General features: G+C 43.0%; 1 protein-coding gene, 1 non-coding gene and 1 pseudogene across 3 annotated transcripts; 2 read left to right on the top strand and 1 right to left on the bottom strand.

Annotated features, from left to right (window-relative positions):
- Positions 1-33,848: 33,848 nt before the first annotated feature.
- CLIC4 (chloride intracellular channel 4) lies at positions 33,849-126,200 on the bottom strand. Of its 2 annotated transcripts, XM_078330765.1 has the most exons (7): positions 125,967-126,200; positions 105,161-105,203; positions 70,944-71,053; positions 61,490-61,615; positions 49,247-49,353; positions 38,189-38,370; positions 33,849-37,468 (listed from the first exon to the last, which is right to left on the bottom strand). In XM_078330765.1, exons 3-7 carry the CDS (start codon positions 70,997-70,999, stop codon positions 37,304-37,306), a joined length of 636 nt encoding a protein of 211 aa, XP_078186891.1. In that variant the 5' UTR covers positions 71,000-71,053; positions 105,161-105,203; positions 125,967-126,200; the 3' UTR covers positions 33,849-37,303. The 2 variants fall into 2 exon arrangements, with proteins under 2 accessions (XP_078186891.1, XP_002750479.1); XM_002750433.6 differs by lacking the exon at positions 105,161-105,203.
- On the top strand, positions 38,722-40,072 carry LOC103794300 (ribosome biogenesis regulatory protein homolog; annotated as a pseudogene).
- Positions 96,138-96,240, top strand: LOC118143376 (U6 spliceosomal RNA). The gene has a single exon (XR_004727602.1). It is a non-coding gene; the product is annotated as a U6 spliceosomal RNA (small nuclear RNA).
- Positions 126,201-144,179: the final 17,979 nt, after the last annotated feature.

Below are 144,179 nucleotides of genomic sequence, written 5' to 3'. Positions count from 1 at the left end.
CCTGGGTGACAGAGCAAGACTCCATCTCAATATAAATAAATAAATAAAAATAAAAATAAAAACTGTTTTTGGGTCTAGAGTAGTTGGAGACCAACTGGGATCATCAAGACGTTTGCTCCACATGGTCACAGTACCTATTTCACACGGTGGGTGAGCAGAATACTAAATGAATGCTGTGGTTCTCACAGTTAGATTTCAGCAGAATCTCCCGGAGGGCTTGTTAAAATGCAGTCTGCTGGCCACCGCCCCAGAGTGTCTGATTCAGCAGGTGGAGCTTTGCATTTCTGACAAAGTTCCCAAGTGATGCTGACACTGCTGGTCTCTGGATGAGACTTCAAAAATCATTTCATATAAATTGCCCTGTGTCTGGCCAAGAGCGAGGCTCAATACCATGTGAACAGATTTCAGTGATATCCACAACCAACCATCTGGTATGCAGGAGCAGGGTAATTTTCTTGAATTTCCAGTTAGGGAAACTGAGGCCCAGAGAAGGCAGTAACCACTGGGAGTCATGAGGGAGGACAGGACATGGCAGAGGTGGGACTTGAGCCCAGGTCTTCCAGCTCCACGTTGAAGTCTCTGCCACTGGCCTGGAGCAAGCGGGCTTCTCTCTGAATTCCCCACAGACAGGGAAATGGGCTCAGAGACATACCCAACCCTCCAACCCTCTCACTCCATTCTCAGCAAAATCCTTCCATTCTCCCAGCCCCTTCTGAGAGTATATCTAAGGGCCGCTCTGCCTGGCTCCAGAATCTATTTGTGGATTCTGCCTCCTGCCACCCTTCTTCCCTGTACCCACCAAGAGTGGGTCTCAGCCAGATCCTTCCCGCTGCCACTCCCGCCCCACCCCACCTGGGGACCCAGACCTGGCCCCAGCAGGGCAGCCTGAACCAAGTCACAGAGGGGTGGTCTAGAGGTCTCCAGGAAGGTCACCTAAAGACATTCACAGTTAACCCCTCACAGCTCATGCAAAGCGATGCTCCATCTTTGTCTCATTTGCTCCTGTGACTTTTGCAGAGAGTGGCTTTCCCAAGGGCAGCCCGGCGGCGAGGCTTCAGAATAAAGGCTCTCCCTTCCAGGCCTTTCATGTGCTCATTCATTCAAATATTTACTGGCTGCTTCTTCTATGTCAGGGCCCTGGGAACACAAAGGTGATTAAAACACAGTTGCATGGCTGGGTGTGGTGGCTCACGCCTGTAATCCCAACGCTTTGGGAGGCTGAGGTGGGGGGATCACTTGAGATCAGGAGTTTGAGACCAGCCTGGCCAACATGGTCTATACTAAAACTACAAAAATTAGCTGGGCGTGATGGCACATGCCTGTAATCCCAGCTACTCGGGAGGTTAAGGCACGAGAATCACTTGAACCCAGGAGGCAGAGGTTCCAGTGAGCCAAGATCGCACCACTGCACTCCAGCCTGGGTGACAGAGCAAGACTCTGTCTCAAAAAAAAAAAAAAGAAAAAATATTAAAACATACAAACAATGACAAAAAACAAACAAGCATAGTTGCAGAAGCTCATAGTCAGGTTGAAAAACTAGGACCTGAAACAATCTTCACAGGGTCCAACCCTGAAGACCACTTTGAAAAGTCCCCAGAGGGCACAAGCCCAGTCTTTATCCACACCCAGGAAGGACTGTCCGGAAGCAGCGTGGTATTAGAGCTGAGGTTTCCCATGGCCATTAGCCCTCTTATTCCAGGCCACACTCGGCTGCCCCATGAGAGAAGTGGGCAGACGCTACCTGTCTGGGGGACGAGGTGACCACTGAGGGGGCCAGCCAGGAGGAGCTGCAGGCTCGTCTGCTTTCTGGGCCTTAGTGATGGAGACAAGTTGCTTCTCAAAGGCAACTGCTTCAGGAAAGATGTTCCAAAGCCAATACATTGTATTTTGGTGACTCTAAGAGGCTTGATTCTTCACATTTTAGTGTCTCTGAAATTGGGTGTGTCTTACAGTAATTGTTAGCAGGAGGCCCTCCCCAGGGAGTTGTCATAGCCCGCTTATGCTGTCACATTGACGATGGGATTCTGTGGCTTGGAAGGAAATCCTGGAGACAATAGAGGAGTTTTCTTTTAACCTCTAGGAACCAAATGGCTGTGAGTAGGGGTGGAGGAGGTGGTACATGGGACGTGTTCTGCAGCATTCCTCCCATGGGAGCCGAAAGTGGGCCAGCCCCCACAAGACGGCAAGCCCGGCGCAGGAGCTCAGCGCCAGTGGCTCTCAGCCACCTTCAGGAAGTGCTGCATCCAGTTGTTGTTCCCTTGGTGGAAAGAGGCGGGGGCGGCCACAGAGGAGGCTTCTAGGGTGCTGGGAATCTCCTGATCTGGATGGTAGCTACGCTTAGTGGAGGGCCAGTAAACCAGACCTCTGAAGAAGAAAAAACGACCCTGAATTGTGTAGCATTTGCCAGTTTCCATGATGTAAATACTCCCATTCTGGCTGGGATTTGTTTTTTGTTTTTGTATTTTGAGACGGGGTCTCACTCTGTCACCCAGGCTGGAGTTCAGCAGCTCAATGATAGCCTACTGCAGCCTCGACCTCCTGGGCTCAAGCAATCCTCCCATGTCAGCCTCCCAAGTAGCTGGGACTACAGGCACACACCACCACATCTGGCTAATTTTTAAAACAATATTTTGCAGAGACAGGGTTTCCCTATGTTGCCCAAGCTGGTCTTGAGCTCTTGGGCTCAAGTAATTTCTCCTGCCTTGTCCTCACAAAGTGTTAGACTTACAGGTGTGAGCTACTGCACCTAGCCCACAGCTGATTTTTTTTTTTCTTTTTTTTTTTTTTTTGAGACAAAGTCTTGCTTTGTCGCCCAGGCTAGAGTGCAGTGGCATGATCTCGGCTGACTGCAACCTTCACCGCCCAGAAGGTTCAAGTGATTCTCCTGCCTCTGCTTCCTGAGTAGCTGGGATTACAGGTGTCTGCCACCGTGCCTGGCTAATTTTTTTTTTTTTTTTTTTTTTTGTATTTTTAGTAGATACAGGGTTTCACCATGTTGGCTAGGCTGGTCTTGAACTCCTGACCTTGTGATCCACCAGTCTTGGCCTCCCAAAGTGCTGGGATTACAGGTGTGAGTCACCGCGCCCAGCCAATAATCCTAATGTGAGCCAGTTCCAACCCACCAGTGAGTCTCGATGAATATTAACATGAATAAAAGTTCATCAAGTGTACTTATGATTTATGTACTCTATTATATGTAAACATGTTTTTCCTCTCTAACATATTTTTGAAGAGAGAGGGAGAATCTTCATCACCAACATTTGCTGGTGCAGAGGACAGTATTGTGGGAAAAAGCTGGGCTTCTACTGCTCACTCACATTTTGTCTTTTTTTTCTTGAGGCAGAGTCTCACTGTGTCGCCCAGGCTGAAGTACAGCGGCACAGTCTTGGCTCACTGCAACCTCTGTCTCCCCGGTTCAAGGAATTTTCCTGCCTCAGCCTCCCAAGTAGCTGGGGCTACAGCCTGTGCCACCATACTTGGCTAATTTTTGTATTTTCCGTAGAGATGGGGTTTTGCCATGTTGCCCAAACTGGTCTCGAACTCCTGGCCTCAAGTGACCCACCGGCATTGGCTTCCCAAAGTGCTGGAATCACTGGCATGAGCCACCACGCCCAGCTAGTCAGTCAGATTTTGAATGTGAAGAAGTTTATTTTCATATGAATCCATTTCATGTCATATAAATTTATTCTTATATAAATTTTCCTTTTATGTATGGACAAGTTATATATATATATAAACACGCACATACATATATGATGCATATGAATATGAAAGAGCTCTTTTAATTAGTCTAAAATAAAAAATTCTAAGTGATGAGAAGTGTTTTGTATCTTACGGTAGCTGATAGCGTTTCTATTTCCTGGGGTATATAAAACCGTGGTGTATCTACATTCAGTGAGGTCATAGATTTGTTGAAATATAGTCATATATATTTTTATGTTTGATGGGTGTTCTCAAGAGTTGGTTAGAACACTGAACCAGGAGTCAAGACCACGAGATGGGTTCTAGGTCTGGATTTGCCAGGGTGTGACCTTGGGCAAGTCAATTACTCTCTCTGAGCCTCAGTTTTCCTACTTCCACATGAGGGATCATAACAGTATCTACCTCGCAGGGCTGTTGTGAAGGTCAGGTGAGACACTGTGTGCAGAGCGGTTTTCACTGCCCTTGAGCGAGGCATGCTGACAGATCCACAAGAGGCAACTAGTTGTTGTGGCTGTTGTGACTTAGCCCATCTGAGCCTCCGTCCAGCAAATGAACCCAAGTCCCAGGCTAGTTGGGAAGAGCCACTGAGCCAATGCCTATGAAAGTGCTGTGCAAGCTGGGAAGTGCTCCACCAGAGAACAGGATCGTCAAACAGTTAAAGACTGTACGCAACAGACGTGGAAACATTCTAAGGCAATGAGGCCATGACTGGACACATCCCCCAAGGGAAAGCGTGCAAAGGGAACCGCAGAAACGGCGCGTCGAGGCTCAAACCTCACTTCCACATGTGGAAACATCTGTCAATCTGTGGTCAAGCCTGCTGTCCCAGCCTGGCCTCTTGGTCATTTCAGAATACAGAAGTGGCTGTGGGAATGGCTACCTTGCCCTCAAGGGGCTGACATGAAGCCTTGGACAGAGGGCGGGAGAGGAGGCACCAGGAGCTGAGCTGGACACGTTCCCAGTGAGGGACTTCACACAATCCCACCCTGGGCCAGCTGCACTGTGGCAAGGCCATGTGGCCCCGTGGCTAAGGAACGTAGCCTTTAAGAGGCTGTGTTCAAATCCTAGCTCCGCCCCCACTAGCCAAGTGGCCTTGGGCACACTCCTTTCTGAACCTCAGATTCTGCAGCTGAGCAGGTATGGGCTAATCATACCCACCTCCGGAGTTGTTGGGAGAATTAAATTAGATAATGCACTCAGGGCACTCGGCTGACCTGGCACGGTATGGGTGCCTTAGCAAGCATCTCTTTCACCTAGTGCCAGCTCTGGGAAGGCAAAGTCAAGTTCTCCAAGGGCCATGCCCCTATGAACATAATATTAACTACATTCTGCTAGATGAAGAAGAAAGGACACGCAGGTGCTGCGGAAGGACACGAGGGTACTATCCCTGGACACGGAGGTGCTGGAAGGTTTTCTGGGAGAACGGGGTCTCAGGCGATGGGAGGACAGGAAAGGCCTTCCTGGTAGACACGACAGCACAAAACAACACACACAGAGCTTCTGCTCTAAAGACAAAGCCCGCGTCTTTCAGTAGGGAGTCACAGGAAGCCAATGTTCCTTCCTTATTCTGGGCCAAACGCTCATGCCCAGCTGGCAGCAAAATGGGCTGTTGCCACCACCTCTACAGTTAGAGTTAGAGAGTGAGCTCCCCAGTGCCTGAAGCATTTAAACACAAATAGTCACTGGGCCAGTCCGGGGCCTCTGGTCTCAAATCCGTTCATCTCTGTGTACAGAGCAGGGTGGGAGCTGATGCCTGCAGGCAGCATTTTTCAGCAGGTTCTGCCAAATCGAGACCCTGGGAGGGACTGGAGATGGGGCAGAGGTGACGAAAGAAGCTGGGTAACCCTTCCCTTCCCTGTCTGTCTCGGTGAGCTCAGCAGCAGCAGCCGTGTCTCCTCTGCGCTCCAGCTCCCTGCCATTGGCCCCTGGCTGGCACTGGCTGGCCCCAACCCCAAGCTCTGCTAAACCCGCCACCTCCCTGGCTCCTCCATCCTGGGGCAGTGACAGTTTCTCGCAGTCGCTGATCTCTGGACCGACTCATCACACCCTCTGGCTTCTCAGCTCTCCCGTAACCTGTGTGCTTAACTCCCTGTATGAAGGCCCCTGTCTGCAACACCTGAGTGTTACTGCTTTCTTGGTTGGACCCTAAAAGATTTAAGTCCTTCCTGATGCCACAAGACAGAAATTCAAGCCATGGACAGAAGGCTGGTCTGGAAGGTCCTTCCCAAGCCTGAGAGTCTGGGCTTAGCTTTAGGGCCCCCCAACATCCATGGCCCCCACCCATTCTACTGCTAACTTCCCTCCAGGGGCAACAGACAGGCAGCCTCCACCCAAGTGAGCTAACACCTGGGAGCAGAAACTACAACCCCCACCCCAAGCCGCCAGAAGAGCCCAGTCGCTTTTCCAAGGTTCCCCAGAACAGAGCGCCGTTCCGAGTCAGGGAAGAACTGCACAGAGAACCGGGAAGTGCCCTGTGGCTTTATGGACTGGCATCCTGTTTGCCAGCCAGGAAAGGCCTCCGCTATCCTCTGGGCGGGCATCTCCGTCTGAAGATGAGGAGACCGAGCTTCAGGCAGGGGAAGTGACTTCCTCAAGGGCTCCCAGTAAGCAGGTGGCAGGGCTGGGGCTGGAACCCAGGCCTCCTGGCTCCCAGCCAGCACTCTTCTTCCCCTCCCTTGTTATCTGTCCCTGGCTCAGCCTCACAGGAAACGGGTTCTCAGTCCCCCCGACAAGACCGCACATCAGAACTGGCTTCTGGAGGATGACTCGGCAGGCGCTGCTGTGGTCTGTCCAGCCTATTTTGGGGAGTTCCATGGGCATGACCGTGTTCTAAGAAGAGTAATGAGTAATCATTTTCAGTCCTTGATTTAAAAAGTAAGAAAGGGCCGGGGGCCATGGCTCACACCTATCATCCCAGCACTTTGGGAGGCCGAGGTGAGGGGACTGTTTGAGGTTAGGAGTTCAAGACCAGCCTGACCAACATGGTGAAACCTCATCTCTACTAAAAATACAAAAACAGCCAGGCAAGGTGGCAGATGCCTGTAATCTCAGCTACTCAGAAGGCTGAAACCAGAGAATCGCTTGAACCTGGGAGGTAGAGGTTGCAGTGAGTTGAGATTGGGTCACTGCCCTCCAACCTGGGTGACAGAGCGAGATTCTGTCTCAAAAAAAAAAAAGTAAGAATGAGATTGAGTTTTGTATGTCTTGCCACGGAAACATGTCCCTGATATGTGAACAGTCAATTGTGCTGGACTCCCTTTGGAAGGAAAAAAGATAGACAGAACTTGACCCTGGAAAGAAAGTTGTCTAGAAGGAGCTGCACCAAACTGTCCACGGAGGCTGAGATTTGGGGAGGGGCAAATGTAAAAAAAGGCTTTGCTTTTAGCTTTCTACGCTTCTGAGTCATTTCACATTTTTTACAATAAACTTGTAATTACAAGAGGAGAGGAAGAAAACTTATTTTCAGTAAAAATCTCTGTGGTTTGCAGGGGGTCTCCTCTGGTCTCCTGGGACACGGCTGGTTCAGCCTGACCCTCCTCTGGCCAAGGGAGGAAGCCCAGGAGCCACACCCTCACACTGTGCAATAAACGCCCAGATCCAACTGGGTGCGGTGGCTCATGCCTGTAATCCCAGAACTTTGGGAGGCCAAGGCAGGAGGATCACTTGAAGTCAGGAGTTTGAGACCAGTGTGGCCAACATGGTGAAACCCTGACTCTGCTAAAAATACGAAAATTAGCTAAATGTAGTGGCGTGCACCTGTAGTTCCAGCTACTCAGGAGGTTGAGGCACAGGAATCACTTGAACCCAGGAGGTGGAGGTTCCAGTAAGATGAGATTGCGCCACTGCACTCCAACCTGGACAGCAGAGTGAGACTCCACCTCAAAAAAAAAAAAAAACCCTCCCATATGCCCTTCACCCGGGCTTACAGATGGTTAACATTTTGCTCCACTGGCTCTCACCGAGTATCTGTACACATTTTGTTTGCTGAGCCATTTGGAAGTACCTACACATGTCAGGACCATTTCCCACTGGCCTCCTGAGAACAAGGACCTGCTCTTACATAACCGGGAATGATAATCGCACTCAGGAGAGTTCACATTGACACAGTGCATCTCCCATTGCACCCACCATCCCAACCCTCTCCCTGATGTAACTCTGCCATGTGCATGTTTTTAATATGCATCATCAGTTTTGTGCTGGGTTCTCCTTCTTCCTACTTCCACCCTGACTACGTTTCTCGGGTCCTGCCTATCCCTGGGGCTCGCGGTGTGCCTTGCCTCTGCCTGCTGCAGGTCCACTGCATTTTCCCACCGGGGACAAGGCTGCATTGTGCCCGCCTGTGCCCTAGAGCAGCACTGCTCAGAGTCCACCCCGCATCCGATCTCCTGGGGCTCTGGTGGGAATGCAGAGCTGACTCAGGACTGCAGTAGGGCCTGACCCACCCCAGGAGATGTGGACACAGACCGTGTTTTGCGCCGGGAAGCCCCTGCTCCTGGATTTGTGTCTGATTGTCTTTGGTGGGAGGATTGGGCTCAAGAACTCACTTGCTGTTTCTTGGAGCTTGAGAGCTTCCTGTCAACAAGTAGGGTCAGTCCAAACCTGACAATGGCTGCCCTGTGTGTCCCTGCTCCCACGAAGGCCTGGGCCCTTTGCTGCCCGCCTTGTCCCACCCAGACTCCCGTCCTTCTTTCTGTACCACAGCCCAGACTGGTGATGGAAACAGCAGCTTCCCACGGTGGACACGGCTCCCTTCTGTTCTCTCAGGCCCGAGCAGCACTCAGAGGGCTGGGGCGATCGGCCTTCCAGGCTTGTCCCAGACACCTTGGTGGGTGACTATTTCTGGAACTGAGTATGAGTTACTATGTGATCACAGACCTCGGTCCACCTACCTTTAGTTCACCCCTGTTTATAGCCACGGCAGCAGAGGCACAGAGAGATTGAGCGGCTTCCCCAAGGCTACAGCCAGCCAGACGGAAGGGCTAGAGCTCAACCACCAGGCAATGGTAAGGAGGAAGTCCACCCTCCAGGCAGCATGAGAGGTGAGAATGCCTCTTGCCAACTGCACTGGGGAGAAAATGACTGCCCAGTGGCCCCTCGCCCCTCTCCCTTGACACTTCCCCTAAGGCGCTTCCCATCACTGACCTGCACCACACCCCACTCAGCCTCTGTGCAAACATCACAAAGTCAGAGAGGAGTCTGCTCTGAGTCACTTGTCCTGTCCTGCCCGTTGCTGCTGTGATCAGTGTCATTAGGGACCCATAATCCCCACAGGGGCCACTCTTGCTTGAGGATCAGAATCTGCTTCCTGGCTGTGTGAGCCTGGGCAAGTCACTTCACATGCCTGGATTTCAGTTTCCTCTTCTGTCAAATGAGCACAGTGCCCTCTCTCACAGCCTGCTACAGGGTCAGAGTCCAGTAAACGGGAACTGTCACTCATGTCACTTTATTCATATACAGATGTTAAAATATCTTCACTACCAAAGTAGTCGCTCAGTCCATTCTAGTTATAAAAAATTATGATGACACACAAAGCTAACGAGCCCCCAGCACCCATTACTGGTTCGGTGAGTACTTTCCAGGACTGTCTTCTGCCTATTTGAGAAAGACAGAGGGGGCCTTAAAATGATCAGCATTGCCATCGTGTGTTGCTGAATCCTAACTTGATTCTTTCACTCAGCTTTTGTCTCCAAGATGTCCCCATGCTTTATCTTTTATTTTTACTTCTTTCTTTTTCTTTCCTGCCTTCCTTTCTTCATTATTTTCTTTTGTAGAGACAGGGTCTCACTCTGTGGCCCAGGCTGGAGTGCAGTGGTACCATCATGGACCTCCTAAGCTCAAGCCATCCTCCCCACTGAGCCTCCCAAGTATCTGGGACTACAGATGTGTGCTACCACGCCCTACTGATTTTTGGGTTTTTTTTGAGACAGGGTCTCGCTTTGTCACCCAGGCTGGAGTGTAGTGGGACTACAGGCATGTGTCACCACACCTGGCTGATTTTTCTATTTTTAGTAGAGATGGGGTTTCACCATGTTGCCCAGGCTGGACTCAAACTCCTGGCCTCAAGTGATCCGCCCACCTCGGCCTCCCAAAGTGCTGGGATTACAGGTGAGCCACCGCGTTCAGCCCCAGCTGACTTTTTAAAATAACTTTTTTGGAGATGAGGTATTGCTATGTTGCTGATACTGGTTTCAAACTTCTGGTCTCCAGCAAGCCTCTTGCCTCGGCTGGGATTCCAGGTATGGGCTGCTCTGCCTGGCTGCTGTATCTTCTATGGAGTATGCTCCCTCCTGCCTTCTGTTTTGACCTTCACAGGTCTGTGATGTGAACTGGACGGGCAGTATCCCCTTTTCATGGATGGAAAAACCAAGGTTCCAAAACGTAAATGTCGTCTGCCGAAGGTCACACAGGGAGGAAGGGGTTACATCCTAAATCCAGATCCTCCCACTCTGGATGGTTGAAGGTGTATTTTCTGGGATCCACCACCCACTCGGAGACAGATGCTCTGCCTGGCTTCATTGTTTATTCATTAATTAATTAATTAATTCCACCTACGCCAGGAGCCAGGCCTCCTGCTGGGATGAGTAAGATTCCAGTAGTGGCATTATAACTGGCATTCACGAAGGGAGATGAGAAATCTTCAGTTGCTCCCCACACCATGCAGGTCTCATTCCCGTGAGGAGAGAGACTGGGAGAAAGGGGAGAAAGGATCTTCATTTCTTTCTTTGAGATGGAATTTTGCTCCGTTGCCCAGGCTAGAGTGCAGTGGCACGGTCTCAGCTCACTGCAACCTCTATCTCCCAGGTTCAAGTGATTCTCCTACTTCTGTCTCCTGACTAGTTGGGATTACAGACATGTGCTACTGCGCCCTGCTAATTTTTGTATTTTTAGTAAAGATGAGGTTCTGCCGTGTTGGCCAGGCTGGTCTCGAACTCCTGACCTCAGGTGATCTGCCTGCCTCAGCCTCCCAAAGTACTGGGATTACAGGCGTGAGCCACAATGCCCGGCACTTCATTTCTATGCTAGTTTTAGAGACAAACATGATTTCTTTTGTTACTAAAAATAGAAAAACAAAACCAGTGGGATCCCTAGAGAGAGGTATGCTCAGGGTAGAGCCAGGTGAGACACAGTGTGGGCCGTGTACCCGGCCTTACTGAACGGCTTTGCTGGGCAGCCCAGGACTCCTGGAATCTGAGATGCTGGCTCCCGGGCAGTCTCAGAATGTGAAAGGGTAAGATGAGGGAAACGTGGAACTGTCAGCAGTGCTCAGCCCCATTAAGAGGGCCCCCAAAACCTGAGGGTCATTTCCTCCTGCACTGTGGATGTATTTATTTTACATATCTGGCCAAGCACAGGGGAAGCAGCCAGGCTATGGAGCCGAGGGGCCGACAGAGAAAGGGGAGAAAAGAAAACAGAAGGTGAAGTGGTGTTTTATGAGCAGATTTAAATCCCCCTCCCACAATGAATCATGAGGGCTGCTAACCAGGAAGACTCCGGAAAGTCTGGGGGCAGGACTCACCAGAGACATAGGGAAATCGATCAACGTGGATGAAAGTGCATGTGTGCTTGTTCACACATACACACACATGTGTGCACACACATGTACACACATGCACTCATGCATGCACACATTACACAGTGCACACATTTGCACACATGCACACACATGCATATATGTACACATGTATGCATTTATACATGTACACACACATTCGTGCACACATGCTCACACACATATGCACACACACAGAGCTATTCCAAGGAGAACAGAGGTGGGGAAAAGAACACGTAACCCACAAGGTTAAAAATCCCAGGTGGGCTCCCCAGTGTCACAGTCACCCTCAAGGAGCATGTGGGCTTCACTGCCTGTACCCCACCATCCCCTCCCATAGGGCCTAGGAGTTAGGCCTGGTACAAGATGTGGTCTCACATACACACTCACATGCACACACTCATTTACACACACACTTCTTTAATATCTTTTCCTCTGGGGGACACATCTTGGCCAACCTCTGAAAGGTTGCCTGTGACTCCTGTGTTTTCCACAATTGCCAGCCCCTGCCCCTTGGGCAGCAGCAGGTGGAGGTTTCTGGCACCTGGGATGGTGTTGGGTGCCTTGGTCCAGCTGCCTGCCAAGATCCCAGTGCAGAGCCTGGTTCAGAGCCTCCAGGAATGGGAGGTTTTCTTTTCAGCATCACTGTGTCCTACCCTAGGTAGGGACCCTGAGAGGGCCTGTGGGACAGGTGAGGAGAAGAAAAGAAGGACAGAAGACGCAGGAAGAGAGTGGCTGGGGAGGGACAGGCCAGGGCACTGTGTCCAGACCAGCCGGCCCATCAGCAACCCAGGCCCCCCTCGAGGGACAGGGAGTGGGTCCACTGCGGGGTGAGGCAGGAGCTGGTGGGCAGCCTGTGCCACTGGTGTGGGGCCTGGAGCCACTACAGGTCACAGACATTGGCAGTTGGGAAGGAAAACTGGATGTGGACCCCCTGGGCCCCATGAGAATAGGGTCAGCGCACCCACTGCTGAGCGTGGGGAAGGGGCATGCAGGTTTGGGTGCCAGGAGGGGACAGAGTTGGCCTGGAAAGGTGCCCAGTATCCACTCCGTCGTGCAGGGAAGCTTTGCCCCCAGCTGCCGACACCGGCACACCACTAACTACTTCAGACCTCAGCTTCAGACTGCGGGGTCCCATCTCCCACAGATTTATGGCTCATTCGAATGCTACCGACTGTCCCTACCCACCCGGCCCTCCTGCAGCGCCTCTCCCTCAAGACACTGCCATCAATCAGCAGCTGAGCAGGCCAAGAGTTTCTACCAATTGCCTCTCCCTGCAAAACAAACAAACCAAAAGGAGTAACAGTTGAAGTGTCTTTGGGTCTGCCCCTAATCCTTAAGCCCTGCCTGATTCCCTCTAGGTCCCGGTGTAAAAAAAATGCCACCTTTCCTCACCGTGGAGAAACAACCCCTGCATTTTGATGCAGGCCACCGGGAGGAGCTGGTTCTGGAGGATAACACAGCAAAGAAGACTGGTGCGTGCAGCCTTGAAATTATCCAAGGCCGCACCTCGCCCTCCTAAGCACCTCTCCAAACTGCGGTGCGTCTGTGGGAGGGTGGCAAAGCCAAAAGCAGCTTCTGCCAGAAGGGAGTGCCCGTCTGAGAGCCTGCGGCCACTGTCTAAAACAAGGATGCAGTAAACTGTCTGTTGTCTGAAGGAGGGGCCTGTGGGGATAGTGACGGGTTTGGTGACCCCAGAATCTGCTTCAGTCCACTCCCACCTGCTCCTTGAGGGAATGTGAGCTGCAGGCTTCAAGAGCCCCAGATGTTGGCCACCAGCCTTGTAGCTGCCACCAGCCTTCCCAGGACCAAACTGATGGCTGTGGCCAGGTGAGGAGGAACCAGCAGCATTCCCCCATTTTCTGGGGGAGTCCAGGGCAAGTCATGCAGGGAGTGACGGCTGCTGTGGAGCCTGGGCTGAGCTTGCCCCAGTCCCTGTCAGTCCCAGAACCCGGGACAGTGTTTGCCAAGTTCTGCCTTCAGCCACCCTGAGAAGGTGGTGGCCAACGTCTGGCTCCCAGTACCTCCCCCACAGGACACCACCCCAACCCCACCCCATGCCTCCACCTCATCCATGCAGGCTGCGGATGCTTTGTGCCCCTGCCGGACATGGCCACTGTCCCTGATGGGGTTTGCAGGCCCAGGCCCAGGTGGGAGAGGAAGAAGCTTCAGGTGGAAGAGAAGAGAAGAGAATGGCAATCTACTAGAAGCTGGTTTTTATTTATTTTTTATTTTTGTATTTTTTGTATTTTCAGTAGAGACGGGGTTTCACCATGTTGGCCAGGATGGTCTCGATCTCTTGACCTCGTGATCTGCCCACCTCAGCCTCCCAAAGTGCTGGGATTATAGGCATGAGCCACCACACCTGGCCCAAGCTGGTTTTTAATTTGCATATATAGACATGCATAGATAGGCTGGGCATGGTCTCTTACACCTGCAATCCCAGCATTTTGGGAGGCCGAGGTGGGTGGATCACTTGAGGTCAGGAGTTTGCAACCAGTCTGGCTAACATGGCAAACACTGTCTCCTAAAAATGCAAAACTTAGCTGGGCGTGGTGGCGGATGCCTATAATCCCAGCTACTTGGGAGGCTAAGGCAGGAGAATCACTTGAACCCCAGAGGCAGAGGTTGCAGTGAGCCAAGATCATGTCATTGCACTCCAGCCTGGGCGACAAGAACAAAACTCCATCTAAAAAAAAAAAGAGAAAGAAATGCATATTTTTTAATTTTTACAATATAATTATATATGTGTATATATATGTGTGTGTGTGTATGTGTGTGTGTGTGCGTGTGTGTGTGTGTGTGTGTGTGTATGGAGAGAGAGAGAGAGGACAACCTGAGAAGCTTGAAAACCTATTTATTATTATATGACATTAGAAAATGATTTGTAGTTTTTTTAAGATATTAGATTATGGGGCTGGGCGCAGTGGCTCATGCCTGTAATCCCAGCACTTTGGGAGGCCAAGGTGGGAGGATTGCCTGAGCCTAGGAGGTCGAGGTTGCAGTGAGCCCATAATCGCACCACTGCACTCCAACCTGAAAGACACAGCAAGACCCTGTCTCAAAAAAGAAAAAAAAAAACTAAAGAAAAGAAAACACTATATCTATAATCATGGTGTATTTCTAGAGAACGATCTAGAAGGTGGCCTAGCTGTTCACAGTGGTTTCCTCTGGAGAGTGAGATTAGGTGGCACAGGAGACACTGTCACTCTTCATGTCAAGCATGCCTGCATTTTGGAATCTGGTTATAGTTCTCACAGCACACATCTCAGTGCACTTACTACATTTCAGGCACTGTAATAATATCTAGTACTCGCATAGCACCTACTACGTGCCAAGCACTGTTCTAAGGGATTCACACACATTAACTCATTGAATCTGCACACAATTTAATCCATGTTATCTTCTTTTCCAGGTTAGATAAGTGGCGGCTGGGCATGGAGGCTCACTCCTGTAATCCCTGTGCTTTGGGGAGGGCCATTAGAGACCAGGAGTTGGAGCCCAGCCTGGGCAACATATTAAGATAACGTCTCTACAAAATATTTAAAAATTAGCCAGGTGTGGTGTCACTCACCTGTAGTCCCAGCTACTTGGGAGGCCGAGGTGGGAGGATTGCTTGAGCCCAGGAGGTCAAGGCTGCTGTGAGCCACGATCGCATCACTGCACTCCAGCCTGGGCAACAGAGCAAGACCCTTTGTCTCAAAAAAAAAAAGAAAAGAAAACTGAGGCACAGAGTAGTTGAGTAACTTGCTCACAGTCACACAGCCAGGATTTAAACCTGGAAGTCTCTCTCAACTGATAGTGCCACTACAACTCTGTTCTGTCACCTCAGAGGCCTTGTCTCACTGGGTCCTCACAACTTGTTTCCAGTTCCCCAGGGGCTCCTCGCCTCACTACAGTACTGTAAGAGCAGCTGAGGAGGCTGACCGGACACAGTTCAGGTGCGAAGGCGATTGAAGGCTGGCGTGAGGTTTTCCTCTTCTCTTCTTAGGAGGAGGAGAGGACCCCAGAGAAATAAACATCTACACATGCATGAGGAGCCACGAGCAGCAAAGCATTTTCTCTTCCACGGACACAGGGTTAGACCTGGAAGTCAGGGGCCCAGCTGCTCACTTAACAGATAAAAAAACAAGCCCAGAAACAAGATATGCCCAGCGTCCGGATGAGTTTGGGACGGCCACTCCTGAGACCGGGGCCTTGCGGGGGCCAGGGGGCAAATGCAGGCCAGTCCTGTCCCCCTTGAGGCTCCTGGTCTTACCTTCTGCAGGAGGTGAGGACTGAGTCTTGAGGTCCTAGCTGTCTCCACACATGCAGCCAAAGTGGCCTGTGTGGGGACTCCTGTCCCTCGCTGGGGCCTGGACCGAGGTGTCACACTGTCTTGGAGCCACACCTTAGAATTCTGAGAATAAGAAGTGGCCCGACACCCAGGAGGGGACACACCCAAATGTTCACAGTGACAGCTCTAGGGTGTGAAATTGCGGGTGATTTTTATTTCCTTCTTTGTACTTTCCCACAGTTTCCAAATTTTTTAGTGGTGAATATGCTATTCACTATTATAATTAGAAAAAAAAAGACTGGATTTTTTTTTTTTCCTTCAGGAGAAACCAAGGACATATCACAGGAAGTATTTTAGCCAGTAAGTGTAAAATGTGCGAACCAAGAAGGGGAAACTGGAGAGGCAGAGAGGTGAAAAACCAGCATTTGCTGGGTGCCTGGGCTGCGGGAACTGTGGTGCTGGGAAGGCTGCGTCCGTGGCCTCCTCAGTCCTCCCAGCTACCCGGGGAGGTGGGTGCTGTGATCTCTGTTTACCAATGGGGATACTGAGGCACAAGAAGGAAAGCAGCCTGCCCAAGTTCACCCAGCTGGCATGCGGTAGAGGTAAAATTTGAACCAGGCTGTCTTCCTGCAAGCCCCTGTCCTTTTCACCTTCCCATGCCGCCTTTCCAAGAGGTGGCAGAAAACGCAATTTCAAAACCATTTCAGGCTGGGCGCCGTGGCTCACTCCTATAATCCCAGCACTTTGGGAGGCAGAGGAGGGCAGGTCACTTGAGATCAGGAGTTCGAGACCAGCCTGGCCAACATGGTGAAACCCCATCCCTATTGAAAATACAAAAATTAGCTGGGCGTGGTGGCAGATGCCTGTAATTCCAGCTACTTGGGAAGCTGAGGCAGGAGAATCACTTGAACATGGGAGGTGGAGGTTGCAGTGAACCGAGATCACACCACTGCATTCCAGTGTGGGTGACAAAGCAACTCCAACAGGAAAAAAAGAAAAACAGTTTGGTTTAAAACCATCCAGCCAAGGACCTGTTATCCAGGGCCTCTCAGAGAAGAGTCTCCAATCTTTACTCTGGAAGGTCTCCACCAGGCAACACGGTATTGAAGCCCAGACAGTGTCTGCTGCTTATTATTTGCCTTATCTTGATGACAGAGGGTCATTTTTGTGTTCTGGTACCCTGCTCTGTCTGGCGGTATTAAGGTCTAATGTAGATGGAGCTGAGGTGAACTTGGACTACCATATACTTGCTATTAGCATTGAAAATTGGCATAATCTGAAGAAATAGCCACAAATGGGTTGAGGTCTCTTGACTCAAGAATTCCATTCCCAGGGACAGATTTCTAAGAACTACTTCAGAAATAAGAAGCTGTGTGCACAAAGATGTTCATATCAGTATTAACTACAAAATGTACTCATTTACTACAAAATCAACTCATTAAATTTGAAAAAAAATTACCATACAATACTGTGAGGGGAGATGCTATAAAACATGATCTTTTACAATCGATACACAGTGGTCACCAGTCTCTAATGGCCCCAGCAATCCTTGCCCCCTAGTAATTACACCCTTGTGAAGTCCCCTCTTACACTGAATAGGGCTGACATGGTGACCAACAGGATGTGATGGACGTGACCATGAGTGATTTCCAACGAGAGCTCATGAAAGATGTTGTAGCTTCTGCCTTGGTCTCTTGATCTTTCACTCTGGGGAAAGCCAGCGTCATGTCATGTCATGAAGAAATCCAAGCCACACTGTGGAGAGTCCCTGTAGAGAGGAAGCAAGGCCTCCTGCCAACAGCCATGTGAGTGAAGTTGGAGATGGAGACCCTTAAGTAACAGTCAAGCCCCAGTCAGATGTCTGGAGCCCTGTAGGACATCTCAGCTGCAACCACAGGTGAGGCCCTGAGCCAAAACTGCCCAGTGAGGCTGCTCTTGAAATTCCTAACCTATAGAAACTATGTGAGATAAATGTTACTGTTTTAAGTCACTAGGTTTTGGGGTAATTTGTTCCACAGCCATAGATGCAATAGATAGATGGCTCATCAATGGGGTCCCATAAGGCAATGAGAATGAATGAACTATTGCTATGCACATCAATGTTGATGAATTTTATAACTCTAATGTTGAATAAAAGTAGCAGATGTCAAAGAGAACATATGTCTTGGTTCATTTTCTGTTGCTGTACCAGAATACCAGATTGAGTAATCATAAAAAGAAATGTACCCGGCATGATGGCTCACACCTATAATCCCAGAACTTTGGGAGACCAAGATGGGTGGATTGCTTGAGCTCAGGAGTTTGAGACCAGCCTGAGAAACATGGTGAAAACCCCATCTCTATCAAAAATTAAACAATTAGCTGGGTGTGGTAGTGCGCACCTATAGTCCCAGCTACTAGGAAGGCTGAGGTGGGAAGATGGTTTCAGCCCAGGAGGCAGAGATTGCAGTGAGCTGAGATTGCACCACTGCACACAATCCAACCTGGGTGACAGAGCTGGACTCTCCCAAATTAAAAAAAAAAAAAAAAAGAAAAGAAAAGAAAAGAAAGGAAAGGAGGAAAAGAAAGCAAGAAAGAAGGAAGAAAGGAAAGGAAAGGGAAAGAAAAAATGTATATCTTACATTTAGGGAAGCACAAGCCTGAGAAGCTGCATCTGGTGAGGACCTTCTTGCTGTATTATAACATGGCAGAGGGCATCACATGAGGAGAGGGCAAGAGCATGCCAGTTCATTTCTCTCTTCTACTTCTTATGGGCCACGAGTCCCAACCATGGGGGGCCCACACTGATGACCTTACCTAATGCTAATTACCTCCCAAAGGCCCTTCCTTCCCTCCAAATACCATCAACATATGAATTTGGGAATTAAGTTTCCAATGCAGAAAATTCTGGGGGACACATTCAAACCATAGTAATATACTTTATGATTTTATTAATCAAAGGTCAAAAACAGTCCAAATTAATCTATGCTGTTAGAAATCGGGGTAGTTGTTACCTTTGGAAGGGGGAGGTTGGTGACTGGAACAGGTAAGGGGAGGACCTCCAGGTGCTGGTAATGTCCTCTTTCTTGATCTGGGGACTGGTTACATGGGTGTGCTTAGTTTTCAAAAATTCAAACTAAGGCTGAGCGCAGAGGCTCATGGCTGTAATCCCAGGACAGCCGAGGTAGGAGGATCACCTGAAGCCAGGAGTTTGAGACCAACCTGACCAACATGGTAAAACCCTGTCTCTACAAAATATACAAAAATTAGCTGGGCATCGTGGCTGGCGCCTATCATCCCAGCTACTCAGGAGGCTGAGGCAGGAGAATCACTTGAACCTGGGAGGTAGAGGTTGCAATGATCTGAGATTGTGCCACTGCATTCCAGCTTAGACAACAGAGTGAGGCTCTGTCTCAAAAAAAGAAAAGAAAAGAAAATTCAAACAGAGCTGTACATTTATACATTTAAGATTTGTGCCCTAGTCTGTGTGCATGCTGTGTGCAAACAGACTATTGTGTATTCCAATAAAAAAAGTTTTAAATATTTAAATATTGTGTATTTCAACAAAAAATGTTCTTAAATTATCATTTTACACTCACTGTATAAAATCTAGACACATATGATCAGGCCTTGCTCAGTGAAACCGGCAGAACCACAGGAGAGTCTGTGCAATGATTTGCAGCCCCGTGAAATGCACATGCACATGGAAGGCAGAATGGAAGTAAACGGGATGTTTGTGTTGGGAGGCAAAGGATTCTGGGTAGCTTTTAAGTACTTAGGTATTTCATTGATGAATGTATTATAGTGTCTTGTCAAAGAGAATGAAAAAAAGGCCTAGAGGTCTCCTATATTTCCACGTAGTGTCTAACCAAAAAGTAAAATACAGTCCTTGAAGGAATAAGCTTTTTATTCACTGAAAAATTGGCCATTTAGAATAAGTCCTTCCCAGAGATTTTGCATATTGTTCGTGTGGTTTTTCCAGCAGAATCAGTTATTGAAACTACTGTTTTTACGAAGGCATAAAAGTGGAGTTCTATTCGCAAGGCCTGCGGTTCAGCCAGGCGTGGAGAGAAGCCATGCCAAGTGGGAGTGAAGGTGTTGGCAACATGGTGGGCAAACAAGCAGCAAGTATCAATTTGCTACAAAGTAAGAAGGAAATGTACGGGCCGGAGGATCCTTCCTGGTGCTGATAGAACAGAATCAAAGCAGAAACACCACCCTCAAATCCCCAAACAGGCCAGGCGTGGTGGCTCATTCCTGTAATTCCAGCACTTAGGGAAGACAATCACTTGAGCCCAGGAGTTTAAGAACAGCCTAGGCAACATAGCAAGACCCAGTCTCAAAAAAAAAAAAATCCCCAGCTGGGTGCGGTGGCTCACATCTGTAATCCCAGCACTTTGGGAGGTCGAGGCAGGCGGATCACAAGGTCAGGAGTTCAAGACCAGCCTGACCAACATGGTGAAACCCCATCTCTACTAAAATTACAAAAATTAGCTGGGCATGGTGGTGGGCGCCTGTAATCCCAGCTACTTAGGAGGCTAAAACAGGAGAATCAGTTGAACCCGGAAGGCAGAGGCTGCAGTGAGCTGTGATTTCACCGTTGCACTCCAGCCTGGGAGACAGAGCAACACTCTGTCTCAAAAAAAAAAAAATCCCAAAACAGCTCCAGACTCAAGAAATAAGGGAGAATTCTTGAATTTTACTGAGCAATGAACTCTGGATTTCCCATAATAGCTATCCAGAAGTCCTATGTAGTTCTTGAGAGGAATAAAACATTCCGATATTCAGGTATCATTGTGAAGATAGAGAATCTGTTTAGCAGGCCCTCCCATATGTCATCATCTTGCTCAAAAATCTTCAGTGGCTCTCCTGGCTTGTGACTGCACAGTCTTTTTTTTTTTTTAGACGGAGTCTCGCTCTGTTGTGCAAGCTGGAGTGCAGTGGCACGATCTCTGCTCACCACAGCCTCTGTTTCCCCAGTCCAAGCGATTCCCCTGACTCAGCCTCCCAAGTAGCTGGGACTACAGACATGCGCCACCATGCCTGGCTAATTTTTGTATTTTCAGTAGAGACAGTGTTTCACTATTTTGGCCAGGCTGGTCTCGAATTCCTGACCTCAGGTGATCCACCTACCTCAGCCTCCCAAAGTGCTGGGATTACAGGCGTGAGCCACCATATCCGTCCAGCACAGTCTTAAAAGGTGTCCCTGATTGGGCCCGAAAGCACAGGGGCAATTCACCAGGCACCCAAGACAGTGTCTCGTTTGGCCTCCAGGCCAAGTCTCCATTGTACCCTACACCTAGAACTCCCTTCACCACTGGTCTTTATATGATGAAGGGCTTTCTAAGCTTCAGAACAGTGGAAGAATCCACAAGGAAAATATTTGACAGATTGTGTCACATAAAAATAAAAAATTCCAGTATAATGAAAAAAATACAAGCAAAATTAAAACACACACCACACACACAAACAGGAAAAGGCTTGCAGAAATGCCACAAATAGATGGTTAGAATTCTTATTTATTTATTTATTTTTGAGACAGAGTTTTGCTCTTGTTGCCCAGGCTGGAGTGCAATGGTGCAATCTCAGCTCACCACAACCTCTGCCTCCTGGGTTCAAATGATTCTCCTGCCTCAGACTCCCGAGTAGCTGGGATTACAGGCATGCGCCACCAGGCCCAGCTAAATTTGTATTTTTAGTAGAGACGGGGTTTCTCCATGTTAGTCAGGCCTGAACTCCCGACTTCAGGTGATTCGCACACCTCGGCCTCTCAAAGTGCTGAGATTACAGGCGTGAGCCACTGTGCCTTGCCAGAATTCTTAATTTATAAAGAGCTTACATAAATGGATTAAAAAGACAAAAATGTCCATGAATAAAAGGGTAAAGGACATACACAATAAAATGCAAATACAAATGGCCAGTAAATATTGGCAGGTGGCGGCTGGGGGCCTCGGGAGAATTCTTAATCTCTTTAAGGGCCAAAGAAACGCAAAATAGCAATGAAATAACATTAAGTCAGCAAAGATGTTGCTCTCTGTTAGCTGAAGCATAGGAAGATGGCATTTGCACAGGCACTGGGGTGTGTAAACTAATGAAATATTTCTGCAAGCCACTTGGTGATATTTATCAAAAGCCTGAACATGTTCCTACTTTTCATCCACTTTTTAAAAAAATCATTTACTTAGAAACTCTGGCAAATACTTTGGTGATATTTATCATTCTTCTTAAAAGGTTCATATTTCTTTTGGTTCATATTTCCAATTATTTCCTCTGAAGCTTAGATGTTGAAGTACAGTCAAAGCAGTATGTATAGAGATGTCCACTGCAACATAAATATGCGCTGATTAAAAGCTAGAAATGGCCGGGTGCGGCGGCTCATGCGTGTAACCCCAGAACTTTGGGAGACAGAGGTGGGCAGATCACCTGAGGTCAAGAGTTTGAGACCAGCCAGACCAACATGGTGAAACCCCATCCCTACTTAAAATACAAAATTAGCCAGGTGTGGTGGCACATGCCTGTAATCCCAGCTGCTCGGGAGACTGAGGCTGGAGAATCCCTTGAACCTGGGAGGTGGAGGTTGCAGTGAGCTGAGATTGTGCCATTGCACTTTGCCTGGGCAACAAGAGGGAAACTCTGTCTCAAAAAAAAAAAGCTGGAAACCACCTCAACATCCTACAAATGAGAATGAGTAAGACAATTATGATGGGTCCTCGTGATTGAAAACATTGGGCAAATAGCCTTATAATAATCAAGAGAGGCCAGGTACAGTGGCTTACACTTGTAAACCCAGCATTTTGGGAGGATAAGGTGGGCAGATAGCTTGAGCTCAGGGGTTTGAGGCCAGCCTGAGCAACATAGAGAAACCTCGCTTCTACAAAAAAAATAATAATAGTAACAAAAATTATCTGGGCATGGTGGTGCCTGCTTGCAGTCCCAGTGGCTCAAGAGGCTGAAGTTGAAGGATTGATTGAGCCCAGAAGGTTGAGGCTGCAGTGAGCCATGATTTTATGACTGCACTCCAGCCCGGGCAATAGAGCAAGACACTGTTTCAAAAAAAAAAAAAAAGAGTTCCAGACGATGTGAGAAAATGCTTATAACAGATTTGTAATAGAAATTAAGCTCTAAAATTCTTAAAGAAAAAAAAATCCCAGCCAAATGGGCTGGAAAACACACTATAAATAGTCATCTCTAGGTGGTAAATTTGGGAGAAATTTGTATACGTGTTTCTTTACTCTTTTCTGTACTTTCCAAAATTTGTACAATGAGAAGAATTGCTTTGATAATCACTTAAACAATTCAAAACCTGTACCAAAAAAATCCTCCTTGATACCCTGATTTTCCTAATGAAAACTTCCCTTTATGAATCTTCATAAAGGGATCTTGCTCTCATGTTTAAAATTATATTTATCTCATGTTAAAACACACACACTTAATTATATAGCATGCTCTATTCATTAAAAAATAATACTGTTGAATGCCTCTGGGTGCAAGGACCTGGCTTGATGTGAACTAATGGAGACACATGATTTCTGCCTTTAAGGGGATTCCAGGATCATTTTTGTGAATGAATGAATGAATGAATGAATAGCACTTTCAGCTTCTTGCAAATCTTTCTCACCTTCTGCTTTTATGGCCCAGTTATTTGTGCTTATGTCTTTTCTCCCTTGTGTTCCTGGAAGCCCCTTGAAGGCAGAAATCACATGTCTCCATTAAGTCACATCTAGCCAGGGCCTTGCACCTGGAGGCATTTAACAGTATTATTTTCATTTTATTTATTTATTTATTTTCTTGAGATGGAGTCTCACTCTGTCGCCCAGGCTGGAGTGCAGTGGCACAATCTCGGCTCACTGCAACCTCCACCTCCCAGGTTCAAGCGATTCTCCTGCCTCAACTTCCCAAGTAGCTGGGACTACAGGCATGCAACACCACCCCTGGCTAACTTTTTGTATTTTTAGTAGAGTGGAGGTTTCACCATTGTTATCCAAATGGTGTCTATCTCCGGACCTTGTGATCCACCCGCCTCAGCCTCCCAAAGTACTGGGATTACAGGCTTGAGCTACCGTGTCTGGCCTGTGAATCTTCATAAGGCAGGTTCAATATATTTTTGTGAATGAATGAATGAATGAATGGCACTTTCAGTCTCTTGTGAATCATTTCTCACCTTCTGCTTTTATAACCCAGTTATTTGTGTTCATGTCTTTTCTCCCTTGTGATCCTGGAATCCCCTTAAAGGCAGAAATCATGTGTCTCCATTAGTTCACATCAAGCCAGGGCCTTGCACCCGGAGGCATTCAACAGTATTATTTTTTAATGAATAGAGCATGCTATATAATTAAGTGTGTGTGTTTTAACATGAGATAAATATAATTTTAAACATGAGAGCAAGATCCCGGTTGCCAAGGATTATGTGTTAAGCCCATTCCTTATGAAGTCAGGGGACTCCCTGAAAGCCGACAAGAGGGAATCAAGATGTCATTCCAGTAGCAATTCTGTCCCAGCCCAGCTGCCATCACATGGTTATGCCAAACACAGTGTTGGGTCTCCGCACTGTCCGATCCAAGGAGCCCCCATTCTACAACCAATAGAGCTCGGGTGAGTCACTCAGCCTTAGTTTTTTATTCAAAGAGATGAGGGTGCTGGAATGTTTCCACCTTGATGTCATCATGGTTTCTTAAAAAATCTGATAATGCAAGTTGGCTTAGAATTTCAAGTTGAAAGGTAACTTTAGAACACTGCAGATTAAACTAACAAAAAAATCTCTATTGATAATTCAATCAATGCTGTGCAACAGTCATTTGAGCTTCACTTTATTTACATTTTTAATATTTATTTACATTTTCTGATCAAAAATAAATAGTAACAGGCAAACTCAAGATGCTGGCATAAACCATAGAATTCTTGAAGGAGCTGTAACAGTGGCAATTCTGCAGTAAAATACTTAAGATATGAGATTAAACTTTCTTTCTTTCTCTCACTCTCTTTGTTTTTTGTTTTTGTTTTTGTTTTTTTGAGACAGGCTCTCTGTGGCCCAGGCTGAAGTACAGTGTTTCGAACCTAGCCTCTACCTCTTGAGCTCAAGAGATCCTCCCACTTCAGCCTCTCAAGCAGCTGAGCCTACAGGCGTGAGTCTCTGTGCCCAGCCTTTCAATCATTTTTAAAAAGCATTTCTATGAAATAAGGGAATGGAGACGACCCTGGGCTTTTCTCCTCTTGCCCCTTCCTTGATTGGTAAACCTCCCTTCGGCCACATGAGAACGAGTCTGCTAGCTTACAGTGACCTCTGCAGACGGGAGTTGCGTGAACATCTCTGAGCCAAGGAGGGGGAGAGTCCCGTTTTGCCCTCCCTCATCTCCCAAAGCCCCCCCTGCCAATCAGGACCCTTTTATCCAGAAATGTGGAGCCAGTGCACTTGGCGCGTGGTATTGGAACCATTTGGTTCTGCTTGCATTGCCCCCATCAGGCTCCTAAACTTCCTGTTAGAAAAGGCCACTCGGGGTGGCACGCACCTGTAGCCAGCTACTCAGGAGGCTGAGGCAGGAGAATCGCTTGACATTGTTTCTAAAAAATTAAAAAGAGAGAGAAGGAGCAGGAGGAGAAGAGGAGGAGGAGGAAGAAGAGGACACTTGGGGAACTCTGGGCTGTTCACAGCTGGGCTAAGAAATCAGCTTCCCTGAAGGTGGCAGTGAACCAAGAGTGCACCATTGCAGTCCAGTCTGGGCGACCGGAGTGAAAGCCTGTCAAAAGAAAAGAAAAAAGAATAGAAGAAAAGAGACAGAAAAGGAGAGGAGAGAGAGAGAGAGAGAGAGAGAGAGAGAGAGAGAGAGAGAGAGAGAGAGAGAGAGAGAGAAGAAAAGGAAAAAAGGGGGAGAGAGAGAGAGAGGGAAGGAGGGGAGGGGAGGGACAGGGAGGGAAGAGGAGGGAAGAGGAGAGGAAGGAAGCACAGGAAAGTGAGAGTTACGTCTTATTTTATAAGAAATTGGATCAGAAGTGTGTCCCTGGCTTCCCTGAAGGATGCTCCGAGGCCGTCCCTCCCTAGGAATAGGTGCCGCTTCTTCTGGCAGGGAAGTGAGGCCCTTCCGCGTCGGCAGAGCGGGAACCGCCCCGCCTGGAACCGTGACCCCTTTTCCCAGAGCCCGGCTGGACCCCTCCCGCGGTCGGCGCAGCCACGTCTTCCGAGAGGCTCTGGGGCCTGTGCCGGGCGTCCAGGCGGGCTCGCTCGGGCTCCTGCGCGCGCTCTGAGGAGCGGGGAACGGACACCTGGCGCGGCGGCGGGTGCGCTCTAGAGTCCCCAGGCAGCGATAGGGGCCCCCGGGGAGCGACGGCGCTCAGGGCAACTGCAGCGGAGCCCTCGCCCTGCAGCGACCCAACCGCTGCCCGGCCCTGTGGTTCCGCGGGCTAAGTGCTTCCTCCAGCTGCCGGTGGCCTGCCGAGAACTGGGGGCGAGCAGAAGTGCCAGCGCCGAAGCCCACGCACGACCTGACCACGCTTGGGCTTTGGCTCCGTCACACCCTGACCGCGGGCACTTTCCCCCCACCCCACCGAGAGTGCGAGCGGGCCCCTGCCCTGCCCCCCGGGGGAGGCGCGGAGGTGTCGGTTCGCAGCGGCCCCGGGGAGCGTCCGTTCAACACAGGAAGGAGGGAAGGAGGCCGGAGGCGCCCTAGCAGCGCGCAGCAGCCTTGACAGATCTGATAAAGAGGAAGGAAGCCGACGACGCTGCGGATCCGGGCTGACAGCTCCCCAAACTGACGAGGTCCTGCAGCTGTCCCAGTCCTGCTTGCAGAAGTGGCGCCGAAAGGAGGGGAACCGCGGCCCCTGCTGGCCACTTCAGAACCGCACCCGAGTGGTGACGGGAAGGCGAGCCGGGGCGGTAGGGTCAAGGCCAGCTGACACCTTTGGCAGCAGAAGGTGGGGGATATAGAGCTCCTCTGGGCCCAGGACCTCTACCTCCTGCTGGGTGCAACAGACCTGCCCCACAGGACAAAAAAGCCAAATGGGCTCTTGTCCGGGCGCGGTGGCTCAGGCCTATAATCCCAACACTTTCCGAGGCTGAGGCAGGAGGAATGCTTGAGGCCAGGGGCTTGACACCAGTCTAGGCAACAAAGCCAGAATCCCCTATTTAAAAAAAGAAGAATCTTATGCTCCAGCCGGACCTCTGCTTTCCTGCCAACCAATTACTTTAGTTGTCAAGTCCACTCTTTTCAGGAGGAAAGCAGACACACTTCTAAAGATTGCTGAGCACTATCCTGCACATTGCTATATTCCCTGACTTTGACTGTCATTTACTAGCTGTGGGATCTTGAGCAAGTTTCTTTTCTTTAGAGACAGGATCTTGTTCTGTCGCCCAGGCTGGAGTGCAATGGCATGATCATTGTTAACTGCAACCTTGAACTCCTGGGCTTAAGCGATCCTCCTGCCCTAGCCTCCCATGTAGCTAGGACTAGAGATTCTCACCACCATACTCCGCTAATTTTATTTTTATTTTTGTAGAGGCTGGGTCCTGCTATGCTTCCCAGGCTCTTGAACAAGTTTCTTAACCTCCACTTGCCTCAGTTTCCTCATCCATAAAATGGGAAAAATAGTCTCCATCTCATAGGACTGTTAGAGAGACTAATATATAAAGTGTTTAGAATGGTTCCTGGTACATAGTTAAGTACATGTGTTTGTTAAATTTAAAAATTTAGATTTCAGTCTGGATGTGGTGGCTCACGCCTATAACCCCAGCACTGTGGGAGGCCAACGCAGGTGGATCACTTGAGGTCAGGCGTTCGAGACCAACCTCACCAACATGGTGAAATCTCATCTCTACCAAAAATACAAAAATTACCCGAACATGGTGGATAATCCTCACCTGGAATCACGCCTGTAATCCCAGCTACTAGGGAAGTTGAGGCAGGAAAATCGCTTGGACCCAGGAGGCAGAAGTTGTAGTTAGCTAAGATCGCACCATTGCACTCCAGCCTTGGCAGTAGAGTGAGACTCTGTCTCAAAAAAAAAAAAAAAAAGTTTCAGCATGGGTTGTAGGCTTGTCTGAACTACTGTAATTCCTCATTCTGGAGATTTTCTTGCCATCTTTCAATTATTGATTTCTAGTTTAATTCCACTGCGATCAGAAAACGTACTTTGTATTTTGGGCAGATCACTTGAGGCCAAGTGTTGTATTTCATTCCTTTGAAATTTGTTGAAGCTTGTTTTATGGGTCGGCATATGGTCTATTTTGCTAAAAGTGCTATATATACCTGCAAAGAACGTACATTCTGCAGTTGTTAGATGTAGCCCTCCATATGCATCCACTAGGTCAAGTGGTTGTTATTCAAATCTGCTATTCCTTACTATGTGTGTACATGTGTGTGTGCAGGAACACGTTTTCCTCCTTATTCTATCAGTTACTGAGAGCTATGTTAAGAATTTCCAATTATGAGGATGAATTTGTCCTCATAATTGGAGACTATTTCTCTCCTTTTAGCTTCGTCAATTTTTATTTTATTTAAAGCTGTTATTAGATACATAGACATTTAGGACTGTTATATTTTCCTAGTGAATAAACTGTTCATGATTATCAATGTCCTATGTTGTAAAACAGCCTTCTTCATCTCCAGTAACACTTCTTGCCTCAAAACTTACTTTATATGATAGTCACATTTTCTTTCTTATTTACTGTGTCAATGAATTAGGGGCCCCCGGGGAGCGATGGCGCTCAGGGCAACTGCAGCGGAGCCCTCGCCCTGCCGCAATCCAACCAGGTCTTTAATTCACCCTTCCGGGCCTTTGTATTTATCTCTTGTAAATAGCACATATTGGGTTTTAATTTTTTTTATAGTTTGACACTTACTTTGTTCAGCCTATTTACATTTCATAAATTTACTAACAGTGTTGGATTTACAGTTAACCTTTTGCTGTTTTTCCAATTTGTCCTATCTTCTGTTCGTTTGGTCCTCTTGTCCTTTCTTTTGTATTAATTGAATTTTTTAACTTCCATTTCCTCCTTGAGTCTTAGATTTTTAAGTTATTTATTCTTGTAGTTCTTTTAGTAGTTACCCTAGAAACTGTGATATTTATCCATGATTTATTATCATTTTCTTAAATTGGTACTTTTACCCCTTCCCAAATAATGTAAGGATCTTACAAGAACTTAAGTCCACTTACCTTCCTTCCATCACTATTGTTATATATTCTGTAAAGTACATAACAAAAGTGTATGTCCAGACAATATCAGGCACCGTGGCTCACACCTGTAATCCCAGCACTTTGGGAGGCCAAGGTGGGTGGATCACTTGAGACCAGGTGTTCGAGACCAGCCTGGCCAATACAATGAAACTCCATCTCTACTAAAAATACAAAAATTAGCTGGGTGTGGTGGTGCAGTAGTAATCCCAGCTACTTGGGAGGCTGAGGCATGAGAATCTTTTGAACCTTGGAGGCGGAGGTTGCAGAAAGCTGAGATCGTGCCATTGCACTCCAGCCTGGGCAAGAGTGAGACTATGTCTCCAAAAAAAAAAAAAAATTACTTTTGTTTAAATGGTCAATTTGCTTTAACATTTGTGTACATATTTATCCTTTCCATCGCGCTTCTTTTGGTTCTGTACTCCCATCTGGGGTCATTTTCCTTTGGGCTGAAGTACTTCCTTTAGTATTTTTTTGTAGCATGTGTGCTGGTGCCAAATTCTTTCAGCTTTTGTCTGAAAATGCTTTCTTATGCCTTCATTGTTGAGAATATTTATACTAAGAAGTAATTCTGGCCGGGTGTGGTGTCTTCATGCCTGTAATCCCAGCACTTTGAGAGGCCAAGGTGGGTGAATCACAAGGTTGGGAGTTTGAGACCAGCCTGGCCAAAATGGTGAAATCCCATCTCTATCAGAAATACAAAAAATTAGCTGGGTGTGGTGGAGGGTGCCTGTAATCTCAGCTATTTGGGAGGCTGGGGCAGGAGAATCACTTGAACCTGGAGGCAGAGGTTGCAGTGAGCTGAGATCGTGCCACTGCACTCCATCCCTGGTGGCAGTGCAAGACTCCGTCTCAAAAACCAACCAACCAACCAAACCAACCCAGACTTTACAGATTCATTCCTCTGGCTTCTGGCTGCCAAGGTTCCTGCTAAAAAGTCAGGCACTGGGTTTTATTGTTATTTCTCCAAAGGTTATGTGCTATTTCTCTGTGGCTATCTTTAGGACTTTTCTGTCTGTGGTTTTCAGCAGTTTGACTATGCTATTTTTGGTGTGGTTTCTGTTTTTATTTCACATGGACTCTACTGAGCTTTATGTATTTGTGGGTTGATGTCTTTCCTTGAGTTTGAAAAGTTCTCATTAAATTATTTCATCAAATATTATTGTGTCTTATTCCCTTTCCTTCTGGGACCCCAATTACACATGTTTAGATTGTGTCCCACATGTCTGTTCTTATTTTTGTTGTCTTGCATCTTGCATTCTTTTTACTCTCTTCACTTCAGTTTGGATAGCTTCTGACCTATCTTCAAGCACTATTCCTATTGTCTGCTGTGTCCACTCTGCTATGAAACCCATCTAATGAATTCTTGGTTTCAAATGTGTTTAACTCCCTTTTTAAACAACAGCTTTACTGGGGTGTAATTTACAAACCATATAATTCACCCACTTTAGGTGAAAAAAATTAAATGATTTTTAATAAATTTATAAAGTTCAGCATGCACCCACACGATTCATTTTTCTTCTGTTTTTTTAAGGGTTTTGAGACAGAGTCTCGCTCTACCACTCAGGCTGGAGTACAGAAGCACAGTCATGATTCACTGCAGCCTCATCCTCCTGGGCCCAACAGACCCTCCTGTCTTAGCCTCTTGAGTAGCCAGAACTACGGGGACATGCTACCACATCCAGCTACTTTTATTTTTTTTTGAAGACGGAGTCTTGTCATGTTTCTCGGGCTGGTCTTGAACTCCTGGCCTCAAGCAATCCTCTTGCCTCAGCCTCCCAAAGTGCTGCAATTACAGTCGTGAGCTACTGCCCCCAGCCCTTTTCCTTTTTTAATAATATATTTTGGATATTTAAATTGAATTTTAATTCAAACACAAGGAAGAAATCCAAATCACTTTGCCAAACAATCTGTCAATACATCAAATATCCATAACTTTAGGACAAATTGCCCCTTTTTTTTTGAGATGTAGTTTATATACTATAAAGCTAACAAAGTGTACAATTCATTTTTTGTATAGTCACAGTTGTGCAACCATTCCCACTAATTATAGAACATTTTCATCACCCCCAAAAGAAATCCCACACCCACTGGCAGTTTCTCTCCTTCTCAGCCCTTGGCAACCACTGTCTCTATAGATTTGTCTATTCTGGACATTTACAAGTGGAATCATACAGTGTGTGGCCTCTGGGATCTGGCTTTCTTCACAGAGTATGTACTTTCTTTTTAAAGCTCAATAGTATTCCATTGTATGGATATGCATTTTGTTTATCCATTCATTAGATGAACATCTGAGTTATTTCCACTTTTTTGGCCATTATGAATAATACTGCTATGAACATTCATGTATAACAGCTGTAGACATTTTCAATCCTCCTAAACTTAGAAGTAGAATTGCTCGGTCATACAGTGGTTCTACGTTTAACTTTTTGAGGAGCTGCCAAACTGTTTTCGAGACTGTACCATCACCCATTGCCACTAGCAATGTATGAAGTTTCCCATTTCTCCACATCCTTAACGGCACGTTATTGTCTACCTTCTTGATTATGGCCATTCTAGTGGGTGTGAAGTGGTATCTCATTGTAGTTTTTGTTTGCACTTCTCTAATGATAAACTTCTTTGTGCTTATTATTTGCAAATCTATTTTAGAGAAATGTTAAAATTTTTTGCCAATTTTTTAATTGGGTTAAGTTGTAAGAATTCTTCATATTTTCTAGACACTATACTATTTACAATCCATTTTTAGAACAATGCCATTACACCATAAAGATTCCTCTTGCCTGTTTGCAGTCAATTCCCAGCCTCAAGCAACTTAGTGCCAGGTGACCAGTGAAGATGTTTTCTGTATGTTCTGGGCAGGCCTTCCTTCTAATGAAAATGTATCTCCTAAGCAGTGAGAGACTGTGGAGGGTTTTGCTCAGCTTTTTAGAAGCCCTACACTTAGCTTTTAGCATGCAATGGGCAGCTCTAGAGTTCAGCAAATGTCCAATGAGAAAATCAGTCCTGTATTTGGGGTGTCTCAGGTTTCCCAATATGCCCTATAACCAAGAGCATTGCAAATTTCTTTTTTTTCCAACAGAGCCCTGCTGCACAGGCCAACCCCAATCCTTTACTCCTTGTTGCCTGCACAGTATTCTAGTGTTTAAAATATTATTTTTATTATTTTTTGAGATGGAGTTTTGCTCTTGTTGCCTACGCTAGAGTGCAGTGGCATGATCTTGGCTCACTGCAACCTCTGAACCTCTGCCTCCTGGGTTCAAGCAATTCTCCTGCCTCAGTCTCTCAAGTAGCTGGGATTACAGGTGTCCACCACCATACCCGGCTAATTTTTTGTATTTTTAGTAGAAACGGGGTTTCATCATGTTAACCAGGCTGCTCTTGAACTCCTGACCTCATGATCTTCCCATGCCTCGGCCTCCTGGAGTGCTGGAATCACATGTGTGAGCCACCGGGCCCAGCCTATTTTGGTGTTTTAATAGTTTTTTATGGTTGTTGCAGCAGTATTGTGTTGCTGTGACCTATATCCTATCCATCGATTAATGTAAGTTTTTAATAAGTCTTCATATCTTGTCAGACAAGTTCTCTTTTCTTTTCCCATCTTCAGATATATGTTGGCTATTTGGGGGGCATAACTCTTCCACATACATTTTTGAATCTGTTTATCTAGTTTCCAAAAACACCTGTTAGGAACTTGTTGAAAACTATAATTATAGTCAGAATTTAAATTTTCATGCTTTTGAGTTCTCCATCCATGAATATGGTATGTCTATCCTAAATTTCTGTAGGCCTTTCAATAATGTCTTGTACTTTTCTCCTAAAGAATTGCACTTAAAAAAAAAAGATACAGGGTCTTGCTCTGTCACCCAGGCTGGAGTGCAGTGGCACAATCATAGTTCACTGCAGCCTCAAACTCCTTGGCTCAAGAGATCCTCCTTCCCCAGCCTCCTAGGACTATAGACTCATGCCACCACACTTGGCTTTTTTTTTTTTTTTTCTGTAGAGACAGGGTCTTGCTATGTTGCCCAGACTGGTCTTGAATGCCCGGCCTCATGTAATCCTCCCACCTTGACCTCGCTAAGTGCTGGGATTACAGGTATGAGCCACCATGGTTGGCTAGGAATTGCACATTGTTTAATTTGATTCTAAATTGCTTAGGAACTTTTTAAAGCACTTTTTGTTTATTAGAATAGGTAACATATTTACCAATTTCTAAAAACTTAAAAGTATACACTGATAATTTCCCACCCATTTACCTCTGACACCCAATTCTCCTCCAGAAGAAAACAATGTTACCAATTTCTCTATTAGTTTTTAATGTGGTTACTATTTGTATATTGCAGTTATATTAAATTTTATTCCTCAATCTTGTAACTAGAAATCCAGCTGAATTATTTTTAATGTTTGTAAGTTATTTTGGATTTTATATACAACCACCACCACCATCATCAACATCACCTGCAAAGGGCAGTCATTTTGCTGCTGCTTTTCCGTTCCTTATTCCTTTCACTGATGTTACTGCATTTACTAGGATATCTCTAAATAAAGTAGCTGTGAAAGTAGCTGGATAGCAGCTGTGATAGAGGGCAATCTTGTCTTATTCTTGACTTTAATGAGATTGCTTCTGTTTCATTTGCTATAGGTTCTCAATGAAAGTCTTTATCAAGTTTAAAAAAAAAAAAAAAAAGGCTAGGCACAGTGGCTCACATCTGTAATCCCAGCACTTTGGGAGGCCAAAGTGGAAAGATCACCTGAGGTCAGGAGTTTGAGACCAACCTGACCAACATGGAGAAACCTCGCCTCTACTAAAAATAGAAAATTAGCCAGGCTGCTGGTGCATGCCTGTAATCCTAGCTACTCAGGGGAATGAGGCAGGAGAATTGCTTGAATCCGGGAGGTGGAGGCTGCAGTGAGCCAAGATCGTGCCATTGCACCCCAGCCTGGGCAACAAGAGTGAAACTCATCTTAAAAGAAAAAAAAAGTTACCTCTGGTCCTATTTTGCTAAGAATGAGTAACGTGAGTATTTTACTCAAGTTATTTTCTGAACCTATTTAAATGATCCTATGGTTTTTCTCTTTTAACCTATTAAACATGCTGAATCACCCATTGAAAAAAAAAGTAATCTCAAAACACTTTTACCCCAAGTTGTTATTTATTTTTATGAGAGGGGGAAAAAAGAATCCTTTATGATAGTGAAAATATACTTTATTTTTTTAATACAATAGCTGCCAGCAATATACTGCTGTTGATGTTCCAAAGAGGAAAGAAAACACATGCATTCTATAATAAGCTTTCATTTGCCTGTTCAAGAAATTCTAAAGAAAATAATCCAATTCTATTCAATATTATGGCTTGAGGAGTTTAAATTTTTCCATGATAAAAATATAATTTGTGTGGCCCAAACCTTGACTATTTATAAAGGATGGAGTTTTTAAAAGCCCACATATATCAATAATGAATGCTCCCCTCTCTTTGCATTAAATACTTAATTCAAATTAATGTAAGAAATTGATGAATCATTAAATGATGAAATTTGTATCAAAAATGTTCATGAAAAAATACATTTCTATTTCCTCTCCATTTTTACTTTGTAGACATTTTCTAAATGAGTTTAAGTTCACAGAAATAAACGTTATCTACATGCAACTCTGGAGAGATTCAAAACACAACAGAAGTAAAGTTAACAAGCCTAAATCCTAGAGTTGATCCATGTAGTATCAGAAATCTCTCCATTGTGTACAGATTGCTCAAAGATTTAAAGATAAATTGTAAAAGCGAAAATTACCAAGAAATAAAATCTTACTTGAATTTTATCACAAAAATTAACAGTCCTAGTAAGACAATAGAACTGTATAGAAAATCCGCATCTACATCAAAAAAGGGAAGTTTTATCAACTAGAAGAGAGCTTTCCATTGTTGAATACAAAAATTTCTCAGAATCCCTTGACTTTCCATTGAGACTCTAATCTCTTCATTGAAGTAAAACACAAAAGGGGTCTAAATGAAGGGGAATGGATTTTTTATTCGTAAAAATAAGATTAGATTATATGTCAATTCATATATTGCATGAACTGTCAATTATATATTGCATGATCTGTCTACCATGAATATGGTAGACAGTTATTAATATGTCAATTAATATATTGCATGAACTGTCTACCATGAAAACTTTCATGCCCCAAATTTCTCAAGATTTTAAACTATGCTCTTTCCAAACATACAATGGGGTTAAAGCATGTTGTTGGATCCTCCTTTTTACTAGCTAGCTTTTGTCCATTTACTAATTTCCATTTCATTTTACTAACTTCCCTGAAAAAGTAGTATCTGTCTTTCTACAGAGAAAAATAATTCTGTCTTCATCAAAATCACAATAGACATGCCTTCTTCGAACATTTAGAGGGATCGCAAAGTGTCACTGGGTTAAGAAAAACAAGAGAACTCCAAAATGAAAATATTTTGAATTTCAGAATGAATTTTCATCACTCTATTTTAAAGAATAGAGCTCTTTCCTCTGTTAGCCCTCTGCCCTGCACCAGTTGGTCCACCATTCACTGGAAAGAACAAACCTCACTTTGCTTGAATCTTTTTCACACTTTAAGCTATGAGGCAAGGTTCAGTATCACCTGAATGAATGCCAAGTTGCCACTATTTAAAAAGTAGGTGAAGAGTGGTAATGCCTACCTGTGTCCTGGTGCAGATGGGACACTTTCACCCACTAAAACCACTGCAAAATAATTTCTCAATAGATAACTATACAGTGCTACTTCCTTGAACCAGATAAATCATCATACAATATTTAATTACCAAAAAAAAAAGTGGGTGCTCAAACTTTTGATCAACAATAAAGAGTTCTAAGAAAGGTAAGGCAAAGAATCTCCCTGAGCCAAATGGATACAACATGGAGATTTTCTTATCTTTCTGTACTAAGCTAATTACTTCAAAAAAATGCGGTACACTTATAAAAAGCTGCTTCCATAAAGTCAGTGGGCTTACTAAATGTTCGCATATCAAAGTGGAGGAGGGGGGAAACACTGTCATTTTAAAGCAATAAACTTAAAATTTCAAAAAACAGCCTATGAGAAATAGCATTTCCTATACAAGTTAGGCATAAAAATTTATCAAAAATTGTATTATAGTCACAATCACATTCTTCAGAGCAGTACTTAGAAAGTCTGGTTTTGTTTTTGTCTTTTTAAAAAGAGTAAATACATGGCAAAGTTTTATTTTTAGCAAGTTCATCCGCCCTTGTTAGAGTACAAATAATTCCTGGTTTAGGGCTTCAATTTTAAAAAACAAAAAAACAATAAAAAAAAACAAAAACATGGAAGAGTGCTATTCCTCAACATGGCTGTAGAAATATTTAACTCAAGGAAGTACAATGAGTGAGATCAGGCAAAGCTGCAGTAAATATACACTCATCATTACTATAACTTAGTCCAAAAGGAATGAACAATCCTCTCTACAAGGTAAATGGAGTGAAATGAGAAAGCTGGTGATCTGTGTTTTATCTTTTCTTTTTTTACATAGAATGGATTATGTGTTTAGATCACCTACATTAAATGTGCTTTAGAAACAAAAATTTACTTGTTATTTTGACAAACCCACCCTACTGGGTGAGTAGGGATGGTAAACTCATCCCTACTGTATGCATTCCTTAGGTTAATTTCTGTGTTAATTTTTACATTACTAATCACTGTACTGCTATAGCTAAATCAACTAAATGTCAGTTTATGTAGTGTTGCTCAAAAGATGTACTAATAGCAAGCTCTATGATTACCTAAAAACAAGCTTTTTAAAATCAAGGAAGAAAGCAATAATGTTCCAAATGAACGGCACAGGGCAAAACACATGTAACAAACATATTTAGACAGAATATGTATCAGGTGCCCATCGGTTCCTCTTATAAACATAAAATGCTTGAGGAAGGTCTTGAGAAAACCCTCCCTCCCTCTAAACTTTTAGCTTCTACATGGTGTCAAACGTTACAATTGGTATGAAGGATAAATGCTTTTAGGCAAAAGTAAAAATCTATCTACAAAGCAATATAGCCAAATCTGTAGTGACTTTTGCAGAAAGCTGTCTTCTCTGATGGTAATATTCTTTAGTATACATCCAGGATAGACTAAATTGAAACAATATTTCTGATACAGTAGCAATCCTTTCATATACTCTTACTAAATATTATAAAACTCCAAAAAATACATAAATATTCCTTGTACCATGCATTATACACCAGTTTGGGGCTGCCTGATAAAGTGGTGGCTACTACTTTAACAATTAAACATTGCACCTCAAAGTTCTGCCATCTATACACAGTAAATGGACACAATGGTGAGGGCTCTTGAGAGATGGCAAACTACCTCTCTAAAGTGAAAAGTTTGTGGTGGAGTGTCTCCAAATTAAAATGAGGGGAACCTGGGTAGGGGAGGTAGGCAGGATAAAAGGATTTTAAAATAATACTGCTTAGGAGTATATATTTTACAATAACTACTATACCTGGTCTATCCTTGATCCTAATCTTCAATAACTGCATGTTCGTGCAAAATACAATTTCTGCTCTATAGGAAGAGGAGTAGCCTGTTAGGAAAAGCATATTCTTAGGGGAAGACATGAAGACACCTCTTTCATAAATGCAATTTTACTTGGTGAGTCTTTTGGCTACATCACTATATGCTATTTCAACCTCCTTATCACTGGGACAGGTATTGGTGAACTCATCCCTACTGTATGCATTAGTTAGATATCTCCAGATGCCAGTCATTTCTTTTGGAATATCAAAGTTGCGATATTTTTTGGCCACCACCTGAAATACAAAGAGATCGAAAGTTAAAGACTTATTTTCCATGTCTTGTGAACTAGACATGTCTCTGATTTTAGAGCAAGCAAATAATTAACGCTGTAAATCTTTGAGAACGGCTTCTATTTGAAAAGAAGCCTGTTGCCATTATTCTAACTAGGGTTTTAAATAATGACCAAGATTGCAAGCTACACCAGGTGTTTAGAAGTGTGAAAGTGACTGCAAATAACTGCCTTGGACACCGTGAAAGACAGCCAAGAGTAATCACTGGGAAATACTTCACAACACACATACACTATTTTAGATCTGCTTTTCTTATCTTAGGTCTTTATTTACAACTAGTGCTTATTGTTATTCTATTTAACAATGTGCCCACCCGTGTCTCATATAATAAATGCTCAACACTTTTTGCTTTGAATAGAGAAAGCCAGACGTGATCACAGAATTTGACAACAGAAGTCAGTGTGGCAAACTCCAATTCAAAGTCATGCATTACATCTTTGAATTTTTATGCAGTCACAGAAAAAAAAATATTCATCTTTCTCTTTTCCTAAATTTTAAGACATAATTTTCCACCTAACTCTAGGGTGTTTTAACTATTGCTTAAACAGCATTGAGTTAAACGGCTAGTCATATATAAGATCAGAAATGTTTTAAGCATAAAGGTAATGCCACCTTAGTAAATACAAGGTAATGGCAATGTAACATCACACCCTACAAACCCACCTTGACAATATGCAGTTTGGGCAGCAGGTTGCAATCAGCTAATGTCATTTCATTGCCATCCAGAAATTTACGTGTAGAAAACTTAATGTCCTCCATACTATTTTCATCAATTTCATCAGGGAGAGGAGAATTCAGATATTCATCCAGTTTCTGCAGGGTTTTCAGGAGACCCCTCTCCAGTGCTTGGGGGGAAAAAAGATGAGAATACTGTAAGAAAGAAAACCATGCAAATCCCCAAAAAGATGTGTGACTCTGAGTCAACTGTTTATCAAATGTTTACTCTGAGGCGAGGTACTGAAGAACAAAACAGACAAGGCTCCTGCTCTCCTAGTGCTTAATCATGTGGGGCGGGCGATGAAACAAGTTTGTTCAGATAAATGTAGAACTAAGTATGATAATTTCACACAGTGGTATTTGTAAAATCTTGCTAACAACGAAATGTCCCATACATGAACACATATGGCCCAACACAGTTGACATTCAAACCAGAAAGTATGGATGAGAAAAGGCAAACATTTAATTCAAATCTAGGGATTAAAAAAATCTTAGGACTCTTGCCTTCCTTTTTAATTCCTGCTTCCCCAGGAATATTTTGATTCATCAGCATGAAATGTGTTAAGAAATACCAATTCAGATAGGAAAAGTAACTTTAGCCATGGCCCCAAAGCTAGTGAACCAAGCCGGAGCCATGGAGAGTCAGAGTGTGGAGGACGTGCTGGCAAAGGCTCAGCAGGACGAGGCAGAGAAGTTGCAGCGCATCACGGTGTACAAGGAGCTGGAAGTGGAGTTTGACCTGGACAACCTGCTAGCTTCGACCGGAACCCCCTGACAGGGCTGCGGTGCCCCGGACCCACACTGGAGGCTGAGGTGCGGGCCCCGGCATGGGACAACATGCAGCTGTTCACCAACAGGCTGTGGTAGCTGCCCACGGAGCACATGGAAGAGATGACAGTGGCGCAGCTGCCCGAGCCCACCACACACCTGCCGAGAGAGAAGCCCCTACCCTGGCTGCAGCCACTTACACGCTGGCAGCCAGTTCGCATGCCTCAAGGGCATCTGTCCCAAGAAGACCACCAACCTGGTGTGAGACGAGGTAAGCGGCCAGCGGCAGCAGCGGTGGGGCCACCAGAGTGCCCAGGACGACACCAAGGAATGGCTGATTGAGGTGCCCAGCAATGCCAACCCCTCGGAGGTCTAGTTCGCCAAGCGGATTCAGGCCGAAGGAAGGGGTGGCCAAAAACGAACTGAACTGGCTGCGTAACTTGGCCCGCCTGCACAAGACACAGCTGCCCAGCGCAGTCGGTTTGCACCTTACCAGACACCAGGGTAAGGAGGAGCTGGGCCACGCCATGCAAGTGGCCAAGGTCTCCACAGCCTCTGTGGGGCACTTCCAGGAGCACCTCCCCAAGGAGAAGGTGCCCTGGGGCTCCAGCAACAAGAGGAATTTTCAACCCTTTTCGGGGACTTTGCAGCAGAGAAAAAGAACCAGTTGGAGCTGCTTCATGTGATGAACAGCAGGAAGCCTCAGCTGGATGTGACAAGGGCCACCAATAAGCAGATGAGGGTGGAGGACCAGGAAGAAAATGAGCCAGAAGGGCAAGAGAAAGGGAGGCCAGCAGGGTCCTGGGGGCAAGAGGAAATGGGGCCCATCAAGCCAGGGAGGGAAAAGGAAAGGAGGCTTGGGAGGCAAGATGAATGGGGGCCACCTGGCTTTGGTGGCAAGAGAAAAGAAAGACAGTGTCCAGGAGGAAAGAGGAGGAAGTAATAGTTTCTTGCCGTCAGATCCGTCTGTAAACCAAGAACTATAGCTGGGCACGGTGGTGCTTGCCTGGAGTCCCAGCTACTTGGGAGGCTGAGGTGGGAGGATCACTTGAGTCCAGGAGTTCTGGGCTGTAATGCGCTATGCCGATTGGGTGTCTGCACTAAGTTTGGCATCAATATGGTGACCTCCGGGGAGTGGGGGACCACCAGGTTGCCTAAGGAGGGGTGAACCAGCCCAGGTTGGAAATGGAACAGGTCAAAACTCCCGTGCTGATCAGTAGTGGAATCGTGCCTGTGAATAGCCACTGCACTCCAGCCTGGGCAACATATCGAGACCCCATCTCTTTAAAAAAAAAAAAAAAAAAAGAACTATAAATACCAAATGTTAAGTTCTAGGCACGTGTACCAGGACTCAGAAGGACCTGGCTGTTGCCTTCATTGAGCTTGAAGGGACAGGACTGCCGTCCCCTTAAGAGTATGTACGAGTTGGTCATATTTCACAGACTTAGATTGACATAAATGTTTCTACATTATTTTTACAACAAGCTTGTACATCAGAGTGGGGAAAGAAAAGACAAACATTTCAGAATTTGATAGTCAAGTGACTGTTTAAAAGATTAAGTAATAAAGATGTCTCATCTATTAAAAAAAAAAAAAAAAAAAGAAATACCAATTCAAACAATCCAAACAGATAACCTGGGATTTTCAAAACTGTCTTATAATACACAGGAAGCCAAGAATAGCACTATCTTATACAAAAAGCACAAAGGTCAGATTAACAAGCTCAATTGACAATACCGAACTGGGAGCCTCTTGAGCCAAGTAGATTAGGAAGCTCTGGAGGGACAGAGCACCACTGTATATCTGAAAAGTCAAAGTGAGTGGCCCTCAGCAGAATGGGGGTGAGAATGTCATTAAAAAAATGGAATAGCAACAGACAGACCTTCTATTATCCTTTACATCCAATCCACCTTCCCCCTCACTCTCAGAATAGATGAACTCACACTGATGATTGTGGTAACTGGCCATAAAAGAAAGTTAATTATCATGGGGTGGCAAACCATGTAGTTAAGTCTAATTCAGTTGTGTCCTTTAAGGAAAAAGGTAAAGGTTTACATGCTGCATCTTAGACATTTTACCAGCAATGTAAATACGTCCTAATCCCATACTTCTTCTTGCAAATTGCAGCCATCCACTCATCCCTTGGTCCCTTCATGGTAGTCAAGGTAATAGATGGTAGTCTTAGGTAGGTAAGGGGCTACAGGCACAACAAGGAATGAATGGACTGTAGGAGATAAAAACTAACAGAGTTCAGAAACCAAAAATGAATATGGAGGAGGGGAAGATGCATTTGACAAAATATAAACTGAGCCCCTACTATATGCCAAGTCTTATTCTAAGGATTATTAAATTCACTGTTGGATAAAGCATAATAGATTTCTATCCTTAGAGAGTTTAAATCTTGGGGACAGAGGGTAGTACAGAGAAGCTGGTCAACAAACTAAAAACTCCAAGGGTGAATGCTGGTGTCATTTACTGAGCCATTTACCTTCCCAAGGAGAAACAGATTTAGGGGATATGGAGAGAGTTCAGTTAATATGCTGAGTTTGAGATACCTGTAAGACATGTGAGTAGAGATGTCCAATAGACAAACAAACATGGTTTCAAGTGTCACAAACAGAGCTGGAGCAATGTGTTTAGAAGTTATGAGAACATAATAAACAATGAAACCATGGAGTAAAGAAGAAGCAGAAGGCCTACAGAATGCCCTAAGGAACATCATTTAAAGGATAGGTAGAAGGAAGAGCTTGCAGAGAAGATGGCATTTCACCATGCTGCCCAGGCTAATCAAACTCCTGACCTCAAATGATCCATCTGCCTCCCAAAGTGCTGGGATTACAGGCATGAGGCACAGCACCTGGTCAGATTTTTGAATTTTTAAACAATCTTCCATTCCTGAGAAACCCAACTTGGTTGTATTATCTTTTTTTATGTTGCTGGATTTGGCATATTTTGTTTCAGACTTTTGCACCTATATTTGAGAAAGACTGGCTTGAAATTGTCCTTTCGTTTGGTGTTCTTGTACAGTTTTGGTATCAAGGCTGCCTGGCCTCAAAAAGCAAGTTAGAAAGTATTCCCCCTTTTCTGTTCCCTGGGAAAGTATATGCAAGTATGATCTTACTTCTTCCTCAAATGCTTGGAAGAGTTCAACAGTGAAGCCATCTGGATGTGGAGTTTTCCTTTCAATTACAAGAAACTTACATGATAATATAAGAATATTCACATTTTTAATTCCTCCTTGTGTCCATTTTGTTACACTGTACTTTCTGTAAATTTCTCCAATGTTTTGAAAATTATAAGCATAAAATTTTTCAAAATATCCTCCAAAAATCATTTTAATGTAAGATCTGTAGCAATCCTCCTTTTTATTCCTAATACTGGTTTTTGCTATCTTCTCTCATTTTTCGTCAAGGACTTATGAATTTTTTATTTGTTAGACTTTTCCAAAACCAGCTTCTGGTTTCCCTACTCAACGTCATGTTTGTTTTCTACTTCATTATATTCTGCTCTTCAGTATTTCCTTCCTTTTAACTTCTCAGGTTTAATTTGCTAATCTTTTTCTAAGTTTTAGATCAGCAATATTTAGCTCTCTTCTAATATAGGCTTTTGGAACTATAAAATTCCCTTTAAGCACAGTTTTAGCCATATCTCACAAATGTAGACATTCTGTATTTTATCCTTTTATTCTTTTTCAATCTGTGGATTATTTAGAAATACACTAGTTAATTTTCAAACACGTAGAAACTTTCTAGCTGTAGCTTTGTTTTTTTGTTTTTGAGACAAGATTTTACCCCTGACACCCAGGCTGGAGTGCAATGGCATGATCTCGGCTCGTTGTGTGTGTTTCATATATATCTATATACACACACATACACACACACACACACACACACACACACACACACACACAGTCTTGCACACAAGCAACATTGTATTTAATCCAGTTGGTAAACTTTTTTTTATTTGGAATATTTAAATAATGTATATTCAATGTCATTACTAAAAACTCTGGTTAAATCTGCCATCATACTTATTTGTCCACCTGTTCTGTGGACATGCTTGCCCACCTGTTCTGTTCTTTTCTTCTCTCCTAACTTCCTTTGGATTTTTTTTTTAATTATTCCTCTATTTCCCCTTCTATTAGCTTAATATACATCCTTTTACTAGTCTTTGTTTCCCTGACTCATTAAAGTTTAATTATAACTGCTGCCACTTCCAGGATAATACAAGGACCTTAGAAGTCCATTAACCTCCTTTCTGTCCCATATGCTACTATTGTTATGCATTTTAATTCTACATATATTTTATTTATTTATTGACTCTGTCATCCAGGCTGGAGTGCAGTAATGTGATCTCGGCTCACTGCAACCTTTGCCTCCCAGTTTCAAGCGACTCTCCCGCCTCAGCCTTCCAAGTAGTTGGGATTACAGGTTGGCGCCACTATGCCCCAATGGTTTTTGTATTTTTTAGTAGAGACAGGGTTATGCCATGTCGGTCAGGCTGGTCTTGAACTCTTGGCTTCAAGTGATCCACCCACCTTGGCCTCCCCAAGTGCTGGGATTACAGGCGTGAGCCACCATGCCTGCATGGTAATATTTTTTACTTAGATAAATATCAAACAAACTAGAATGTGTTATCTAAATCATAAGTGACAAGATCAAGATCTACCCATTATATTAATAAGGATCATGCTAGCCATAGCCATAATCAAGCTACCTTATTTCTTAGAGGAAACATAAGCAGCAGAGGGCACTGGAACCCAGTAAAATAAAGTGACAGAGAAGCCACTTAAAAATAAAAGATCAAAAACACAAAACAATAAACAAACTTTTATTAATTACATTCAGGCTAACGATAATGCATATAGTTAGCTGAAAAATAGTTTATAAATTAACAAGAGAATACAATGTGAGAAACAGCTACGTCAGTAAGAATTCCAGGAAATGATAAACTTCTTATCGTTATATTTAAGAGAAAAAAAGAGAAAAAGGAGAGAACAGAATCTCAAAGCTGTAAAACAAGATTCAATATGCTTCTTATTAAAAGCAGTGAATGCACAGCCAGGCACGGTAGTTTCTGCCTGTAATTCCAGTACTTTGTGAGGCCAAGGCAGGTGGATCACCTGAGGTCAGCAGTTCAAGACCAGCCTAGCCAACATAATGAGACCTTGTATCTACTAAAAATACAAAAATTAGCCAGGCATGGTGGTGCGTGCCTGTAGTCCCAGCTACTTGGGAGGCTGAGGCAGGAGAATCACTTGAACCCAGGAGGTGGAGGTTGCATCGAGTGGAGATCATACCACTGCACTCCAGCCTAGGTGACAGAGCAAGACTCTGTCTCAAAAAAAAAAAGCGGGGGGGGGGGGGGGGGGGGGCAGGGGGCGGGCAGTGAATGCACAACAAGAACATATTAGAGTACAAGGACTTGTCCTTTGATCAGATTACCATGAATAGAATCGGTCTGTTGGGAAGATAATGTTGCCTGAATTCAAATATTGAATTATTGTCTCAAATGCTACTTGAGTGTTTTGACAAGTTTGAACAAATTTTTAACCTTGGACCTGCTCTAAATTAATGTCTTTCCTGAATTTTATATGTATATATATATAAAATATCCTAAATTTACAAGGTTTGTAACATACAGTGTTCCTCAATGTAAGGCACAGTGGCTCACGCCTGTAATCTCAGCACTTTGGGAGGCTAAACTGGGTGTAACCTCAGCACTTTAGGAGGCTAAACTGGGTGTACTGCTTGAGTTCAGAGGTCAAGACCAGCCTGGGCAACATAGCAAGACCTTGTCTCATTTAAATAAATTTTTTTAAAAAAAGAAAATTAAGAGTCTAGCATAACATTACAATGACTGTTTTTTCCATAATTTTGGACTTAGCACTTTCAATTAAGTTGAATTGCTATATCTGACTAGAGTGTTAGTAATTTTTCATAGTTAAGAATGCCATAACAAGGGTATATTAATGAAAACAAAGAATGATGAACTGGTTTGGTATAATTATATGTACCAACATAAGGTATGGCCAATAAAACAAATACAAACAGAGGTATCAAAAAGTACCAAATAGCACCATTCAATAAACATACTACGGTTTTCAAGAATAATCACAAAGGAGTATATAAAGATTAAAAAATGTCAAAATTAACCACTAGAAGGCAGTAGCAAGCCATCAGAAAGTAGCTCCTTGTCTTTTATATCGAATAAGTAGCACTATTATTCTCCAATACCCCTGATGTAGTAAAGTTGGTATCTCTAAGAAGCTATTTCAAAAGCTATCAAAAACTTACTAGGTGCAACAGAGCAACATAATCAGCTTAAAATTAATTATGAAAGTCAAAACACCCTTTTTTGTCTAAGAGAACACAGTAAAATTACAAAGATTAACATACACCAGGGTCCAAAGTGTAGGAAAATGAATACTTTCATGTTAGTGGGACTATAAACTGGTATAGACTTTTGGAGAACAATTTGGCAAAATAAAGCAAAATTTTAAATGCACAAAAACTTGTTGAACTATTTGGAATCCAGCTCAAGGACATTCACCAGCAGCATTGTTTGTTATAGTTTAAAAAAAAAAAAACTTGAGACAATCTAGATGTCTATCAACATGGAAATGGTTAAATGAAAACCCATATATAAAATACAAAGAATGTGTTTGTGTATGTGTGTGTGCGCGCGCGTTTGCGCGCGTGAATATATATGTATTTTTAATCTATTTATTTATTTTGAGATGGAGTCTTGCTCTTGTAGTCCAGGCTGGAGTGCAGTGGTGTGATCTAGGCTCACTGCAACCTGTCTCCAGGGTTCAAGCGATTCTCATGCCTCAGCCTCCCTAGCAGCTGGGATTACAAGTGCCCACCATCATGCTCGGCTAATTTTTGTATTTTTAGTAGAGACGGGGTTTCACCATGTTGGTTTTGCTGGTCTCAAACTCCTAACCTCATGATCTGCCCTCCTCAGCCTCCCAAAGTGCTGGAATTACAGAGCTGAGCCTCCGCGGCCAGCCAGATCTATATTTTGATATAGAAGCATTTCTACCATATAAGTGAAAAATATAACTGTATAATGTGGGTATGTACATAATATATATTTACAGAAATCTTTGCAAAATTATATTAAAAAAGGAGGACACTAAATTGTTGAAGAAGTCCTGTAATGTGATTAAGGAGGGACAATTAAGTTTTATTAAATTTATTCCTGTACTATTTTAACTTTTTCAACAAGCATATATTCTGTTATTTGTATGACAGGAATGAGTAAAATTCAAGGCAGAAAACATTACATGTAATAAGAGTATTTGTTACTGAAAAATAAGACAATTTACAATGAATACAACAAAGACTAAAAATTATAAGCACTTACATGGATAAAACTGAATTTTCAAACTACTGCTAGTCTTAATAAAGGGTAACCTAAGTCACACATCAGTGGAAAACAGAAAGAGGTAATGGGTATTTAAAGATAATTAAATATACAATGCAGGCTTTCAGCTACAATAATGAAAAACCATCTTCTGACTCCAAACACTTTTCCAGAGAGAAAGGCAGTAGTGGGGAGAGGAGAAGGGAGAGGATCTTGAATAAAAAGGAACTAATCAGAACCTCTAGATTCCTTGCTTCCATGTTAAAAGAGGAATTTGGACATTATGAAATATGCCTCAGAGTACATTCACAATGCTAAGTTCACTTCTCTAAGTATTATAAATACCAATGACTAGTTACAGTTGGGGCCTTGGTAAATTACATAAATTAATGCCATCACAGAACTTAAAAAACCATAGGAGATCTGGGAACAGGTTATACTTAATGCATCCCTATAAAAGGAATTACCCATGAGCTTCTCTATGAATGCCTAAATGGTTACATAAACTTTTACTCCCAATCAATTTGAACGTGTTACCAAAAGAATTATATATGTATTATCTATCCATCATCAGTGTCTCCCTTTATTCTTTAAATTTTACTTGTTTACTTCATCCTCCAACCTGAGCACTAGCCCCTCTATTTCACTTTCACTAGCCCAAAACTGTAGCATCAGGCATCTAATCCCTTACTTAGAATTAAGTCCTAAAGGGTCTTAAAATTGTCCGAATATATTGGATTTTAAAAATATTTTTTATTACATTTTAGGTTTTGGGGATTTAAAAAATATTTAATAGGCTAGAAAAACTAATCAACTTGTCTACTCTGATTTACCTGTGTAAAATGACAAATCCATCTCTGTGTAGATTGTTAACATTTGGGTGGGGGTTTGGGGAAATAAAAAGGTGAATCGCTAATTTCCTAGGATTACTAAAAGCATTTGAAGGCATTTGATTGCACTAAAGATATGAGACCTGCAGCAAACATACATAAGAAGGTCCTATTAAGCTCCGAAATGATTTGAAATATTGTTTGCTAAAGTCTCATGGCCTCAACAGGTCCCTGTGGAGAGAAGTTGCTTGGCAACTGGAACTTTTATTTGCCAGCAGGTAAGTTAATATAAAGCCTTCTATATTATATACTACCTTTTCTATTATGTTGTTTGTTCTCATTGGTCACAGCATTCTGAGGACAGGAAAAATAGGTGGTTACTTAAGATAGTAACAAATTGATAGAGAAAAAATAGAATATAAAGTTATACTTAAATGAGTCACTTTACAACCTTTTTCTTCCCCTTCCTGTCCTTACCTCTCAAAGCAGAAGCAAACACATTTTACTCCTTTCTCCTCCCGACCAAGTGTCAGAAGAAATTTAACCGCCCTCCAACTCCCAAAAACCACACAGAGAAATAAAAGCATAATTGTAAGATTGCTCAAAGAAGTATGCAGCAGAAGCATCTGGGTATACAAGGGTAGTTTTATGAAAATAAAAGTGCTCATGAAGGAAGAGCAGAACAGAAAAGATACTGTCTTTGGAAAGGAGGGGCTCCAGCACAACCCTTACTTAATGTATAAATTGCACAGAAAGAAACATTAGTCAGGAAAAAAAAAGCCAATTACTAAGAAAATTGCTTCCAAACCACGGCAGCTACTGGAACACATTATTAATAGACGTAAGTCAGACCTGAGCACTAACATTTTTCCCCTTTTTCCCTTCACTGTAGAAAAACATTCCATGCAGTATTATTCCAAAAATCAAGAGCAAATAGACACTGGAATTCAATACTATATTATAAAATGCTGCAATTTGGAAATTTTGTAATAAGAAATGGCCTGAGTAGCTTGGGAATTTGCCTACTGAAATAACATAAGGAAATCGCAAGTATTTCACTTTTTAAAAATATATTTATTCTTGTTTAACCAGCACTGTATTTTCCCCTTTGGTATTCTTGTTCATTTGCTGACATAAACTTCTTCTCAAAAGAACCCCAACCAAGCTACCAAACTATCTGAAACTATCATAAATATTTTAGGAGGCAGCATTTTTGGTTATTGGGTTTCTTTCAAATAAACACTAATGTGTGCTACACAGTTTTTCCCAGAGAGAACTATGCTTAACATCCTGAAGAGAAGAGAAAGGGAAATTACTGAATGCTATAGTTAAGACAAGGTTCATTAAATGGAATCTCTTCCAAAGAGACCTCCCTACACTATACATCCATTTGGTAAATAAAATAATAAAAATAGTGTCCTTTAATAAATAAGAGAAAATTACATCTGTACTACCTAAACAATTCTCACCATGAAAACATGACTTGAAAATGAAATTCCAGTTTGAAGACACAGAAATCTATAAAGCTGGTATGTCTAATTACCCTCTTAAAGCAACTCCACAACTTGCTCTTTAAGGATAATTAGTTAAAAAACAAAACCAAAAAAACTCCCTCACTTGACTTTAGGCTGCAGGCACTCAACAATAAAGACTGTTATTAGTTATAGCTTAAATTAAGCTCAACCAATCTATTCTAAAACACCACCACCAGCACCACACAACCCACTATTTCTGATGCACCATTCTTTCCCTAGCTCCTTTCACAGTAACTTCTCAAAATAATATGAAATCAACTTCATTCAAGAAGCATTTTATTGCACACTTACTACATATTGTGCTACTAGCTAGAAACATAGACAAATGGCAACATAGGGACTTATTCCAGTTTATCACTAAATTTCTGATCAACTCTGAAAGACAGTTTTGATTACTTATAGGAATGCCTGGACTCTAAAGTATTCATTTATAATCACTGTCATAATAACAGCTTGTTGTTTGGGGGGTTTTTCTGCAGTGGTAATTCAATTGTTTTTACCTTCATTAGCCTCTGGCCTTGAATTCTTGATATATGCAGAGAATTTGGCAAAGATGTCCATTCCAGCAGTATTTGATTCTGGGTGTTTTGGTGAAAGCTTTAAGTACCTAAATAGAAAAAGTGATACAGATTATAGATCCTTCCAAGATACATTAGCATAAGTTCTCTCAAACCCTGTGCTAGCAGTTACTAGACATCTTTAATAGTTATTACATTAAGAAATAGCATCATTTGTTTTTGTTTTTTTCCTTAGGAGACAAAGCTCTGCACTGTGTTTTTGTTCACATATTAATCTTCTTGGCAACCACATGGCATCTGCACTCCACCTCCAGCTGATAAATTAGAATTTGGGGAAACAGTTGACTTGTTCAGAGATTAATGCCAGGCCAACGGGAGTCTTAGAATGAGACTGCTAGAGCAGTGCTGTCCAAGAGAATGTTCTGTGATGATGGAAATGTTCTGTATCTTCAGTGTCCAATACAGTAGCTACTAGTGCCATATACCTATTTGAATTTGAGTTTAAATCAAAATTAAATAAAATTTAAAATTCACTTCCTTAGTTGCACTAGTCACATTTCAAGTGCTCAGTAGTCACCAGATAGCAGAGCTCTCATGTCTTCTCAAACAGAGGACAACCAGATCCTCAGTATGCCCTACACGAAACCAGCCAGAGAACTCAATGGCAGGAAAAGCACGTAGGCTGGTCAATCATGACCACCCATAGCAGTTTAAGGACATAACAATAGAAGGCAGATCAATCGCTTGAAACCTACACCTGGAGTTTGCCAAAACCTCCCTTATATTAAACATTCCCTAGAATATTTATGAGGGTAGTACTGAACAACAAAAAAAAATAAGATGTCAGAAACACGCTGACAAGTGCTCTATTGTGTGATCACATTTTTCCACTTTCAGAACAGATGTAATACACCAGCTTTTTAAAACACACAAAATTGCGTATTTCAAAATATGCGTATTTTAGATTTAAAACACATATACTCTGTGTATATTTTTTCTTCAAATTGAAAAATATGTGAAAAAGCTCAATTATTCATCCTCTCTTTAGAAGGATTCATTCATGTTAGCCTCAGGAGTCAGGGCTAGAGGAATTCAGATTCTTAGCCCCATTTTAGGAAAGAGAATCAGCTTGAAGGTCCTGTAAAATGTCACTAGAAAATGGACTTGGGAGCAGTAAAACTTCAGAAAAAAAATCTTACAGTGTACTAGTTATTTCAGTTCATTCATGTATGTAAAGATACTATCTTACCAGTTTTGTTTAAATTAAAAATGAAGGGAAGTAGTTTTCGAAATTTAGTTCAGTTGCAAGTTGTGTTTCAGTTTTTATATTCATACTTCTGTTTACTATTTTGAATTCGGGAAGAGATGTATCTTCTAAATATTGAGCAGAGTACTATATGGGTAAGGTGGATGTAAACTATCTATTGACCGCTTATATGCTCAAGACATCTTTCTTTTAAAAAGGTCTACCTAGTCTCTAGATAGCTCTCATTTTTTAAGATTAAAGATTGATCTTATAAACACATAAACACAATTATTTACATAAAGAGTTTTTCCGTAAAAAATTATAGTTTCACCTGAATTTAGATATCTATATCTATCTAGAGGTACATTAACCATACATCCCCAACTATAGGACCCTTTACCCTCTCTACTTTTTTTTGTTTTTGCCTGAGCTGAAAGAGTTAATCACAGGTCCACTATCCCTGGATTTCCCTTGACTATATAAACAAGCCTCCAGTTTAAATGTTTGCACAGCTTGTAATACAGGACCATCACTGACTCAAACAAAAAACAGTGCAGTGAAAATAAGTGGCTTTTCAATATATCTATGTCTTCCTGTAGCCAAGTTTCTCAAACTCTCCTTTTCTCTAACCACTATTTAGCTGTACTTAGTTGTACTAATGAAGTAAGCTTCATAATTCTCAAAATGTACAGGAAGGCAGGCTTGAATTACAGATTATTTACATATTCATCATTCATCTATACAGTATAATTCTTATAATATGCCCTGTTGTCTCTCTGAGATGAATTACTAATTTTGTACATGTACGTGTGTGTGTGTGTGTGTGTGTGTGTGTGTGTGTGATAAAGAGAGACAGACAGACAGACAGGGTCTCCCTCTGTCACCCAGGGTGGAGTGCAGTGGCAGGATCTTGGCTCACTGCAGCAACCTCCAGGCTCAAGCGATCCTCCCACCTTAGCCTCCTGAGTAGCTGCAACTACAGGCATGTGCCACCATACTTGGTCAGCTTTTTGTATTTTTGGCAGAGACAGGGTTTCACCAATTTGCCTCAGCTAGTGCTGAACTCCTGGGCTCAAGTGATCCTCCTGTCTCAGCCTCCCAAAGTGCTGGGACTACAGACATGAGCCACTGCACCCAGCCTGTACTATTAATTTAATGCACAGAATAGTATAGCTATAAGTGAATGTTCACCTCAGATCTCTCATTTTACCTTAAAAGGAAATTGTGCTCCAGAATCACTCGACTATAATTAAAAGTATTAACAAATTAGGCTGGCGCAGTGGATCACACCTCTAATCCCAGCACTTTGGGAGGCCGAAGCCAGTGGATCATTCGGGGTCAGGAGTTCGAGACCAGCCTGGTCAACATGGGGAAACCCCGTTTCTACTAAAAATATAAAAATTAGCCTGGCATGGTGGTGGGCACCTGTAATCCCAGCTACTCAGGAGTCTGAAGCAGGAGAATTGCTTGAGACCAGGAAGCAGAGGTTGCAATGAGCAGAGATTACACCACTACACTCAGCCTGGGCAACAGAGTGAGACTCCATCTCAAAAAAAAAAAAAGTATTGACAAACTAAAACTGAAATCTCCTGTTCCCAGGTCCAGTGTTTTTGTTTGTTTCCATTACAGTTTAGATTTTCTCTAAAAGATAAATCAAATTCTAAACCAGTAGGTTCAAAATCAACTTTTATGCATCTTCCCCAAACATTACATTTTAATTTATACATTATTATTAGCTTTAGCAAATAGCTTAATCAAGCAATGGTTTTCAATTATTGTGAGAACTCATTTTAACATTTAACAAAAGGGAGGCAAATAATTAATAAAAGACTAAGTGTCAGTGACAGAACAGACATGAGCACCCAGGGTAAATAGACTTTCAGATTAGTCCTTAATTCTGCTTATATCACAGACTCTTAATGGTAGACTAGCTAAGAATGTTTCTATGCTTTTAGGAAAGATCTCAGACGTTTTTGCCTTTCCAGTGTTAATATAAAAATGAAGGCTAATTAGCCTTGCAAATCCTTTACTGTATGTCTCATTTTTAAAAAAAAGTGTAACAACATTTTATTGCATGCCCCTCCAAATTTATCTACTTCCCTTCTATTTTATCCTTTTATTAAGAAGTTAGCCAAGTATCTAGGCTGTTTCAGTTAAAAATCCAAGTTTCAAGGTTTTTAAGCAAAGTGGTTTCTTCATATTCAAACAAGAGGAACTAAAAAGTATACACAAAAGTACTTTCCCCAGAGAAGAGAAAGTTCACTTTAAAACCTACAGTTACACACACCAGTAAAAGTTATTTGATTTGAGCTTTTCATTAGTCTCTCAATGTTAAGCAACTCTAGAGTAGACAATTGCCTGTATTTATATTTATCATGATTAAATCAGGAAGTGTTCACAAAAAGCCACTTTGTTCTCAGTATCATCAAATGCCAAAAACATGTTATTAGAAATGCCAGTCAACTAGTCTGCACAATTCTCCCTTTTCTCCTCAACCTCTTTAGAAACAAAACGTCTTACAAGCAGAGGCTGAAGAAGACTAGCAATAAAGACCTGAGACCTCCTTGTTCTGGAAGGAAAAGGCAATGAGACAGAATCATCCCTGGCTGCCCCGGAACAATATAACACAATAGAGGGGTAAGAAAATAAACGCAGGTTGTAATCCTAAAAACACTTCCTCCTCCCACTCTTCACCTAGAAACAATTCTGCATGATGGAAATTATGCTAATTAATTAGCATTTCACATCCTGGGTGCACAGAGCCCACTAAGAAGAAGGTATTCCCACTTCAAACATACTGTTTCAATGCATACAAATAAATAAAAATTCATCAGAAGAGTTCAGATTCATCTACCTTTTCAAAGGAATTCACTGAATTAAGGGTGGGTGTGGTGACTCACGCCTGTAATCCCAGAACTTTGGGAGGCTGATGTGGGGGGATCACTTGAGGTCAGGAGTTCCAGACTAGCATGGCCAACATGCTGGCCATGGTGCAAACCAGCATGGCCAACATCGTGAAACCCCATCTCTACTAAAAATACAAAAATTAGCCAGGCATGGTAATGCATGCCTGTAATCCCAGCTACTTGGGAGGCTGAGGGAGGAGAATAGTTTCAACCCAGGAGGCGGAAGTTGCTTTGAGCCAAGATGGCATCACTGCACTCCAGCCAAGATGGCACCACTGCACTCCAGAGCAACACTCTGTCTCAAAAAAAGAAAAAGAATTCACTGAATTAAGTTTGATAACCACCTTTGGTCTAATTTGCTCATTGCAGTCAAGTAAACTATCTTTGATTTCCCGCCTACCTTTCCTCTAAACTTGAGCTAGCTTTCAATTTTCTACTCATTAAAGCACAATCCCAATTAAAGACTTAACATTTTCCCTCTTTTACAAAAGCCAAACCCAATAAAATGAGAAGTAGAAAGCAGAGAACAGATGAAACACAGATTTTTCAAGTCACATTGATATGGCTTCAAAAGTATCCCTGCTCTGCCACCATTAAGTATGAAACCTTGGACAAATTATTTGGATTACATCTTCAGTTTCTTCACAAAGTCTTTGTGAGGATTAACAGAGATAATCCACAAAATAACCCACAAAGCATAAGGCATGGCACATAATTAGCACTTGCGTGTAATTAATAAGAGCAGACGGATAAGCAGCATCAAAAACAGTCCCTGGCCAGTCATGGTGGCTCGCTCCTGTAATCCTAGCACTTTGGGAGGCTGATGCAGGCAGATGGCTTGAGCCTAGGAGTTCAAGACCACAGCTTGGGTAACATGGCGAGACCCTATTCTCAGACACTAATTGAAAGTATTGTCCTCTCTACAAAAAAATACAAAAATTAGCCAGGCATGGTGGTGTGTGCCTGTAGTCCCAGCTACTCAAGAGGCTGAGACAGGAGGATTACGAACCCGGGAGGTTGAGGCTGCAGTGAGGTGAGACTGCACCACCACACTCCAGCCTGAGTGACAGAGTGAGGAGCAAGACTGTCTCTAAACAAACAAACAAAAAAAAAAGTAAAAATTTTTACCCCTACGAAGGATTTGGCACATTCTGAACATTTATAACACGAAGATTCCCATGTGTTTAAACTGAATGAAAAAGACCATTTCTGGTTAGAGTATCTCTATGAATATTCTCAACTATAATGGGGCTGGAATTTTTATGTAAAAAAGCAATACGAAAATGTCTATTTTCAAGGTCCAATTCAAAGCTACGATGTCTTCTAGGGCATTAGATTCTAAGAATCCAGAATATTCCATATTAGCTCTATTATTTCTCTTAATATCACTTTCCCTCACAGAAAAATAAGAAGGAATAATGAGGTAGGGCACAGTGGTTCAGGCCTGTAATCCCAGCACTTTGGGAGGCCTAAGTGGGAAGATCATGAGGTCAAGAGATCTATACCATCCTGGCCAACATGATGGAACCCCGTCTCTACTAAAAATACAAAAATTAGGGGCATGGTGGCACATACCTGTAGTCCCATCTACTAGGGAGGCTGAGGCAGGAGAATCACTTGAACCTGGGACGCAGAGGTTGCAGTGAGCCGAGACCATGCCACTGCACTCCATCCTGGCGACAGAGCGAGACTCTGTCTCAAAAAAAAAAAAGTAATAACGAAAATTCTTTTTTTTTTCTTCTTGTTTGAGACAGGGTCTTGCTGTATTGCCCAGGCTGGAATGCAGTGGCATGATCTCAGCTCACTGCAACCTCTGCCTCCCAGGCCCAAGCGATCCTCCCACCTCAGGCTCCCCAGTAGCTGGGACTACAGGTGCGTGCCACCACACCCAGCTAATTTTTCTATTTTTTTGTAGAGACAGGGTTTCACCATGTTGCCCAGGTTGGTCTTGAACACCTGAGCTCAAGTAATTCATCTGTCTCGCTTTCCCAAAGTGCTGGGACTACAGGCATGAGCCACCACAGCCAGCCGAAAAGTCTTGACTGTTGCTCTTGAAGGATATAAGAGAATGTGAGGAAATGTCCATTTAATTAAAGTCATATCTATGTTAGCACAGTAATTTAAAAAACTTAAATTGACTTGGAATAATTTATATAATAAGCACTTCAGACAATGTTTTAAAACAAGTTTCCTTCAAAAAACTAAAAAGGGATCTAGGAGTGGGGCATAGTGATCCCACCTATTTGGAAGGCTAACGCAGGAGGATCATCCTAGGCAGGAGCCTAGGAGTTCAAGGCTACAATGAGCCAAGACTGTATGTACCACTGCACTCTAGTCTGGGCAATGCAAGACATTGTCTCTTTTAAAAAAAAAAAAAAAAAAAAAAGTTAGGCTGAGCACAGTGGCTCACACCTGTAATCCCAGCACTTTGGGAGGCTGAAGTGGGTGGATCACAAGGTCAGGAGATTGAGACCATCCTGGCCAACATGGTGAAACACCATCTCTACTAAAATACAAAAAATTAGCCGGGCATGGTGGTGAGTGACTGTAGTCCCAGCTACTCAGGAGGCTGAGGCAGGGGAATCGTTTGAACCTAGGAGGCAGAGGTTGCAGTGAGCCGAGATCGCACCACTGCACCCCAGCCTGGCAACAGAGCAAGACTCTGTCTCAAAAAAAAAAAAAATTATAGCCAGGCATGGTGGCTCACACGTGTAATCCCAGCACTCTGGGAGTCCAAGGCGGGTGGATCACCTGGGATCAGGAGTTCAAGACCAGCTGGCCAACATGGTGAAATCCCGTCTCTACTAAAAATACAAAGTATTAGCCGGGTATGGTGGTAGACACCTGTAATTCCGGCTACTTGGGAGGCTGAGGCAGGAGAATCTCTTGAACCTGGGATGTGGAGGTTGTGATGAGCCAGGATCATGCCATTGCACTCCAGCCTGGGCAACAGGAGTGAAACTCCATCTCAAAAAAAAAAAAGTGATTTCCAATAAGTTGAATGCATGTTCGTAATAGTACCCTACTGAGAGATATAAAGCTTCAATTTGTATTCACAAATACCCTAACTTTGATTTATTGCAATTCTAATTATATGCATGGCCCGAAAGAAAAATCAAGATATAGTTTTCTTAATGTTAGTTTGGAGATACTTTACTAGGGATAAAAGCAGGTTAGGTCTCCCGGGAAGGTAGGGATAAAAAGAAATTCCAGGCTTTTAGAAGGACAGGAAGGATAATAGAGGATTGGCTTTCAGAATTTTCGTATAAAAAAGAATTAAGAAAATAAAATCTTAGGCTTAGCACAACATCACTAACCAGAGAGCAATTCTGCTCACAACAGATGAGAAGCTGGTTATACACAGAGGCGTTGTTGCTCATTGGCCTCCTGCCTGCCATCCCAACCATGCACATCACAGTCCAGCCACTCACCCAAGTTTCCCCCAAATATACATATATTAATTATGTTAATCATAATTAATAATATATATTATTACATACTATGTATAGCATAAATATAAACGTTTATGCTATATATTTAAAATGACTCTACTCTGGAATACTTGTCATTCCTTTGTTCAACTGCTGAACATTTTTTTTTTTTTTTGAGACAGAGTCTTGCTCTGTTGCCCAGGCTAGAGTGCAGTGGTGCAATCTCGGCTCACTACAACCGCTGCCTCCCGGGTTCTAGCAATTCTCCTGCCTCAGCCTCCTGAGTAGCTGGAATTACAGGTGCCCGCCACTGTGTGTGGCTAATTTTTATATTTTTAGTAGAGACAGGGTCTCACCATCTTGGCCAGGCTGGTCTCAAACTCCTGCCCTTGTGATCCACACCTGCCTCAGCCTCCCAAAGTGCTGGGATTACAGGTGTGAGCCACAGTGCCTGGCCCACTTTTTTTTAATTAAGAGAGTTTGAAGTTCAAGTATTGTCTCTTCTCTAAAGCCTTTCCTGATTCCATTCACCTTCTCATCACACCACCATAACCACTTCTCCACTCAAACTTGACTGTACTTTTGGAGGGGCAAGAACTGTGTCTTATTCACTAACATATCCACAATGCTTTGTAGTCCATTAATCCTTTACAGAATGAATAAACCAATGAATAAATAAATGGATGAATACTGAGTAACTGAGCAAGGCAAGTGGCTCACACCTGTAATCCCAGCACTTTGGGATGCCAAGATAGGCAGATCCCTTGAGGTCAGTATTTCAAGACCAGCCGGCCAACATGGTGGAATCATTTGGAACCCCATTTCCACTAAAAATACAAAAATTAGCAGATGCCTATAATCCCAGCTACTTGGGAGGCTGAGTCAAGAGAATTGCTTGAACCTGGGAGGCAGAGGTTGTAGTGAGCCAAGATGGTGCCACTGCACTCCAGCCTAGGCGACAAAGTGAGACTCTCTTACAAAAAAAATTGAGTAACTTCAGGCGTACACCTTGTCTTACTGTGCTCTGCTTTACTGAGCTTTGCTTCATTTTTGCAGATACCACATTTTTTACAAATTGAAGGTTTATTGCAATCCTGCGTCAAGCAAGATGGTGCCATTTTTTCCAACAGCATGTGCTCACTTCACGTCTCTGTCACATTTTGGGCATTTTTCACAATATTTCAAAATTTTTCATTATTATTATATCTGTTATGATGATCTGTGATCAGTGATCACTGATGTTACTCTTGTAATTGTTTTGGGGGCACATGAAACCACATCCATGTAAGACCGCAAACTTAACTGATTAATATTGTATGTAGTCTCACTGCTCCAGTGATTTGCTGTTCTCCTGTCTCTTTCCCTCTCTCAGGCCTCCCTTCTCCCTGAGACAAAATAATATTAAAATCAGGCCAGCTGATGACCCTACAATGACCTCTAAGTGTTCAGGTGAAAAAGAGTTACATATCTCTCACTTTAAATCAAAAGCTAGAAATGATTATGCTTAGTGAGGAAAGCATGTCAAAAGCTCAGACAGACCAAAAGCTGAGACAGGCTAAAAGCTACACTTCTTGCACCAAACAGTCAAACTGCATACACAGAAGAAAAGTTCTTAAAGGAAATTAAAAGTGCTATTCCAGTGAACACACAAATGACAGAAAAAACAGCTTTATTGCTGGTAAGAAGAAAGTTTGTGTGGTCCAGATAAACAATCAAACCACCCACAGCATTTCCTTAAGCCAAAGTCTAATCCAGAGCAAGGTCCTAACTCGCTTCCGTTCTATGAAGGCAGAGAAATGTGACAAAGCTACAAAAGAAAAGTTTGAAGCTAGCAGAGGTTGGTTCGTGAGGTTTAAAGAAAGAGGCCATCTTTGTAACATAAAAGCATAAAAGTACAACATGAAGCAGCAAATGCTTATGCAGAAGCTGCAGCAAGTTATCTAGAAGATCTCGCTGATCTATCTAGATCATCTTCCTTTATCACCTTCCTCAGATGATCTATCTAGAAAATGTAATCCATCTTCATCAGTGATCCTCTAGGTAGATCACTGATGAAGGTGGCTACACTAGACAGATTTTTAATGCAGACTAAACCTTCTACTGAAAGAAGATGTCATCTATCATTTTCTTAGCTACAGAGGAAAAGTCAATGCCTGGTTTCAGATCTTCAAAGGACAGGCTGACTCCTGTTGGAGTCCAATGCAGCTGTTGACATTAGGTTGCAACCCATGCCCATCTTCCATTCCAAAATTTGCAGAAAACTTAAGAATTATACTGAATCAGCTGATCATGGTGGCTCACGCCTGTAATCCCAGCACTTTGGTAGGCTGAAACGGGTGGATTACTTGAGGTCAGGAGTTTGAGACCACCCTGGCGACCATGGCAAAACCCTCTCTCTACTAAAAATACAAAAATTAGCCAGGTGCAGTGGCGCATGCTAGTCCCAGCTACTCAGAAGGTTGAGGAAGAAGAATCGCTTGAACCTGGGAGGCAGAGGTTGCAGTGAGCCGAGATCACGCCACTGCACTCCAGCCACAGCAATGGAGTGAGACTCCATCTCAGGAAAAAAAAAAAAAAAAAAAAAAAAGACTGAATCTACTCTGCCTGTGCTCTATAAATGGAACAATAAAGTCTGGATAATGGCACATCCATCTGTTCACAGTATGGTTTACTAAATATTTTAAGCCCACTGTTGAGACCCAGTGCCCAGGAAAAAAAGATTCCTTTCAAAATATTACCACTCATTGACAATGCACCTCATCACCCAAGAACTCTGAGAGAGATCTAAAGGGAGATCATGGTTGTTTTCATGCCTGCTAACAAAACATCCATTCTGCAGTCCGTAAGTTATAGTAATTTTGACTTTCAAGTCTTATTATCTAACAAACGCATTTCATAAGGCCATAGAAAGTGATTCCTCTGATGGATCTGGGCAAAGCAAACTGAAAACCTGGAAAGGATTTACCATTCTAGATGCAATTAAGAACATTCATGATTCAAGAGAGAAGGTCTAAATAGGAACATTAACAGGAGTTTGGAAGAAGTGGATTCTAACCCTCATGGATGACATTCATAGGTTCAAGACATCAGTGGAGGGAGGAACTACATATGTGTTGAAAATAGCAAAAGAACTAGAAAAGTTGAGCTTGAAGATGTAATCAAATTGTTCTACCTTCATAATAAAATTTAAATGGATGAGAAGTTGCTTCTTATGAATGAGCAAAGAAAATAGTTTCTTGAGATAGAATCTATACTTAGTGAAGATGCTAAGAACATTGATAAATGACAACAAGGAATTTAGAATATTACATCAACTTAGTTGTTAAAATAGCAGAAGAGTTTCAGAAGATTGACTCTAATTTTGAAAAAGGTTCTATTGTGAGTAAAATGCTATCAAACAGGGGCGTATGACCTCTTGAGAGTATCCCTCAGGCAAAGAATATTTATTTTAAAAATTTTAAATGCTATCAAACAGTATTGCATGTTACAGAGAAATCTTCCATGAAAGGAAGAGTCTATCAATGTCGAAAAATTCATTGTTATTTCAAGAAATTGCCATAGCCATCTCAACCAGCAACCACCATCCTGATCAGTCAATAGCCAGCAACATCAAGGCAAGACCCACCATTGGCAAAAAGATTGACTTGTTGAAGGCTTAGATAACCATTAGCATTTTTTAAGCAATAAAATATTTTTAAATTAAGGTATGTATAATTTTTTCAGACATAATGCCATTATCACACACTTAAAACACTACAATATACTACGATGTAAAGATAACTTTTACATGTACTGGAAAACCAAAAATATAATGTGACTCATTTTATTGCAACATTCATTTTATCATGGTAGTCTGGAACCTAACCCACAATATCTTCAGGGTATGTCTATAATTATTCGAGAACCCTCTATCTCAATAATCCCAATAATCCTGGAAAATATATCTGGACATGGAGGGTAAGAGTCAAGTTAACGAGTAATAAAGGTTTGGGTCAGTAGAAACAAAACATGTCAATTTTCAGTATAATGAAACAAGAAAAGCCTAAAAGAAACCAATAATGCTTTGAATCTATGCAAAGATTATAGTATGATGCAAAGCTGCATATTTGTAATTTATTTAACTATCATTATAGTACAGGCAGGACCTAGAGATCTGGAAAACCTCAAAGAAATAAGTAAATAAAAACTCTGAATCCTAGGGAAACTGTCTTATTATACCTTTCAGTTCATTTTAAAATGAACTGAAATCAAATCTCATAGGAGTCTATGCCACACTCTTGCTGAAACATTCTTACTGGGTTCAGTTGGAATGTGTCTTTCCCCATCCCTTCTCCTCTTTAAATTTCTCTCTCAGTTTGAGACCTACAGTCCACAAATAACCAGTCTTTCCTGACCTATCACACACATCCCAAATCTGTTTCTACCATGTACTCTACAGCTTAGACAAATCCCCAACTTTCTTGGTATGGCTTATTGGCCTAGCTGGAAACCAATGCTTCTATCTGTGTAGGATTATAAGAAACATAAAAAAGAGTCCTAGTCATTCCAAATTAATGCTGTGAGAAAGGTCTCCTCTACAGACAAAAAACACGAGCTTCAAATAAGTGACAATATTTTCATACATATTTTCTTTGATACTCACTTTGGAGGGCATAAGACTTCTTCAAGAAATTCCTCAATCTTATTTACATCCGTTTTGACTTCACTGTTGAACGTTATAAATGGTGGGTGGGTCCCAGGAGCCAAGTTCTGTAGGTCTGCAGGCTTCCTGTTGGGCAAAATATTGGTCAAAATCAAATCATTTTTTGCACTAAAACAGCAACAATTCTTTAAATTCTCAAAGTGGGCCAGGCACGTTGGCTTGCGTCTGTAATTGTAGCACTTTGGGAGGCCAAGGTGGGAGACTGCTTGAGGCCAGGGGTTTGAGACCCAGCCAGGGCAACATGGTGAGATCCTGTCTCTACAAAATATAAAAAATTAGCCAGGCATGGAGCTGTGTGCCTATAGTCCCGGCTACTAGGGAGGCTGAGGTGGGAGGATTACTTGAGCCTGGGAAGTTGAAACTGGAGTAAGCCATGATCGCACCACTACACTCCAGCCTGGGCAACAGAGTGACCCTGTCTCAAAAAGAAAACAAATAAATTGTCCGGGTGCAGTGGCTCATGTCCATAATCCCAGCCATTTGGGAGGCCAAGGCAGGCGGATCGCCTGATGTCAGGAGTTCGAGACCAGCCTGGCCAGCATGGTGAAACCCCATCTCTACTAATAATACAAAAAAATTAGCCAGGTATTGTGGCATGTGCCTGTAGTCCCAGCTACTTAGGTGGCTGAGGCAGGAGAATCACTTGAACCCAGAAGGCAGAGATTGAGGTGAGGTGAGAACGTGCCACTGCGCTCCAGCCTAGGTGACAGAGCGAGACCCTGCCTAAAAAAGAAAAAAAAAAAAAAAGGCTTGGCATGTTGGCTCATGCCAGTAATCCCAGGACTTTGGGAGGCCAAGGTGGGCGGATCACAAGGTTGGGAGTTCGAGATCATCCTGGCCAACATGGCAAAACCCCGTCTCTACTAGAAATACAAAAATTAGCTGGGCATAGTGGCACAAGCCTGTAATCCCAGCTACTCATGAGGCTGAAGGTAGGAGAATCACTTGAACCCGGGAGGTGGAGATTGTAGCGAGTTGAAATCGTGCCATTGCATTCCAGCCTGGGCGAGAGAGCAAGATTCCTTCTCAAAAAAAAACAAGAAGATAAGAAATGAAATATTATCAAAGCGGGTTTTTTTTTTTTTTTTTTTTTTGAGGCGGAGTTTCGCTCTTGTTACCCAGGCTGGAGTGCAATGGCACAATCTCGGTTCACGCCACCTCCGCCTCCTGGGTTCAGGCAATTCTCCTGCCTCAACCTCCTGAGAAGCTGGGATTACAGGCACGCGCCACCATGCCCAGCTAATTTTTTGTATTTTTAGTAGAGACGGGGTTTCACCATGTTGACCAGGATGGTCTTGATCTCTGGACCTCGTGATCCACCTGCCTCGGCCTCCCAAAGTGCTGGGATTACAGGCTTGAGCCACCACACCTTGCCCTATCAAAGAGGTTCTAATCAAGCCTCTTGGGCAGGCTGGGTACAGTGGCTCATAACTGTAACCTTAGAGGCCAAGGCAGGAGGATTGCTTGAGTCCAGGAGTTGGAGAAAGACCAGCCTGGGCAACACAGTGAGACCCCATCCCTATAAAAAAATTTTTTTTAATTAGCTGGGTGTCGTGGCATGTGCCTGTAGTCCCAGCTGCTTGGGAGGCTGAAGTGGGAGGATTGGTTGAGCCCAGGAGGTAGAGGCTGCAGTGGGAAAAATTGCTTGGATATTGATTTAAACAAACCAACCAAAGATAAAAAGATATTTCAGAGATAACCAGGGAAATCTCAAATTGTATACTAGGAACTGCAGGACAGAACAGCAATGTGGTTAGAGGAGAAAATGTCTACCCTGTTTGAAGTCATACACTGAAGTAAGTAGGGGTGAAATGACATGGTGTCTAGCATTTACTTTAAAACATTTCAGCAAAGAAAATAAGAGAAAAGGGACAAAGCAAATGTGGCAAAATCTTGATAAATGAATCAGGTTTATGGAGAAGTTTGTTCTATTCTTATGCATGTTTGAAAACTTTAATTAAAAAAGCAAACTTATAAAAACTTCTACTTAAAAGCAATATAATAACATTATTTCAAAGAATGTTTATCCCTCATATTATAGTGCAGAGTTGTTTATCTTGTTATTAAGTTAGCCTGCCTGCCTTCCTTCTTCTTTCCTTCCATAAATGCACAGAATTTGAATAAAATAAAGAATATCAGCCAGGAATGGTGGCTCACACCTATAATCCCAGCACTTTGGGGGGGCCAAGGCAGGTGGGTGGATCACCTGAGGTCAGGAGCTCAAGCCGAACTTGGGCAACATGGTAAAACCCCGTCCCTACTAAAAATACGAAAATTAGCTGGGCGTGGTGGTACACACCTGTAGTCCCAGCTACTCGGGAGGCTGAGGCAGGAGAATTGCTTGAACCTGGAAGGTGGAGGTTGCAGTGAGCTGAGATCTTACCACCGCACTTCTAGCCTGGGCAACAGAACGGGAATCTCTCTCAAGAAAAAAAAATGTTCTTTAATCTTATCATATATAAATTGTGATTACCTGGAAAACAATTTTCTCACTCCAAAGTCATAAACATATCCATTAGAACTTTTTTTTTTTTGAGGCAGAGTCTCACTCCGTCACCCAGGCTGGAGTGCAATGGTGCGATCTTGGCTCACTGCAATCTCTGCCTCCCAGGTTCAAGCGATTCTCCTGACTCGGCCTCCTGAGTAGCTGGGATTACAGGTGCCTGCCACTATGCCTGGGTAATTTTTGTATTTTTAGTATGGGGTTTCACCATGTTGGTCAGGCTGGTCTCAAACTCCTGACCTCAGGTGATCCACCCGCCTCAGCCTCCCAAAGTTCTGGGATTACAAGGGTAAACCACCATGCCCACCTCCATTAACATTTTTATAACTAACAAACAGTCAAATTAAATGCCTAAGTGTAAGGTAATAAGTGTGTTTTCACAAGTAGTTTTTTAAAGAACCGGGTAGATGAGAGAAAGGAGAAGGAGGTTTCGATGCTTTAAAAACAAAACAAAACAAAAAAACCCACATGGGTAGGTGGGGTAGGGCATGTAGGACAAAATAAATAATACCCATTACGTCTATAACTAATTATGAAAGCTTTTAAGCTATCTAAACAAAAAACTTCTTAATTTTTTAAATTTTTATTCAATCTTTTTTAGAGACAGGGGTCTCTCTCTCTCTTGCTATGTTGCCCAAGCTGTCTTCAAACTCCTGGGTTCAAGAGATCCTTAGCTGTGAGTAGCTGGGAATAGAGAGCATGCCATTGCCCCTGGCTTCCAAATAAGAACATTTATTGGCCGGGCGTGGTGGCTCATGCCTGTAATCCAAGCACTTTCGAGGCCAAGGCAGGCGGATCACCTGAGGTCGGGAGTTCAAGACCAGCCTGACCAACATGGTGAAACCCGGTCTTAAAAATTTTATTAGGGGAGGGAGAAAGCTAGCATATCAGAGAAAAAAAGAACCAAGTCTGACTAAAAAGGACTGGCCTGAAGTCCCAAATGGAAAAGCTCTGCCATTTACCAGCTACATGACTAAGTAAATTAACAACCTCTTTGAGTCTGGATTTCCTCTTTATAACACCTGCTTTGTAAAGATTAAATCAAATAAGGCATGTGAAAGTCACCTAAAAGATGCAAATGAAACTCATTACCACTTTTAGTATCACATTAACAAAGCATTATGCAGGAAATAAGATTGGCAGTTTTAACTTTAATAGAACTGATGGTTCATAAATGGTTACCTAGAATTAACTGATTGGTAATAAAAACTGATTTAGAGTCACATGTACAACCAAGGAAAGTTTAAAAAGGCATATGATTACCCATTTTCCATTAATATTTGTGATTAGTGAATAGTCTATCTTGTTTTGGTTGAAAAGCTATATATTTTTTTTAAATAAAAAAAGCAATAAAACTGTTTTCCAGGATTAACCATTGAGATGACAGACAACTATAGCAGGTCCTGATTCCAAGTGAAGGATTTGAGAAGAAACTTTAGTGCCTCCAAATGTATTAGCAGACTTCAAATAAATGGACAAGATCTAGACGGTAATCTGATTCACTCACAAGCTATGTATCAACCAAACAGAATCTAAGATTCTTCAATCTGCAGTTCCCACCTGGCATTCTCAGGCCTCAGGTGTTCTGTTTGACCCACAAAGGCTCATTTTACAGATGTTTCACAGAGACTTAACACTGTAAGAATTGCAGTTTGAGATAAATGAAACTGAGGCAATAGGAAATGGCGAAAAATTTCAAGACATTTTTGGTTTACTTCGAAAAAGGCCTTCAGTAAATACTCAACAACTGATTAAAACTCATTCAAATGTTTCCCTTTCATGAGATCAAGAGCAAAGTGCACAGAATTCATGCCTTGCAATAGGGCGCAAATAGTCTTCAGTGTTTTGGGTTTATTATTTTTAGCCTCACATATCATGGTAGTCATTCAGATGAAATAAATTATTCTGTTGTTCCCCATTGTCATTCTAGGTGAAGAAAAAGAAATTAAAAAAAAAAGAAAGGGAAAGAAAGGAAAGGAGAACTCCTATAGGGGCTAACGTTTTAAGAGTTAAATGGCTTAATTTCTATTAAAATGTAGTTCAGTACCCTTGCAACAATTGGAGGAAGTTGGGCTGGTGGCTCAGTTCCAGTTGCTTGGTATGAAATAAGTGCAGCATAGCTCTAAGACACTGGGGCTGGCTCTTGAAGATGACCTATCTGTAACAAGTTGACTTGCCAAATGAAGAAAAAAGTACTAGGTATATAGGTCTTATCTTTTAAATTGAGCTCCTTTTGAGCTTTTTTCTCCAGAAAGAGAACAACAACAGCAACGAAAAAAATCGAGTTTCCTTTTTGAAGGTGCTGATTTTCAAGGCATAAAATTAATTCACATATATCAAGAGACTACTGGACACTATATAAATATATAACAACAACAACAACAAACCCACAAAAGTTAACACTATAGAATCAGAAGTATTTGTCTCAAAACACTTTAGTATATTAATTATGCTTTACTAGATTTGATATATTTTGGCTTGACTGATAGTCAAGTCACTAACTGAACAAATTAATCATGGACTCAACAAAACACACACACCAAGACTCCTCGTCAGTACGAATTTGTCTTTGTCCCAGTTCAACCAGTTAAAAGAATTTTACATGCAACAAGATCATCTTGATATAAAATATTAAAAAACATTTTACTGATATGAATTAAATATTGTTAATCTGTCTGCTCTTAATGTCAATTTTAAAGTCAATCTGGGGAGAAATACTTCAAAAAAAAAAAAAAAAGCAGCACCCATGAAAAGATTTCAAATATAGATTCCATGATTCTTTTTTTTTTTTTTTTTGAGATGAAGACTTGCCCTGTTGTTCAGGCTGGCGTGATTTCAGCTCACTGCAAACTCCACCTCCCATGTTCACACACACACACACACACACACACACACACACCACCATCCACCCACACATACACATACATTCAGTCACACACACTGAGTACACATGTGATTCTGAATACAGTCATAAAACACAATTATTTTGAATTTTAGGACTATTCTAACAAGTGCTTCATGTAGCTCAAGTCAACTTTACAAAGGGGAAAAATGGAGTCTGACTTTCCTGTCTGGCCAGCAGCAGGAAATAGATGATTTCTCTTAAAGACAGGCCCATCTCATTCCATTTAGTCTCTTGGCATGTGTCATTCATGCTGCTGCTACTGAAGATAGCAGAAATTGAACTGATTTCTCAAGTTACTGCAGACTGTTTTCAGAAGGGTGGAAACACAGAGACATGATAATGAAAATAAAACTATCTGAAGAGTCTATTTTGGAATCAGATTTTCTTCTGTGTTTCTAAGATATGCAGAACTATCAGTTTCATAGTTCCATGGTAATGTTTTAAACTATTACAAAAGTGAAGTTTTTTCCCTTCCTTTTTCCTGAATTTAAATATGAGGTAACTGACTCCAAGGAAGATGAGGCAGCTTGCACAAGGTCCCAGTGAAATCAGTGACAGGGCTCTCTTCATACACAGCCAGGTCTTACTCCTGAAACTTTCTATACTATGCCATGGTTGTTTCCCAACTGATGACATGCCAGAACATCTTTATGCCCCCAATTTTAATATTTTCACTTATATTATCTGAAGCTTTTGTTCAAATCATTGATGTAAAAACTCGAAATTCTTTCTGAAGCCTGGGCACTTTTTAAAATCTAAACGTTCTTTCAATTGCAATATGAACAGAAAATTAGGTTTACAAATGACTCCCACTCAACCATTAAGGCTGCTCAAGCAGGCAAGGAATGGGAGATTGTTCAAAGCCTCACAAGGGACACATGAACACTACCAGTCATTAATGCCAACAGAGATTCAAAGAGAACATGTCACACAGTGCCAGAACTAGAAATGGGCTTGTTCTTATGGATGAAATGTCATGTAACAACCATTTTTTCAAATCATACAGTGAGCTGCTAAGTAACTCTCAGAGGAGTTCTATTGTTCTCAACTGGTTTGTTCTGGAGTCAGTACTTCTCACCGAGAAATTATGCAATTACCGGGAAAAGCAGGAAAATAAGTACTATGGGCATTTTCTCCCCTACAAATTTCTAAAAAGAGTCACATTTAATGTTTTATGATTAAGATTATATTATGAAAGGTACTAGAGATATGTGATAACTTTCATATATACTGGTGGGTTTTGTTTTTGTTTTGAGCCAATGTTCACTTTCTTGAGGCACCTTCTCTTTAAAATTTTGTTCAAGATTATAAGTGTGTAAACACATAGAAAAGATCTGGACGAGGTTGGGCACAGTGGCTTATGTCTGTAATGCCAGCACTTTCAGAGGCCAAGGCCAGAGGACTACTTGAGCCCAGGAGTTCAAGACCAGCCTAGGCAACACAGGGAGACCTTGTCTCTTAAAAAATTACATAGGTGTGGTAGTAAATGCCTATAGTCCTAGCTACCTGGGAGGCTGAGGCTGGAGGATTACTTGAGCCCAGGAGCTCAAGGCTACAGTAAGCCATGATCATGTTACTGCACTCCATCCAGCCTCGGTGACAGAGGCAGACCCTGTCTCAGAAATAATAATAATAATAATAATAAAAGAAAGAAAAAAAAAAAGAAAAGATTTGGAAGGATAAAGACCAAGCCTAAAATAAATTCTTTCTGAAGAGGAAGTTGATGACTAGGGGGTAGGGATGGTAGGGACTCATTTTCATGTACTACTTATATAGTTTTAATTGTTCTAAGAAGCATTTTTTAGCTTTACTGGAGACCTATGATTGCTAAAGAAGACCAAAGAATATAAGCTTCAATTTTAAGTGCTCTCTGCTGTTGATTTTATAAAATGTCCTAGGTAATAAACATATATGTTCTTAGATATTTTCTATTTATGAGGTCCTGAATGCCTGTCTCCCATGTTTTTATACACATACTTAACATATGCACTTAAATATATATACTTACACATATTTCCACATATACACTTTAACATATATATGCAAATCTGCAAACATGGGATCAACCTATATGAATAATGCCTTTAAAAAGTCTAAATGAAAAGAAACAAGACAACTCTGAAATAGCTATAATGAGTTTACTTCCTTTTCTGACCCAGATTCCCATCGTTTATGGCACTATTACTGGTATGCATCACAATTAAGTATTAAACTATTCAATGAAGGCTTTTTCAAAGCATGGCAGTCAACTCACTTGCTCCAAGCCAAAAGTGGAATAGGAGAAATTCATGTATTTTAGGACACAGTAAGGGTGTGTGCATGGTGGCAAAGTCTATTTTTAGGAGTTATATTGAGAAACTTTCTTTGTGTATGCATGTATGAAGAAAACAGTAATAGAAGGGTAACTACATGGCTTATTTCATTCTTACAACATCTCTGCCCAACATGAACGAGGTAATGTCTTCCCAAGAGCTTGTAGTTTTAACTCGATTATAAGTGTGTAATCTTGAATTTATATACATAACTAAAGGGGTACCTAGATGACTTTATGGCTTATTTTCAATAAATTTTAAAGTCTGTAAAATTTCAAATCTATGTACTAGCAGTAAGTAAAAATATATTTTAAGGGAATGACAGTAATCTGAGTACACTAACATAGAACTGGAAATGAAATTATAGCTTTCAGATTTAACTATCAGCATGTGATGCTCAGAGGGATAACACATATGAATTCTGCCACTTTATCAAGTGATAGGGTGTCATTATTCTTTCCTGGACATTGTTCATGACTTGATGGTTTAAATTTGTATCCCTGCCCAAATCTCATATTAAATTATAATCTTCAATGTTGGAAGAGGGGCCTTGTGGGAAGTGACTGGATCACAAGAGCTGACTTCCCTTGCTCTTCTTGTGATAGTGAGTTCTTACAAGATATGGTTGTTTAAAAGTGTGTAACACCTCCCTACTTCTCTCTTCTTCCTTCTCCAGCCATGTAAGATGTGTCTGCTTCCCCTTTGCCTCCTGCCATAATTTTAAGTCTCCTGAGGCCTCCCCAGCCATGTTTCCTGTACAGCCTGTAGAACTATAAGTCAATCAAACCTCTTTTCTTTATGAATTATCCAGTCTCAGGTAGTTCTTTATAGCAATGTGAGAATGAACTAATATAATAGCTTTAAAAATAAGTATAATAACAAATCACACGTAACACTTGCATTAAGGGGAAACCACTGCCAAACCCTAGATTTTCCCAATAATACAACTATTCTTAATCCTTGATTTAAATCTTTTGTGGAAGAGGATGTATAAATGTTCTTCACCCCAGACCTGTTTGCTAAAGGCAAATAGACATTTCTGAATAAAACAGAGCTTTCTACTCATCAGGGCTCTTCTCAGCCCTCTCCACTATAGAAAATAAGCCATAAAGTCATCCAGGAGAGAAAGCTGCAAACAACTCTTCCCTTAAGAACAATCAGGGGCCACAGATAACTGCTCTTATTTTACAATAGATGTAAACAAATATGATTAAAATCATGCTATAGAAAATTACTATTATTCCCTAAAAAGTAAATTAAATGAAATTGATAATAATGGTATTCAACCTCCTAAAAATCCTTGTCTTTAAAGATCCAGATTATATAGATCATATGTTTAACACATTCGGGGCCAAGATTCTGCTTAGAAAGTTCTTCATGACTCCATGTTCAAACTGGAAAAGTCAAGGCTTTCACTGCATCTACACTAAAACTTAGTTCCTGGTGCCGCTCATAAAATTTAAGGTAAACATACAAAAGTTCCTAAAAAAGACTGAGTAGTCACATGCAGTATACTGAGAGCGTGACTTGTATATACAAGTTGTTTGTCCATAAACTAGCAAACCTTTAATATATTTCCTTTAGAGAATACATGCCATCAAAGTTAAAATAGGATCAAACTGAAAAGACAGTTCAGCTTAAGTTGACTGATTGCAAACTGCGACCGTGTCTTACCTTTTCAGATCAACAGTTGTGACACTAAATACAACTCCTTTGAGCCAAAGAATCATGAAGAGCCTCTGGGAAAAGGGGCAGTTTCCTATGCTTTCACCATCACTGCCAGCCTGGAAAACAGAATTAAACATTAAAAAACAACGTCAAAGTGATGATACTCAACATATCTTTTTCTGAATTTTAAGAAACTTAGGTCTTTATTATTTTGTTCTTCCATTAGCCCTTTTTTTTTTTTTTTTGGAGACAGAGTCTCCTTCTGTCACCCAGGCTGGAGTACAGTGGTGTGATCTCGGCTCACTGCAACCTCCTCCTCCTAGACTCCAGCAATCCTTCCATCTTAACCTCCCAAGCAGCTAGTGCCACTGGCACGCACCACTATCCTGGCTAATTTTTAATATTTTCAGTAGAGACAGGGTTTCACCATGTTATCCAGGTTGGTCTTGAACTCCTGGGCTCAAGTGATCTGCCATTCTCAGTCTCCCAAAGTGCTGGGATTACAGGCATGAGCCATTGCACCCAGCTAACGCTTGCCTGTTTCTTTTCTTAAAAATGACAAGTCTAGGGTTGGGCGCAGTGGCTCATACCTGTAATCCCAGCACTTTGGGAGGCCAAAGAGGGTGGATCACAAGGTCAGGAGTTTGAGACCAGCCTGGCCAATATGGTGAAACCCCGTCTGTACTAAAAATATGAAATTTTGCTGGGTGTGGTAGCGGGCGCCTGTAGTCCCAGCTACTTGGAAGGCTGAGGCAAGAAAATTACTTGAATCTGGGAGGTAGAGGTTGCTGCAAGCCAAGATCATGCCACTGCATTCTAGCCTGGGCAACAGAGCAAGACTCCATCTCAAAAAAAAAGTTGAGTATAGTATAGCACTGCCCAAGAGAACTCTCTGCAGTGATGGAGATGATCCATATTGCCAATGTCCCATATGGTAGCCACTAGCAACATTTGGCTAGGAAGTACTTAAAATGGGGCTAGTTCAAGTGAACTGATTTTTGTTTTATTAATTTTAAATTACAGTCATGTATCATTTACTGATAGGAACACATTTTGAGAAATATGCTGCTAGGCGATTCTGGCATTGTACAAGCATCATAGGGTATGCTTACACAAACCTAGATGATATAGCCTGCCCTACGTACCTAGTCTACATGGTATATATAGCCTACTGCTCCTAGGCTACAAACCTGCACAGCATGTTACTGTACTGAATACTGTAGGCAGGTGGAATATAATGGTAAGTTTTCTGTATATCTAGACACATCCAAACATAGAAAAGGTAGAATAGAAATACAAATTAAAATCTTTTGAGACCACTGGCATATGGAGCACATGAGTATAATTTATCATTTAAAACATAAATAATACGTTTTTATAATTTAAATAGCTATATGTGACTAATGGCTGCTGTGTTGGACAGAACAGTAATTCCTAGGGTGTACATATATCCTTGCCTCAGGGCAAAGGCAAAGTCTGTTATGGATTTATGAAATGCAAAAATCATTTTTCATTCTACCAGACAGGATTCTTTATAAGGCAAAGTAAAAAGGGAAACTTGTAGGTGTGCCTATCTCTAAAAAATATTTATTATAAACATCCCATATCCTGTTTTGTTTATTTTTTTCAATTAGAGATAGGATCTAACTATGTTGCCCAGGCTGGTATGCAGTGGTTACTCACAGGCACAATCATAGCATATTGCAGTTTCAAATTCATGGACTTAAGAAACCCTCCCCAGTAGCTAAGACTACAGGCATGCACCACCACACCCGGCCCATATCCTATTTACAAATTCCTTTAGGGAGCAAGAAAATAACAAAAGATATCTTTATAATTCTATTCCTAATCCTACTTAATGAATGGCACAGTTGGCTTCCCGAAGCTCAATGATAAGGTGGATTTTCCTAAAACTCAGAGTGGTACAAATCTTTTTTAGTCCCATCATGTGTGCACCAAGGTTGTTGTTGCTTATTTTAAACTTTTAGTTTAGGTTCAGGGGCATTATGCGTAGGTTTGTATATAGGTAAACTCATGACACAGGGGTTTGTTGTACAGATTATTTCATCACCCAGGTACTAAGCCTAGTAACCCAATAGTTATTTTTTCTGATCCTCTCCCTCTTCCCACCCTCCACCCTCAAGCAGACCCCAGAAATAAGGCCACACACCTACAACCATCTGATCTTCAACAAAGCTGATAAAAACAAACAATGGGGAAAAGACTCCATATTTAATATTGGGATAACTGGCTAGCAATATGCAGAAGATTAAAACTTCCTTACACCATATTCCACTCAAGATGGATTAAAGACTTAAATATAAAACCCAAAACTATAATAACCCTGGAAGACAACCTAGTCAGTACCATTCCAGACATAGGAACTGGCAAAGATTTCATGATGAAGATGACAAAAACAATTGGAACCAAAGTGACTGGGCATGGTGGCTCATGCCTATAATCCCAGAACTTTGGGAGGCCGAGGCAGGTGGATCACAAGATCAGGAGTTTGAGACCAGCCTGGCCAAGAAAACCCTGTCTCTACTAAAAATACAAAAATTAGCCAGGCATGGTGGCACATACCTGGAGTTCCAGCTACTCGGGAGGCTGAGGCAGAAGAATCACCTGAACCCAGGAGGCGAAGGTTGCAGTGAGTCGAGATCGAGCCACTGCACTCCGGCCTGAGGGACAGAGTAAGACTCCAGTTCAAAAAAAAAAAAAAAAAACTGCAACAAAAGTAAAAGTTGACAAACAGGATCTAATTAAACTTAAGAGTTTCTGCACAGCAGACGAAACTATCAATAGAGTAAACAGACAATCTAAAGTATGGGAGAAAATATTTACAAAATATGCATCTGACAAAGGTCTAATATCCAGCATCTATAAGAAACTTAAACAAAATTACAAGTATAAAACAAACAACCGCCAGGGCACAGTGGCTCATGCGTGTAATCCCAGCACTTTGCGAGGCCAAGGCAGGCAGATCACAAGGTCAAGAGAGCAAGACCATCCTGGCCAAAAGGGGGAAACCCTGTCTCTACTAAAAATACAAAAAATAGCTGGGCATGGTGGCACACATCTGTAATCTCAGCTACTCGGGAGGCTGAGGCAAGAGAATTGCTTGAACCTGGGGGGCAGAGGTTGCAGTGAGCCAAGATCGTGCCACTGCACTCCAGCCTGAACAAAGAGAGACTCTCTCAAAACAAACAAATGAAACACACACACACACATATAACCCCATTAAAAAGTGAGCAATGGACATGAACAGACAAATTTCAAAAGAAGACATACATGCAGCCAAAAAGCATATGAAAAAAAGCTCAATATGCTGATCATTAGAGAAATACAAATCAAAACCACAATGAGATACCATCTCACACCAGAATGGCTATTTTTAAAAAGATTTAAAAAAAAAAAAAAAACAGATACAGGCAAGGTTGCAAGGAAAAGGGAACACTATACACTGCTGGTGGGAGTGTAAATTAGTTAAACTTTTGTGGAAAGCAGTGTGGCAAGTCCTCAAAGAGCTAAAAACAGAACTACCATTTGACTCAGCAATCCTGTTACTCAATATATACCCAAAGGAATATAAATCATTCTACCATAAAAACACAAGCATACATATGTTCACTGCAGCACTATTCATGATAGCAAAGACATGGAATTGGCCCCAAGTTTAGAAAGAAAAGGAGAGATGGGAAGGAAAGAGAACTGGAATGCTGGAAGAGAACGTTCTGACATTGCTAGAGATCAACACAGCCTGTTGACCATGACGTCGATGGAGAGTGCCAGAAATAACTCTCCAATAAGTCATTCAAAGATGCTGGTAAATGTACTGTTTATCCTAAAGTAATTCAAAAAATTCAGAAGCATTTCAGTAAAATGCTAAATCAGTAAAAAGTCATTAATTCCTAAACTAATAGAAAGGTAAAGGGAGTTTAAAAAACAAAAACAAAAAACGTGGGCTTATAAAGAGGATACTAGAACCCTAACCAGACAGCATGGGACAGTTACAACTGAGCTTGATTTAAAAAATTTTTTTAAAAATCCAATCATTCCTTATCAATTACAAAATATACAGAATTTGAGGGCAAAATAATATTAATTCCTAATGCTACATACAACTTGTACAAAAATGTACTTCCTAAAAAAAGGTCTAGTTCTTAAATTTTAGTGTGAATACAAATAACCTAAGGAAAACATTTAAAATGAAGGTCCCCGGGGCCTCATATCTAGAGATTCTGATTCAGCAGAACTCCTGGGTTGGGGCCCAGGAATCCTTATTTTGTTATAGGCACTCAAGGAGATTCCAAATTGAAGCACCATACATTAAGAAACATTGGTTAGGATGATAGAGTATTTGATTCTCAGAATATAAATCAATTTACAGCACTAAATCATCCTATTATCTAACAAACTGGTGCTCAAAGTTGCCTTTTTGAAGACACTGACTATTAATAGCATGGAACACTGATAACACAAGTGAATTTACTACGGACAAAAAAATGTTAATACATTACACCTTTCCAATTAGCTTCATAATTCAAATTTGAGACTTACTGGGGGGAAAAAACAGTGCTTTGGCAGACAAAGAACCAGTCTGGGAGTCCGGGGTGGCAAGGGGTAGGGGACGACGAGGTCGTCCAGCCTCCCCGGGGAGCCACCTTGGCCCTCCCTCCCTCCTGCTGGCTGGGTGCTGCGCTGCGGGGCTGCTCAGAGAGGGAGTTTTAAACACCTGGGGAAGCATGTGCAGAAGATCGGTTTCGTCACCCAAGGATGGGCACGACCCTGTGGCCTAGCATCCATGGCACGGTTCTGAGGGCTGCCTCCCTCTGCCCTGGCAGTGTGGTTCCATCTGCAGTGAGGAGAGTCCAGCGGCGCTCTGCATCAAAGCAAATCCATGGCGCCCTGCTGCAGGAGCATCTGCAAACACTCATCACCTCCTTATTTCTCCGGAGGTCTCTCACTTAATCCCCACTTTTCTGCAACGCTCTCCCGTCAGCCATAATAACAGCAATAGCAGTGTAAATGTACTGACTGTTGACTATATTCCAGGCACCCTTCTTTTTTTAATTTAATTTAATATTTTTGGAAAAAAAAAGAATCAGTCTGGGCCAGGCACAGTGGCTCACACCTGCGGTCCCAGCACTTTGGGAGTGGAGGCAGGTGGATCACCTAAGGTTGGGAGTTCAAGACCAGCCTGACCAACATGGAGAAAACCTGTCTCTGCTAGAAATGCAAAACTGGTCAGGTGTGGTGGCTCATGACTGTAATCCCAGCTACTTGGGAGGCTGAAGCAGGAGAATCACTTGAATCTGGGAGGCAGAGGTTGCAGTGAGCCGAGATTGAGCCATTGTACTCCAGCCTGGGTGACAGGAGCAAAATTCTGTCTCAAAAAAAAAAAAAGAACTAGTCTGACTCTGACTCAAGGTCTTTATCTTCCTCCATTTAATCTGTAAAATTAACTAAAATTTCCCAAGGTGCCTGTCAAAGCAGTGTTAAAATCATTAAGTTGGTAGAGAAGACATAATAAAGATGTTATAGGGCCAGGTGTGGTGGCTCATGCCTGTAACCCCAGCACTTTGGGACGCTGAGGCAGGCGGATCATGAGGTCAGGAGATCGTGACCATCCTGGCTAACACAGTGAAACCCTGTCTCTACTAAAATAAAAAAAGTTAGCCAGGCATGGTGGCGTGCACCTGCAATCCCAGCTACTCAGGAGGCTGAGGCAGAGCAATCACTTGAACCGGGCAGGTGAAGGTTGCAGAGAGCTGAGATCGTACCACTGCACTCTAGCCTGGAGAATGAGGACTGGCTACACATCAGTCACCATACACAATCTCCTACAATGGTCTGCAGAGCCAGTCCTCGAGCATGGGCAAAAGAATCTCAGGATACAGAACAGTTCATGAACACCTGGTCAGGATACAAATGCCCCCCTTCCTTTCACAGGTGACTGACTGCCTCCTTTCTCTATAATTTTCTAGCAAAGTAAATTGACTTTTGTTTCAGGTATATCAGAAGCTTGTTACACATCTCATACTCCTAATAAGCACTTTCCTTCATGCACACATAAATAAAAGGATGCATATTCTTCAACACAGACCTGGGAAAAGTCCCTTTTTTATTAACCACTAATGACAAGTCAAATAAGAAACAACACCATGAACAATTTTTCCAAAGTTTTAACAGCATTAGACAATTGGGAGCTACTAGTCAGATGAAATATTGTTATTTTATTTTTGAAATTTTTTTTAAGTATAAAAAAGGCCACACACAATGGTTCATACTGGTAATCCCAACACTTTGGAAGGCCAAGGCAGGAGGATCACTTGAAGCCAGGAGTTTGAGATCAGCCTGGGCAACCAAGCAAAACCCCATCTCTACCAAAAAATTAGAAAGTTAGCCAGCATGGTGACACATTCCTGCAGTCCTGGTTATTCAGGAGGCTGAGGTAGGAAATTACTGGAGCCCAGGAGTCCAAAATTGCAGCAAGCCATGATTATACCACTGCATTCCAGCCTGAGTAACAGAGCAAGACCCTGTCACTATTTAAAATATATATATTACACACACACACACACAAACACAAACATACACACACAGTAAAATCATGGAAAAAGCTCAAATTTCTTTCTTTCTTTTTTCTTTTTTTTTTTTTTTAGATGGAATCTCAGTCCATTGCCCAGGCTGGAGTACACTGGCATGATTTCAGCTCACAGCAACCTCCACCTCCCAGGTTCAGGCGATTCTCCCGCCTCAGCCTCTGGAGCAGCTGGAAGTACAAGCATGCGCCACCATACCTGGCTACTTTTTTTTTTTTTTTTTTGAGATGGAGTTTTGCTCTTGTCACCCAGGCTGGAGTGCAGTGGTATGATCTCAGCTCACTGCAACCTCCGCCTCCCAGGTTCAAGCGACTCTCCTGCCTCAGCCTCCCGAGTAGCTGGGATTACAGGCACCCAAAACCACGCCCAGCTGATTTTTGTATTTTTAGTAGACTTTCAGCATGTCAGTCAGGCTGGTCTCAAACTCCTGACCTCAGGTGATCCACCTGCCTCGGCCTCCCAAAGTGCTAGGATTACAGGCATGAGCCACTGTGCCAAGCCTGATTTTTGTATTTTTCAACCATGGGGTTTCACCATGTTGGCCAGACTGGTCTCGAACTCCTAACCTCAAGTGACCCACTTGCCTCCCAAAGTCCTAGGATTACAGGTGTGAGCCACTGTGCCTGGCAAAAAAATTCAAATTTCTAGAATTCACAAATCAAAAACTTTCTCCTTTAATCCAAGTTATATATAAAATTCCATTTCAACAACGTTCTAGAATCAAATTACCCTGTTTAGCATGAACCACACTGAATACAGCCTATAGCTACAGCTGACTGAGGGCACTGTGATATAATGAAAAACATAACTACACTGGGAGCCAGGATACATTTATTCTATACCCAGTTTTGTATTAGTATAAAAATTAGCATATAGATATCTAACGATCGCATCTAAGAATATGCCTTTAAAAATAGTTTTCACTGCTTCTAACAGCAATATACACTAATTATTTTAAAAATAAATAAAAACTGAAACATTACAGAAAGTCAAAGTTCCCTTACCGTTGAACCATTCAATAATTTACTACTTCTTATTCTATGTTTTTATTTTCTATGTACATACTACTTTTTTTATTTTAATAGAGAAGGGGGCTCTAACTAACTATGTTGCCTAGGCTGGTCTCAAACTCCTGACCTCAAGTGATCTTCCCACTTTGGCCTCCCAAAGTGCAGGGGTTACAGGTGTGAGCCACCATGCCCGGCCCATACTACTTCATTCCTTGAAAAATTTGATCATGCCAGGTGCAGTGACTCATGCCTGTAATCCTAGCACTTTGGGAAGCTGAGGTTGACAGATCACAAGGTCAAGAGAACGAGACCATCCTGACAAGCACGGCGAAACCCCATCTCTACTAAAAATACAAAAAATTAGCCAGGCATGGTGGCGCATGCCTGCAGTCCCAACTATTCGGGAGGCTGAGGCAGGAGAATCACTTGAACCCAGGAGGCAGAGGTTGCAGTGAGCAGAGATCGCGCCACTGCACTCCAACCTGGGTGAGAGACCCCATCGAGAAAAAAGAAAAGAAAAAGAGTGATCACACTATATATAACTTTTTTTAAATTTTTATATATTTTATTTCCAACTTAATGTAGCCAATTCTCTAGAGGCTGTAATATCTCTGCCAGAATACTGCCAGAGAAGGCCAGGGAGGAAATCAGGACCTTCAACCCTGCCAGGTCCCTGCTCCTGGAGTGGAGTCAGAGGAGGCCTAACAGAGTCAGGACTTTGAACACCAACCAGTGGTAATGAGGCCATCTCCACCAGTGTATCAGGGAGGTCACACAGGGAGCTGGAACTCACATTCCCCCACCCCAGCAGTAATAAGGAGCCTCCTCACCATGGTTGCTGGCTTCTTTGGCCCTAAGTCTGAGCTATACAAAGCAAAAAACTAAGAAACTCACTACCATCTAATTCTGTCTTTCCAGAAGCAGAAGTCTCTCAGACGTATTAAATTTATTTATTTTTCTTTTCCTTTAAATCGCTTTCTGAAAGCAAGAAGTATTCAATTTAAAAATGGGGCTAAGCACGGTGCCTCACACCTGTAATCTCAGCACTTTGGAAGGCTAAGGCAGGCAGATCACCTGAGGTCGGGCATTCGAGACCAGCCTGGCCAACATGGTAAAACCTCGTCTCTACTAAAAATACGAAAATTAGCCGAGTGTGGTGGTACATGCCTGTAATCCCAGCTACTTGGGGCGCTGAGGCAGGAGAATCACTTGAACCCGGGAGGCATAACTTGTAGTGAGCTGAGATTGCGCCACTGCACTCCTGGGCAAGAGAGCAAGACACCGTCTCAAAAAAATAAAAATGAGACAACCCAGTGGAGCACTAGGACTTCTGTCTTCACCTGGTTATAACAAAGCAATGCCATCTCCCTTCTCCTTTTCCCTCCACAGAAATGTCAAAGGACTCTTACCTGAGTGTCAGAAGTTTAAAGAGAAGGATTAAACAAGATCCAGAGTCTCTTAACATAATAGGAAAATGCCCATGTTTCAACTGAACATGTCATACCAAGAATCATACAGAATGATCTGCTGAATCAAATGAAAAAACAGAAAGCCTCAGCAAAAAAAATAGAAGATATATGTCAGGAAGGTAAAGAAGAAGAGGAAGAAGAAGAAAACAAGACCCAAATGGAAATTTTAAAACTGAAAAATACAATAGGAATTTTAAAACTCAGCTGATGGGCTCAAAAGCCAAATGAAGGGGACTGGAGAAAGAATCAGTAAAATGGAAGGTAGAATAGTAAAAATTACCTAGTCTCAACAACAGAGAAAAGGTACACTAAAATGCAATACTTCTTATATATTTCCATGGTTTTTGTTTTCTTTTTTTGGGGGGGGGACGGAGTCTTTCTCTGTCACCCAGGCTGTGTAGTGCAATGGCAAGATCTTGGCTCACTGTAACCTCTGCCTCAAGAGTTAAAGAGATTTTCCTGTCTCAACCTACCAGGTACCTGGGATTACAGGCACACATCACCACGCCCAGCTAATTTTTGTATTTTTAGTAGAGACGGGGTTTCACCATCTTGGCCAGACTGGTCTTGAACTCTTGACCTCAGGTGATCCGCCTGCCTTGGCCTCCCAAAGTGCTGTCATTACAGGCGTGAGCCACCACACCTGGCCTATTTCCAGGTTTTGAGGTCATCCATCTACACTGACACTTCTGAAGGCTTCATTGGATGCTATCATCTCAATAATTTTACATCTAGAAGTTTATTCTGTAGAAAGAGTCATATAGATGTCCAAAGATACAAGAGAGGAGAACGATCCAAGATGGCCGATCACTAACATCCCGGGATTGCAGCTCTCAGGGAAGGCGCGGAGAACTAGAGGACGCCACACTTTCAGACAAATTCTGGTCGCTCACGGAGCAGAAGATGCCCCAGTGGAGGAAACACACGGGTGGCCAGAGTGACTCTTGTGGCCGGCATAGCGGTTCCGCGGACACCTCGGCGCGACAGCTCTCTGAGCAGAGTAAACAGGTTCGGAGGACCCGCAGGGGTCCCCAGCAGGACACCAGAGCCCGGCGCAGCGGCTGCGAGGGCACCTCAGCGCAGCGGCTGCGATGGCACCTCGGCGCGGCAGCACTCGGCGCAGAGTAAACAGGACCGGTTCCCCTTCTGACCGAGGTTTGGAGCCCCGGGAAGAAGGCAGAGTCACCTACTACGGACACAAGAAGGAAGCCAGACAGGAGAATCCTGAGCAGAAAAGCACCATCAGTTTTAACGCTGCTGCTCTGGCCCTGGGAACTAACAACCTGGACATCCACTCAAGAGACCTAATCTGAAAGTTGGTAATTTCAAAGACGACAGGAGGATAAATTTACAATGACGGGAAGAAACCAGCGTAAAAAAGCTGAGAATACTCAAAGTCAGAACGCCTCTCCCTCCAAAGATGATCACAGTTCCACATCAACAATGGAACAAGGCTTGATGGAGAACGAGCGCATCCTGATGACAGAATCACTCTTCAAGGAATGGATAATAACAAACTTCGGTGAGTTAAAAGACCATGTTGTAGCCCAACGTAAAGAAACTAGGAACTTTGAAAAAAGGTTTGATGAAATCCTGTTGAGAATAGACAACTTAGAGAGGAGTATGAGTGAATTAATGGAACTGAAGAATACAATACAGGAACTCTGAGAAGTATGTACAGGTTTAAACACTCGAATTGCTCAAGCAGAAGAAGGGATATCAGAGGTCAAAGTCCAACTTAATGAAATAAAACGTGAAGAAAAGATTAGAGAAAAAAGGATAAAAAGGAATGAGCAAAGTCTCCAAGAAATGTGGGACTATGTGAAAAGACCAAATTTACGTTTGATAGGTGTACCTGAATGCCACGGAGAGAATGAATCCAAGCTGGAAAATACCCTTCAGGATATTATTCAGGAAAATTTTCCTAAACTAGCAAAGCAGGTCAACATTCAACCCCAGGTAATACAGAGACCACCACAAAGATATTCCTCAAGAAGACCAACCCCAAGGCACATAATCGTTAGATTCACCAGGGTTGAAACAAAGGAGAAAATACTAAGGGCAGCCAGAGAGAAAGGTCAGGTTACCCACAAAGGCAAGCCTATCAGACTTACAGCAGATCTCTCGGCAGAAACTCTACAGGCCAGAAGAGAGTGGGGGCCAATATTCAACATCCTCAAAGAACAGAACCTTCAGCCCAGAATTTCATATCCAGCCAAACTAAGCTTCACAACTGAAGGAAAAATAAAATCTTTTATGAACAAGCAAGAACTCAGAGATTTTATTACCACCAGGCCTGCTTTACAAGAGCTTCTGAAAGAAGCATTACACACAGTAAGAAACAACCAGTATTAGCCATTCTAAAAATACACCAAAAAGTAAAGAGCACCAACATAAAGAAGAATTTACACCAACGAATGGATAAAACAGCCAGTCAACATCAAATGGCAGTAACCCTAAATTTAAATTGACTAAATCCCCCAATCAAAAGACACAGCCAAAACCCAGTGGCATGTTACATCCAGACCTGTTTCACATGCAAGGATACACAAAGACTCAAAGGGATGGAGAAAGATTTACCAACCAAATGGAGAGCAAAAATAAATAATAAATAAATAAAAAGCAGGAGTTGCAATTCTCCTATCAGATAAAATAGATTTTAAAGCAACAAAGATATAGTGGTAAAAGGATCAATGCAACAACAAGAGCTAACGATCCTAACACCCAGAAACGAGACTTAGATTCAATGTGACAGAAAATTAATAAGGATATCAAGGACTCGAACTCAGATCCGGAACAAGTAAACTTAATAAATATTTATAGAGCTCTCCACTTCAAATACACAAAATATACATTCCTGTCAATACCACATCACACCTACCCATAAGCTTAAATGAAACATTGATTGGCCATCATTAATACCCAATTTTTTTCAAAATAAAGCAATATTTCCATTTACTCTCCCTCTTTCTCTTCCTCTTTCTTCCTCTCCTTTACTTATTATTATTTTTTTTTCTTTCCTTCTCTCAAAAAAAAAAAAGAAATCAACTTGTAAACCTCCAGGTCGGCAATGTCTCTCTCATTGCTTGATTTCCTTCCTTCCCTTCCCTCCCTCCCTCCCTCCCCGCTTCCTCCCTTCCTTCCTTCCTTCATCCCTTCTTTCCTCCCTACCGTCCTTCTTCCTTCCCTTCCTGCCTTCCTCCCCCCCCCGCCAAAAAAAAAAAAAAAAAAAGATACAAGAGAGAGGAATACTGAGGCCTTATTGTTTGTAACGGCAAACCACTAAAGACCACCCAAGCCCATCAATAAAAGATTTGTTAAATTTATAGACTACTACCAGAAGATGGAAGGCTAGGCCATCCATTCAGCCTTCGCTGGCATGGGTGAGGATGGAGCCACAACTTTTTCTGTGGTGTTTACAGTAGAGCACTTATTATCTAAAAGTTTGTGGTCTTGCTTAGGCTGCCCCTTCCCTGGTTCTTTGGCAAGAGGCAGCAGGATTTTGTTGGAGTTTTTTTTTTTTTTCTCAGTGCCTGCTAGTGTGTCCTGGTTGCTGCCTTCTTTCGCTCCAAGTCAGGAATAAGGAGGCAAAAAAGCAGGAAATTCTATATTCCCAGAGGCAGAAGTCTCTCAGAAGTATTAGATTTAAAAGCAAAATTAAAAATGCATAACATGTGACATACCCATACGGTGGAACATTATTTGACCATTAAAAGCAATGAAGAATGGATACATGCTGTAACTTGAATAAACTAAGTGAAAGGAACAAAGACCACATATCACAGCTGGCCCTCCAAATCCACAGAAGCAGATCCACAGATACAGGGACAACTATAATGGACTTCTACATCCACAGAAGGGTCCTGGAACCATTCCCCTGTGGCTTCCAAGGGACAACTGTATATGATTCCATTTGTATGGCACACCCAAAATAGGCAAATTCATACAGACCATAGACTAGTTGTTGCCAAGAATTGAGGATGGGGAAGAAGAGTGGCTGCTAATGGGTACATGGTTTCTTTTTGGGGTGATCAAAATGTTTTAAAATTAGACCCTGGTGGCCAGGCATGGTGGCTCATGTCTGTAATCCCAGCACTTTGGGAGGCTGAGGTGGGTGGATCACTTGAGGTCAGGAGTTCGAGACCAGCCTGGCCAACATACAGCGAAACCCTATTTTTACTTAAAAAAAAAAACAGAAGTTAGCTGGGTGCAGTGGCACATGCCTATAGTTCCAGCTACTTGGGAAGCTGAGGCAGGAGAATCTCTTGAACCTGGGAGGCAGAGGCTGCAGTGAGCCGAGGTCACGCCACTGAACTCCAGCCTGGGCATTAGGTTCTGTCTCTCCAAAAAAAAAAAAAAAAAAAAAAAAAAATTAAAACCTGTTAATGGTTGCACAACTCTGTAAATATGCTAAAAACCACTGAACTGTATAGTTTAAATGAGTGAATTATATGGTATATAAATTATATCCAATAAGTTGTTTAAAAATATATACATACAGATTATAAATGCAAATATACATATGCTTAAGAAGATTTTTTTTTTTTGAGACAGAGTCTTGCTCTGTCGCCAGGTGCCAGGCTGGAGTGCAGTGGAGTGATCTTGTCTCACTGCAACCTCTGCCTCCCAGGTTCAAGCAATTCTCCTGCCTCAACCTCCCGAGTAGCTGGGACTACAGGCGCAGGCCACCACACCCAGCTGATTTTTCTATTTTTTTAGCAGAGGCGGGGTTTCACCATGTTGGCCAGGATGGTCTCAATCTCTTGACCTTGTCATCCGCCGGCCTTGGCCTCCCAAAGTGCTGGGATTACAAGCATGAGCCACTGCGCCTGGCAAAAGATTTTAATTTGGATTATATAGTTTTAAAGTTACGATTTCATTTAACAGAAACATACATGTCTATTATATTCTCTTAAAAATTAGAAAACCAGCCGGAGCAACACATGAGATCCCACCTCCACAAAAATTTTTTTAAAAATTAGCCAGGTGGGATGGCTCATGCCTGTGGTCCTAGGCTACTCAGGAGGCTGAGGCAGGAGGATCACTTGAGCCTGGGAGGTCAAGGCTGCGAACCATGATCACACCACTGCATTCCAACCTGGATGACAGAGTGAAACCCTGTCTCCAAAAAATAAAAATAGAAATATATTTTAAACTGAAATAATCAAAGAGAAAACTTAAATCATCTCACTGACAGCATAACCATAAGTCTCTAGATAATGGAGTCTTAGCATTCATTTGGGTTTTATTCCTTTTTATTCCCCCTGGGTTGTCAGCATTTTTGCAAGCATTGGGTTTTATTCTTATACAAGGAGTATTTTCTTTACCTTGCTGTCTGGATATTCCTCACTAGCCTCACCCTCTTCCCTTCACACCTCTGCGGTAATTCTTGAATTGCATAATATTGGTATTTAATCAGAAACTGCTGAATTAACTCCTGTATTGCAGAACAGGGGTCAATGAGAGATGCCAAATATTTTAATGTTTTACTAAGTCAAGATTAAAGAACTGCTCACTTAGAAAACCTAGTTTAGCCTTTCGGCCGGGAACTGCCATCTTCCAGTAATTTGCCAAAATGACGAACACAAAGGGAAAGAAGAGAGGCACTCGATATATGTTCTCTAGGCCTTTTAGAAAACATGGAGTTGTTCCTTTGGCCACACATATGCGAATCTATAAGAAAGGTGATATTGTAGACATCAAGGGAATGGGTACTGTTCAAAAAGGAATGCCCACAAATGTTATCATGGCAAAACTGGAAGAGTCTATAATGTTACCCAGCACACTGTTGGCATTGTTGTAAACAAACAAACTAAGGGCAAGATTCTTGCCAAGAGAATTAATGTGCGTACTGAGCACATCAAGCACTCTAAAAGCCGAGAAAGCTTCCTAAAACGTGTGAAGGAAAATGATCAGAAAAAGAAAGAAGTCAAAGAGAAAGGTACCTGGGTTCAACTGAAGTGCCAGCCTGCTCCACCAACAGAAGCACACTTTGTGAGAACTAATGGGAAGGAGCCTGAGCTGCTGGAACCTATTCCTTATGAATTCACGGCGTAATAGGTGTTAAAAAAACAAAAGACCTCTGGACTGTGAAAAAAAAAAAAAAAAGGAAAACCTAGTTTAATCAATCTTTAGGAAAGTCAGATTTTTAAACAGCTAAGAAAAGCTTTAACTTTATTCTTCTCTTTACTTATGTTTATGGAACTAAGGGTAAGTGGCGGTGATGACTGGGGGAAGGGAGAGAGAAGTTAGGATCTGAAGGTAAGAACAAGCTTCTGACCATTAAATTATTTTCCTCAACACATTTTCTGGGGAGCATATAGAGTAATGTGTTGTTAAAGAATGAACTTTAAAACTTTAATACCTCATTTCCTTTAGTATGAATTCTATCTAAATTAGCTATCTGAATATACAAAATAGTCACTTGGATTTAGATTAACTTAAAAATCACAAAACAACGTAATAAATGAGCAAAGTTGCCTGGCTTCTATTACCTATTTCTTCAGGATTTTTTTTTTTTTTTTTTGAGTTGGGAGTCTTGCTCTGTTACCCAGGCTGGAGTGCAATGGCACGATCTCGGCTCACTACAACCTCCGCCTCCTGGGTTCAAGCAATTCTCCTGCCTCACCCTCCCGAGTAGCTGGGATTATAGGCACCAGCCACCTGGCCCAGCTTATTTTTGTATTTTTAGTCGAGACGGGGTTTCCCCATATTGGCCAGCTGGTCTCAAATGACTGATCTCATGGATCCACCTGCCTCGGCCTCCCAAAGTGCTGGGATTACAGGCGTGAGCCACCGCACCCGGCCTATTTCTTCAGAATTTTTGCTAACACATGCTAAACCAAGTTTGGAGTCTAGAGATTTTTTCTTTTTATTGTCAAAAAGAACCTTTATTACTTTGTATAATTGCCTCTTATGCTTTCTTGCCAGATGCCTTTGGAGCAGGTGCTTTCTGGGCTGGAGCTTTTTGACCCTTCTGAGCTTTTGGAGCAGGCGCTGCCTTCTGGCCTGTGGCTTTCTGGGCTGGATGGAGCCTTCTTGCCTGTGGCAGTCATCTTTTTTGCTGGAACTTTAGCAGCAGCCTTAGCAGCAGGTGCTTTTTTTTTTTTTTTTTTTGAGACGGAGTTTCGCTCTTGTTACCCAGGCTGGAGTGCAATGGCGCAATCTTGGCTCACCGAAACCTCTGCCTCCTGGGCTCCAGCAATTCTCCTGCCTCAACCTCCTGAGTAGCTGGGATTACAGGCACGCGCCACCATGCCCAGCTAATTTTTTTGTATTTTTAGTAGAGACGGGGTTTCACCATGTTGACCAGGATGGTCTCAATCTGTTGACCTCGTGATCCACCCACCTCGGCCTCCCAAAGTGCTGGGATTACAGCCTTGAGCCACCACGCCCGGCCCAGCAGCAGGTGCTTTTATGGGAGAAGCTTTCAGGAGAGCTGCCTTTGAAGCTTCTTAACTTCATTCTTGATTATTCTGTTCTTCATTTTCTTTGCCTTCATAACTTTAAAATGATCAAAATATGTCACCCTGGCTTTCCCTTCTCTGGCTTCAATCTTGGCCCATAGAGTGGTTGCCCATTTCGTATTGATGTCTGCGTTCTGCCAGGCTTGCCAGACATACTTCTGGCGGGCACTGTGTGGAAACTTGAGGATGAAATCAGTGAACTGGCCGGGCGTGGTAGCTCATGCCTGTAATCCCAGCACTTTGGGAGGCCGAGGTGGGTGGATCACAAGGTCAGGAGTTGGAGACCAGCCTGACCAACATGGTGAAACCTCATCTCTACTAAAAATACAAAAATTAGCTGGGCGTGGTGGCACACGCCTGTAATCCCAGCTACTCAGGAGGCTGAGGCAGGAGAATTGCCTGAATCTGGGAGTCAGAAGTTGCAGTGAGCCAAGATCGTGCCACTGCACTCCAGCCTGGGCGACAGAGTGAGACTTCGTCTTAAAAAAAAAAAAAAGAAAAGAAAAAAGAAATCAGTGAGCTGCATGCACTTGAAAGTCATGGCCTGTGTCCTCACCTGAGTGCAAGGTCCATCAACCAAAGCCCTGTTCTGATCAATAACATCTACAATCGCAACCAATTTTCCGGAATGAGGTCCAAAGGAGACGTAGGCCATCTAGCCAACCTCCACAAAGCAGCTGAACACCATGTTGGCAGCGTTAGGCGAGAAGGAAGGAGGCTCTCCCAACCGTGCACATGCGTCGAGTCTAGAGATTTTATAAGCTGTTCTTCTTCTACAGGGTTTGCAGAGCATGTGGGAAACTACAGTGTAGACTTACACACATCTAGGGTTGAATCCTGACTTCACTACTTCATTAGCTGTGTAATCTTCAGTAAGTTACTGAACATCTGTGAAACTTAACTTACTATACACCATGTTATTGCAGGAATCAAATAAGTTAGGGTACATATAGTTTCCGGCACATGGTTATAAGAGTTTTTAAAATGTTGCTTGACTTAAAGACACACCATGCAAAGAACTCAAGGCCTAAGAATAGATTCGTCAGTTCAAGCACTTAGTCATTAGAATCCGTAGATTGCTTTATTCTTTCAGAAAACAATGAGTAAAGGGAAAAAAATCTAAATGTCTTCCACATTAAATTATTCCAACTGACACAGATTATGATCTGATGCTTAAAAAAAAAAAATCTATATAAGTTTCAATAGTTCACTAAATAGAAAAATGCCAAGATGTCCTTTAATGTGTCAAAAAATCTCTGGCCATGCAAAGATTATTGTTTCCTGGCCATAACTATGTCACAGAACTAACTTGATAAATAAAGTCAAATGATATGTACTGGAAGAATTACTACGTGTCCAACCTCTGTCTATGTAAATAAAACAGCTAAGGAGAGAATACTGCAAAGACTTCAGTTGCTACCATTTCCTTACTCAGCATCACCAATTCATGAAATCTACTCTTCAGATAAAAGCTTGTGCAATTTAGAGAGGAAATGATTAGCTTGAAATTACATGAGGATGCCCAATTAGCAGGGCTAAATGAAACTCCAGGACAGACTATTAAGAGTTCATGAACATTTACCTTATTGAAGATAATCTCTCTGCTCATTCAAAACAAGCTCTTCACATATATTAATCTAGTTAATCCTGGTATCCTCTCGCTCAGCAGACAATGGTGGTTGAGACCACTAATTTAGAGCCAGATTCTCAGACAACTCCACTACTTCCTAGCTCAACGACTGAAAAACTGGGCCTGTTTTTATCTTCTATAAAATGGGAATAACCTCATTGGATAGTTGGGAGAACTGAATGAGTTAATACATATAAAGGGCTTAGAACAGCACAGCACTCAAGAGACAGGGTTAGGGGGAGTTGTTTGTTGTATATCTTCTTATACTTTTTGATATCTGTCATATGGACATGAATCTTTCATTTCAAAAAAGCAAGCGAACAAAAACCCTCTCATCAAAAACATATGACAATAGAGTAAAACACAAGTTAAAGAATGAATGTGGAAAAACTCTGAAGATAAACAAAATCTCACTCATTGCCAGTATTATAACAAAAAAAAAAAAAGATAAACAAAATACATGTAACAGAAGTATATAGGAGCTGTTTTTATATACCACAAAAACTCTTTTAAAAATGGGTTTAAAGGCTGGGCACAGTGGCTTACATCTGTAATCCCAGCACTTTGGGAGACTGAGGCAGGCAGATAGCTTGACCCCAGGAGTTTGAGACCAGCCTGGGAAACAAAGTAAACCATATCTCTACAAAAAATACAAAAGTTAGTTGGACAAGGCGGCACACGCTCGTGATCCCCGCTACTTGGGAGGCTGAGGTAGGGGAATCACTTGAGTCCAGACAGGCAAGGCTGCAGTAAGCCACTCATGCCACTGCACTCCACCCTGGATGACAGAGAGGAAAAAGTTTAAAACGCAGATTACCACATCCCACTTCCAGATACTTTGATTCCATATGTCTGTGGTGGGACCCAGGAATCTAAAATTTTTAACAAGTACTTCAAGCAATTGTAATCTGGATGTATTTGATGCACAGACCATATTTTGATAAACATTCACACACTGACAGAGGAAAAACACATTTAAAAAAAAAATCAAGGCCAGGCACAGTGGCTCACACCTGTAATCCCAGCACTTTGGGGGGCCAAGAAGGGTGGGTCACAAGGTCAGGAATCTTGAGAGCAGCCTGGCCAATACGGTGAAATTCTGTCTCTACTAAAAATACAAAAATTAGCTGGGCATGGTGGCTGGTGCCTGTAGTTCCAGCTACTTGGGAGGCTGAGGCAGGAGAATCACTTGAACAGGCGAGGTGGAGGGTACAGTGAGCAAAGATTGCGCCACTGCACTCCAGCCTGAGCAACAGAGAGAGACTCCATCTCAAAAAAAAAGTCAAAACTGGAAAGAGGTTTGCCCCATGGTTAAACTTTGAATTCGTCATGATGCCTTTTGGACTCAACTCTTTGTAGGCCAGTAACTGGTCACTGTTTGTTAGGGTCAAATTTGGTAAATAACAGTCTATTCCCTCTACACTATCATGCCTTAAACTTGGACATACTTAAACTAAGCCAAATATAAGGTCAAGGACAATTTTGGTGATCCAAAGTCCTTTATAGATTGAGTGCTGGTGGATAGTTATATCTGGTTCAGAAGATAATTACAATTTTTTTTTTTTTTTTTTTTTGAGACAGTCTTGCTCTGTCACCCAGGGTAGAGTGCAATGGCACAATCTCAGCTCACTGCAACCTCCACCTCCCAAGTTCAAGCAATTCTCCTGCCTTAGCCTCCCAAGTAGCTAGGATTATAGGCATGTGCCACCATGCTCAGCTAATTTTTGCATTTTTAGTAGAGGCAGGGTTTCACCATGTTGGTCAGGCTGGTCTCAAACTCCCTCAGCCTCCCAAAGTGCTGGGATTACAGGCGTGAGCCACCGCACCCGGCCACAAATTTTTATTACTATATTATATTCTAAATGATTTGGCTTGTCAGGGGGGAAAAAAAAGATTCTGTTGTGATGTTAGGAACCAGGACTTAATACCTGACTAGCAGAGTAAGCTGGATTTTCCACTTAGAAGCTATCTAACCAGAGGGCAAGCCACTTAACCTCTTCAGGTCTTAGTTTTCTGTTCTGGAAAAGGAAGGTGGGGAGCAATATTAATTTATTGAAGTTGTAATTGTAATGTAACAACATTACATACACAAGATATATCCCTACTCTTAGGGAATCCACACTGAAGTATTTGGGGATAAAATGTCACATTGTATGCAACTTATGAGAAAAAGAGCAAATAATAAAGCAAATAGAGTAAAATGCTAATAATAGATAAACCTGGGTAAAGAGTATCCTTTGAACTGTTTTTTGTTTGTTTTGTTTTCTTTTGTGACAGTCTTGCTCTGCCGCCCAGGCTGTTATGTACTGGTGCCATTGTAGCTCACTGCAGCCTTGAACTCTCCAAACTGTAGTGATCCTCCCACCACAGCCTCCCTAGTAGCTACGACTATAGGCAAACGTCACTATGCCTAATTTTTTACTTTTTTGTAGAGACTGAGTTTTGCTTTGCCCAGGTTAGTCTTGAATTCCTGGGCTCAAGCAATCCTCCTGCCTCAGCCTCTCAAAGCACTGAGATTACAGAGCCACTGTGTCTAGCCTCTTATGCTTGCAATTTGTCTGTAAGCATAAAATTATTTTCAAATAAACTGTTTTTTAAATTATTAATCTAGTTTCCACTTCAGTCCTAATAGTTTCTAACTGTATTATAGCTCACTTTTATTGTATCATTTATGTATTACCTTCAAGGGCAGATAGAAATCAATCTTTTAAAATTAAAAAAAATATTTTTTTATTCATTCACCGGTCATGTGAGGACCTACACTAAACACCAGAGATGTGGTGATGAATAAGAGAAGAAATGGTTTCTGCCATTGCATTACCTGTAGTGTACAAAGTCTAATCTGATTCATTCAAGAATTTCAGAATACTCTAGAAGTACTAAATTTCAATTTAGGATACAATGAAACTCAAAATAAACCCCACAACCTTACCACAATTTAAAAAGCACCTGTTTAATATTTTCTCAAAAGTGACATAAACATCTCCCAATAAATCATGGTTTTGTGAGTTTCAGTTTTATGGGCTTGCCAGTAGCTTCTCCTCTGAGTTAGTAGTTCAGCTTATAACAGTACACCTGATGTTCTCTTGCTTTAGTCTAAGTCACTATCAATTGAAAAGTCATTCAAATGTTGAATGGGAGAGATGATTCACCTTCCAGTAGTTTTCAAAGGTTACCTGCTGCTGTTTCTTTTGGTAAATGACCAAATTATGATCTATTACCTAACATAATAGTTTCATTAAAAATAAAAACCATAAAGTGTACAATAGTCTTTAAAAATTAGGTCTTACAAAGTTCTCCATCCTCCTTTCCTAGAATGACTTCCCTGCTGATGTCCTTGAGGACCCACAGCACTGCTCCACCCCCACTCCCATTCATTCTGTACAATAAGGCCACATAAATCTGGACCTTTATGTGACTACAATCACATTATCCTCCAGCTGAAATGCTCACTGCCATATCTGTGCTTCAGGTCAAGCTCAAGTCTCACCTCCAGGTATAATTCAATTACCTGTCCTTTCAATTTCTATCCCAGATTCTCAAACTCTGATGTCAACACAACTTATTAGGAGATCTTGTAAAAACGCAGATTCTGATTCAGTAAATCTGGGGTGACAACCAAGATTCTGCATCTCTTACAAATTCCCAGGGAATAGCAAGCCTACACCACTTATTTAACAATTAATCATGATTTGTCTAAAGGGAAACAAAGTACTCAGAGAGGACAAGGAGTACGTACCTACTTTAGATAAGATGACCATGGAAGACCTCTCTTAGACATAAAGAATGAGAAGGAAACAGCCATGCAAAGAGCCCATGTGACAAGACTGCTGTGAGTACATGAGAGGGCCAGATCATGAAAGAAGTTCTAGACCAAATTAAAGTATTTGAATTTTATGCAAAGAGGGAACAATGTATTCATTCTTTTTTTTTTTTTTTTTTTTGAGACTGAGTTTCGCTCTTGTTACCCAGGCTGGAGTGCAATGGCACAATCTCGGCTCATGGCAACCTCCGCCTCCTGGGTTCAGGCAATTCTCCTGCCTCAGCCTCCTGAGTAGCTGGGATTACAGGCACGCGCCACCATGCCCAGTTAATTTTTTGTATTTTTAGTAGAGACCGGGTTTCACCATGTTGATCAGGATGGTCTCGATCTCTTGTCCTCGTGATACCCCCACCTCGGCCTCCCAAAGTGCTGGGATTACAGGCATGAGCCACCGCACCCGGCTGTATTCATTCTTTTAACAAATGTTTACCAAGTACTTCCTGTATAGAAAAAAAACCATTTAATACAAAATTTAACAGCAAGGACTGAACACAGAGTGCCTGGTTTGATATACTGGTTCTGGTACTTAAGCATGAATGTGACATTGGGTAAGTTACTTAAACCTCTCTGGGCCTCAGTTGCCTTATATGTAAAATGGTTGGAAGAATACCTACCTCACAAAGTTATCATGAATATAAATGAATTAACAGATGAAAAGCTCTTAAAATATTGCCTAGCATGTAAGGTTAGAGTTTGAGACCAGCCTGGCCAACATGGAGAAACCCCACCTCTAATTAAAAATACAAAATTGGCTGGTCATGGTGACACATGCCTGTAATCCCAGCTACTTGGGAGGCTGGGGCAGGAGAATGGCTTGAACTCAGGAAGCAGAGGTTGCGGTGAGCTGAGCGCACCACTGCATGCCAGCCTAGGCAACAAGAAAGAAACTCCATTTCAAAAAAAAAACAAAAACAAAACAAAACAACAACAACAACAACAAAAAAATATATATATATATATATATTAGTCCAGCATGTGGTTAAGTGCTCAGTAAAACAGTATGTACCAGAGAACATATTCCTGACTTCATGGAGCTTCCACTGGTGGGAGGGTAAAGGGGGTAAGGAATGCCAGAACAGGGTAACAGGATACCACTGAAGGCTTTGATGGGTGGAGGTATATGACGGCAAAATCTGACTTCCATTTAAGACAACAAATAACACTCTGCCATGTGGAAAATAGGTTGGAGGCATCAACCTGATGCATCAACCTAATGAAGAATTGAAGTTGGGGGGCCTCTTAAGGTAGTTGTGGTGAAATGTGCTTTGGATTAGGTAAAAGCAATGGACATGAAAAGAAAGTGTGGGTTAAATTGAATTGGGGTAGCAAAATCCTAAAGATGTGTGGATGGTCTGTATGTGGAAAGTGAGAGAAATAAAGAAATTAAGTAACTCCTACATCTCTGCTTTGAGCAACTAGGTCAAGGAAACCTCAAGATGGGAGTATGGTAGGCCTATATTTTGCTGTGGGATGGAAAGGGAAATAAATCCCTTTAGGAGATACCACAGATCTATAACCCTGGCATTTACATCTTGAAAATACTGCTCAGGTATGGAGGGCTATAAACCAAATTAACATTGTTTATCTCCAAACAGATCTGGGGAGAGGTAGGGAAAGGAGATTATTTTTAGAGACAAAATCGTGCTCAGCCGCCCAGGCTGGAGTGCAGTGGTGCAATCATGGCTCACTGCAGCCTTGACCTCCTGGGCTCAAGTGATCCTCCCAACTTAGCCTCCCAAGTAGCTGGGACTACAGGCATGCACCACCATGTCTGGCTAATTTTTGCATTTTTTTTTGTAGAAATAGAGTTTCACTATGTTGCCCAGGCTGGTCTCAAACCCCTGGGCTCAAGCGATCCACCCACTTTGGCCTCCTAAAGTGCTGGGAGTACATGTGTTAGCTACCATGCCCAGCCTGGGGTTATTAATTTTATATACTTTATGTCCCATTTATCTTTTTATAACTAGTATTTTTTTCCATTCTTTGTAGATTTAAGAAAATTATTTTTTAATGTTTATACATAATAATCTCATTACTGTCTCTAATCAGTACCAAAATGTCAAACTGCTTAAATATAATAGAACTTCTTTTGAATAAATGCTAAATGCAAAGTAGTCATTCAAAAGGTACTAGCTGAAATAACAAAGGGAATTAATGTCACTTGAGTTTCTTTTGAGTACTTTTGTTACTTACTTGAAATATATGCTTAAGATGGAAACAAAGGCTTTAATCTGGAGGAAAATCAAATCTGAAACATCTCAACCAGAACCACTTTTTAAAACAAAGTGTCAGATATACAATGACCAGACTTTCCATCTAGATACAACAGATGCATGATGAAAATGAGTTCTGCTTGTTCACATTCACTCATCAAAAGCCTAACAGGAGGACCAAAGTCTATCTTCAGAATAACTGATAAACCAATAATTAAAAATATTGACTGTCTGGAGGTAACATCTCTTCTTTTTACAGAGGGTCCATCATTTTTTCTTACAAATTCTTCATCAAAGACATATTCTTTAGTGGGGGGGAAAAACCTGAATGACAAGAAATAGAGAAAGAAAAAAATAATAAATGAAAGAAAAGAAAGGAAAGGAAAGAGAAAGAGAAAGAAAAAAAAAGAAAAAGAGAGTGAACAAAAAAGATGACCAAAGTCATAGTCCTTTTTTTCTGACTGGATCTATCTTGATTGTACTCCCTGTAAGTATCAACTAGAGTAAATCGAAATGTCACCAAAATGGTCTGGAAACAAGTTGAAAGCTACTATTTATTGAGTAGTATGTTTTGTAGTTGACATGTACTATATGAAACTATTTTTATGTATTTCACAATAACCATATGAAATTAGGATTGTTTTCCTCATGTTTCACATGAGTTTCTGATGAGGAAACTCAGGTTAAGAGGAGCTCAGTAATTTGTCATAGGTCATACAAAACTCAGGAGTGTCAAAACTGAGGTTTCAACTTCAAGGTCCATACTATCTATTAACCACTGTGATAGTTTCCTATACCAAAGCAAAGGAGGAGATGCTAGAATCTCGCCTGCTTGATCTCAAGATTCTTACAGTACAACCACCATCTCACTCATAGACACTACCATCAAGTAAGATAAATTACCTGAACTACAACCAATGTAATGTAGGCCACAATGTTATATTAAATTTTCTAGCAGTCATATTAAAAATGTAAAAACAGTACTTGCTTTGACAGCATATATACTAAAATTGGAACAATTCAAAACAGATTAGCATGTCCCCTATACAAGAATGACACACAAATTTGTGAAGCAGACCACATTTTTTCAAAAGTAAAAGAAACAAGTATAATTTATTATTTAGCCAAATGCATCGAAAATGGTTTCGACACATAACATAAAAAGTTATTATTTTCTTTCTACTACATCTTTAAAATCTGGTGTATATTTCATAATTATAGTGCATCTCAACTCAAACTAGACACTTCAAACACTCAACAGCCACGTATAGTTAGTGACTATTGTATTGTATTGATACCAGGCTGAAGTGCGTCTCGAGAAAAGGCCTCTGGGCACCAATGTCACCAAGACCATGTCCTAAGGATGATGTACCGAACTCATCAACTCAACATTCAAGCTCTCAGAAACTATTTATTCTTATTTCAAACAAATTTTCACAAGTTTATCTGGTGTACTGAGCCACAACAAATTATAATCGAAAACTAAAGGAAATGGGTTGCATATAGAGCTAAGTTGGCAAAGGAAGAAATACAAAATACACACACGTGCACACACACGCCCACCCACATATGCACACACACAAAGGAGATTTAGGTTTGAGTAGCACAATAGGTGAGGCCATCTGGCAGAAAGGCAAAAATAGTCTTACATGCCTCAATGGCTCCCGAGGCCATTGCTACATTACTAAATTTATATTCCGAATGTTGACATTAATTGGCAGTTAAACCCAGCGTGGTTTCTTTTTTGAGATGAAGTTTTGCTCTTGTCATCCAGGCTGAAGTGCAATGATGCAATCTTGGCTCGGCTTACTGCAACCTACGCCTCCTGGGTTCAAGCGATTCTCCTGCCTCAGCCTCAAGAGTAGCTGGGATTACAGGCACACACCACCATGCCCAGCTAATTTTTGTATCTTCAGTAGAGACAGGGTTTCCTGACCTCAGGTGATCCACCTGCCTCAACCTACACCAAAGTACTGGAATTACAGGCGTGAGCCATCAAGCCTGGCCAAACCCAGCATTTTCAAAAGTCAAGGAAGCATTAATATATTTTAGAAATATTTTTATTTAAACTAAATTTGAGAACTCTGTATAATTTTTGCAATTTTTCTATAAATCTAAGACTATTCTAAAATTTAAAGGTTTCTGTTTTTAAAAAAAATAAATTTGAGGCTTCTACTAAGACCAGGCAGTTCCTCTTATAAGATCAGCTCTGCCTATCATAACAGCTGTAACTTCCAGACAAAAACAACCACCTGAAGGAACTGGAGAGTGAGAAGAGCTGGCAAATATTAAAGGGGAGTTGCTACTTGGAGGAAGGGAACTGCACTGGACAAGGTTCCCCAGTTTTTATCTTTTAGCCTTCCATCATTCAGGGCAGCTAAAACACCAATGGAAAATTCACAATCCTGCTGACTTTAAGAACCAAAAAACAGTCTAGTGCAACCATCACCACTGGAAAGCAAAAGAGAGAGAGTGTGCAAGTGAGCAAGCAAGTGAGAGAGCGAGCAGCAGAACCAACAAGGGGGAGCTCTAGAATCTGCATAAATCTGTCTAAATCTCTAGCTGATCCCTGCAATACACATGCACAGAGCAGGCTCCAAGTAGGCCAGCTAAGAGCACTGAACTAAAATATAAGCTGCCACCTACTATGGAGGTCGGGGGACAGTTTTACAGCTTGAATTTGGCTAAATTAATCACCTGCTTTAGAAAAGAAAATCAATGCTCTTAAGAGGGACATAACAAAACACAGAGTTTCTATAAGTTATCATTTGTAATATTCAGAATGCAATCTGTTTTACTTAGTATTTTCTTTGTTTATTCCATTTTTAACCATTAAAAAGCAGATCTTAGTGTGGCTAAATGGTAATAGGATTTCTTCTGATTGGCTTGTTAGAGAGATTGTAATAGAATGGAAAGATGGAATAAATCTTTTTCTGGTCACAGCACATGTCCTTCTCAAACAAGGACTTTGAAAAGTCTCCCAAAGCATTCTTAAAATAATTATTTTCAACTCTTATGCTCCTTCTTAGAGCCCTTGCAAGCATGCCTAAACACTCACACCCTTATGAATGTGCTATACTTCTGAAGAGAAGAACTGTATACACACATCTACGGCATATCTTATAAATATTTTGGAATGCCAAATGAGATGCCAAAACAGATGTTTCTTACAACTTGCAAAGATGAGTCCAGCCTCACAGTAAAAATATGTGACAACGACTTAAGGATAAAACCAACTCAAAAAACAACAAAAAAGAAGAATTGGTGTGACAGGAAAATGACAAGGTCGAGAAATTAAAGAAGCTAATTTATTTATAACCTCCCCTGAAAAGGAGGCATAAGTAACTAAGCTTCATATATAAAGCAACTTTTTAAAAATTTGTGTGCTTGTTTTACATAAAAATTCCTTATAATTTTTTTTTTTCTTTTTTTACAGAGTCACAGGCAGGAAGACTACAGACTAATGAGTTTGGTAAGTGAGCCAAAAGTAAGGGGGGAAAAAACGGATCCAAAAGCACTGGCTGATCTCATTAGCTTTGCTTAAGAAACTTTATAGATGTGACTTCACTCCTGGATTACATGTCTATATTTAGTTTATACCTAATATGGATAAAGTCCTGAACTAACAGCCATTTCCTCTCTCCACAAAAAGAAACTTCCTTGCTTTTTTTTTTTTTTTTTTTTTTTCCTATCAACGATGCAAAAGTATAGACTCCTCTGAAGGGAGAGGAAGGGAGACGGGAAGGGATAGAAAGAACTCACAGAAAAACAATTAACAAATGAGTATATGATTTTTGTTAAATTTGAACCAGTTAGACATTTCTCAGTTGGAAAACAATCCTGAAATTAAAATCTGTGAGCCCGAGCACAGTGGCTCATGCCTGTAATGGGAGGCCAAAGTGGGAGGATAACTTGAGCCCAGGAGTTCAAGACCATCTTAGGCAACATAGCAAGACTTCATCTCCATAAAAAATTAATTAAAAAAAAATTAGGCATGGTGGGACTACAAGTCTCAGCTACTTGGGGGCTAAAAGAGGAGGATCACTTGAGCCCAGAAGGTCAAGGTGGCAGTGAGCTGTGATGGCACCACTGCACTCCATCCTGGGCAACAGTGAAACTCTGGCTCAAAAAAAAAAAAAAACAAAACCAAAAACACACAACTGACATGCAAGTCAGTTTCCTTAACAAGTTTATAAATAAACCTCTTAAGTGCTTTATCAGGCCCCCAAAATGCAAAGAGGTAAGGTAATGGAAATTTTAGTTTCCTTTCAAATTTTACCAAGAGAACTAAATGTAACGTTTGAATGAGGCAACTGAGGCCAGTTATTGAAATTAAAAAAATTTAATCGGCTCCTAGGCAAGGCCCATTGGTCCTGGGGAAGAGGGCTAAAGAAGTCACGCCTGACTCTTCTTGGGCGTGGGGTTTTAATAGGGAGTGGAGGCGTTTGATTGGCTGTGGAGAAACAGGATGTAGATGGGGTGAGCTGCTATTGGTAGGTAGGCGGGATTTCCAGTGAGTGGGCTTTACTATTGGGCAGGTTTGGGCGGGGCTTCTTTTAAATTTTGGCAGGGTTTTCCAAATACAGGCTAGATGCCGAGTGCAGAGTTTAGTGTTGAGTTCTGAAGTGGGCGTGTGTTGAGTACAGATTCTGGTAACGTAGTGGAGAGGGATGGGCCTGTCTGAGCTCCCAGCAAGGCAACCGGCCTTACACTAAAAGCAACCAAACTCATCCAATGAACTATCTGGGCTCACTAGTTGTTAGCATGTTTTAGAAATATCCTTAAATATTCTCAGAATTTTATTTTCAATGTGACTAAAAACAGAATATAAGAAACTCCATTAGGTGCCAGGTGCAGTGGTTCATGCCTGTAATCCTAGCACTTTGGGAGGCCAAGGTGGGTGGATTACCTGAGGCTGGGAGTTCGAGACCAGCCTAACCAACAGGGAGAAACCTCATCTCTACTAAAAATATTAAATTAGCTGGGTGTGGCAGAGCAGGCCTATAATCCCAGCTACTCAGGAGGCCAAGGCAGGAGAATCGCTTGAACCTAGGAGGCAAAGGTTGCAGTGGGCCAGTATCATGACATTGCACTCCAGTCTGGGCAACAAGAACAAAACTCTGCCTCAAAAAAAAAAAAAAAAAAGAAACTGTTAGGAAAACATTCAGGTTTTAAATTTAGAAAAAGAACATAAACAAACATTGATTCAGGTTCTGAAATCCCAAAGAAGTCAGTACAAATTCCAGTACTGCTACTTACTAGCCCTGCAACTGTACCCAAATAATGATCTCTCTCATTCTCTTGTGTTAAACAGTATTGATGGCACCTATTTCAAAGTTTATATGAGGATTAAATTAGCTAACACACCTAAAAGACTGGCATGTTGTACCCGGCCCACAGTAAGCAACCAGTGCTATCTCGTGATCATTATTCTGGCTTTAATGGGGAAACAAAAACTTACTGATCATTTTTTATTTATCAGTTTATTCTGTATAGTGATAAATTAAGTATCTTCAGGAAACTTATAACATTATTATAAAATGAAGGATTTTAAAGTCACTTCATGATCCTTACATTATCTTTTTTTCTTTGTTTTCTTTTGTTTGAGACAGGGTCTCACTCTGTTATCCAAGCTGGAGTGCAGTGGTGCAATGACAGCAGCTCACTGCAGCCTCAATCTCCCAGGCTCAGGAATCCTCCTGCTTCAGCCTCCCTTAGTAGCTGAAACCACAAGCACATGCCATGGCCAGCTATTTTTGTTTTAATTACCATTTGTAGAGATGATATCTATCAGTTACAGACATGCTAAAGTTTTAAGCTTTATCATCATCCCATTGTGGTATAAGGTGAAAAATTCGAGTAACAACAATAATTGCAGAGTCTAGAAGTAAATTAGGAGACTTCGTTTTTACTCCTTAAAAATTACTAAATATAAGGCTGAGCCAGGGTTCACACCTGTAATGCTAACACTTTGGGAGAACAAGGCAGGCAGATTACAAGGTCAGGAGTTTGAGACCAGCCTGGCCAACATGGTGAAACCCCATCTCTACTAAAAATACAAAAAATTATCTGGGCGTGGTGGTGAGCACCTGTAATCTCAGCACTTTGCGAGACTGAAGAGGATGGATTACTTGAGTTCAGGAGTTCAGGACCAGCCTGGCCAACATGGTGAAACCCAGTCTCTATTAAAAATATAAAAAATTAGTTGGTGTGGTGGCAGGCACCTATAATCCCAGCTACCCAGGAGGCTGAGGAAAGAGAATTGCTTGAATCCGGGAAGCAGAGGCTGCAGTGAGCCGAGAACTCCAGCCTGGCGACAGTGTGAGACTCTAACTCAAAAAAAAAAAAAAAAATTACTAAATATAAAACCTGTAAATCTACACTATCTCAACTTCTTCAATACAAATTAAATAAAAAGAGCTTAATCTCTTCCTCCCTTTAGGAGAAATGTAGACGTATTACAAATATAAACACATCTACATTTCCTTTAAAGAAAGCATTAAAGGCTAGTTAATATATGACCTGTTCAACTATATAGTGAATACCACAAAAATCAAGGAATAGTGAAATATGGTAGCACAGGAAGCCAAAATCCATAATTCGTAAGTACTTTCACCCAGCCCTTTTGGAGGCCACAGTAAGGGGATCACTTGAGTTCAGGAATTTGAGACCATACTGGGCAACATGGTAAGATCCCCAAATACTTAAAAAAATTTTTTCTTTTTTTTTTAGGCTGGGCATAGTGGCTCATGCCTGTAATCCAAGCACTTTGGGAGGCTGAGGCAAGCAGATCACCCGAGGTCAGGAGTTCAAGAGTAGCCTGGACTACATGGCAAAACCCCGCCACTACCAAAAATACAAAAATTAACTAGGCATGGTGGTGCACACCTGTAGTCCCACCTACTCGGGAGGCTGAGGCAGGAGAATTGCTTGAACCTGGGAGGCAGAAGTTGCAGTTAGCCAATATCATGCCATTGTACTCCAACCTGGGTGACAGAGCAGGACTCATGTCAAAAAAAATTATTTTAATTAAAAAAATTTTGCCAGGCGCGGTGGCTCACGCCTGTAATCCCAGCACTTTGGGAGGCTGAGGCGGGTGGATCACCAGGTCAAGAGATCGAGACCATCCTGGTCAACAAGGTGAAACCCCGTCTCTACTAAAAATACAAAAAATTAGCTGGGCATGGTGGTGCGTGCCTGTAGTCCCAGCTACTCAGGAGGCTGAGGCAGGAGAATTGCCTGAACCCAGGAGGTGGAGGCTGCAGTGAGCCAATATCGCGCCATTGCACTCCAGCCTGGATAACAAGAGCGAAACTCAGTCTCAAAAAAAAAAAAAAAATTTAATTAAGAGTACTTCTAGAGAACCAGTAAGATCCTATGTCATAGATTACTCCTCTTTACTTCTTTTGTGCTTTCACTTTAAAAAAGAAAAGAGAGAAAAAAAGAACATTCTCCCTAATAATGGACTCTCAGCTTTAGCCACAAGTTCAGAAACAGCTGCTGAGGCAGATGGACTAAGATGGCAGGGTCCAATCTGACAGTCCTTTAGTTACCTAGTAAGTGTCAACAGGATCAGAGTTCACTGAAGTTAATTCAGGAGAACAAATTCAAGCTTAACCTTGGACTTTTTTTGTACTAACCCTGCTCTTTTGATAAAGAATGAAAAGTGCCCACCTGGTTGCAGTGGCAGTCTGGCAGATGCTTCTAATCCTGGAGTTTGAAACCACATATGGTATATTGAATACATAAACTAACCACAGGCCAAGCCAACATGGTCTTAGTTCTGCATTCCCAAAGGCAAAATAGCAAGTGAACAAGGCTTACTATGAGTCAGACTCTAAGTGCTTTTCTTATATTATGTCTCGTACCCTTTACAAAAGCCCAAGAAGATTACCCCAGTGGGGACACCAAGGTAACTAACTAGTGAAGGGTAGAACTAGGATTCAAACACAGGCCACATGGCTTGGGAGTCTATACTCTTCGCCACTACATCAAGCTTGTCCAACCAGAGGTCCGTGGGCCACATGTGGCCTAGAACCACTCTGAATGAAGCCCAACACAAATCTGTAAACTTTCGTAAAACACTAAGATTTTTTTGCAATATTTTTTAGTTCATCAGCTATCATTAGTGTATTTTTTGTGTGGCCCAAGACAATTCTTCTTCTTCCAATGTGGCCCAGGGAAGCCAAAAATTGGACACCCCTGCACACTATAACAGCATTAACACTAAAGATCTCTAGTCTTCCATATGATGACTCAATTGCCTACTTGAAATATTCTAATGATCTTCAATTCCAAAAGAAACTATTTCTAGGCCGGGCGCGGTGGCTCACGTCTATAATCCCAGCACTTTGGGAGGCTGAGGCAGGTGGATAACGAGGTCAAGAGATCATGAGACCATCCTGGTCAACAAGGTAAAACCCCGTCTCTACTAAAAATACAAAAATTAGCTGGGCATGGTGGTGCACGCCTGTAGTCCCAGCTACTTGGGAGGCTGAGGCAGGAGAACTGCTTGAACCCAGAAGGCGGAGGTTGCGGTGAGCCAAGATCGTGCCATTGCACTCCAGTCTGGGTAACAACAGCGAAACTCCGTCTCAAAAAAAAAAAAGAAAAAGAAAACAAAAGAACCTATTTCAGCATCTATATGGAAATACTGGATGGTAGTGGTGACTCACGCCTATAATCCCAGCACTTTGGGAGGCCGAGGTGGGTGGATCACTTGAGTCCAGAAGTTCAAGACCAGCCTGGCCAACATGGCAAAACTCTATCTCTACTGAAAATACAAAAAAAAAAATCAGCCAGTTGTGGTGGCACATGTCTATAGTTCCAGCTACTAGGGAAGCTGAGGCACAAGAATTGCTTGAGCCCAGGAGGCAGAGATTGCAGTAAGCTAAGATTGTGCCACTGCATTCTAGCCTGGGTGATAGAGCAAGACTCGGTCTCAAAAAAAAAAATCAAACAAACAACAACAACAACAAAAAAAACAAAGACCAGCATAGCAAGATCTGCTCTCTAAAAAAAGAAAAAAGAAAAAAGGCCAGGCACAGTGGCTCACACCTGTAATCCTAGCACTTTGGGAGACCAGAAGGGTGGATCATTTGAAGTCAGGAGTTCAAAACCAGCCTCGCCAACATGGTGAAACCCTGTCTCTACTAAAAATACAGAAAAATCAGCCAAGTGTGAAGGTGGGCATTGTAATCCCAGCTACTTGAGAGGCTGAGGCAGGAGAACTGCTTCCGCCAGAAGGCGGAAGTTGCAGTGAGCCAAGATGGTGCCACTGCACTCCAGCCTGGGTTAGATAGAGTGAGACTCCATCTCAAAAAAAAAAAAAAAAAAAAAAAAAAAAATTAGCCAGGCATGATGGCATATGTCTGTAGTCCCAGCTTCTCAGGAGGCTGAGGCAGGGAATTCCTTGAACGTGGGAGGTTGAGGCTGCAGTGAGCCATAATCATGCACCGCACTCCAGCCTAGGTGAGATCCTGCCTTAAAAAATAAAAAAATTAAAAACCACGAAAAAGCAAAAGAAGGAAACAAAAATACAAATGACACTTCAAGTCAACAATCATCCCTGGCTCTGATTTTGAGATCTATGATCTCAAATATTTCAAAGATATAAAGAACTTTTTACATGCAATACTGAGGCAATGGTAAATCTAACATGGGGTGGATCCTTGCTGAGTCATCAGGACAACAGCTGCTCCCACCACTCTCTTTTTTCCAGCCTCCCAAAGTGCCAGATTACAGGCATGAGCCACCTTGCCCAGTGCTCCCACCACTCTTAATCCCAACAGCTAACAAGCCACATGCTCAGGGTCAAAACACAGTTGCAGACTCTCCCTTAAATCTTCTTCACTTTGCAAGAAAAGACAAGTAAATCTGTTCATTTCTATCTAAAATATGAACTGAGCCCAGTCATTCGCATCACTCTCTCAGACTACTTCTCTAACTTCTTGTATGAGTATTTCTGTGAATTTTATAGGCAGCTGCTTTTTCCCAATCAATGTGACCTTTTATGTCTTCTTTTCCTCCCAGCCTCCTCTGAAATCAAGCCTGTACACAGAAAAATAAAAGTTTCCATTAGTCCTTCAGCAAACAATTATTAACAATCAAATGAGTTAATATTTAATACATATAATGTAATCAACACAGTGCCTGGCACATAGAAAGTACTCCATAAGTGTATATATTAGTTCAATTAAATATGAAACACTTTTCCATACATGCTTCTTCTATCTCATGCATTTAAGAAATCCAACAGAAAACTAAGTCAATGGAAACAGTATCTATTCTAAATACAGGAAAACCAGGTCTTCCTAGAAGTGAAAAGGCCTCCCAGTCAGTGAGTTACAATGACTCCAGCGGAAAATATTATCCTATCTAAGATAATGGTGTATAGTGCTCCTTCCTTATAGCTCATTAATTACTGATGCTTGAGGGTACATTTTCTTGCTTCCCCAGGGCCTAGAGCAGTCCCTAGTAGATACTCAATAAAGACCTGTTTAATGAAAGATTGTTTAATGTGTAGTCTGTATTTACCAAAAAACACAAACAAAAAACAACCAAAACCTGCATGAGAGTTAAAACACAAAGTAAATAAAAAGGAATTTAAGGCTTTAGTGGTGAGTCCCAAATTTGCTTGAGAGATTATTTTTAATGAAAGAAAAAAGAATCAATTTTGGCAGAAATCCAGATGCCCTAGAATCACAGCCTTCCTACCAGCACATTTAAAGGGATAATGTCAGTCATGAAGGAAGAAAGCAATAATACTAAATCTATGAAATGCCAGAAGATACTAGAGTATGAATTTTTTTTTTTTTTTTTTTTTTTTTTTGAGATACGGTCTTACTCTGTCACCCAGGGTGGAGTACGGTAGCGCCATCTTGGCTCATTGCAACCTTCACCTCCCAGGCTCAAGCAAACCTCCCACCTCAGCCTCCCAAGTAGCTGGGACCATAGGCATGTGCCTAAATACCCAGCTAATGTTTGCATCTTTTGTAGAGACAGGGTTTCACCATGTTGTCCAGGCTGGTCTCAAACTCCTGGGCTCAAGAATTCCACCTGCCTCGGCCTACCAAAGTGCTGGGATTTGTGTGGGCCACTACTCCTGGCTGAAAAAAATTTTAACAGGTCAAATTAAACGTTTAAGGGCAGATGTTATTCAGGCTTGAACTTCATTTTATTTATGGGGAAGACTGCTCTTGGTTCCAGCTTTAGAGAAAAAATATACAATATGTTTATCTTGTGGAGAGATTCTCTTGCAAAGCCTAACTGTGCACATGCTTCAGGAGAAAATTCTTAATACACAGCTTTTGACTTAAAAGATAGTGTAACGACTGGGTGCAGTGGCTAATCCCTGTAATCCCAGTACTTTGGGAGGCTGAGGTGGGTGAATCACCTGAGGTCAGGAATTTAAGACCAGCCTGGCCAACATGGTGAAACCGTCTCTACTAAAAAAAAAAAAAAAAAAAAAAGAAAAAAGAAAAAAAAAAATTATCAGGGTGTAATGTTGCACGTCTGTAATTCCAGCTACTTGGGAGGCTGAGGCAAGAGAATTGCTTGAGCCCAGGAGGCAGAGGTTGCGGTGAGCCAAGATGGCACCACTGCACTCCAGCCTGGGCAACAGAGCAAGACTCCATCCTGAGGGGGGAAAAAAGACATTGTAACTTAAAATCTTACATAATTGTAAGCAGTACTGACCCAAATTCAAAAGTCTAGAGTATAAGGTTCTATCACTATGAACTGGGATCTTTTCAACAAAGTAGGGTCACACCAGAAAAAGTGAGTAAAAGGCTTTTGACAAATACTGACTTGACAACTAATAAGGTAGCATTTTCCCCTTCAAATCTACACCAAAATGTTTTTCGTGACAGTGTTTAGTGACATAACCAAATTTGGTAGAATGCTGTGTCTGCCAGCAATTTCAACCAGTCCATGCTTTGCTTTCCATCAACTACCCACAAAATAGTGCTACTAAGCAGATGATCCTTTTCCAAAGCACAGCACTTACAAAGAATATTTTTAGCCAACTATAATTACTAGCAGTAGGTTGGGGTGTATCAACTATACTTAAGTGCATTTACTCATTCAATAAGAAAGATTTATTGAATGCCTATTTTGAGGCAGGCAATCTACTAAACACTGTGGTGGATGCAAAGATGAATAAAACAAGGAACCTACCCTCATGGAGCTTACTATATTATAGCAAAGATAAGACATACATGCAAAACTACCAACAAAATAGATAAAGAAGTCACAAAAGAAGCATGAAATAAGAATCTTGAAGGATTAACAAAGGAAGTCACATTACAAACTGAGGTTTACAGGATTACGCAAAGCTTAAACAAATAGGAATGGAAGAGATAGGAAAGGTGCTTCAGGGAAACAAGGTAGCTCACGTGGAAACAAAGAAGAGTTCAAAGAGTTCAATTTAACTGGACTGTAAGACCCAGGAAGTAGGAGATAAATGTGTTCAATTAATTGGAGCTAGACCATGAAGGCTAAAGACTTGAATGCCGGACTATATATTTGAACTTAATTACTCCTATAATAGAGAGCAACAAAATGTTTTTTGCACTTGCAGAGTGTGGGGGTAAGGAATTAGAGGAACCTGTCTTAGTTGGTTCTTCAAAAAACAATGTTAGACACTTTGGCCTATACAAAGATGAAGAACAAAATCTTTCTCAGAGTTTACTTGGCCTCAAGTAAATAAGCAGGGGGAAAGGTTGTATGAGAGTTCATATGAAGAAGCAATACACACCACTGAGGGGGACCTAGTGGAACAGGTGGCCATTTGGGAGATTCCTTGAAGAGCATCCGTTAAACCATGTCTCTGTTTAATTTTCCACCTCTTTCTCTATTAGATCAGCATTTAACCCAGCTCTTACAGCTCATACTTTTTAAAGCCTTCCCTTCATATGCATCCCCCCTTTACAGCTATCAACCTATCTCTTCTACATAGCCAAATTTCTTGTTAGAGTTGGCTGTACACACTGACTCCAGTCTCTTCCTATTTCATTCTTATACCGGCTGTATTATGACTTCCTCCACTACTCCACCAAAGCTGTTACTACTAATGTTGCCAGTAACTTCCAAGGTGTTAAATCCAACAAACAGTAAACTTGATACAACCGGTCACTCCCTCCTTACAAACCTCTCCTAGCTTCTTTCATATCTCACTCTAGTAGCTTTCCTCTCACCACTATTGCTCTCCCACAGTTCCTCTTTGTTCTCCTTTTCTAGCTTCTCCTCCATTACCCAACCTCTAAGTGTTGAGAGTTCCTCAGAACTTGGTTCTCGGCATTTTCCTTACTCTACTCATCCACAGAATGATCTCACACACTTTTTTGTTCTTTAGAAACAGAGTCTCACTCTGTCATCCGGGAGTGCAATGGCATGATCATATCTCATTGTAGCCTCTGACTCCTGGGCTCAACCGATCCTTCCTACCTCAGTCTCCTAAAGTAGCTAGGATTCTATGTGACATCATGCCCAGTCAGTTTTTGATTTTTATTTTTGCAGGGATGGGGTCTTGCTATGTTGCCCAGGCTGGTTGAAAATTCCAGGTCTCAAGAAATTTTTCCACCTCGGCCTTCCAAAGTGCTGGGATTATAGGTGTGAGGTACCACATCCAGCCCATGCACTTTAAATACCAAATATTATATGTGAGTGTATGTCATCTATGCATATATGTATGTCAGCAAGTATGACATAGATAGATGTCATCAAGTCCCAAATGTCTCTACCGTGCCTAGACTTCTTTCTGAAAAGATCTGTATATCCAACTTTCTACTAACATCTCCACTTGACACCTCAAGCATCTTACACTCAACAAGTCAAAACCTGAACACTGTCTGCTCCTCCTCCCTCTCCATGAATGGCATCTCTTGACTAGTGATTCTAATTACAAACCCAAGTCATTTCTCACACTTTTCTCTCTGTCATCCCTCCTTCTGAAACATCTTCCTATTGACACCACTTCCAAAATCTACCTCAAATTCATTCTCTTCTCTCCGTCGTCTCCCTAATCCAAGCTACCATCACCGTTCGAGTGGCCTCCAAATAGTTGTCATTACTGCTACTCCCACCTCCTTTCAATTCATTTTACACAGAGTCAGGCTACTCATCTTTAGATGCAACTCTAACCTCGACGCTCCCTCACTTAAACCCTTCTGAGCACTGCCATTTGTACTAAGGACAAAATTCACATGACATACAAGGCCCTCCATGATGTGACCCCTGTCAATTCCTCACTCTACTCCTTACTTCTGTTCTCTTTCAGTCACATCCTTAATTGAATATTTCCAGCCTTTACACATGCTGATTCCTTTAACTTAGAATGCTTTTCCCCTCCTTCTAATTACTACTCATCATACATGTCGTTTTTTCAGAAAAGCTCTCACTGTGCCTCTATCTAAATTGGGTTTCCTGCCATTCTTTCTCAAGTTGCACTGCTCTTTTCTTTGATGTAATTATCTACTATCCTTATTTATGTATTTCTTTAACCTATGCCTCTCCAAGTAGACAATAGGATCTACGAAGTATTAACAAATTCAAATTTAACGTGTCAAAAAACTAAACTCCTGATCTTCTCCCCATTAGAACTAGCCCTTCCCTCAGCCTTTCACACCTCAGTTAATGACAACTCCATCATTCTGGTTGTTCAGAACAAAAACCTCAATCATCTTTAACTCTTCCTCTCACATTCCACATCCAGTCCATCAGGAAATTCTATTATCACCATCTTAGAAATATATCCAGAATCCAGCAGCTTTGCACTTTATTCCAAGCCACCATCATCTTGTGCCTGAATTACTGGAAAGGCTACACCTCTGATTAGTCTCCCTGCTTCTGCCCTTGCCTTCCTAATTGCCATTCTCCACAGGGCTAACAGAATGCCTCATAAACTGAAAACAGCACCCCCATCATTGTCCATACTCCTTACCTACTTAATTCTCTTTACAGCATTTAATCGCCAGCATTTATTGTTTGCCTCCCTCAACTGAATATGACTGCCATAAAAACGGAGACTTTGTTCACTAGGTGTATCCAACCAAGCACCTAAAACAGTGTCTCAATATTTGTTAAATGAATGAATGAAAGAAGAACAGATATTATTCTGGCAAGCAGAAATCGGGGGCAGGGAGAGGGTGGAGAAGCCAAAAGTATATCAAATGAAGGAAATATCAGCAAAAATCTTCCATGAAGGCAGAGCCATGCAGGGCATGTTTAAGACCAATCTAGCCGGGTGCAGTGGCTCAGGCCTGTAATCCCAGCACTTTGGGAGGCCGAGGCAGGTAGATCATGAGGTCAAGAGATCGAGACCATCCTGGTCAACATGGCAAAACCCCGTCTCTACTAAAAATACAAAATATTAGCTGGGCATGGTGGTGCGTGCCTATAGTCCCAGCTACTCAGGAGGCTGAGGCAGGAGAGCTGCCTGAACCCAGGAGGCAGAGGTTACGGTGAGCCAAGATCGTGCCATTGCACTCCAGCCTGGGTAACAAAAGCAAAACTCCATCTCAAAAAAAAAAAGACCAATCTAGATAGAATATGAGGCATATCTGCAGCTGCAGTGGGGGTTAAGAGTGGAAATACAAGTTGGATAAATGCCAGATCTAAAACTTTGTATCTAATTCAATAAACAACTAGGGAAAGTAGAATCTATTTAAGATTTTCTTTTTTCTTTTTAAGGTAACAGCCGCTGAGCTTTTTTTTTTTTTTTTTTTTTTTTTTTGATATGGAGTCTCCGTCTGTCACCCAGGCTGAAGTGCAAGGGTACAATCTCGGCTCACTGCAACCTCCACCTCTCAAGTTCAAGCGATTCTCCTGCCCTAGCCTTCCAAGTAACTGGGATTATAGGCACCCGCCACCATGCCCAGCTGATGTTTTTTTTAAGTAGAGGCGGGGTTTCCCCATGTTGGCCAGGCTGGTCTCGAGCTCCTGACCTCAGGTAATCCACTCACTTCAGCCTCCCAAAGTACTGGGATTATAGGGATGAGCCACCGTGCCTGACCCCTATTTAAGATTTGAGGCAATAAGTATCCCTTTCATTTTAGATAGATCAAAATTAGCAAATATAATATGCAATTAACTATTGAGGGAAAAGATACAAGTTTGTTTTGTTTTTTTTTGAGACAGGGTCTCACTCTGTGGCCCAGGCTGGAGTGCCCTGACACAATAATGAATTTACAACTCACTGTGTGGCCAGGACCTCCCAAGGTTCAGGTGATCCTCCTGCCTCAGCCTCTGAGTAGCTGGGGCTACAGGAACGTGCCACTATACTTGGCTAATTTTGTGTTTTTACAAAATACAAAAAGATGGGGTTTTGCCATGTTGCAGAGGCTGGTCTTGAACTCCTGGGCTCAAGCAATCCACCCACCTTGGATTCCTAAAATGCTGGGATTACAGGCATGAACCACAGGGCCTGGTTAAAAGTTTCTTTAAACAATTGATAATAAGCAGTGTAATAGATTCCGTAATACTAACAAGCCTTAAACTAGTAGAATACAACACAAACAGTTAACTCATCTCTAAATCAATTACCTCATTTAATTTCCCACTTAAATCATTTCTTAAGGTTTTAATTTAGCTAGAATAAAAAAGTACATGAGACAAAAAAGTCACTGTATTGTATAGGAAAAAGATGGTGCTAAGAACCTACCACCATCAACCATGGCTCATTTACTCACCCTCTGACTGTCTACTTGGTTATAGTGAGAGTCCCTTGAAGACAAGGGGCTCATTCTTATTCCTTTACCTCTCCAGCACTTAGTGCATGTAAAATACTCAATTGATGTTTGCTTCTATTATGATCCCCTATACCATGGTGAACTGTTCCTAGGCAAAGATTGGTTTCTTATTATGCTTGAACTATAAAATGGGCTTATCTTACCTATTACATAGATACTGAAAGAAGAAATTAATACTAAAAAACAACTTTCATTTTTAGAACGGATTTCTCCTAAAGAGCACAAGGGGAGGATCTACCTTCAAATCATGTAATCAATATCCATTTTAGATGATGACACATTTCATTACATAAAACCCTGCTTTCTGCCACCAAAGAAAAAATGTTCTAAGGAAGGTACAGACACAATCTGAGTTTCTTTTACAAACCCTAAATAAATTTTCTTTAAAGCAACTCATTTAATTCAACACACGTTACACATCAGATCAGGTCTCATTCTTTACTCATTCAAGTACTGTCATGAAGAACATTAAAATATTATATATAAATTCTCATTAATAATTCATGCAAAATTATAAAAAAAAAAGACTAAGGTCCAGGCACAGTGGCTCACACCTGTAATCCCAGCACTTTGGGAGGCTTTGGCAAGCAGATCACCGGAGGTCAGGAGTTCAAGATCAGCCTGGCCAACATGGCGAAATCCTGTCTCTACTAAATACTAAAAATACAAAAATAAGCCGGGCATGGTAATGTGCATCTGTAGTCCCAGCAACTCAGGAGGCTGAGGCAAGAGTATCACTTGAACTGGGAGGTGAAGGCTGCAGTAAGCCAAGATTGTGCCATTGCACTCCAGTCTGGGTAATGGAGTGAGACTCTGCCTCAAAAAAAAAAAAAAAAGTATCCAGGCATGGTGGCAGGCACCTGTAACGCCAGCTACCTGGGAGGCTGAGGCAGGAGAATCACTTGAACCTAGGAGGCAGAGGTTGCAGCGAACTGAGATTGCACCACTGCACTCCAGCCTGGGCAAAAGAGCAAGGTTTTGTTGCAAAAGAAAAAAAAAGGACTAAGACATACAATAGCTACGGCAACTATTTCTAGTCAACGGGTTATAAGTAATTTTTACTTTATGCTATTCTGTTGTTTACTAAGTTGTCTAGAGTAAACATACATAGCTTTTAAAATTTGAAAAAATATACTTTTTTTTTTTTTGAGACGGAGTTTCGCTCTTGTTACCCAGGCTGGAGTGCAATGGTGCAATCTCGGCTCACTGCAACCTCCGTCTCCTGGGTTCAAGCAATTCTCCTGCCTCAGCCTCCTGAGTAGCTGGGATTACAGGCACACGCCACCATGCCCAGCTATTTTTTTTTTATATATTTTTAGTAGAGACGGGGTTTCACCATGTTGACCAGGATGGTCTCAATCTCTTGACCTCGTGATCCACCCGCCTCGGCCTCCCAAAGTGCTGGGATTACAGGCTTGAGCCACCGCGCCCGGCCAAAAAAATATGCTTTTTAAAAAAGAGCACAATACACACAATAAATATACTAGGAAGCAGAAAGGAAATGACAGTACCTTTTCAAACTTCAGACCAATGTTTAAACTAAAACAGAGAAAGGTTAAATGGGGCCAGGCACAACAGCTCATGCCTGTAATCCCAGCACTTTGAGAAGCTGAGGCGAGAAAATCACTTGAGTCACGGAGTTTGAGACCAGCCTGGGCAACACTGAGAAACCTCATCTCTACAAAAAGCAGCCAGGCATGGTGGCACGTGCCTGTGGTCCCAGCAACTTGGAAGACTGAGCTCAGTAGGAGGATCAATTGAGCCCAGAAGGATGGGGTTGCAGTGTGCCATGATTGCACCAGCACACTCCAACCTGGGCCACAGAACAAGACCACACCACGAACAAAAAAAAAGAAAAGAAAAAAAAGAAAGGAAGAAGAGAATAAAAAGAATAAAATTCATTTCAGTCTTGTGTGTGTGTTATGGTCAAGGCTTAAATTTCTTTTTTTTTTTTTTTGAGACAGAGTTTTGTTGTTGTTACCCAGACTGGAGTGCAACGGCACGATCTCGGCTCACCGCAACCTCTACCTCCTGGGTTCAAGCAATTCTCCTGCCTCAGCCTCCCGAGTAGCTGGGATCACAGGCACGCACCACCATGCCCAGCTAATTTTTGTATTTTTAGTAGAGACGGAGTTTCACCTTGTTGACCAGGATGGTCTCGATCTCTTGACCTCGTGATCCACCCGCCTCAGCCTCCCAAAGTGCTGGGATTATAGGCGTGAGCCAACATGCCCAGCCTAAATTTAATTTCTTAAGTCCACTTTTTTTTCACAGCTACCACTTTTCACATTTTCCTAGGCAGCACAATAATCTAGTTTAGTTCAATTTTCAGTTTTTTCATAGCGACAGGGTCTCACTATTGTTTCCCAGGCTGGTCTCAAATTCCTGGGCTCAAATGATCCTCCTGCCCCAGCCTCCCAAAGTGCTAGGGTTACAGGTATGTTCCACCACACCTGGCCCATCTTTAGTTTTTATTAAATATTCACTCTCATAATCCACCACCTGTTCTCTACTTCCAAAATAAAGTAACTGGTTATTAGCAGAAGAAAATATGCAGAGAACTCACAAATCCTTAAAAGTTCTTAAGGCCGGGCCAAGTGGCTCATGCCTGTAATCCAGCACTTTGGGAGGCTGAGGCGGTCAGGAGTTTGAGACCAGCCTGGCCAACATGGTAAAACCCGTCTCTACTAAAAATACAAATTTAGCCAGGCATGGTGGTGGGCACCTGTAATCCCAACTACTTGGGAGGCTGAGAATTGCTTGAACCCAAGAGGTGGAGGTTGCAGTGAGCCGGGATCGTGCCACTACAGTCCAGCCTGGGCAAGAGAGTGAGATTCTATCTCAAAAAAAAAAAAAAAAAAAAGGCCAGGCTTAGTGGCTCACACCTGTAATCCTGGCACTTTGGGAGGCCAAGGTGGGTGGATCAAGAGATCAAGACCATCCTGGCCAACATGGTGAAACCCTGTCTCTAAAAATTAGCCGGGTGTGGTGGCACATGCCTGTGGTCCCAGCTCTTTGGGAGGCTGAGGCGGAAGAATCGCTTGAACCCAGGAGACAGAGGTTGCCATTAGCCAAGACTCCAGCCTGGTGACATGACAGGTGACAGAGCAAGGCTCCGTCTAAAAAAAAAAAAAAAAAAAGGTTTTAATTACCTCAGCCTTCATCTAATTGTTTGGTTTTGTATTCTCCTATATTTGTTCAGATTCTCTTTTTTTCTTCTCCCACATACACAAGTAAATAGCTATGCTGCACAGTGGTAAAACTCAATACTTAAGTTATTACAGGTGATTGACATTGCTGCAACTCTATTATAATGAGAACTAAATCTTTTCATAAGAGTTAGTCACATGTAAGTTGGAAGTAATAATTTTATTTCATAAAAAGAGAAAGAAAACCTGTCATACTCCTAGCTTATTTCAGCTTCAAGAAACAGTTTGTATTTCAACTTCAAGAAAAGCAAAGAAACCTATGAAAGGATGCTTAAAGGTACAAAATATATGCATGCTGAATCAAGTCAATACCTGGCCCTGGTTCTAATAATTACTGGTTCAAAACATTAATGTTAAAATTTAAGAAAGTCCTAGTCTACATTTGACACAATTTTCAAATATAGTCTTATTTATCTACATTAACACTTTCATGAATTAGACTAATAAATTACCCTGGTTTTATTTTATTGGTTTTTTTTTTGTTTTTGTGGTTTTATTTTAATAAAGGAAAAACATGGAAACCAAAGGCTAAATGATATTTCTTTTTCCTTTTTTAAGAGACAGGGTCTCCATCTGCCACCCAGGCTGGAGTGCAGTGGCACGACCATAGCTCTCTGCACCCTCAAACTTCTAGGCTCAAGCGATCCTCTTGCCTCAGGCCACCAAAGCTAGGTCTAGAGGCACTAACCATCACCACCAAACCAGACTAATATTTTTTAGTTTTTATAGAGATGGGATATCACTATGCAGCCCAGGCTGTAATTGTTATTTCTATTCACCAAGGCTGGAGTGCAGTGATGTAATCCTGGCTCACTGCAACCTCCGCCTCCTGGGTTCAAGCAATTCTCCTGCCTCAGCCTCCTGAGTAGCTGGGATTACAGGAGCCCACCACCATGCCCAGGTAATTTCTGTATTTTTAGTAGAGATGGGGTTTCACCATGTTGGCCAGGCTGGTCTCAAATTCCTGATCTCAAGTGATCTGCCCACCTCGGCCTCCCAAAGTGCGGGGATTACAGGTATGAGCCACCACACCCAGTCTATAGTTGTTATTTCCTTCTTTTTCTTTTTCTTTTTTTTTTTTTTTGAGACGGAGTCTTACACTGTCTCCCGAGCTGGCTGGAGTGCAATGGTGCCATCTCAGCTTACTGCAACCTCCACCTCCTGGGTTCAAGCGATTCTCCTGCCCCAGCCTCCCAAGTAGCTGGGATTATAGGCGCCTGCCACTACGCCCAACTAATTTTTTGCATTTTTAGTAGAGACCAGGTTTCTCCATATTGGCCAGGCTGGTCTCAAACTGACCTCGTGATTCACCTGCCTCAGCCTCCCAAAATGCTTGGATTACAGCCATCAGCCACCATGCCCGGCCAATTGTTATTTCTTATACCAGTATCTGGAACTGACCACTGAGAAATAAAAGCCAACTCTCAAAACAGGCAACATGATTAAAAGCCCCAAGAAAATTCACAAGCTGATGCCCTAAATTACAATTATATTTATTAAATCATACTTGGACAATAGGTAACCATGACCTAATGTTATTTTTCTTCAGAAAGTCCCTTTTCATTCTCTATACAAGCCTCTAAAATGGGCAAACCCATCCTAGCTTACTCCTCTACTTGACCAAAATCTTAACTCATGCCTTAATCACACTTCCCATCCTGCCTAACACATTTTCCTTTTATGGACTCATAATTCCCTATTTAGGAGATATCAGAACACTGAGGCTCCACAGCTCTAATGAAACAGGAAGTGGGAAAGCATGGCTCACCATCCTTTTACTGGCTTCTAGGCACCTCTGAGGGCATCTCTCCAAACCAGCTGTGACTTTTCGTGACAGTCAGGTTCTTCTCCCAATTGTCTCTTTCTTTCCTATCATTATTCATACTGTTAAGCTTTTCTTGTGCTCAGTCTCGGCTCAAAAGCTTCCTACCTCTTCCCCATTCTAGGCTCCTTTCTGAGAGGTTTTTACAGTAAACCAAAATCATCAACTTTGGCCTTTGCCAAAAGTAGCATTGGTAGGTCTTCAGGAATAGCTTAGGCAAAAAGTTACGGTAATAGGTTGCCATTAACTTCATACTTGGCATTCATTTCTGTCTCCTGAATTTCCCCCAGAAACCTCAAATGAACTGGCAAATCAATTAGATTCAAGGTAATATTGTCTAAATATTGAGGTAGTTTTTGTTCAATTACTAGAAACAAGTTTTCAGCATTTCTTATAGAAATTTATTTCATTTTTTGTTTGAAAAACCAAGGGGGCAGGTTTGAAGCTTCTCCTTGAAATAAAATATAAAGAATTCCACTTTAAACTGTCAAACATTCCATCTGTACAATCCATTTGCACCTTCCCAAGTGCCACTGAGAAGTTGCTGAATAGATAGCAATCCAAAAACTAGGAAAGTGTGGGGAGACGAAAAAGGCTAGGAAAATTGTACATATTAACAAAAACCCAAGTTAGGTTTTACAAGTCTCATCTTCAACTTTTAAATAACTTGTTTCCCTGGCACTATAGAAGTGAATCACTCCTGGTTCCCTCTTAGGTATCAATCTACCAATTGTTTCCTGCACAGGGAGTTTCCAAATGATGTCAAAACTCACATTCCCATTCTTGACTATTCCCAACCCACCTATTCACCTTCCTTCTCGAGGTCAAGTTGAAGTCTACTTCCATCTTTCCCCTATTCTAGTCCAACTGAATGTGAGCCACACTTGACTCTTAAGCATGGACCATCCTGTATGATTTTCTTTCCAATAAAATTTGTAAACCTAAAGAAATGAACTGTTTAATAATTTCTTATATCTTCCATAGTACTAAACTAAGTATTAACACTTAGTTCATGCCAATACACTTTTTTTTTTGAGATGGAGTTTCGCTCTTGTTACCCAGGCTGGAGTGCAATGGTGCCATCTCGGCTCACTGCAACCTCCGCCTCCTGAGTTCAGGCAATTCTCCTGCCTCAGCCCCGAGTAGCTGGGACTACAGGCATGCGCCACCAGGCCCAGCTAATTTTTTGTATTTTTAGTAGAGACGGGGTTTCACTATGTTGACCAGGATGGTCTCAATCTCTGGACCTCGTAATCCACCCGCCTCGGCCTCCCAAAGTGCTGGGATTACAGGCGTGAGCCACCACGCCCAGCCTCATGCCAGTACATTCTTTAAGTCATAGTTAATAATAACTAGAAGTGACCTTAGAGATCATCCAGCCCAAGCCCTTCTTTTATTCCTTGCTTATATAAGGTATTCTTGACACTCAGAATTCCACTATTTACTTCTTTTTAAACAGTGGTTCTTAGCCTTGGTTTAGGAATTCCCAGAAAAAAAGCCTCACATTAAAATGTATTTATTTATTTTGAGACAGAGTTTCACTCGTTGCCCAGGCTAGAGTGCAGTGGCGAGATCTGGGCTCATTGCAAGATCTGGGCTCACTGCAACCTCCACCTCCCAGACTCGGTTCAACCGAGTCTCCTGCCTCAGCTTCCAAAGTAGCTAGGACTATAGGCACATGCCACCACACCCAACTAATTTTTGTATTTTCAGTAGAGACAGGGTTTCACCATGTTGGCCAAAATGTTCTCGATCTCCTGACCGTGTGATCTGCCTGCCTCAAACTCCTAAAGTGCTGGGATTACAGGCGTGAGCCACTTCGCTCAGCCTGGAATTTTTAATGTAATTTAAGGATTTACAGAACCCCCTGACCCTGCTAATAGAGCCTACACTTAAAAATAATATGCCATTATCCATGACAAAAACAGGTGTTTACTATGTGTCAAGCACTCTTCCTAAAGCTTTACGTAGGATGATATAAACTTACACCATAATTGCCAGCCTCTCTTGCAAATGAAGCTATGTGATTAGGTTCTCGCCAGGAGAATGTAACTGGAAGTAACGGGTAGAACTTCTGAGCTGGGGCACTTAAGATGTGCCTCCTCCATATTTTCCACCCCCACTGGCAGCAGACACTACTTGTCAGCCACCAACTTTGACAATTCAGAAGAGGACATGCTCTGGGGGCTAGTGGACAAATACGCTAGAAAGAGCCTGGGTCTCTTAATAACTCTGAGGAGGAAAGCCACTCTAAGATCTAAGAGATTCTCCTGGACTGCTGGCTAAGAAATAAACTTCCAGGCTGGATGCAGTGGCTAATGCCTATAATCCCAGCACTTTGGGAGGCCGAGGCAGGTGGATCACGAGGTCAAGAGATCGAGACCATCCTGTTCAACAAGGTGAAACCCTGTCTCTACTAAAAATACAAAAATTAGCTGGGCATGGTGGTACACGCCTGTAGTCCCAGCTACTTGGTACGCTGAGGCAGGAGAATTGCTTGAACCCAGGAGGCGGAGTTTGCGGTGAGCCGAGATTGTGCCATTGCACTCCAGTCTGGGTAACAACAGCGAAACTCCTTCTCAAAAAAAAAAAAAAAGAAATAAACTTCCATAGGGCGCGGTGGCTCACGCCTATAATCCTAGCACTTTGGGAGGCCGAGGTGGGTGGATCACCTGAAGTCAGGAGTTCAAGATGAGCCTGGCCATCATGGTGAAAACCCGTCTTTATTAAAAAAAATAATAAGAATAATAAATAATAATAAACTTCCATCTTATTTGAACCATTGTTTGTGGGAAGATGACTTATTACAACAGCTTAAATTATCCTAATTAATATGCACAGATTAAGTTTCAATCCCCTCAGTAAGCATACAAAATTATTATTATTATTATCCTGATATTAGAAGTTAGGAAACTGAAGCATTGAGAGCTTAAAAACTTTCCTGACATACTATTAGAAGCCAGATCCAAGTCAAGTAGTCTGGCTCCAGGGTCCATGCACATTAGGAACCTCTGCCAAATATCTTGAAAGAAACAGATGTGTTATGCCACCCTGCACCAGATTACCTTTTTACAACCACCACCCCAATCCCAGCAGCTTGGTGACTACTTGCTGACGGTGATTGTCCCAATTCATAGTGGCACAGCAACAAGTTTAAATTCCAGCCCATAAAACTGAACTCTGCAAAGGAATTACTTTCTGGGTTTTTTTTTTGGAAACGGAGTCGTGCTCTTGTCACCCAGGTTGGAGTGCAATGACATGATCTCCATCTCAAAAAAAAAAAAAAAAGAAAAAAAAGGAATACCATCACATCATACCAAAGTTAACTGAGATGGTGATGGTGATGGTGAGGTGGGGGCAGTGTCAATAAGAGCTGGGCAAAAGGAAAATCTAAAACTCCAGTCTCTTCTCAACTACTCTCATTTGTGGTTCAGGAGTTAATATTTGGTTTTACCCAAACAAAAATCTTGGTTCCCCAAACAAGCCAAGAATACTAGTAAATATAAAAAAGACGGCATGGTGGCTCACACCTGTAATCCCCGCACTTTGGGAGGCCAAGGAGGGTGGATCACAAGGTCAGGAGTTCCAGACCAACCAGGCCAACATAATGAAACCCCATCTCTTCTAGAAATACAAAAAAATGGCCGGGCGCAGTGGCTCAAGCCTGTAATCCCAGCACTTTGGGAGGCCGAGGCAGGTGAATCACGAGGTCAAGAGATCGAGACCATCCTTCCTGGTCAACATGGTGAAACCCCGTCTCTACTAAATATACAAAAAAAATTAGCTGGGCATGGCGGCACGTGCCTGTGGTCCCAGCTTACTCGGGAGGCTGTGGCAGGAGAATTGCCTGAATCCAGGAGGCGGAGGTTGCGATGAGCTGAGGTCGCACCATTGCACTCCAGCCTGGGTAACAAGAGCGAAACTCCGTCTCAAAAAAAAAAGAAATACAAAAAAATTTGCTGGGCATGGTGTTGGGCACCTGTAATTCCAGTTATTCGGGAGGCTGAGGCAAGAGAATCACTTGAATCCAGGAGGCAGAGGTTGCAGTGAGCCAAGATCATGCCACTGCACTCCAGCCCTGGTGACAGTGCAAGACTTTGTCCAAAAAAAAAAAAAAAACCAAAACTGGAAGTATTAAATAACGGAGAAAAAAAGAGGTGAGTACATAAAATTACATTGGGTTTAGAGACTGGAGGCTAAAGAAAATAGGGTGACAAACCATGCTTTATGTTCCAATCATCAGGATCTCAGTAAGTGGTTTCTAATTTCAAAGCATGGTAGAGACAAACATTGACAACCAAATGCTCTGAAAGAAGGGAGCAATCTTATTTCAAACATTTGGTATTCCCTAAACTGTAGGCCCTCTAAACAATACGCACACCCTATCCTCAAGGAATTTATTGTCTATCTAGAAGGGGATCTACATACAAAATTATACACAACTAACATTTATTTGCTTACTGTGTACCAGACACTTTTCTAAGATTGTTGCATACTACATATATTAATTTATCCCATAGAACAATTAATATCCCACTGTACAGATGTGGCACAGAGAGGTTTAAGTAATAATGTATCTTGGGATATACAACTAGGAAGTAGACATATTGGATTAGAAACCCAGGCAGTAGTCAGATTATAAGGGACGTTATGCCCTTGCTAAAAGGTCTGAAATTTACCGTATCTGTTGGTGGTTCCCAGCTGGAAATATATACATCTACCAGACTCCTGTGGGTGGGGTAGAGATCATCTCCACTGTTGATTAAGGATGAATGCCATTGTTAAGCCTTTTTTTTTTTCGTTGAGACAGGGTCTTGCTCTGTCACCCAAATTGGAGTGCAGGTGCATGATGATAACCTCACTGTAGCCTCCAACTCCTGGGTTCAAACAATCCTCCCACCCTCAGCCTCTAGAGCTAGGGCTACAGGTAGTGCAGGCCACCATGCCCAGCTTGCTTACTTCCTTAACTTACTTACTTATTTATTTAGAGACAGTCTCGCCCAAGCTGGAGTACAGCACCTCCCAGGCTAAAGGAATCCTCCCACCTCAGCCAGGACCACGCCCAGCTAATTTTTTGTATTTTTTGTAGAGATGAGGTTTCCCTACGTTGCCCAGGCTGGTCTCGAACTCCTGGGCTCAAGAGATCTGCCTGCCTCAGCCTCCCAAAGTACTGAGATTACAGGTGTGAGCCACTGTGCCTGGCAATTTTTAAAATAATTTGTTAGAGAAGGGTCTCGCCATGTTGCCCAGGCTGGTCTAGAACTCTTAGGCTCAAGGGATTCATCCACCTTGGCCTCCCAAAGTGTCAGGATTACAGGCCTGAGCCACCAAAGCCCAGCTGCCTTTTTTACTTTTGGGAGGGCATCCTATCTATCCTCTAGGTGTTGAGGTTAAAACAAAACAAAACAAAAGCAAACCAAAAAAACCATACTGCCGTTATATAGATGATGGGGAGTTACTGGACTCATGAGCAGACAACTCCAAAAACAATACTCACAAGGATGGAAATGTAGTATTGAGTTCAGTCACACTATGGGAGAAGGTGCTCATCTCTCTCATGTCTCAGTCCTAAACAGGTAGGCTCAAAGCCCCATTAAATCCCTTGGCCTTCCCCCAGCACCACCACCAAATATCTAATGTCTATACATGCTATGTGCTTCAACTGTAAATAGTTTTCTTCTACAAACTCAGATACTTCTTAGCAGGTTAACACTGTTCAGCATACCACTCTGGACAACCACAGCCTCAGCACCCTCACTACTTTCCTTTTTTTTAATTTTATTTTTTGAGATGGAGTCTCGCTCTGTCACCCAGACTAGACTGCAGTGGCTCAATCTCAGCTCACTGCAACCACCACCTCCCAGGTATAAGCAACTCTCCTCTCTCAGTCTCCCAAGTAGCTGGGATTACAGGCATGCACCAACATGCACAGCTAATTTTTGTATTTTTAGAAGAAATGGGGTTTTGCCATGTTGGCCAGCCTGGTCTTGACCTCAAGTGATCCACCAGCCTCGGCCTCCCAAAGATCTGGGATTACAGTCAGGAGCCACCACGCCCGGCCCACTGCTTTCAAAATAACTATATTTACAAGGGTATTTCCCCCATTTGCATTTCCCACACACAGGTTTTGAGAAGAGATCAAGAATGCCCTTTACCACATTTTACCTGTCCCTTTCTTCCCTTTCAAACCAACTGGTCTAGGAGCCAGACACAGAGGCACAAGCGTGTAATCCCAGCACTTTGGGAGGCCAAGGTGGGCAGATCACTGAAGGTCAGGAGTTTGAAACCAGCCTGGCCAACATAGTGAAACCTGGTCTCTAATAAAAATTAGCCAGGCATGGTGGTGGTTGCCTGTAATCACAGATCCTTGAGAGGCTAAGGCAGAAGACCTTCTGGAACCTGGCAGGTGGAGGTTGCAGTGAGCCGAGATCATACCACTGCACTCCAGCCTGGGCAACAGAGTGAGACGTTATCTCAAAAAAAAAAAAAAAAAAAAAAAGATTGGTCTGTATCAGTGCAAAGTTTTGCCTACCTTGAAACTTTAGATAGCAGAAAACATTTATTTCACAAATGAGAAAAATAAGGCTTAAAGAATGAAAACTACCTAGGGTAAGCCAACCAAGGAGTAAAGAACTGTGACTTAAACCCTGATCCTCTGCCACCAAGCCCAAAAGGCTTACAACAAGTGGTAGGAAGGACTATTTCAAGTGGTTCACAACACCAATTTGAAAAACAGAAGGAGCATGCAAGTGACTCAAGTTTGGAAAACTGACCACAACCCTCGGCTATTCTAACTGAAAGATCAAATAGTAAGCAGGGCATTAAGCACTGATCTCTTCCTAAATCAGATACTTCATTTTCCTTGTCTTATTTTGATTAGCTCCTCCAATAGAATGCTGAATAGAGCCATAACTGATAGTAACTTTTTTTTTTTTTTTTAAATGAGACATAGTCTCGCTCTGTCGCCCAGGCTGGAGTGCAGTGGCTCGATCTTGGCTCACTGCAAACCTCGCCTCCCATGTTCAAGCGATTCTCATGCCCTCAGCCTCCGGAGTAGCTGGGCCCACCACCACGCCCAAATAATTTTTCTATTTTTAGTAGAGATGGGATTTTACCATTCTGGCCAGGCTGGTCTTGAACTCCTAGCCTCAAATGATCTGCCCACCTCAGCCTCCCAAAGTACTACAGGCATGAGCCACCTGGCCCGGCCCAACTGTAGCTTTATCTTATTCTAAGCTTAATACTGTTCTAAAGTTTCACCATTAAGTATCATGTTTTTACAGCATTCATGGATGCACTTTTTTTGAGTTTATGGAAATTCCTTCCTATACCTCACTCAGTAAAAAAATTTTTTTAACTCATCTCTGGCCCACTCTTTTCCCTTCTCCATGCTGCTTTCCACCCCCGACCCTTCCTTTCTTATATTTCCGGTTCCTTCCTACATTCTACACACCTCAAAGTACTATGTCTGCCACCCAAAATAACCAAAATTCTTTGATATTCTGGGGGTTCTTTAGCCATCTGCTGTTTCAGTTCCCTGGTCTCAAAAAAAAAAAAAAAAAATCAAAAATTGACAATTGAAAAAAAAATCCTAAGGTAAACATTGTTTCAATCATTACTGAAGACTGCAAAAATAATTGCAGATTATTTATTCTCTCCATCTCTTTTGTTTGAGGCAGGGTCTTGCTCTGTCTTCCAGGCTAGAGTGCAGTGGTGCGACGTGGACTCACTGGAGACTTGACCTTCCAGGCTCAACCGATTCTCCCACCTCGGCCTCCAGCGTGGTACAGGCGCTCAACATGCCTCCCAGCTAATTTTTTGTATTATTTTTTTTTGTAAAGACGGGGTTTCGCCATCTTGTTCAGGCTGGACTCGGAACTTTGGTACTCAAGTAATCCTCCCACCTCGGCCTCCGAAAGTGCTGGGATTACAGGAGTGAGCCACCAGGCCCGGCCCTTCTCTATCTCTTAAACACACCCTGAAATGTCTTCCTTTCTTTAAAGTAAAAAACTCAGGGGAAAAAAAAAATTCTAGATGTCCCTTTACTTTCCAGTCTGTTGCCTAGCTCTGCATAAGCCTGGCTTTTTAAGTGGCTGGAAGAATCTCAGTGTTTTTTTTAAGTTTTGAGGGAAGGAGCTGGATCCAGATGTTTATAACTTCGACTCTCTCCTTTGCTAAACTGAAAAGTATTAAAGAAGAAAAGGAAAGGAAGAGAGGTAGAGTATGTGTAAGCAAGAAAGTTCCAGGACAGAAAAGCTGAAGACACAAGAACGGAAAGCCAAGCCTTTAATGCCCAAGCAAGCTAAGAATTCTCTCCCTCAATTTCTTTCAAAACAAAAGGGCACACACAATCCTTCCCGAGGCAGCAACGCCGAGGGGAGAAGCCAAAATGTTGCATCATACAGAACACTCCGCGCCTGAGAAACGAGAAAGCCAGTAAATGCCCAAGACAGAAAAACACAATTTGGGAATCTTGGTCTTTTCCAAAGGTCCAGGAGCACCTGCTCTTTCGTAAATTTCTTTAAGATAGCATCGAAAATTAAAGTTTCCGTTTCAGACTAGCGGGGAGCAAATGCCTTTTCAAAAAAGCGTTCCAAGAAGTTCGTTTGAAAGCTCATCGGGCAGCGGAGCGGAGCGGAGCGAGCGGGTGGGGCCGGGCCCCGGCGCCCGGGCGGGGGTGGTGACAGGACCCGCGCGCGCCCGGCGCTGGGGCCCGGGGGCAGGCTTGTCCCGCCCCCGGGCTCCTCCCGACCCACCGAGCTGCGGGACGCTGGTCTGGCGTCCGCCGGAGCCCGCGGGGCTGGAGGCCGTGGCCGCCACCCGGGTCCCCACCCCGGTCTCCTCAACCGGCCCTCGGAGGCGGGAAGGCGCGGGCGGCCCCAAGACAATGGGACCCGGGCGCGGGAGCCCTCAGCCGGACGGGTGCTGGCGCGGAGCGGGGACGCCTCGAGAGCGCCCCGGAACGCCGCTCCTCGCAGCCCAGAGGGCGCTGGGAGCTCGGCCGGGCGGGACCGCGAGACAAGCGCTCGCTCACCTTGACGAAGAGCTCGATAAGGGGCTCTTTGTCCTCCTCCTTCAGCCCGTTCAGCGGCATCGACAATGCCATGGCCGGCTCGGCTGCGCTCCGCGAACGGCGACGGCTGCTGCTGCTGCTTCTGCTCCGGGTTACTCCGGCTGACGGTTCCCGCCGCGCTGGTCACTGGACTGTCCGGTGTCGAGCTGGCCGCGGCCTCAACTCCTCAGCACCGCCCCACGCCCGGCGCGCGACTCTGAGGCGGTCGCAGCTCGAGCCGCTTCAAGCGGTGGGGCGGGGCACCGCGGGCGGGGCCGCGGGCTGTGGGCGGGGCCAAGGCGCGGCGCCTCGGGACTCTCCCGGGAAAGTGGAGCGGCTGGAGCATGGGGGCGTGGCCTCTGGCGGGAAAGGCGGAGGGACCGCTCTGGAGCCGAAGGAAGGACCACTGCGAAGCCTCGAAGCTGATAGGGGCGTGGCCTGGACGGTGGTGGGGGACTTACTGGGCGGCACAAAGCGCCGGCTTAGGCGGGAGGGACCCGGGCCACGCCTCCCGAGGGGGCGAAGGGGGAATTCCCCAGGGACCAGAGCCTGACACTGCTTCTCTCCGCAGCGCCTGCGCATCTTCCGCAGCTGCTGCTGGTGCTGTGCCAGGTGACCTCATGCCTCGGCTGGCCTGGGGAAGCGAGGAGGCGCCTCCCGCCCACTCCCCCGCTGAAGCACCCCAGGACTCATCGCTCTTTCCCGCAGCGGCCACCTCCCCAACTCTATTATGCGGAGTTGCCTTTTCCAAGACAACTTACCTTAAAGTTTTCATCGCCTGGGAAACACCTTTTTCTTCTACCTCTGACTTTGTTTTTCCCGTAGACGCTCCAGGTCGTTTCGATCTTGGGAGCCAGCATATTCACAAATATTTATGAAACCTTACTGTGTTCCAGGCTGCTGGCTAGCCCTTGGAGAGTAACTAAAATTCCCAGAGCTCCCGATCTTGAACTGCAATCCCAGTGCCTGCAGGCCACTAAGGACTCTCAAGCCATTGTCCATCTTGTTCCCCACTGCCCACACCCATTTCTCCCCCCCCCAGGCAAATTTGAGTTTGCATCAGAATCACCTGGGTTCTACACGCAGCCCCGCTTTTTGTGTTTCCCAGATCCTCTGAGGAAGAGAGAAATCCGTATCTTAGCAAGCACCAGAACAATTCTGAAGTAGGTGGTCCGCAAACCAGTTAAGCTGCACTGGGATTTAAGTCCCCAAGGATAAGAGCTTTGCTTGCCTTGAGATTGCAGGCACCTGGTCCTGGTTTGCTGCTGTGGAGTGCCTGGGGCAAATTTCACCTCCTCTGTTAACAATTACTTGTGGCCTCTTCTGACTTTCCACAGTACTTAACTCACAGCTGCTCCTCCCAACTTCACAGGTTGGGCTAGTGAGTTCCAGAAGGCCCACACATGGGAGGTTTGTCTCCATATTCTCAGTGCCTAGCACATAATCAGAATGTTTGAAGAAATTGTATGTAGGCATGAAAATACATACAGTGAAACTTGCAACTTCTCCCTCTGCCAGCCCAAAGCAAGTTGCTCAAATTTTCTCACAGGGGCTCCAGGAAAGAGCCAGTGCATCCCAGTGGTCAGGAACACAAGCTCTGGAGTTTGACTGTTTAAGTTCAAATCCAACCAGGCAATGTCCTTAAAACCCCTAAGCCTCAGTTTCATTATCTAGAAGTGGGTGGGGCTAATTACTGATTCTTGCCTTACCATATGTGCCGCTGCATCAGTGTGGCTGTTATCTGCCTGGAGACCTATTCTGTCCCTACCACCCCTGCAGGCTAGAATGTGGTATCATATTCAACTCTCTCTATGCCCTGCTAGTTCGTTGAAAATAAATGAATTCCAGGAGGCTCCCTTAGATGGGGGCTTGAACTATGAAAAACCTGAAGTGAGTGGACTCTGGACTGAACCCAGTGTTAATTTTTCTTAGAACCATAAGCTGAAGCAACGTTTCCTTCCAGACTCCACCCTCTCTACCCTACCAAAACGAACCAAATGGTCAATCAGTTCAAAGCAGATCTCAGCTGAAAAACAATTCAGCGGAAACTCATTGTGCCTGAGAACTGATCAAATTGAAGCCGGGCACAGTGGCTCACGCTTGTAATCCCAGGACTTTGGGAGGCCATAGGCAAGTGGATCACCTGAGGTCAGGAGCTCGAGACCAGCCTGGCCAGCATGGTGAAACCCCATCATTACTAAAAATACAAAAGTTAGCTGGGCATGGTGGCACATGCCTGTAATCTCAGCTACTCAGGAGGCGGAGGTTGCCATGAGCCAAGATCATGCCACTGCACTCCAGCCTGGGTGACAGAGTGAGCTCTGTCTCAAAAAAAAAATTTTTTTTAGTTAAAGGCAGCAAATATTCCCAGTGGTGAGTTGCCTATCACAGCATCCACCTGGCCTTACAGCACCAGGGTATGGAAGAAGGAGAAGACCAGAGTTCTCTAGACTTCATTGACTAAACACAGATTTTTTTTTTTTTGAGATGGAGTTTCGCTCTTGTTACCCAGGCTGGAGTGCAATGGCGCGATCTTGGCTCACCGCAACCTCTGCCTCCTGGGTTCAGGCAATTCTCCTGCCTCAGCCCCTGAGTAGCTGGGATTACAGGCATACGCCACCATGACCAGCTAATTTTTTGTATTTTTAGTAGAGACGGGGTTTCATCATGTTGACCAGGATGGTCTCGATTTCTTGACCTCGTGATCCACCCACCTCGGCCTCCCAAAGTACTGGGATTACAGGCTTGAGCCACTGCGCCCGGCCTAAACACAGATCTTAGCTGGGAGGACGCCACCCGCATGCCCCTCCACAGAGCCCTGAGGTGGTGATAATCTCCTGGGCTGCTCCTACCCAACATGAAGCCCCCCAAGAAGAGGCTCAGACCCAGAGTCTGTGCTTAGAAACCTAGTCAGTGACACCTACAGTTTCCCAATATGGCTCCCGTGGATGGGCAGAGTCAGTGCTGGGAGGAGGTGAAAGGGATCGAGAACATTTAGGGGAGGCTCCCTAAGCACACTGCAGTCAAGTCTCCTCTTTGGACTTTGAAATGCATGCCTGTTTTACATTCTTTACTCATGCATGGTTTTTTTTGTTTTGTTTTGTTTTAAATGAATGAGAGGTTCTTATGTTGCCCAGGTTGGCCTCGAACGCGTAGCCTTGCTTCCTCAAGCACCAGGACAGCTGGCCTGAGCCACGGTGACCCCTCATGCTTGTTTTTATAGCACACAGAAATCTTGAAGATAGGTAGAGACATGTTGTCTCCTCCCACTCACACCTCTCTGACCTCATCTCCTACCATTCCCCCCTTTGCCCTCCACCTCAGCTGCACTGGCCTCCTTTCTAGTCCTTGAATATGCCAAGCACACTGTGGCCTCAGGGCCTTTGCACTTGCTCTTCTCCCTCTCTGGAACATCCTTCCCCCAGAATTTCTGCAACTCCCACATCCTTACTTTGTTTGGCTCTTTGGTCGAATGTCATCTTCTCAGAGAGCTCTCCCGAAATACTGCCCTATGCAATGTTGCAAGTTGCTATCTTTCACTTCACCCTCCACTTTGTCTTCATAACACTTACAACCCTCTGTTATATACATCTACTTATTTATCTGCTTATTGGCTGTCTTCCCCCCACTAGAACATAAACTCCATGAGGGTAGAGATTTTTATTTGGTTTTGTTTATGGCTATATTCCTGGCTCAGAAAACAGCTCATGGTACACAATAAAAACTTATGGAGTGAGTGACTACACCATGTTTATCCTATGGTTTCAGGTACCCCTGACATACCATTGGGATCTCCCTGTCTGAAAAGCCAGGTGGTTTGCGTCTATGACTCTGCCACTTCACACGGGTCAGGTTTCCCAAAGGACAGGAAGGCGCCCACATAACCCTCCCCTGATGATACACTTTCCTCCTCCCACCTCTGACTCTGTGGTTCCGTTTGCTGACTGTCTCAGCCCAGCGTTCTGCAATTTCAGCAGCAGAATAAGCTGCTATGTACATGGACTCTGGGGCCAGACTGCCTGGGTTCCAATCCTGCCTCTGTTATTTACTACCTCTCTGTGCTTCATTTTCTCATCAGTAAAAATGGATCTAAATTACGACCATTTTCTCATGTGTAACCATGGATCTAAAATTAGTACCGATGAATATTTAATAGGATCATTGATAAATTAGTCTATGTTAAGTGCTTGGACTGTAAGCGCTTGGATTGTAAGTGCTCTGTAGACACTAGCTGTTGGTATTATACCCATCTGTCAATATTCTTGACTGGTCACTGAGATCCCTTACTGCATTCCAGACACCTAGCTAGGTACTTTCATATCCAGTCATGCTTACTCATCATGGTCTTGCAAGGCTTAATTTTTTTTTCTTGAGACAGAGTCTCACTCTGTTGCCCAGGTTGGAATGCAGTGGTGATCTTGGCTCACTGCAACCTCCGTCTCCCACGCTCAAATGTTTCTCACGCCTCAGCCTCCTAGTAGCCGGGATTACAGACATGCGCCACCACACCTGGCTAATTTTTGTATTTTTAGTAGAGATGAGGTTTCACCATGTTGGCCAGACTGGTCTCAAAACTCCTGACTTTAAGTGATCCACTCACCTCGGCCTCCCAAAGTGTTGAGATTACAGGCATGAGCCACCACGTCCAGCATTGCAAGACATAATTTTCATTGTCCCCATTTTCCAAATAAGGAAACTGAGGGCCAGGCACAGTGGCTTATACCTGTAATCCCAGCACTTAGGGAGGCCGAGGCAGGTGGGTCACTCGAGATCAGGAGCTCAAGACCAGCCTGGCCAGCACAGTGAAACCCCATCTCTACTAAAAACACAAAAATTAGCTGGACATGATGGTGCACACATGTAATCCCAGCTACTCCAGAGGCTGAGACACGAGAATCACTTGAACCTGGGAGGCAGAGGCTGCAGTGAGCCAAGATCACACCACTGCATTCCAGCCGGGGTGACATAGCATGTCTCTGTCTCAAAAAACAAAACAGGAAACAGGGTTAGAGGACAACTAACCACAAGTCACGAGTCATTCAACTGGGAAGATGGTGGAGCTGGGATTCAAACCACAACTCTCTAGGAGCCTATGTTCCTCCTCACTTCACTGTATACTAAGTGGATATGGGAAAAGGAGGCTCCTACCCATTCTTCAAGGCCCAACTCAAATATCCATCTGCCTTAAGAAGCTTCCTTGCACCATGCACGGGGAGTCATCCTTCCTTCCTCTTACTGATCTGTAGCATTGGTCTGGATTCTACATCACCCATCAGGGAGGTAAGGGTGGTGTTGCAGTTCTCAATGTGGTCTTCCCTAGCAAACTGCCAGACTCCCAGATTGGGCAAGCTATCATACCTAACCCTAATAAGTCTGCTCTGAAGCACTAGCATTGGTGATAGAGTGGTGAGCATAGCTGCCTTCCAAGTAAGTTTCCTTACTGCTTCAGGAGGAAACACAGTAGACCCCTCTTATCTGCAGGGAACTATGTTTTAAGACTCCTCCAGTGGACGCCTGAAACCATGGATAGTAATGAACCGCTATATATACAGAACCATGTTTTTTCCCCATACGTGCCTACCTATGAGAAAGTTTAACTTATAAATCAGGCACAGTAAGAGAATAATGACATTGCTACTAATAAAATAGAACCACTGGGTAAAATAAGGATTATTAAACACAAGCACTGAGATACCTCCACAGCTGATCTGATAACCAAGAGAGCTACAAAGTGACTAATGAGGCCGAAGCGTAGACAGTGTAGAGATGCTGAACAAAGGGAAGATTCCATGTCCAGGGTGGGATGGAGCAAGATGGCATGAGATTTCATCGTGCTCACGCCTGTAGTCCCAGCACTTTGGGAGGCCGAGGCAGGTGGATCACTTGAGGTCAGGAATTTGAGACCATCCTGGCCAACATGGTGAAACCCATCTTTACTAAAAATACAAAAATTAGCTGGACACCGGGGCAGGCGCCTGTAGTCCCAGCTACTGGGAGGCCAAAGCAGGAAAATCACTTGAACCCAGGAGGCAGAGATTGCAGTGAGCTGAGGTTGCACCATTGCACTCCAGCCTGGGTGACAACAGTGAAACTCTGTCTCAAAAAAAAAAAAAAAGATTTCATCATCCTCCCCAGAATGGCATGTAATTTATTATTTATTTATTTATTTTTAATAGGAGATAAGGCACACAAATTTATTTAGCATGCAAACACAGAACCTTCAGAATGAAGACCAAACTTCCCCATGAATTACAGAAACTTTTTTATTTTTATTTATTTATTTATTTTGAGACGGAGTTTCCTGTTGTTACCCAGACTGGAGTGCAATGGCTCGATCTCGGCTCACCGCAACCTCTGCCTTCTGGGTTCAAGCAATTCTCCTGCCTCAGCCTCCCGAGTAGCTGGGACTACAGGCGCGCAGCACAATGCCCAGCTAATTTTTGTATTTTTAGTAGAGACGGGGTTTCACCTTGTTGACCAGGATGGTCTCGACCTCGTGATCCACCCACCTCAGCCTCCCAAAGTGCTGGGATTATAGGCGTGAGCCACCGCACCCAGCCTATTTTTATTTTTTTTAAGACAGAGTCTCACTCTGTTGCCCAGGCTGGAGTGCAATGGCATGATCTTGGCTCACTGCAACCTCCACCTCCCGACTTCAAGCAATTCTCCTGCCTCAGCCTCCTGAGTAGCGGGGATTACAGGCGCATGCCCGGCTAATTTTTGTATTTTTAGTAGAGACGGGGTTTCACCATGTTGGCCAGGCTGGTCTGAATGCCTGATCTCAAGTGATTCACCTCCCTCAGCCTCCCAAAGTGCTGGGATTACAGGTGTGAGCCACCACGCCGGGCGAATTACAGAAATTTATATAGCATCTTGAGGTTACAGAAAGAATGAGAGCTTGCATCCAGGTAAAACAGGCTATGGGAAAGGGGAGAAGAATAATTCTTTTGAGGGGCAATAAGTGGTTGGGAAGGGGAATGATTGGATGGGGGGACAGGGATTAACTTGTAAATAGTTTTCTTTGGAATTTAAATGATCCTTGGAGACAGTCATTATCCTCAAAAAAGACCTGCCCAGCTGTGGTCACAACTTAGTCTTCTTTTCTATATCACAAGATACAAGCTTTAGCTTGCAGGCCACAGGTCAGGAACTCTGTAAAGGAACAGCATAAACAAGGCACAAGGCCCATCTTTCTAAGGGGCGTTTGTCAGTTCTATAAAGTCTATTTCAATTTCTCAAAGTAATTTGCTCATGTTATAAAATATGCCATTCTGGACAAAGCATTGGTAAAATAACTGGTGTTCCCAATTGTGTCTCCTTTGTGTGTGTCCTGGGTTCTCTTCACTGTGGCTTCTGGAAGAGAATAGCAGCTTTGTTCACCCTGCTCACTGCATCATACTGTGGGGGCCATAGGCTCCCAGTCCCCTAAAAGTTCACTGAAAAATTACTGACATGAGGCAGATTGGTTAATAGGAGAAGAGGCACACAAATTTATTTAATAAGTATACACAGGAGCCTTCAGAATGAAGACCCTGGCATGCAACTTTAACCTAATTCATGCGGCCAAGCATGTATTAAAGGTGACTCACACCTTTAATCCCAGCACTTTGGGAGGCGAAGGTGGGCAAAGCTCCTAAGGTCAGGAGTTCACGACTAGCCCGGCCAACAGGGTGAAATCCCATCTCTATTAAAAAAAATATATATATATACAAAATTTAGGCCGGGCAAGGTGGCTTTCACCTGTAATTCCAGCACTTTGGGAGGCCGAGGCAGGCGGATCACCTGAGGTTGGAAGTTCGAGACCAGCCTGACCAACATGGAGAAACTCCATCTCTATTAAAAAAAAAAATTAAGGCCGGGCGCGGTGGCTCACGCCTATAATCCCAGCACTTTGGGAGGCCACGGCAGGATGATTAGCTTGAGCCCAGAAGTTTGGAACCAGCCTAGGGAACACAGCAAGACCCCAGTCTCTGTTAAATTAAAAACAAAAAAATAAAAAATAAAACTAGAAAAGGGATACTCGACCTGTGTTAGCAGTCATATCAATGCCCTCTTCCTTGGTATATACTGTGAGATTCTTGGAGGGTAAAGAACCTTGCCATATACATCTTTACTATAGTAAAATATTTTATGTCCTATCTGTGTGATTTTTGAGGAGGTTATGCTCTCTGTACTTCATTTCCGCATATAAGTGATGCTAATTATACTTCATGGTGTTGTTATGGAGAGTAAATGAGTTAATAAAAATGTAAAAAGCACATAACAGTGTTTGGCATAAAATACGTGTTCAATAAATGTTATTTTACACTCTACGGTATGCATTTCTCTCTGGAAGACTACAAAAGAAATTGGTAAGTGGTTACCTCCGGAAAAGGGAACTGGGGAACTGAGTCACTGCTGACTTATGTACTGTTTTGGTTACCGTTTTGTAACTTTTGTCCTAGGGGTATGCAACTTATTTATCAACAAGTTCGTTTTAAAAAGGAAAAACAGGAGCCGGGTACAGTGGCTCATGCCTGTAATCCCAGCACTTTGGGAGGCTGAGGCAGGTGGATCGTCTGTGGTCAGGAGTTTGAGACCAGCTTAGCCAACATAGTTAAACCCCACCTCTACCAAAAATACAAAAAATTAGCTGGGTGTGGTGGCAGATGTCTGTAATCCCAGCTACTAGAGAGGCTGAGGCAGGAGAATCACTTGAACCTGGGAGGTGGAGGTTGCAGGTGGAGTGCCATTGCACTCCAGCCTGGACAAAAGAGCAAGACTTTGTCTCAGGGGTGGGGGATGGGGGGGAAACAGGGCCAGGCACAGTAGCTCATGCTTGTAATCCCAGCACTTTGGGGGACCAAGGGAAGGCAGATCACTTGAGGTCTGGAGTTCAAGACTAACCTGGCCAACATGGTAAAAGCCCATCTCTACAAAAATTACGTGGACGTGGTTGTGGGCACATGTAATCCCAGCTATTCAGGAGGTTGAGGCAGGAGAATCACTTGAACCCGGGAGGCAGAGTTTGCAGTGAGCCAAGATTGTGCCACTGCACTCCAGCCTGGATGACAGAATAAGACTTCTTCTAAGAATAAAAGAAAGAAGGAAGGAAGGAAGGAAGAAAGGAAGGGAGGGAGGGAGGAAGGAAGGGAGGAAGGAAGATGAAAGAGGGACTTCAGAGTCCAATTAAGCCTGGATGCATAGGCCGTTGCCTTTCCAGTTCCGTTGTAGGGAACTGGAACCTCAGGCAGGGCTAGTGTTCCCTGGCCCACTTGGTTGAGTGGAAGCAGAACTAAGACTACAGCCCAGGCCTCCTCATTTGGTATTTGACTCCTTTCCATTGCATCCCACTCGCTTTCCCATTAGGGACTGAATTCAGCTGCTGTTCCTGGCTCTTCTCACCACACACGTGCACACACCCCCACACACATACACACACACACCCACACTCTCACTTTCTCAGTATTAAAACCATTTGGGCCCAATGCAGATCTGCTCCCCTGGGAGCAGAAACCCGACCCTCAGCCCCTTTCTGCCCTGCTTGCCTGGAGACTGTCTCATCCTGGGGACATTACAGGTTTCATTTTGTCACTTGGAAGCTGTTCCAGCCAGGAAGGGAACCCGAGTTGACTTGAAGCCAGGCCCTTAATTGGATTGGATCCCTGTGGAGGCCATTAGCCTCTTGCTGCAGCTTGGCAGAGAGGAAATACTTCCTCCCCCATCCCAATCCCCACCCACATCCACCCTGGCCAAGATCTTCCAGAGCTCTACCACCCACAGAAGATACTGTCTAGAGTTTCCAATTACTATTACTCGCCCTCTCATTAGGACAGCTTTGTGCTGTTTGCAGAGGCTAACAAATATGCCAAGTATTGTGAGCAGTCTCATTTGATCTCTTTGTCCACTCAGGCCGCACATTTTCAGCGAGAGCCTACTGTGTGTGCTGGCACGCTTCCAGGCCCAGGACAGACAGCATCTTGGCTCTTGTGAAGGTTACATTCTATTTGGGAAGGCAGACAATAAACAAATACTCAAGCAAGTATGTCTAATCAGGAGATTATAAGAGCTAGAAAGAGGAGCAAAGCAAAGTGAGGGGCTGGGAAAGGACATGGGGGCAGGGAGGAGGAACAGTTTCTCTGATAAGATGACGTTTGAGTAAAGACCAGAAGGACATGAGGATAGTATCTGGACATACAGTTCCCTTTGCTGGCAAAGGGAACAGCAAGGTCAAAGGCACTGAGGCAGGAATTTCCTTGGTATGTCGAGGAAACAGCAAAGATGCAGATGAGAGATCAAGGTCCAGAGAGTTTGGGTGACTTGTTTGCTCAGTCCTCCTGCCACCAATACAGTGGCTTTTGTTCACCACTCTGTCTAGTGAACCCTGAAGAATAGCAGAGGGTTAAAAAAAACTTACAGTGGCCGGGCGCGGTGGCTCACGCCTATAATCCCAGCACTTTGAAAGGCCGAGGCGGGTGGATCACGAGGTCAAGAGATCGAGATAATCCTAGTCAACAAGGTGAAACCCCGTCTCTACTAAAAATACAAAAATTAGTTGGGCATGGTGGTGCGTGCCTGTAATCCCAGCTACTCGGGAGGCTGAGGCAGGAGAATTGCTTGAACCCAGAAGGCAGAGGTTGCAGTGAGCCGAGATGGTGCCATTGCACTCCAGTCTGGGTAACAACAGCGAAACTCCGTCTCAAAAAACAAACTTACATAGCTGGAGGCTCAAGCCTGTAATCCCAGCATTTAGGGAGTTTGAGGCAGGAGGATTGCTTGAGCCCAGGACATCAAGACCAGTCCTGGCAACATAATGAAACACTGTCTCAAATAATAATAAAATATTAAGGCTGGACATAGTGGCTCATGCCTGTAATCCCAACACTTTGGGAGGCCAAGGCAGATGAATCCACTTGAGCCCAGGAGTTTGAGACCGCCTGGGTAACATGGCAAAACCCCATCTCTACAAAAAATACAAAACTTAGGTGTGATGGTGCATGCCTGTAGTCCTAGCTACTCAGGAGGCTGAGGTGGAAGAATCACTTGAGTTCAGGAAGTTGAGGCTGCAGTGAGCTGTGATCATACCACTGCACTCCAGCCTGGGTGACAGAGTGAGACCCTTGCCTCAAAAAAAATAATAATAATAACATAACATAAAAATTAGCTGGGTGTGGCAGTGCACACCTGTAGTCCCAGATACTTGGGAGGCTGTGGTGGGAGGATCATTTGAGCTTAGAAGATCAAGCTGCAGTGAGCTGTAATTGTGCCACTGCACGCCAACCTGAGTGACAGAGACCCTATCTCAAAAACAGGCTGGTGCAGTGGCTCATGCCTGGAATTCCAGCACTTTGGGAGGCCAAGCCAAGAGGATCGCATGCGGTCAGGAGTTCAAGACCAGCCAGGCCAGCATGGCTAAACCCATCTCTACTAAAACTACAAAAATTAGCCAGGTGTGGTGGCGTGCACCTGTAATCCCAGCTACTTGTGAGGCTGAGGCAGGAGAATCACTTGAACCTGGGAGGCAGAGTTTTAGTGAGCTGAGTCATGCCACTACTCTCCAGTCTGGGCAACAGAGCAAGGCTCTATCTCAAAACAAACAAACAAACAAACAAAAACTCATTTAGCTGGATAACACAGATCACCCTGTGATGAATAAATAATCCAATCCCCCAAAGAAAAAGATGGCGTTTAGGAGGATATCCATGTCTATATTATCTGTAAAAGCAAAAGGATAAGAAAAGCAATATTTAAAACTCCCAATCATTAGAAGGTAGAGCCAGGCTGCATGTGGTGGCTCACACCTGTAGTCCCAGCTGCACGGGAGGCCAAGGTGGGAGGATCACTTGAGCCTAGGAGTTCAAGATCAGCCTAGGCAACATAGCAAGACTCCCTCTCAAAAATGATTTTAAAAAAGAAGGAGACGTAATGTTTGCTGACTTTATTTTTGTATTGTTTTATTATTCATTTCTTTATTTTGAGACGGAGTCTTGCTCTTGTCACCCAGGCTGGAGTGCAATGGCACAATCTTGGCTCACTGGAACCTCTGCCTCTTGGGTTCAAGCGATTCTCCTGCCTCAGCCTCTGGAGTAACTGGAGTTACAGGAGCCCACCACTACGCCCAGCTAATTTTTGCATTTTTAGTAAAGACGGGGCTTCACCATGTTGGTCAGGCTGGTCTCAAATTCCTGACCTCAGGTGATCCACCCACCTCAGCCTCCCAAAGTGCTGGGATTACAGGTGTGAGCCACTGCACCTGGCTGCTGGCTTTATATTATACTGTGTTTATAGCACTCTATGTTGAGCTTCTATATATGAGGAAACTATGGCTTGGGGAAGATAAGCGACTTTTTTTTTTTTTTGAGATGGAGTCTCGCTCTTTGTCACCCAGGCTAGAGTGCAGTAGTGTGATCTTGGCTCACTGCAACCTCCGCCTCCTGGGTTCAAGCAACTCTCCTGCCTCAGCCTCTCGAGTAGCTGAGATTACAGGTGCCTACTACCATGCCCAGATAATTTTTTTGTATTTTTAATAGAGATGAGGTTTCACCATGTTGGCCAGGCTGGTCTTCAACTCCTGACCTCAAGTGATCCACCTGTCTCAGCCTCCCAAAGTACTGAGATTACAGGTGTGAGCCACCATACCTGGCCAATAAATGACTTGTTTAAGATCACATAGCCTGGCTTAACTCAGGTCTAGTTATATGCCTATCTCTCCCTCTACACCACAAGCTCTGTGAAGCCAGGCTTATCTCTATATTCACCTTTGTATGTTCGGCATGCAGCACACAGCCCAGCTTAAAGTTGATGGTCAAAAATGTTCACTAAAAAATTAAGATCTCTAGCTTCACAGCCTGTTCCATATCTAACACACTTTGCTATCCTGTCAAAATATGCCAGCCTGGGTGACATGGTGAAACCCTTCCTCTACAAAAAATACAAAAATCAGCTGGATGTGGTGGTGCTCACCTGTAGTTCCAGCTGCTTGGGAAGCTGAGCTGGGAGGATCTCTTGAACATGGGAAGTTGAGGCTGCGGTGAGCTGTGATCATGCCACTGCACACCAGACTGGGGAACACAATGAGTAACCCTGTAAAAAAAAAAAAAAAAAAAAAAAAAAGTCCATCCAGTCATTAAAATATCCTGCAGCTGTTAAAAATTATAGTTTGCTTAAAGTAAAACATAGTTCACCTATATAATGGAATGATACACAGTTATAAAAAACTATGTTTGCACCTACCTAGGGACACACACACACACACACACACACAATTAGGTTGAAGTTGCTAGAATGGAGCTGCTGGTAGAGTAGGCACTGATGGAGTTCGCCACCAGGATGATGACATTCTATCCCTGGTGGCCTCAGTTCATTACCACCCACTGCTCCACTAGCCTCTGTCCCAAGCCCAACCCCAGCCCAGTTCCAATTTCCTAGCTAAGCCTACCCTGACATAGCAGCCTAGAGGCTCAGAAGTCATCACCGCCATCATCACCACCATTGTTATATTATTATAGCCTACACTATTACTAAGCATAGCCTATTTAGTATTACTGTATTACTCACTATTACTGGTATAGCCTACACTATTACTTTTTTTTTTCTTTTTTGAGACAGAGTCTCATTCTGTTGCCCAGGCTAGAGTGCAGTGGCACGATCTCGGCTCACTGCAACCTTTGCCTCCTGGGTTCAAGTAATTCTTCTGCCTCAGCCTCCTGAGTAGGTGGGATCACTGGCGCCCACCACCATGCCCGCTGATTTTTGTGTTTTTAGTAGAGACAGAGTTTCACTATGCTAGCCAGGCTGGTCTTGAACTCCTGACCTCAGGTGATCCACCCACCTCAGCCTCCCAAAGTGCTGAGACTACAGGCATGAGTCACTGCACCCAGCCAAGCCTACACTATTATAAAATGAGCCCTTAATATGTGCCTGCCTGAGTGTATTTCATATACAATCTCACTTAATACCTATAACCTGGGTTGAGTATTACTCCCATTTTGCAGAGAAGAAAAGTGAGGCTTAGCAGGATTAAATCACTTGACCAAATCAAACAGCTTAATAGGTAAGCAGCAGAGCTGGGATTTGAATCCGTCCCTTCTGACTCCAGATGCCGCACCTTGCTATGCTACCCTGCTCCACGCCTATCACCCGCTGCCTTTCCGTGGGCAGTACCCTGTGTCCAGCAGCGTTACCCCGATGTCCACTCTGCCATTTGCCCTTTGACCTCCGAATATGAAGATGACCTTCAACACAGAGAAGTGGCTCACACCACAGAGCTAGGGGCGCATTATGTACTGCCTAAAGGTGCAGGGACAGCCAACTATGGCCCCCAGAGAATGCAAGGGCAGTCTGCTTCCCAGTTGCTTCCCTGAAACAACAGAGCAAAAAAAATAAGGACTTTTCTTCTCCATTGCCTGGATGCTCATGGTTCATTTATTTGGTACTTCGAGGCCTGAACAGTCAGTCCTTTAGATCACAGCTAGGTAGCAGAGGGGCATTAAGCTATTTGAAATTCAAGCCAGCAAATGCATTTTTTCTAAGCTGACAAGTGCCCGTCACCCTTCAAAAGAATAACGGAGTTCCCCAGCTCTGAGCTGCACTGAGTCTCTGCAGCCAGAGGAAACACAGCAAGTGCAGGGACCTGGAAAAGCAGTGGGTGGGATGTTTTCCCAGCTGCATCCTACACACTGGCGGCCCACCTCGCTCACTTGCTGGCTGCTTGGGAGAGACCTGAAGGCTTCGGCTTGGTTGGCTGGTTTCCTGCATGGAACATTCGCTGATCTCCTCACATAGAGATAAGCTTCCTATGGCAGTGTCTGGATTTGAACCAGGACTGCAGGTCCTTGTGTGGAACACTGAGTCCTGCTGCATCTTGTCCTGCTGTGTCTGAAAGCACACCAGGGATAGTCCATTACAGAAGGACAACAGCCTTGCCCGAGCTGACTGCAGACATGGCCAGGTCCTGAGGGTTGAGCTCGACACTTACTTTTTTCCCACCTCGTTTACCTCTTAATTTTTAGGTGAGGCTTCAGAAGGACTCTTTGTTTTCTTTATTTTGTTTTTAGACGGAGTTTCGCTCTTGTTACCCAGGCTGGAGTGCAATGGTGCAATGTCGGCTCACCGCAACCTCCACCTCCTGGGTTCAAGCAAGTCTCCTGCCTCAGCCTCCCAAGTAGCTGGGACTATAGGCGCACACCACCATGCCCAGCTAATTTTTGTATTTTTAGTAGAGACAGTGTTTCACCTTGTTGACCAGGATAGTCTCGATCTCTTGACCTCATGATCCCCCTCCTAGGCCTCCCAAAGTGCTGGGATTATAGGTGTGAGCCACCGCACCCGGCCTCTTTTTTTTTTTTAAGACAGAATTGCACTCTTTTTGCCCAGGCCGGAGTGCACTGGTGTGATCTCAGCTCATTGCAACCTCTGCCTCCCGAGTTCAAGCAATTCTCCTGCCTCTCCTGAGTAACTGGGATTACAGGCCCCCACCATCAAGCCCAGCTCATTTTTGTACTTTTAGTAGAGACGGGGTTTCACCATGTTGGCCAGGCTGATCTTGAACTCCTGACCTCAGGGGATCTGGCTGTCTCGGCCTCCCAAAGTGCTGGGATTTCAGGTGTGAGCCACCGCACCTGGCCAAGGGAAGGAGTCTTTTCTTCCTGAGCCTACACTTATCCCTTAACTTGTGGGTCCACCCCACAGTATAGGGACTGTCCCTGAATTCATTCAGCAAGGCTCCTGAGAGGGCTGAGTATGTCCAAGCTGCATGTACACATCTCTTGTTATCATCAATGGCCTCTCATTGCACAGTGCTGATAGATTGGGCTAAGGGAGGCTCTGCCCCAGTCCCCACAGCATGTGAGGGTGGCAAGGACCAAGAATGTAAGAGGGGACCAAGCACCAATTCCTACTGATAAGAAATAAGCACTACAAGAATCAGCAGGAACAGTACATTTACAGGACCTAAAAGTGTCCACACAGATTGCTCATTGCTTGCATGGAGGAAAACTGTAATTTATGCAGTGGAAGAACCAGACCACTCCTTATCCAGGTGATCAAAATGAACATCACCCTCTCCAGGCAGACAGACACCAGGTACTTCCCAAAGTCATGCTCTCTGAAGCACATTATATCATCACTTTTGTAATATTCTAGCTGAGAATGCATCACTGAATGTGTTTGTGAGGAGATACTAGATACAACCGAGTTGAAAAATGTTCTCTAAGAAAGATAACTTGCTGGGCGCAGTGGTTAACGCCTATAATCTCAGCACTTTGGGAGGCCGAGGTGGACAGATCACCAGGCTAGGATTTCAAGACCAGCCTGGCCAACATGGTGAAACCCCGTCTCTACTAAAAATAAAAAAAAATTAGCCGGGCGTGGTGGTGCATACCTGTTATCCCAGCTACTCAGGAGACTGAGGCAGCAGAATCGCTTGAACCCAGGAGGCAGAAGTTGCAATGAGCCAAGATTGCACCATTGCACTCCAGCCTGGGCAACAGAGCAAGACTCCATCTAGAGAGAGAAAAAAAGAGAGAATGAATGGTAACTGGTCTATACTCTTGAGAAGTTCAGAGCTGTGAAAGGCAGAGAAAGGCACAGTTGCTGTTCCAGATTGAAGGATAGTAAAGAGACATGACAAGTGCAATGCACAGTCTGGGACTGGATTCCATACTACAGGGAAAAGAACATTGTAAATAACATTACTGGAGCAATTGATAGACTCGAAATACGGATATTAGATTAAAGGTTTGGGTTAATGTTAAATTTCCTGAATTTAATAGCTGCACTGTGGTCATGTAAGAGGATATCCTTGTTCTCAGGAAATACATATTGAAGTGTTAACGGGTAAAGAGACCGGATGTTTGTAATCTACACTCGAATGTTTTAGAAAAAAAAAATTAGGCTGTGTGTGGTGGCTCACACCTGTAATCCCAGCACTTTGGGAGGCCGAGGCAGGTGGATCACCGGAGTCCAGGAGTTCGAGACCAGCGTGGCCAACATGGTGAAACCCCGTGTCTACTAAAAATACAAAAGTTACTTCGGCGTGGTGGCCAATACCTGTAAACCCAGCTACTCGGGAGGCTGAGGCAGGAGAATCACTTGAAGCTGGAAGGTGGAGGTTGCAGTGAGCTGAGATGATGCCACTGCACTCCAGCCTGGGCGACAGAGCAAGACTCTGTCTCAAGAAAAAAAAAAAAAATTAGGTGAGGTGAGGTGACTCACACCTGTAATCCCAGCACTTTGGGAGGCCGAAGCAGACAGATCACCTGAGATCGTAAATTTGAGACCAAGCTGACCAACATGGAGAAACCCAGACTCTACTAAAAATACAAAATTAGCCAGGCATGGTGGCACATGCCTGTAATCCCAGCTACTTGGGAGGCTGAGGCAGGAGAACTGCTTGAACCCAGGAGGTGGAGGTTGTGGTGAGCCAAGATTGTGCCACTGCACTCCAGCCTGGACAGCAAGAGCAAAACTCCATCTCAAAAAAAGAAAACAGAAAAAGGGGGGAGGGTGCCGGGCACAGTGCCTCATGCCTACGATCCTAGCACTTTGGGAGGCCAAGGCAGGGGACTACCTGAGCTCAGGAGTTCAAGACCAGCCTGGGCAACACAGTGAAACCTTATCTCTACTAAAACACAACAAATTAGCCAGGTGTGGTGGTGTGCACCTGTATTCTTAGCTACTTGGGAGGCTGAGGCAGGAGAATTGCTTGAACCTGGGAGGCAGAGGTTGCAGTGAGCTGAGATTGCACCATTGCACTCCAGCTTGGACAACAAGAGCAAAACTCTGTCTCAAAAAAAAAAAACCACTTCAAAATAAAATAAACGAAAGCTAGGCAAGAGGATCACCTAAGCCCAGGTGACCAGGGTGGCAACATGGCGACACTCTCGCTCTACTAAAAGTACAAAAAGTTAGCTGGGCATGGTGGCTCATACCTCTAGTGCCAGCTACTCAGGATGCTGAGGTGGGAGGATTGCTGTAGTCCAGGAGGTCGAGGCTGCAGTAAGCCATTGTGTCACTGCATTCCAGTGTGGGCAACAGAGTGAGACTCTGTCTCAAAAATATGAATAAATAAATAATTAAAATAAAATAAACATTAAAGAGGTTCAGAGAGAGGGAAAAGCTGGATCCCCAATTGGCATCCAGGGGAATTTCCCTGCTTCCGTGGGAGTTAAGTGAAGTGGCAGAACTCATCCTACTATTTCTCTTTTTAAGGACTTG

The sequence above is a fragment of the Callithrix jacchus genome, chromosome 7, assembly GCF_049354715.1.
Source record: "Callithrix jacchus isolate 240 chromosome 7, calJac240_pri, whole genome shotgun sequence".
Lineage (NCBI taxonomy): Eukaryota > Metazoa > Chordata > Mammalia > Primates > Cebidae > Callithrix > Callithrix jacchus.
The sequence above is the reverse complement of the archived record's forward strand: the minus strand, read 5'-3'. Positions and strand labels throughout refer to the sequence as shown.

Excerpts from the sequence above, each read along its gene's own strand:
- CLIC4 (XM_002750433.6), bottom strand. The coding sequence starts at position 126,038 with ATGGCATTGTCGATGCCGCTGAACGGGCTGAAGGAGGAGGACAAAGAG. Across the intron at positions 71,054-125,966 it reads TTATCGAGCTCTTCGTCAAG|GCTGGCAGTGATGGTGAAAG; the intron begins GTGAGCGAGCGC and ends TCTGTTTTCCAG. Across the intron at positions 49,354-61,489 it reads GAAGTCTTATGCCCTCCAAA|GTACTTAAAGCTTTCACCAA; the intron begins GTGAGTATCAAA and ends TTTTCTATTTAG.